Source organism: Amborella trichopoda, chromosome 8 (genome assembly GCF_054954075.1).
Source record: "Amborella trichopoda isolate Santa Cruz 75 chromosome 8, AtrichopodaSantaCruz75HAP2 v2.0, whole genome shotgun sequence".
NCBI classification, from domain to species: Eukaryota; Viridiplantae; Streptophyta; class Magnoliopsida; order Amborellales; family Amborellaceae; genus Amborella; species Amborella trichopoda.
The window spans coordinates 11,309,850-11,454,028 of record NC_142343.1 but is presented as its reverse complement, the minus strand read 5'-3'; the positions used below and the strand labels follow the sequence as shown (position 1 = coordinate 11,454,028).

At 35.6% G+C, this 144,179-nt stretch overlaps 2 protein-coding genes, 1 non-coding gene and 2 pseudogenes across 6 annotated transcripts; 4 read left to right on the top strand and 1 right to left on the bottom strand.

Moving 5' to 3' along the window:
* The first annotated feature begins 42,976 nt into the window (after positions 1 to 42,976).
* LOC18436009 (uncharacterized) lies at positions 42,977 to 87,648 on the top strand. Of its 2 annotated transcripts, XM_020668331.2 has the most exons (19): positions 42,977 to 43,504; positions 47,926 to 48,005; positions 49,992 to 50,042; positions 50,186 to 50,728; positions 51,253 to 51,513; positions 52,915 to 52,980; positions 57,392 to 57,571; positions 66,718 to 66,769; positions 66,867 to 67,154; positions 69,886 to 69,996; positions 72,426 to 72,617; positions 79,332 to 79,610; positions 79,854 to 80,486; positions 81,621 to 82,108; positions 82,221 to 82,281; positions 82,448 to 82,516; positions 86,088 to 86,554; positions 86,839 to 87,327; positions 87,420 to 87,648. In XM_020668331.2, the coding sequence occupies exons 1-17, from the start codon at positions 43,265 to 43,267 to the stop codon at positions 86,172 to 86,174; spliced, it is 3,681 nt and encodes a 1,226-aa protein (XP_020523990.1). In that variant the 5' UTR covers positions 42,977 to 43,264; the 3' UTR covers positions 86,175 to 86,554; positions 86,839 to 87,327; positions 87,420 to 87,648. The 2 variants fall into 2 exon arrangements, with proteins under 2 accessions (XP_020523990.1, XP_088729671.1); XM_088873545.1 differs by lacking the exons at positions 42,977 to 43,504; positions 47,926 to 48,005; positions 49,992 to 50,042; ... (2 more) ...; positions 52,915 to 52,980; positions 57,392 to 57,571 and adding an exon at positions 58,587 to 58,770.
* Positions 87,649 to 100,208: 12,560 nt separating this feature from the next.
* Positions 100,209 to 107,861, bottom strand: LOC105420773 (pentatricopeptide repeat-containing protein At2g29760, chloroplastic pseudogene; annotated as a pseudogene). Its single transcript, XR_016060541.1, has 2 exons — positions 107,003 to 107,861; positions 100,209 to 102,633 (listed from the first exon to the last, which is right to left on the bottom strand). The product of XR_016060541.1 is annotated as a pentatricopeptide repeat-containing protein At2g29760, chloroplastic pseudogene (transcript).
* Positions 107,862 to 109,710: 1,849 nt separating this feature from the next.
* On the top strand, positions 109,711 to 111,093 carry LOC105420784 (pentatricopeptide repeat-containing protein At2g29760, chloroplastic pseudogene; annotated as a pseudogene).
* Positions 111,094 to 117,161: 6,068 nt separating this feature from the next.
* Positions 117,162 to 137,239, top strand: LOC105420774 (organelle RRM domain-containing protein 2, mitochondrial-like). 2 transcript variants are annotated; one of them, XM_011625760.3, is made up of 4 exons: positions 117,162 to 117,392; positions 136,540 to 136,608; positions 136,727 to 136,833; positions 136,942 to 137,239. In XM_011625760.3, the coding sequence occupies exons 1-4, from the start codon at positions 117,257 to 117,259 to the stop codon at positions 137,026 to 137,028; spliced, it is 399 nt and encodes a 132-aa protein (XP_011624062.1). In that variant the 5' UTR covers positions 117,162 to 117,256; the 3' UTR covers positions 137,029 to 137,239. The 2 variants fall into 2 exon arrangements, with proteins under 2 accessions (XP_011624062.1, XP_088729670.1); XM_088873544.1 differs by lacking the exon at positions 136,540 to 136,608.
* Positions 137,240 to 142,653: 5,414 nt separating this feature from the next.
* TRNAH-GUG (transfer RNA histidin (anticodon GUG)) lies at positions 142,654 to 142,725 on the top strand. The gene has a single exon. It is a non-coding gene; the product is annotated as a tRNA-His (tRNA).
* Positions 142,726 to 144,179: the final 1,454 nt, after the last annotated feature.

Here is a 144,179-nt window from a genome sequence, read left to right as displayed (position 1 = left end):
GAGTGGTAAGAATGCTCTAGTATGGAAGCACGCGTTTGGTGTTGATTTGCTGATTTTTTTTTATTTTAAGAAAAATATCTGGTACCCCCTAAAGCCTTATTAGTTTGATGTTCCAACCCCTATAATTCTTTTTTTGTTAGGCAGCATTAGAAGGTCACAAAGTTTTTCTTCCAGCCCTCTCCTAACCTACCTATCACCCGACTGTTTGATTCTTATTTTTGTTACAAATTTCACTATCAATGGCTGTTATCTTCTATTTTAGTGCACCTTTGGCCTTTGCCTTGCTCCTCTCTTCTTTGAAACCGCAACAATATTTTTTGTTGTGGCAAGCGGATTACATTGATTTACAAGAAATATGAAGATGAGAAAGAAGAAGAATTTGAAAAAAGAATGCAGAAGAAAATGCAGACGTAGAGGAATTGAAACAGACAAATGTGAAGGAGAATTTGAAAAAAGAACGCACAAGAGAATGAAGACGTAGAAAACTAAGACTTAGAACTCTAAGGCTCGAACTTAGAGTGAGGTTTTGATTTTTTGATGGTTTTATTTTAAATCAAAATTTTTTAGTAAGGTCTTGTTCCACAATTTTATTATAATTTTAGTTTTGATTAAAGTCGAGATACAAAGCTACTTTTATGTTTTGGTGTAGGTCCAGAGGCTTCCAATCTAATTTTTGAAGAGTTATAGAATTTTTTAAAATTGATTTTTGTCCACCATTTAGGATATTTTGGAAAATATGTCACTAGGTAAGACTTGTTTAGTTTTTTCATAGAGACAGCCTCTTTTGATTTTTTCGAAAAAGGGATCACCTGTTTAATGATCAAGGAGTTGTGAAATCTCAAAAAAAGAATTTATCTTGTCAAAAGAAAAATCTTCATTCCAGTCCATATGTTTAAAGAATAAAAATATTTTCTCTTTGAGCTTTTCAAAATTACAACTCTTATTGATTATTAAGTCAGAGAGTGAACTCATGTGTTTACGAAATTGGGTTTTGTTTTATAAGATATGGTTTTTCCATATCTGATCTAATTTTTCATAAATATTAAAAAGGATATCAGAGTTTATAAAAAAACTAGGAACTTGTTTAGTTTCTACAGGGAAGTTTTGATGAAAATCTTTTTGTAATTCTAAAACTTCTTTGTAAGAATTTTTTTTTTAATTTTGGGTTTGAGCAAATTGATTATTTACTCGAAATCATTCGTTGTCCTCTTGGTTTAGGAGTGAGCGCTTTTCTTTGTCGACTGATCCTTGTTTAAGATAAGACTAATTCTTGTTTACTATTTCCTCTGTCGATGGATCTTTGTTTAGGATTTTGTCTTCGTTTGTTGACGGATCTTTAGTTAGGATTTCGTCTTTATCTGTCCATCTTCTCTGCTAAAAAAGTCAGTTAGGATATTGTTAGCACCTTTGATAAATTCAACAGTAAAAGTGTACATTTGCAAAAGGTTCATCCATTTTATGCAACGAGGGTTTTTCTCCTGCTTTTTATTGGACATGAAGTCTTTGACTGCTTTATTATATGTTTTGATAATAAATTTTTTGGCGTAAGGTATATGTGAAAGCTTTTTACTTCATGTATAACTGTCAGTAATTCTTTTTCGTAGATCATGTAATTCTATTTGTTTGGTTTAAACTTTACGGAATTGTATCCACATACAAGCTCTTTTGCTTCAATGTTAGCCTTTAAGACGGCTCCCCAATTTTCATCTGAGGTGTCGGTCTCAAGGATTGGTTTATCTTTTTGTTTAGAAAAATAAATTGAAGGAATATTTTTCAATTTTGCTTTGATACGTTTGACAGTCTGTATCTTCTGTATCTAAGAGCAATCTTAATCCTTTTTTAATTTTTCCAAAAGAGGTCTCTCGTTTTTAGAAAGGTTTGGAATAAAATTTCTCCCATAATTAAGGATACCTAAGAAGCCTTGTAGATGTTTTTTTATCTACAAGCTCATTTGAAAAATTCCTAATTTTAGAAATGATGTGTTCCTGAAGTCTTATACCTGTTTGGTCTTAAGACGATGCCTAAAAATTTGATCGAGGTTTTCTCAATCTCGATTTTCTTGGGATTTAAAATGATTCCATAATCAAGAAATTTTCTATAAATCATTTTGAGATGATTTTGGTGTTCCTCTAGGGTCTTAGAAAATACTAAAATGTCATCTATGTATACAACACAAAAATCTTTTAAATCTTTTAAATCTAAAAAAATATCATCCATTCATCTCTGAAATATCTGCAGTGCATTGCAGGAGTCCAACTGCCATTACTTTCCATTGATATTGGTTGTATGGAACACTGAAAGCAGTTAGTGGTCTGGATTCTTCTGCTAGCATGATTTGCCTGAATCTTGACTTGCAGTCAAACTTACTAAAATATTTTGCTCCTTTGGTTTGATGTGGTCTGGATTCTTCTGCTAGCATGACTTGTCAGAATCTTGACTTGCAGTCAAACTTACTAAAATATTTTTCTCCTTTACTTTGACATCATTTCTGGGTATAAAATACCATCAAACTCAATATTTTGGTTAAGCCTTTGATAGTTGATTACCATCTTGGCTTTACCTCGTTTTTAGTCAATATAGTTTCTTACCATCAAGGCAGGACCAGAATGATGATTTGTTGTTGGTTCAATCAAGCCTTTTTCTAGTAATTTTTTTAACTGAATAGCAAATTCATGAATATCTTTTTTGAGATAGACCATGGGTTTTACTCTGATGATCATGTTTAGATAAGAGAGTTTGAGGCTACAATAATTTTGAATTTTTGGACCATAATTTGAAAGGATTTTCAGAGAAATTTGGTTCAAGTGTTTTGTAAATCCAATAGGTAACGTCTAGCTCTTTCAAAAAGCTATTTTTTATTTTCTGAAATTTTTGTATGGTTTCTCCCTGCTTTTGAGGTAAGAATCCAAATTGACATCTATACTTATGCTTTATAAATATAGGTATATCAACTTTATTTCATTTTTGAGTTAAAGTTATTTTATCTAAAAAGATTTCAATTGGGTAATGGTTTTGGAAAAAGTTATTTTCGAAAATAAAATCTCCATGCATAAATGGAAAACAAAGTATCTTTGGGATGTAAAATTTTTTATTTTCCAGCCAGATAGCAATTTTTTGGCTTTATACTCTATAAGAGTATTGTTCCCATCGATGCCGGTTGCATGTAATGGGCTTTTCATTCGTTCCCATTTTTCTCCCAAAACAAACAAATATTTTTTCCTTTTTTGGTTGTGTGAGAAGATTATTTCTTCCCCATCTTGAAATTCGATTTTTGAAAATAAAACAGTTTTTTGAAGTTCTTCTTTTTCTTCATTTTTTGTATTATTGGTGTTTCCAGTTTCAAAAGTGCTTGACAGTCTAGGGAAAATTGGTATCGTGATGTTTTTTAGACCGATTGGTTTTCTGCCTAAAGATAAGTCTTGTGGTGTAGGACTTCTTGGTGCATGACTGTTTGGTATTGTTTGACTCAGACTTTTGGTTAGAGTTCTTTGGTCAGAAAAATAATTGTTTTTCTCAGATGCTTGAAAAGTTACTGGTTGTCATTTTTTTCAAAAAAACTATCAATCAACCAATTTCTGGGAATTTCTAAATCCTTCCAGTTGATTAACTGGGGTTGGATTTTGTTGTCAAAATTTCTTGGTTTGAAAATTTCAACAAATTTGTTATCAATATTTTTTGTTGTTGCAAGCGGATTACATTGATTTACAAAGAATAGACAAATATGTCTATTCTTTAAGAGCAAATCCCCTTCTATTTCTTGAGTTCAAGCTCTTTTAAAGGTTTCAAAATGAAGCCAGTAGAAAAATGGGAACTGGACCAGACCTGCACTCATTACGGGTCAGTTAAAATGGACCTTGACTTGACTTGCACGGTCCAAGTTTTGGACACATACCCAGACCCGGGTTGGGTCTACTCTATGGGTCACGGGTCGGGTTGGGGTCTATTGCTAGGCCTTAGATAAAGGTACAATGAGATTTGGGGAAAAAAGCCAATTCAAAATTGTCGAATTTTCAAAGTTCGAAAATTGGGTTAATATTTGGATTTGGTAAATCCCCAAAATCGAAGTTTTGGAAAAAAAAAATTTAAAAATGCATAGTGGGTGCACATGTAATAACGGGAATATTTTAGGTAGAATGTAAATAACAAAAATAAAAAAGGATACAAGTGTAATTTTCTCAAGGTTATATATATATATATATATATATATATATATATATATATATATATATATATATATATATATATATATATATATATATATATATATATATATATATATATATATAGATATATATATATATTTTAACAAATCTTCCAAGATTTTATTAATAACTAAAGAAAATAAATTACACTAGAGGAGATAACAAGAGAATGCAGGGAAGCACCCCCTTTAGCCAAGGAGTCAACCAACGAATTAGTTTCCCAATAAACATGAGAGAATGAAACTGTCAAAGGGTCTACCAAATCCATGACCTGCAACCAAAGGGAACAAAATTCCCAAGCAACTCGCTGATCCTTTTTGCACTATTTAATAACATTCAAAGAGTGCCCTTCAATCCAACAGTTTCTACCAAGATTCTTCTCAATCATAATTTTCACCCCACTCAAAAGAGCACTTAATTCAGCAAAATCCACAGTTTTAACCCCTAGAGAACCAATATAGGAAAAGATAATGTAACCAAACAATATCTCAACACACCACCAATCCCAACAATACCCGGGTTACATGAGGAACTACCATCGAAGTTGAGCTTCACGCATCCATTAGAAGGTGCAGTCCAAAAACTTCATGGTCTACTTCTAACACATCCGAGAAAAAAAAGACTATTGAGATTTGCCATAACATCAACCTTGGGGATACCACATCCCTCTTTTGTCACAGACAACCAAGACCAAATCGAATGTTTGGTGGTAATTAATAGTCTCACAAAAGGCAAGGAACTACCCTCAAAGGCCCTTTTATTTCTCTCCTTCCAAACTTCCATAGAATGACACCTTTTGATATTTTCCAAATAGTTTTGCCAATCGCGGGCTAATGGGAGATAGAAAATTGTGAGACTAGCCCTTCAACAGATTGAGGAAGCACCAAATTAATCCAAGAATCCCAAAAAGCCAGTACAAAATTCTTACAGTGAAAGAGCAATGAATGAGAAGGTGTGCACCAAATTCCCAATCAGCTTTATATAGTAAACAAACATTCGGCAAAATTTTCCCCCTTCTGATCAGGTTATCAATGGTTAATATCTTATTCAATGATGCCAGCCAAATAAAGGCTTGAACTTTATGTGGAATGGCCATTTCCAAATTTGGGCAATCTGATGACAGGACTATCTCCACCGATCATGAAAGAGGAGGATGTAACACGATTTAATAGAGAACACCCCATCACCCTCGATCTCCCAAATAATTTCGTCCTTTGCATTCACTGAGATATAGACTCTATCCAATTGCTTCATTAAAGCACACAATTGGGATAAAAGGACATTGCTCAAACGAGCATATGCCAGAGAAATGTTCCATGACGTAAGATGACCCCTTCATTCTAAAGCTTCACTAACTTTCAGATTAGGTTGGGTTACTATCCCATATAACTCAAGAAAAACCGATTTCAATGTGTAATCCCCCAACCATTTATGATGCCAAAAAGAAACTTGGCTACCACAACCTATATTCCATCTGGAGTAGCCCGACACAATTGACATTCAACTATAAATTGCCTTCCAAACCTGAGACACCTCTTTTCCTCGTCTATTTCGAAGCCAAACATTAAATCTATCAATCCCGTACTTTACCAAAAGAATTTTGAACCAAAGGTGATTTTCAAATGCAAATTGCGCCACCACCATTTGCACATAAGTGTCTGGTTAACCATTCTTATCCTTCTTATGCCCAAACCCCCTTCTTTCTTTGGAGTACAAATTCTATCCCATCTTAGCAAATGAAATTTCCTCTTATATATAATGGAACCCTAAAGAAAATCCCGCATCATTTTTTCTAATTTATTTGCAACCGAAACATGCATATTAATCAGTGACATTTGATAAACTGGGAGATTAGTTAAGCACGATCTCAACAGAGTCACCCTTCCACCCAGCGACAAATATTTGTGCTTCCAAATATCCAATTTGACTTGAACTCTTTCAAGCACAATATCCCAAACTGCAATAAAAAGTTTCGAATTAGAAATGGGAAGACCAAGATAAGTAAGAGGGAACAAACCTACCTTACAGCCCATCAAGTTTGCCAACTCCACTATCACTTCCTCAGAGCAGTTAATACCAACCATGAAAGACTTATGAAAATTAACTTTAAGGCCAAGAATAACTTCACAAGTTTCTAGGAATTTTGCAATATTTGACACTTAGACAGCCTCCCCCTCACAGAAAATTAGGGCGTCATCAACATATTGTAAATGGGAGATAAGAATATCAGAGTTAGGAATCTGAAACCCTATAAAATGACCCAAATTTTCCACCCTGCTTAACATCAAACTGAAACATTAAGCGTAGATTGTAAAAAAAAAAACGGAGAGAGAAGATCCACTTGACGCAATCCTCTAGAGGCATTGAAGAAGCAATGGAACTACCCTTAAATAAAACTAAAAAATGTGCAGATGAGAGACACCCAAAAATCCAATTCCTCTATTTTCACCAAAGCCCATAGCCCTTAGAATTTCTAGTAGAACACCCCATTCCACTCGATCACATGCTTTCTCCATATCCACCTGAATTAGAATACCCGACTTCTTACTGAAAATTCTAGAATGAATACATTCTTGGGCAACAAGTACATTGTCCGTAATTTGGCGATCTTGTAAAGGCTGACTGAGTACTAGAGATGAGAAAAGGGAGGACAATTATCAGCCTTTCTACCAAAACTTTTGCGGTAATCTTGTATAGACTGGTCAATAGGCTAATTGGTCTGATATCTGAGAGGTTAGAAATCATGGACTTCTTAGGTATAAGAGTTAGGAAAGTGGAATTCACCCTTTTAAAAAGATGCCTCATAATCATAGAACTTTTCACAAACTCCAATAATTCCATTTTCACCACATTCCAAATTTTATGAAAAAATGCCATAGGGAAACCATCAGGTTCTGACGCATTATCTCAAGGTAATGCAAAGACTGCCTTCTGTAACTCCTTACTAGTAACCTCCCTTTCCAACTGATTTTTTATCTATAATGACATAATTTTGAAAGGGACTCTATTCAAAGAAGGGGTAACATTTACTTCTTTCATAAACACCTTTTTGAAATGATTAATCACTGCATCCTCTACTACATCATTCTCAGAGTCAATACTAGGAATCGATAATCTAAAGAGGTCATTTTGTCTTCTTCTCGCACTGGCAATTGCGTGAAAAATTTTTGTATTAAGATCTCATTCTTTTAGCCATTTAATTCTAGACCTTTGCCTCCAATAAATCTCTTATGATTTTCGCAACTCCTCTAACTCCATACATTTGAAGTTACACTCCAAGACACACTGTTCGAATAACGCACCAGCTTCCTCGGTGCTCAGATCTAATGTTTTAGTATCTGTAGCACTCCATCAATTTTGGCTTTAATGTCAAATTTGTTATCTCGTTTCCAGGCAATCAATTTATGCTTGATGTTTAGCAACTTACTGTGCAGTTGAAAGTCCAAGGTACCTTCCACCACAGTATTCACCCATGTACCTCTAGTTAGGTCAACTACCTCTTTCTCCTCCAGCCATCCCAGATCTAGCCTGAATGGTTTCGGGCCCCCTTTTAACATTCCCATGTTAAGCAATATAGGGTCCGACGAAAATCTTGGAAGAGCCCTAACAGAAGATGAGGAAGAAACTCTTCCAACCATTCCATCGAAATAAGAAATCTATCCAATTTAGCCATGGCCATATTAGAAATACTATTATTAGATCAAGTAAATTTAACACCAATAATAGGGGGATCCATAAAGGAATTATTCTCAATAAACATATTAAAGAATCTCATAGAGGTGTTAATAGGATTACCATCTAGGCATTCATCCAGCCAACGAATTAAATTAAAATCCCCACCAACTATCACAGGATAGGCAAAGAATGAATGATAGAGCTCAATTCAGAAAGAAAAACTTCTTTCAAAGCCAAAATAGAGGGTCCATACACATTCACAAAACCCCAATTCAACCCCATTATTGGACCTCGGAAGCCCAACAGCAAAAAGTATCCCTGATAATGGTGTCAGAATTCTGAATAACTGTAGGATCCCAGAGGACCTACAGGCCACTAGAAGCCCCTCAAGCATCAATACCAGAAAAGCCAACAACACCAGAACCCCAAATCTCCCACCCCTGAGACATTGGGGCTAGGGAGCTTTGTTTTTTGCAAAACCAAAATCACAGGTTTGAATTTAAATACCAAAAAGAAAATATCCCTTTCCTACAGGGGTTACCCAAACCCCTAACATTCTAGGAAATGAAATTCATAATAGAGGGGGGGGTTTGAGGAAGAACCTGGTCCATCAGGACCAAAGCCAAAGAACATGTCATCCATCATCATAGTAGCATCCTGTTATTCCTCATTGGAAGATAAACTTGAAGCCGAATCCACCTCCACCACCGAGTTATCACGAAACACAATCGCAGCCGACGAACCACCTTTGAAGATACCCCTAGCTTGGAGCCTTGCCGAAGAGTGAGTACCCTTCACAGAAGCTTTAACAGTAGCCTTCATCTTCTTACCACTACCAATGGCTTTCACAGGAGTCTTAGAAATAGAGGTTGGTTCAAGATTAGAGGGACCATTACCTTTAGCAGTCCCCTTTTTATTGACAACTATGACCCTAGCCCGACGCCGCTCCTTTATTTCTTCCATCACCACTCTTAAAGGCACATCATCCATGCCCATATCATTTAGCAATTTTTCCACCACCAGTGAATCATCAGGGGCCATAGGTTCATTCACTACCGACTAACCAGGGCAAGGTCCTGAAAAAAGGGACGGCTGGAGCTCCACGTCCTGAGATACCACCTCTAGGGGAACTGCCTTCGCAGATTCTGAGACTACCAAATCTCCACCCTCTAAATCCTCACTCACAAAGGGCTCATCCTCTAGGAGAGGTGGAATTTCAATAATTGCCTTCTTCTTCTATGACCACAATCGCCAAAGGATCAATCAGTAGTGGGTCAAACTAAGTCCTGGACTTCTTCCTCAGACCTTTAGCAGCAGTTATGCGAAAGTAAAGAGGGTACATATTTTATTTCAAGAATATTGCTAAGATCAAGGCCGAAAACCTCTGCTGAACACACCATGCCGAGAACTTTTGTTGAGCAAGAAGACACAGCAGAGCAACGAAGGTCGTTAAGGAGAACACCAATTGACTCTTCAGTTCTATCTCTTTTCAAAGAAGGGGCAAAGAGAAAGGGTTTTGTGCACCAGAAGGATTGAAAAGAGAAGGAGTAACCGCCACATTTAACCAACGTTCTGTATAGAAATCATGGTTATCAACCCCATCAATTTTGGTACTTTCTCCCGCAGCCAAAAACACCTTTTTAGTATCTTTTCCTTGAAAATGATTAGTTGCACTTGCCAGACCACCATCAGAAAGAAAGACCACATCACATTTGCAACGGTTACCCAAAATAGCCTCCTCACAATGCTCCTTTCTGATATTCACATCCCTTAAAACCATACCCGGCTGATTTTGAAACAGTTCCAAAAATCCCTTCGAAGATTCTGAAAATCTTCAAACTGGAATCCATCGTTTGGTGGTTTTGGGAGTTTCAAATTTTTTAATTTCGAAATTTGAAATTTCCAACCCCCCTAAAATTACTTCGCTACAAATTGCGGCTAGTGTTACCGGAATAATTTTCTATCATCTTTTTCGGCTGCACCTGCTGCCCATAGTTTCTTTTCCCCAAAGAAGAGGTCACCACAAAAACAATTAACGAACATGAGTTATCATCATCTGTAGTTGATATCTCAAAAAATTCTTCATTAATACATAACATAATCTTCCCTGGCAAAGGCACATCAGAACAAATCGCAACTTTAACTTGCACAAATTGATAATTGGGGTTAAGAAAGGAGTCCCAATCTAGATCTCGATAAATGCCAAAACGACGTGCAAATTTTTTTTAATAATAGCCAGATTCCACGAAGACAATGGAAGGCTCCATAGTTTAATCCAAACTATCTTCTTATGTAGAAAAGAAGCATGATCCGCTGCCTTCCAAAGATCTAACGAGAGAAGGCTACCTCTGACTCTACATAATCTATTAGACAGACCTTTATTGACTTCCTCATTCGAGCGTAGCTTCAAAACAATTTTATTGGGACCAATAATCTTAACATTAGGCCGATGGGACGGCTCTCATCCTCTTTGAGCCCATTCTAAAAGGCTAAAAAATCTACAATCGGAGGCGAAAACGAGCCAGTCACAAAGAACTCAGTTTTAATCTCAAGCATCTCCCAATCCGCACAATCAACTACAATCACCTAAGAAAAGGTGTCCAAAGATCCATCAAACCTCCCATTCACAACACCCTCCTTCCGTCCTTCCAAAGCTTTCCTCCAGTCCATCTTCGCAAGGCGACCTTAAAGCTCACCTCTACATTTTCTTGCATATACCATCTCAAACAAGCAAAAATTGCTCAAATTTATGAAACTTTAACCCTCTCTCTCTTCATCTCTTAGGCGATCAAAACCCTAGAAATTGCTCCCTCTGTTCCCTCTTCATCTCTTAGGCAACTATAAACTACTTTTTATAAATCAATTTACCCATGATTCAGTCGTAATTATCCTTCACATTATCATCATCATCGTCTTCTTCTTGTTGCTACTCTTTTTTTTGCTGGGGTGTCTGGTGCTATGTGCATAAAAAATTAGCTTGCAGATGGAGGAATGAACTCTATATTTGGAACTATATCATGCATAGCACGGTATCTTTTGTCAAGGTTTTATAGTTGAAGTATGTTGTGATTTAACCATTTGATAAATATACTAGAATTAGTCCTAAGTTTATTTAGAATCTAAGAAAGAGTTCCCGAATTATTTAAACACTCAAAAAAAAAAAAAAAAAAAAAAAAAAAAAAAAAAAAAAAGGGGCCTATGTATTTACTGAAAAGGAGCTAAGGACATGTTTTACGTACGGACCGGGTTTTTTTTACAATTATAACAATATGGCCTAAAATTAGCCTGTTATTACTTGGCAATATGGATCAACTATTTTTTTATTTTTTATCAAGTTTGCCCTTGGTCCATTGTTTGAACATCGAACCTTTTTATTTACCCTCTAAAACTTGCTCTCTTCTTTCTCTCTCTTCTCTCGTCTGTCTCACCTATAGTCAGTCATCTCTCTCTCTTCGTGGTTCAATCTCACTCTCTTCTATCTCGGGCCTCTCTCTCTCTGTCAAAGCCCTACTCCCATTACATATCGATCTCACTCTGTCTTTTATAGAATTTTGGGAAAGAAAGAAAGAAAAATCTTTGTAACAATTAGAAAGCATAATGGTACAAGGAAGCTGATCAGTACTAAAGCCACAACACCTTTCCACAACCCATCTCTCTCTCTCTCTCTGAAACTTTTATTTGATTATCTCTCTCCAAAACGTACCTGTTTTTTGTACTATGAGAAGTTTGCCTACTATCTCGAGTGCTCTCTCTAAGAAATTTGCATTTATTTATTGTACTTTCTCTCTCTCTAATTAACGTGTCAAATCCGGTACTCTAATATCCATATTCATTTTGGTGGCATCCTTTCATGTTCGTTTTGGTAGTCTCTCTCTATAGGGCAACCTTTCTATGCTTTCCCTACACTATAAAGCTTATATACTTCTCCTTATCCAACCATCCATTCTGAATCGAGGGCTAAGATTGCCCCAATCACAATGCCATGTTTCTACACTATTTTATTTTTATTTTTTTTTATAAATTATTTTGACACCAAATTTTGGACGTCCAATCTTCTATTAAACTCGCACTAACGAAAAATATGTAAAAACTATTTCCAATAAAATAAAATGACTAAAATACCCCTAAACATTTTAAGGGGTATTTTGGTCATTGTATTTCATCGAAAATTTATTTTTAATATTTTTTACAAGTACACCCTAATGAGAAGATGACAAGTACTAAATTTTATATTCATACAATTTGTATAAAAAACTAAAAATAAAATACTTTGAGACGTCGAATCTAAGATCTAACGATGAGTGGCTCTCTTGCTCAAAGTTGGACAGCTGGATGGTAGGGAAAGGATATATCTTCTATCATGTAGGGGAAGTATAGAAACATTTCCCTCTCTATAACCCTTAGCATTTAGAAGTTATTTATTCCCTTTTCGTTGAGAAAAAATGGTGCAAATCCTTGCACCTTCGATGCAATGCCTAATGGGATCCGCAAAAATTTCCATAAAAGCTGGACCTGTGACTTCAAAAATATGGAATTCCCTTCTACTAAACCAGAAAAAAATAGCTTCGTATAATTTTTTCTAAAAAAACCTCAATCTTTTTCCCCAAAAAATCTCAAATCTATAAGAGAGAGTGAGATCTACAAGTAATGGAAGTAAAGCTGAGCGAGAGAGGCCTGAGATAAGAGAGACATAAGAGAGAAGAGAGAGAAAGAAGAGAGCAAGTTTTTGATGGGGTAAAGTAAAAACGATCCGATGTTCCAAGGGGCAAACTTGACCCAAAAAAAAAAATGATAGATCCGTCATTCCAGGTATTAGCAGGTTACTTTTGGGCTATAATGTTATAACGGTAAAAAAACCCCGTCCGTATGTAAATTTCCCTTTATATTAAGGGTGCAGTTTGCATTCAGTTGCATTGTAGTGATAGAGGTAAGGTGTACCTTCAAATTTATCATGGTACATAATTTTGATGTAAAATGTTTTTAGAGTTATCTCAAAATCTATTTTTATATTTAATTATAAAATTTTAAATTTCAAAAATGGTTAAATCAAGAAGATCTATAACATATGAAAACCTTGAAAATGGACAGTGTAGATAACATGTTGTAAAATGCACTATTTTTTATATTTAAATATTTTTATTTTTCATGGTCATACATCTCGATGTCGAGATAATCAATCAAAGGATTTTTTAACATTAAAACTACCTTTTTCGATGGATTTTTTAGGTGCATCCGTAGTTCTACATTATAAGGTATCCTTATATAAACTTTTTCCTTATATTAATCCCTAAATTTTGGATATTTGGATTAGGTTTTACAAAAGAACTCTGTATGTAATTATTTCTAACCTATTTACCCATAAACTGGGTAAAGTATTTGTTGAAAAAAGAAGTTCCTTCTTAAATTAAATTTCTTATTATATATTTACCAATTGAATTACCTGCGATAAAGTTGGTTGTAAGAAGAGAAATTAAGGTAGATTGAGAGGTAATCTTCTCTAAACTGCCACTTTCAAATAACCCATTAATATGTATCTTTTTCTACTATCTTTTATGGTAAGAATCTCATCATCATCTAAACCTTATCCCAATTATTTAGGTCAATTAAATCCAATTCATAAGTTTATAATTCCTATCAAGATTGCGTTTTATAATTACTTGTCATATGAACTCTTTGTTAAATGTCATGTTGCCCTTCCCTTCGTTCTAACATAACATTCTGCTTGCTGTACAATTTTCATTCAAAGTGATTATCTTGTTGCATGGCAAAAGCCACCAAATGATCATTTCTAACTGAATTTTGGTAGATACCATATTTATCAACATCAAATCAGCCAATTTGGAATGTAGATGTGTTTTGACAAATTTCACTCTATAAAATTTATACAATTTCTATTCCAATAAACAAAACTCACCGAGAAAGCATCCCACAACAACATATAAGCGTTTAATTACATACTAGTGGATTTAAGTGCGTTGCACATATAACAATAATGAGAGAAATTAAAAAGAAAAATAATAAAAATTAAATAATATGAAAAATTCAAAATGTGCAATAAGACAACAAATTACTATTAAATAGTATAAAAAATTGATTGAGATTGCAATAACCATGAAAATGGGACTAAGATGCAAAATAAAGAGAATGCGTACAGGGTTTGGATTTTCGATGAGTCTATCTCTAGCCTCGAGCAATCAAAATTGAGAAAAGTACAGGAAAATAAGAGAAAATACTCACCCTCTTCTTTTGGCATTCTCATGAGATAAAAATAGTTTTTCTCCATGTGGATTCCACCGTTAGATATGACATAGGAAAAAATGTAGTCCATGAGACACCATTGCACCGTGGTTCATTGTGTCACATTTCTTGTCCACGGCACCCATTATTGGGAGGTCCCGGAAATTCTTTAGAGAGAGAGTCACAACAACTTCCTAGAGAGAGAATCACAACTCCTTGGAGAGAGTCAAAAGTGCACATTCTTTATGTGAAGAGTCTCAAGTTTATCTAAAGAGATTCTGTGTTTATTAAACATATGAATATACATATTTGTCTTTTATAGACAAATTGCATATGACAATAATAAAAATAAATATATTATACCCAGACTTCTGATAAATACAAGATATTGTATCTACCCTTCTTAAATATGCAGAGTACAATATATACCTTCCAGATTAACTAGGTACACAATATATACTTTCTTTTCACACCCTTCTCAAACTCAAGATGCTATAAGAGAGAACAACTGAAGTTTGAATACTAAGCGTGGAAATGAGCAGTTGGATATTCAGGTGTATATCATGCCCAATAGATGTTGTGGTTGTCATACTCAGATTATTTGATCAACAAGCATAGAAGTGACAAATCAACAAGCCCTAAGAATATGAGGTCTAAAAAATTGAGGGCTATATCAGAGTAGGTTCGATCAATCAGACAAAAATTTCAAACAAAGCAGTCGAGATAACTAATAGAACAGAATGACATTGGAAGAGCCAACAGAACTCGGTATGGATTTGAGACAAATTCAACAGCTCGCATACCAGAACAGACATGATCAAGTAATAGGACAATAGACTCGATCATAAAAACAAACAACGCGAAGATGACCTCAGAAATCTATTTTCTTTTTTTGACAAACTTTTAGAGAGGTTTACTAACAGATCTGGCTTGGACGGGAATTAGGAGAATGATTGATTTTTTAAAGAGGTTGTTCTTTAGAAGGTCAGAACAGTTTTTTTTTTCTTTTTCTTTTTTATTTTTAACAAAGAAAATTGGCCTGCACAATTTATAAATGTGGTCCGTACAATTTTCGCAATTTACTGACACAAACTTAAAAGAAGACTTTTTTCATTAGGTCGAGCAAGAAATAATATTAATTACCAACAGTTGCTAGACCAAATGACCAAAGTGGACAATAAAAAACAATATGGATCACCAACTCTTTTTCAAGGCAAACCTCAATTTACTTTTAGTGACAAAAAAAAAAAAACGAATATGCAAAAGGTGCAAACAAAATATACTATTTAGACGATGTAAAAAGAAAGCCCGAGAGATAAAGGAAAGCAAGAGAGAGGAGCAAATAGAGATAGAGAATCAGAGAAGAATGGCAGGAAAATTAAAAAAAAAAGGTCGGAAAACCTGATGCACAGAAGGCATACCAGAAATTGTATACAATCCCAAAGAGAAAAATATGTTAGAGAGTCGAAAACGACTCAGCAGAGAGACAGATCCGATAGTCAAAATACGACTCAACAGAGAGTCAAAATATGACTCGACATAAGTTGCACCAACTGGGTGAGCAACAGACTCATTTTAAAAATCGACGACAATGCTTCAAGGACGAGGAATTGACACAACTAAGATGAATCTGGCTCTGATACCATATGAAGAGTCTCATGTTTCTTTAAAGAGACCTAGTGTCGATTAAACATACGAATATCAAATTTGCCTTTTATAGACAAATTACAGATGACAGTAATAAAAATAAATCCCATATTATACCTAGACTTACCATAAATACAAGATATTGTATCTACTTTTACTAAATGTATAGATTACAATATAGAAAAATGTTATTGTTAGCTCATAGGCTGATGGAATAATCTAAACTTAACGGCCCAGATTGAATATGGGTTGATCCAATGATCACAATTGTTTTAGGTAATTAAATTTTAATTTATTTTTTTACAAATCTAAATCACTTGAAATTTGGAATGTCTATTCTTCAAGAAAAATAGAATCTAATAAAAATATCAAAAAAGTAATTCGTATAAAATAAATTGACTAAAATACCCCTGTAAAGTTTCAAGAGTATTTTGGTCAATTTATTTATACAAATTATATTTTTAATATTTTTATTAGGTGTGTCTTGATGAGAAGAGTTGATGTTTCAAATTTATATTATTTTAATTTATAAAAAAAATATTAAAATTATTTTACCAAAATACAATCCTGACCGTCAGATCGACCTATATTCAATCTGGATCATTGGGCTTATACTTTTTCATTAGCTAATGAGCTGACCCTAACATGTTCCTACAATAAATACCTTCCATATTAACCAGGTATATAATATATACTTTTATTTCACACTCTATACTAGTGTTATGCATGTGTGTCGCACGTTATATCATATAGTTATAATTGAATAAATTTTATACTATCGGATATTCGTGATCGTCAGATCGACCCAGATTCAATCTAGGCCATTGGACCCATTTTTTTCAGTGAACTAGTGGGCTCACCCAAGCTTTTTCCTATATATATATCCTTATACGATTATAATAGAATAAGTAATATTTAACTGAAATATTGATAATTGATTGATAATACTATGTAATTATTTAATAATAAATTATTGAATAAACAATAAATTATATAATTTATTATTAGGACACGGTTTCTATGTGACCAGCCTGCATATTGTAGAAATGCAGGCTTGGCAATAAATATATTTTTTAAATATAATTTAATCATAATTTTTAGAGAATATATAATCTTTAACATGGAGATAATGAACATGACAAATAAATAAATTAAAAATTAGAAATAATAATTATATTAAAAAAACATTTGGATCGTTAGTTACACTTGTTTTTAGATGGACCACCTATTTGCATCCATTTTTAAGATGGATGATTTATACCTCTGGACTGCATATTGTAGAAATACGGTCCAGCCAGCATGAAATAATTTTATTTATTATTATTGATGAGTGATACTATTCAATTAATGTATAAAATTATCATTATATAACTATACCTTTAATAGAAGGGAAAAGTTTATATAGAGCCTAGGCTCGAAACGATCAAATTAGAGCCTACCTAAAAAATTTTACTAGAAGAGATCGTTTTGATGTCCAAATGTCCTCAAATTGATCATCTTGACCTCAAGATGCATGGACTTGAGAAAAAAATGGATTTTAAGTTTTGGAAATAGTCCATCTTGTAATGCATTTTTGGACCATCAAGTTTTAAGTTATTTAAGTTTTCATAGATCTGCTCAATCTACACTATTTTTTAAGCTTTAAATTTTATAATTAAAGGTGAAAATATATTTTAAGGCTAGTCAAAGATTTCCAGTATTGAAACCACATTTATCGACACTATTTGAAGGTGGGCTCTAATTTGATTGTTTAGAGCCGAGGCTCTATACAAACCACACCCTTAATAGAATATGAACAGTTAAATGTGAATTTACAAAAATGGGACTTCAAAAAGAAAGAGTAGTATACGTAATGTTTCCCGTAAATCCGTTAGCAAATAATAGAAATATCATAATAACTCAAAACACAACCCTTAATTTTTTTACTATAATAATTCCAAGCACACCCCTTATTTTTTATTCTAAATCTAGTACCTTATTATATAAAAATCTAAAATTGCTAAAAAATCTACATACAAAAAAATTAAATTGATTTTTTTTTCGATTATTAGCTATATTTATCCAACTATTCATGCCATTTAAAAATAAATAAATAAATTGGTGAGCTGCTTTTTCCAAATAAAAGTTCATGTTACGTATTATTCAAGCCCAACAATATACTTCATTTTGAATCACATAAAAAATAAATTTACTACTTCAATAAATTAAAAGTACTATTAGGTTAAATGGCAAATGACAAAAATAAATGCAATACCTATCATTTTGACATTCTTCAAAATTTGCCGATGTCAATATCGGTATGATTAACATTTTTTTTTTTTGTCTAAAGTCCCAAATCCTAGTGAATTTGACAAATGCCCTTAATTTACATATTTATCACTATACGATCGTAATAGAATAACTAATATTTAAGTGAAATATTCATAATTAATTGATAGTACTATGTAGTTATTTTGTAGTACTATGTCATTATTTAATAATCCATTATTAAAAAAGTAAATTATATAATTTATTATTATTGACGATTGGTACTACTTAATTAGTTTATGTAATTATCTGTATACAACTATATCCTTAATATGGAGGACCATGCTTCATGTAGCTAACCCCAACTATCGAATTCATAATTTGATGGGTGAAAAAAATAAAATAAATAAATATTACTAATTACATGTAAATTTACAAAAATGGGACTACAAAAGAAAGAGTGATATACCTAATGTTTGCCTTGCAAATCACATTAGCAAATAATAGAAATATCATTATAAATAAATAAAAAACCCTTATTATTTTCCTATAACAATTCCAAGCAAAACCCATAGTTTTTATTTTAAATTTAATACCCTAGTATATAGGAATCCAAAATTGCTAAAAAGTCTACATGAAAAAAAAGTCAAGATTGACTTCTCACTCTATTATTAGCCACATTTACCCAATAATTCATGCCAACCAAAAAAAAAAATAGTGAGCCCCTTTTTCGAAGTAAAATGTCAATGTCACAAATTATTCAAGCCTAACAATATACTTTTTCATTTTGAATTACATAAAAAATAAATTTATAAATTCAATAAATAAAAGTACTATTATGTTAAATGACAAATGACATAAATAAATGCAATACCTCTTTTTTTGACACTCTCCAAAAATTGCCCGTGTCAAGATCGTTATGATTTAGTTATTTTTTTTGTCTAAAATCACAAATCCTGACAAAAATAATTCGGCAAAATCAGATTAAGGTGAAATAGTAAAGAAATTAGGGGAGAGAGAAAGAGAGAGATTCACCTACTTCTTTGTGATTTGGGTTTTGGACGAACATGAGAGAGAATGGAGTTGCTTGCTCCATTACAAAATCTCTCAATGGGAAAAGGTGGAAACTTGCAGAGAGATGAATGGTGGGGTTGCCAGTGATCTTTCAAAAGGTTTGATCTCAAGCAATGTAGCCTCATGCACTTCTTGTTGGGTGAGTGTGGTCATTAAAGACCTTATGAGTGCTTCTAATAAAATATTTTGATATAATAGAACAAGAACTCAGTGGGAGTGTGGTCCCTCATGGACTATATTAAGAAAATAATATTTGTTGATACCGGACTGAGCTTGACGAGCTAAGCCAGTTAGTTGGAAAAAACCTATGTTACCTGGGTATAGAAAACTATCCGATAAGGATTCTAATAGGTCATCCATTGATGAGGTCGGAGTATGCCCAGATGAGTGAGTCGAGGGACTGTGTGCCGCTTGTGCGTGATGGTGGCCTTCAAAGACAGAGGTTAAAGCTTCATCCATGTAACATCACACGGCAATGATAGTTGTTTCGAGAAGCGAACCACCTTTCAGGATGAAACTTATGCACGTGCGAGAGATACCCTTATGCACCATAAGAGCTGTGGTTGCATCAGGTCTAGGTGACGTTGGAACATCTTTAGGGGAGAACCTGTAAACTAGGACTACAACCCCTTGGCTCAACTGCCAGACTTTGGTGATTCACTAATGAGCCCTTGTATAGACTATGGGTCATGAGAAACACTGGATCGGTTTGATAAAGCAAGTGTGGTCAATAGTCCGCAGTTGAAGGTGAAGTGCCCCATGTTTATTGATTCAATTCCTTGACCATATGGATCCTTTACCCATCTAATGAATTTAATTATGTTTTTTTATGGTATATATTATTTTATAATTATTATTTAAATTTTTATAAATCTCTGGATATTTTATTTATCAAATTTGGATTTATAAAAAAATATATATTGATTTTATAGTGATTTAAATATTCAAATAAATTTTGATAATTATTTTATTGAATTTTAAATATTTAAAATTTGTATGGGGGCCCATTATACACATGGGCGCACCATGGTTTAGTTGGTGGGGCCCATGAGATCCCCTCATGGGTGGCACGCCCCACCCTTTTTGAATGCTTACTAAATCCCATTGTTTTATGATAAAACAACTTTTGATATGAAGAGTAAGTAGCTATGTGTTTTGGAAAGAAATTGACTTGTGGAAGATTTGAATGGATTTTTGGAAAGCATGATAAGTGTTGTGCATTATTTTGGAATGTACAATGTTATATTTAGAATTAAGTTATTTAATTTTTTATTGAGGGGAAAATGATTTAGGTAAGGGGGATAAGGATTCTAGCACCTTTCATAATGTTGATGGCCCATCTATGAAATTGAGGGCTCAAATCTCTCACCTCACAAGTTACACAAGATCAATGATTCATATTCAATCTCACAAAAAGAGACAAGCCATGGAAAACCCTAATCCTATTTTTACTCTATAAATAGAGGACCTCTACCCATGAAATCTCTACACCAAAAATCTCTCTTCTCTATCTCTAAATATCTGTCTCTTGATAGCAATAGGGGGCACGCCCCAACCATAGAGTTCTCTCTCTCTCTAGCTTATCCTAAGGGGCACGCTCCACCTCTTGAGTTCTATCTCTCTTTCTCTCTCTCTCATCTTGCTTTAAACCTAAAGGGTTGGGTAGTATTAAGAAGATGATATCCTAGACTAGGTCTTGAGGGTTTAGAACCTAAAGTCTAAAGTTTCGTGATGAAGAGGAGTTCATAGTTCTATTGAAGGGCTTGGTCTAAACTTGCTTTCTCGGTTGAGATTGAAGATTAATCGTTGATCCCATGCCATCGGATGGTGGTGATTCGATGTGGGGTGTAATAAGCCCAGTTGAGGTAATCTTCGGCATATCTTTTTTTTTTTTTGCATATTTAATTATATTATCTTTATATTCTCAAGCATATGAAGTAGTGATTATTTTTTTGTTTAAAGAAAATTAGTTTAGTGACATTAAGGTTTTAAGATATTGATTTTATTTTATTTTGCAGCATGAGTTATTGTAATAAGACTAATTGTAAATGATCTTTGCCAAAATAAAAAGGGTGAAAAATAAGAAAATAAAAATATATATACCCCGACAAGATTACATTAGTCTTTCTTTCACTTCTCTCACCACTTCAGTTTTCGGAGAGAGAGATTAATCATTTGACATTTAACAATTGCATTGCACAATATCTCTATCAATGTCCATTCTAAATCAATGCAAAACTTGGTGCACATAGATGCTAGGGCATTCTACACTTCTTAAAACATGAATACTTGATGCCACTTACACTTTATTTCTTCCAATTTTCGCATATCATAGCTATAACAGTTGCACTCTTCATTTGCCTATGGCAAGACCGGAAAGAAAAATACTATTATAGGATGTGTACGACCAAAGGAGAGACTAATCCCTTTTGGAAAGCAATAGTAAGTCACATGCACGGTTGTGGGATCCATTGGGAGAGAGATTTTACTATCCTGTTCCAGTGCAGCAGAGTCAGATCCCACAGAGTTGGAACTTTCAATACAGGAGCCAGATAAAACAACCAAAAAGCTTATTTGCCTACAGTAAAATAGAGAAATTGTTGTTGAAGTCAATGCTTTTGAAGTTCACCATCATTAAAAAAATAAAAAGCACTAAAGTCAAACAAAGTAAGACCAAAGAACCCACACAGTTGGAACTTTAAGTCACAGGAGACAACGATAGCAAACAAAAAGCTTCTTTGCTTATAATGAAATAGAAAAACTGTTGAAGTTCATGCTATTGAAGTTCATCATCATTGAAAAAAAAAAAAACACTAAAGTCAAACAAAGTAAGAGGGAAATAACATGTACATGCTCCAAAGTCAGAGGGACATGAGAGCGAAAAAGCTTGGAGAGAAACCTTAGAGAAAAATGTAGAATAATAGTAGACACGGAGAGAGAGATACAAAGAGAGTTCATTGGAGAGAGAGAGAGAGAGAGGCCGTTACAAAGAAAAAGAGAGATTTTAGAAACGAGGGTGTGTGTGAAATAGAAAAATCGAAAGAAAGTAAAGAAAGAAAGAGATTTTAGGAAAGAGTGTATGTGAGAGATTTGAAGGAGAGAATGAAGTGCGTTATGAAAAGAGGGAGAGAGAGTGAACAAAAAGAGAAGGTGAGAGGGCAATTATGGGGAGAGAGATTTAAGGAATGAGAGAATGGAGTGCGTTATGGAAAGAGAGGGAGAGAGAGAACGGAGAGAGGGTGAGAGGCAATTATGGTAAGAGATGCATTATAGAGGAGAGGGAGAGAGAGAGAGAGAGAAATATGGGGGGAGAGATTTAGAGCCCGTTTGGGTACTTGGATTGGACTATCCATGGGATTCGCTTATACTGGAATTGGTTTGTCCATGGGAAAGGTATGTCTGCTGTTTGGATAGTACTTGATAAGAAACTTGAACAGTCCTGACCACGTTGGGATTACCTGGAAGATGTCAATCCATGGAAATTCAGTTGCATTTTTTGTATTATTATTTTACATTTAATTTTAGAGTAGTTTCATTCAAATATATGAAAAAGGACTCTCTCTCTAAAAAAAACCTTTTTAAAGATATATATTTATTAATTATAATATTTTTGAAAAAAATTAATTGGATTTTGATAAGAGTCCTTTGGGACAATTTTTGGGCCTTGGTTGATAAGGGAGCTTTATAGGGTCGTTGATAAGGGTTATTTGGGGCGATTTAGCTTTAGTTTGCATTTTGAATTATAAGTTTCGTTCTTCCATTGTTGCTTTGGATTTGAATGAAACGTCCGGATTTTAATGATCTCTCTCTCTCTCTCTCTCTCTCTCTCTCTCTCTCATCCTTGTACAATAAAAATTGTCCTTATAGCTTTGGAAATCATGATCCAAATTATGGGTGCCTAGGTTGGCTGAAGCATATTTTGTTCGCTGAACTTGGTGTTGCGATATCATCCATGTGTTGCGATATTTATTAGTTTGCATTAGTTAGATCCTAAATGCTGGCACCAAACTAAAACATCCATGTGCTGCGATATAACTTCTCATTTGCTATTGGCAAATGATGAAACTACATCACTTAAAAATGATTTATAAAAGAGGTAAGAATGATTATAGGGAAAAAGTTTATATAAGGATGCTATCTTATAATGTAGAACTACGGATGCCCCTCAAAAATCTATTAGAAAAGATAGTTTTAATGTTGGAAAACCATTTGATTGATCATCTCGACATCAAGATGTATGACTATGAAAAATAAAAAGATTTTAAGTCTCAGAAATAGTGCATTTTACAATATATTATCTACACCGTTCATTTTCATATGTTTATAGATCTACTTGATTTTAACCATTTTTAAATTTAAAATTTTATAATTAGATATAAAAATAAATTTTGATATAATCCTAAGAACATTTTACATCAAAATTATATACCATGATAAAATTTGAAGGTGCACCCTCTACACCTACGGATGCATCCGTATGCAAACTGCACCATAATTCTAGACATAGATCTTGAAGGACATCAAAGGAAATTAACTACATATGAAGTATGCCTACAAATCTCAAAAAAAACCTCACCGGCATATGAGTTTCATACGAATCTTACTAATAATAAACATAAGGACATCAAAGGAAATTAACTACATATGAAATATGCTTGCAAATCTCAAAAAAAACCTCACCGACATATGAGTTTCATACAAATCTTACTAATAATAAACATAACATAATCTTTGACATTCCGCAATTTTTGGGCCTTTATAGTGAGGCAAGTCCAACCATCATCTCCCTCCTATTCTACAATTTTAATCGAAAAATAGGGAGAAAAATGAAACTTTCAAGAGGGAAGGAGTATGAAAGTTCTAATTCTCTCATGAAATTCTAATACATGGCATTTGCAAAAACGAAGTCCATAATGTTCATAGGTGGTTGGACATTGTCGAACTTCCTTGCAGCTATCTCATTACCTTGAATATATTTCTCCCAACCTGGTTCAGATATCTTCCTTGTACCTTCATCGTAGTAGAAACCAGATCGATCAAAGAACAGTTTAACATTTCTATACACAACCTTCAACCATTTAGCCCTAGATTTGAGTCTTTCTTTGGTGAACATAAGCCCGTAAGCTTCACGCATAACATAAACTATTTTTATCCAGTCCTTCTTTTTAAGGTTTGTAGCACCCACTTCAACCATGGATTCGAACATGAGTTTGTCATGTTCAGGAGTCCAATTGATACGCCTGTAAACATTGCCACTTGGTAGAGTATTTGGAATAAACATCCTGAATTTTTAATAGTATTTCATGTCAAATAACATAGAACAATGATTATAGCACATGCAATAAAGTCTATATCGAAATAAGGAGAGTTAGTTTGCACCAAGATCTAGTTTAGCTTAGAGTAGCAATGTAAAATAAAGTATTATTCAATTCACACCTATTTCACACAAAATACAACAAAAGTTCATATCGAAATAAGAAGAGTTAGTTTGCACCAAGATCTAGTTTAGCTTAAAGTAGTAATGTAAAATAATCCATGTTAGAAGAAAATACAATATGATAACACGCATATGCATATAAGTAATGTGAGGAATGTAATTGTCTTCAATGCACTCCCACTGGTACGAACAGGTGTAGGTTCCCCATTTGTAGGAACAACTATACGTCTATGGCTTCTTTGATAATCTTAAAATTTTGCCATTGCCTCCCCTATAGTGCGGTAGGAGCAATGTACGGCTTTTGAGTAGCCTAGCACTTGCCTAAAGCATTCTGCCCATGTCATTATATACCCCAAGTTTGTGGCCAACATATATAACATATGCTCTTGTCATTTTCTGCAATATTGAGCAATGCATGCACATGGGGAACATTAAAGCCATCAACAACATATATACATCGATGATCGATGATCACTCCATAAGTAGACTATTGTGATCATTTAAATACTGCATAAAGAAAAAATTAGAACATTACAACAATTTCATACCATCAATTATATCAAAAAACGTATCACAACCAACAATAAGCATCAGAAAGCCCTACTCAAACACTTACGATCACATCATTCACAATTGTTTTAAAAAAATCACATCATTCATGTTACCACATGACTTGAGATGCAAATCATTCATGGGACCATGCCCTACTCTTGTATTATGGTATCATGATAGTTAACTTTGTTAGGCCAACATGCTGGGCTCCACAACAACTTATTCTTTTCACGCAATGCCAATCATTTATAGGACCGTGAAAGAGAAAATAAAAAATGCAAATGATTACAGCATTTATAAGATGGATGGTAAAAGGAAGTGTAAGCAGTGGATTCATCAATTTCAACTAATTAACAACAAAAGCATATCACAAGGATTCCTCAAATTGAAAATCAGTCATTAATATCCGAGTTCAATTACCATACACTTGCTTGCAAAAAAATCATCCCAATGCAAAGTAAAATGACAATAGTATTGCATAAAAAAAAAGGAAGTGTATATTAAACAAACAAAAAAGCATCCAAACCCAAGGTGTGAGTCCATAGAGATAGTGATCCAAACCCAAAAAAAGTATCCAAACCCATAGAGATGGTGATCAACTATGCACATCATACACATCAAGAACATATTCAGCTCCATCATCTTTACTCATATTCAAGAATAATGTCGTCACATCACATCTTTGACAATTTCCTTAGCTGCAGTCATCCTAGCTTTGGGAGCCCTTGGATCTTGTCTATGGCCTAGCCGACTTGTGAGTGGATCGATTGCTTGGTCGTTTATTCATCATTACTCCCAGATTGTTGACATCCTCCGCCATGATTTCAATAGAGTCATTTAGTGACCTCTTCTTCTTTGGCCTTGCAACTGCAGTCTTGGGCACTCTGTCTGACGAACATGACTGCATCAGGAATTCAAGTACATCCTCCTCATCTGGCATGTCATCTATATCGATACCTAAACCCATTGTCAATATATTATCTCTTTCAACTAGGGCCTAGCTTTCTTCTTGACTCTCCTGCGCTAACATTGACAGGATCTTGGCACTAGATCCCGTAGCAACTTCCTTGCTGATAACAAGGTTAAGCACATCGTAATAAGGGAAGGGCTTCTCTTTCCACCCCTTAGCATTTGGATTATTTGATATTAATAAGGTGTGAGATATTAGTACATGTTTTTTGAGCAAGTTACAAGACAACTAAAATGTTAATGCAAGATTACTCACCTCAACGTAGGTCTCCCATACGGTATCATCAATAAGCACATGGTGCCTGATATGGTCCCACCCAAAACCACTTTGAGGCTTGATATTCTTAACTATCAAGTATTGAGTCTTCTAGGTCTTGTATTTATTCTTGAATTGATCTCTTTTAATGTGCATACCAGTTGCCTCTAAGAATTTTCGCTCGACAGTGGCCCAGTGTAGGGGTTTAAAATCTTTGCTAGTTTTATTGGTATCCAAAGTCATTTCGGATAGAAGAGGCAAATTCTATCTCCACCTCCTTATTATCTATACGTAGTACAATCAGAGGTATCATATACAACCCCATAGAATATCAAGACTACAGCAGAGGAACACATGATTTTCCTCATGAATTTTGTCATTGTTTATATATTAAAGTCCCATAATATATCAAGCCTGCAACAAAGTAACATATGAATTTCCTCATGAATTTTGTCATTGTTTATATATTAAAGTCCCATAGTATATCAAGAGTACAACAAAGTAACATAGTCTTCAACATATACTTCAACATTATCTATAACATAATAAAAGAAATAAAAATGCAAACACAAACCAAATATGTGCCTGCAGGCATAGTGCAACGTAACATTTCAAACAATCAAAGGAAAAATACATAATCTAGGCACCATGATACCTATATTTTTCCCACATGCTCTTCTCATTTCTTTTTGAAATTCAAACCATTTATCTGCTTCGCTTTGACTCCTCCCAAAGCCTTCGCATGTCGGTGCATTAACATCCTCATCACTGCCTCTGGGGATCTCTATTTTATCGTTTAGAGGAGCACCATCAATACCCGTGACAATGTTGTACAACCATCTTTACCTGTGTCTTCAATACGGTATGTAGTCACTACTTTTAATATCGAAAATTAATTTTTTAAGACTCCAAAGGCCCGTTCTATGGCATTCCTTAAAGATGAATGTCTCTTGTTGAAAAGTTCCATGTAGTTTCGGGCCCTATGTTCACTACCATAGAATTCACTCAAGTGGCAGCGAGTTAAACGATATGGGGATAGAAATCTTGCAGCATTTGGGTACTTTGCATCCACCAGGTAGAATTTCCCTCCACAAGAACATGATATTTATAAGCTTATTATGTTATATGGACATATAGGTGTATTAGGTCAACTAGTAATGCCAATATATTTTTACTTGGAGGAACTCTAAGTGGGTTAGCATTCGATAAGGAATAATACAAACTGCAAGAACTTGATGCTGACCTTTCTCAACCGACAAGGACATATTGGAACATTAAATTTAAGGAGAATACAATCATGACATTATGAGATATAAATCCCTTTCGATTTTGATATGTGCCTTGCGGTGCACATGGCACAGTGGTTGGGATATGAATGCCATCAATTGCTCCAATACAATTCTAAAAAATTGAAAATGAACAATCAAACAATTTCAACTTCATATGACTGTACACTGATTAATAATAAAAGGACATTGTAAGGATATGTAACAAATATCTTAAAATATGGGAGGAACTTCTCTCTTTTACGAAGTATTTCAGGTGGTATGGTCATCTTTGGAGGTTTAATGAAATCCCAACACTCAGTTGAAGTGACGACTAACAGTCTTACTCAAACGGCCAAAATCATGACTGATCTTGCGATTCTTCAAGTTATGACTCAGAGTATGTAGGAACATCACTAGTTGTTTATCTAATGATAGTCCCATCGTGTCATTTATCTTTCTCCTTTCCCTAATGAGATTTTGTAAGGTGAATAATGCATCCCTACTCATACGGAGTTGGTCCTGACAATCCACATCCCTCTGTTTATTATGTCGAGGTGGTATTTGGTTCGCAATGACTTACATGTGGGACCCTTTTGTCTACCACTATAAGCAACTAGAACTGTAGATACCGCACATATAGTTGCGGTGTAAACAACTATCATTTTCCTTTTCCTCTATTGTTCATCATCCTCCTCCATTGCCTTATGGCACAAATAATATGTACTCCCTAATTTCTATAAAAATATTTTCACCATTTAAGCTTCAAATTAGCATAATTTACAGAGATATTCAATAATTAGGTAGAATTATAAAGCATTGAGAGGGGGTACCCCAAGATAAACCAACAAAAGGCATATCCTCAAGATAAACCAACAAAAGACATATCCCCAAGATAAACCAACAAAAAGCATATCCCATTGTGATAAATTCTCTCATAAAATCTTGTGATAATAATAGTTATGAACACTGAGATCGAAACAAAAGAAACAACATATGAATTAAGAATCATTAATGGTGTTCTCCATGACCTTTTATCAAACTATGCTATACCCATGCAACAAAACAAGCAAGCATAAGAATGAAAAGATCTCAACAAAAAAATATTGAAGTGCTCTAACTAATATATGATAAGATCTCTACAACCCCTTTCTACATGTCAGTTCTGCTCATATATAGTGAGATTGTATAGAAAAGACCACTTACTTTTATCGCATAGAAGACACAATTACTTTTGTCTGTCAGATTTCTCAAATCAGGTGGTTGTATGAGTGTCATTGAACAGATTCAAAGTTCAAAAAAAAATTGACCCCCCAACCATCCAATTTAACATCTAATAGCTACATGAAAATGTGACCTCTTGTAATAAATATAAATGGTCTCATAGCATGTACAATCCCCAAATCTTGTTCACTAAAAAAAAGATCAACATCCATAATATCAAATGGTTGTAAGTAATTGTAACATCCTTGTACTAAAGATAAATAATCTCATTGTATACAAGCCCTTATCAAAATATCCTTTTTTTTTTAAGTCTCTCTTAAACACAAGCATAGAATAATCGGTTAAATCTCTCTCTCTCTCTCTCTCTCTCTCTCTCTTTCTCTCTCTGAGATATCGAAACAAAAATTGTGTAAAATTATTTACCTGAGAGTAGAAGAAGGTGCCAAGGATGGCGTATGTAAAAGTGAGATTGTATATAAAAGACCACTTACTTTTATAATAATAAAAAAAGAAGGTTGGCCAAAGAATATGCAATTACAAACAGACATGGAAAGTGAGATTGTATAGAAAAGACCATTTACTTTTATCACAAGGAAGTCCAAAAACACTGATCCTAAATAATGCCGGACTTTGTAAAGGTCTGTAAATTTGATACAACTTCTAAATAATGTCGGACTTAACCAGCACTTATCTTAAACAGTAAACACCAGTTGCAGCCTTAGGAAGTATGTCTGCTTCTTCCTTTTACTCTCTATGGACATGATTAAATATAACTTCCATTTCTCATGAACCATGTAAGATTTCATCTATGATGAAGCTCCACTGCTATGGTTTTGATCAGAACATTTACACCAATTAAAACTAGAAAATTTCTCAAGATAACACTTCCTGATCTAATGTTCAACAAACCTATAGCAATTGTTGAGACTTGCAACTCTCCAATTTCACGTTTAACTGGGAGAAACTTGGTACACAAATAATCATAGAATCAAGAGTAACCACATCATCACACTATATCAATAAGCAATAATCAATAACCAAGATCAAATTGAAAAAAAAATTTGGATATGAAAAGGAAGCATCATGAAGCCTATGATTTTAAAGATGCAAAACTAGTAAATGTTAGTCCCAAGGTTGTGATAAAGAAAGAAAAAAAAAATTCAAGGCAGTGAACCAACAAAGAGATTCATCAATAAGCGAGAGAGAGAGAGAGAGAGAGAGAGAGAGGTACAGATAGAGTGAGAGAGAGAGAGAGAGACATGGAACTCACTCGAGAGGGTCTTCAGCAAATTCTTCAGTGAGAGAGAGAGATCGCCACCACTTTCTTCATGAAGGAGAGTGGCACATCAATGGTGTGAGAGTGGCACCAAGAGCTGGAGCAGTGAGAGAGTATTTCAAGATTAAGATTTTTGTTTTCTCCTTTCTGTGAACGGACGTCAGATTTCCTCGTCAAAATTTAGTTTACTTTTCCCTTTCGGCTCCGTGACGGGGTTAGGCAATCCAACTTAAGTTGGATTAGCTTATTCCGCCTATTTTGGTGGAATAACGTTAACACTGATTTTGGCCTTTAAACCTGGATTGGCCTATTCGTGGGATCCGCCTATCCATGCATGAATATCTTTCCCAAACAAGGGATTAACACCCAATTCCTGGATTGCCTTATCCTGGATAGTGCCCTTAAGAAAGAAAAGAATGGTGTGCGTTATGGAAAGAGGGGAGAGAGACGGAAAAAAATGGAAATAGGGGCATTACTAAAAAGTAGTTAATATTAAGAGAGAGAGATGGAAATATGGGAGTTTCTAAACAAGTTAACATTAAGAGAGAGACAGAGAGAGAGTAAATATGTCATTTAATGGATAATATACATGACATAGAGAGATGTGGGGAGAGAGAGAAAAGAGAGATTAATATGGTGGGCCACGTGACGCAAGAATAGGGAGGGTTTTGCTCTCACTTACTATATTATAGATAAATATAGATAGATAAATTCAAGAAGAAAAAGAGTCCTAGATGTCATTCTTTCTATAGAGAGAGACTCGCCATATTGCCCTTGGTTCACCCCGCTACCTTTTTTCTAATTGACTTAGGAATGTTCTCAGCGTCCTTAGACCTAAGTTTTGGCCCCCATCTTCTTTCTTCAATTGACTTGTTCTCAACATCCATAGACTTAAGTTTTGGCCCTATTATTCCTAGGAAAGATCGAATGCACCCCCAGTACTTCTTGTTGAAGTCTCCATGATTCCTGTCTGCAAATTCATCAAGCCCAAAAAGTAGTGAGAGGAGCCATCTTGTGGAAGGTGTGGCAAGAACGTAATAAAAGAACTTTTTCTGATGATGTGTTATCCTTTGATAGAGTTCTTCATAACATAAATCACTCTTTTTGGATTTGACTGGCTATTATTAATGAGGGTTGTGGTGTTTCAAAAGTGGATGTGTTGCTTAATCTTCTTAACTTGTTTCATCTAAAAGTTGTTAAAAGTCGGCTGGTAGGTAGATGGACCCATACACAACAAAGGTGCTTCAAACTTAATTTTGATGAAAGTTATATTGGTAATCCGGGTGAAGCTGAAATATGGGGAGTTGTTACGGATTAGAATGTCATGGTGGTTTTCTTGTATGCTGGCCAGTTGGGTTTAACAACTGCCAATAATGCTGAATTTGCAGTGCTTCTTCAACGTTTAAAGATTTTCAAAGACAAAGATTTGGGATTTTATTGTGTGGTAGAAGGAGACTCCATGAATGTGATTAAATGGTGTAAAAAAGAGCAAAGAGTACCTTGGGAACTTAGATATATTTTGTGTCAAACTCTGTATTTGGCAGATCCTTTAGGGTCTGTTTAATAGGTCCACAATATTAAGATATTTTAGAATATTACAACATCGTGAACTTTCCTAATTTGATTCGGTCAAAGAGGTGTTTAATAACACCAAAATATATCACATAGAATTTGAATATCACCCCAAAAATAGAATTAAAAAAAAAATAAAAACAGGTCTGACTTGAATTTTAGAAAATTTGGAAAAACGCTAACTTGCGGGTTAGCATTTATTCGTCAAAAAATTGGTGCGGGAAGGTTCCCTCGCTCTGACATAAAACCGAGGACTGAATGATTATGAAGGTGTATATTTTTCCACTCTCTCTCTAAGATTGAAAACTCTCTCTCTAACAGTGGCAATCACATATAAACCAGAAAGGGTCCCATGCTGCAAACCATCTGCTCTGCCAACTTCCAATTCTCCTTCTTCTTCTTCTTCTTCTTATTCAAAGGGTTTCAACATCCTCATCTAAGCATTTTTGTTCTTGAAGTTTCTGCTTGTGTTTGAACATGGGAAAGCGTGTGATGCTCCCAAGTGAGCAGGTTGACCTTACATCTGTCAAATATGAACCAGAGGTCATCCATGGTAAATGCTTCTCTGACTTTTCTTCATGTCCATTTCTCTTTCTCTTTTTCTTCTGCTTTCATTTTTTTTTTGTTTCTTTCTTTGTAATTTTGGTGGAGTTGTTGTTTCTTTATTTGATATTATGGTGGTGAGGGGTATGTTTCTCTTCAAGTTCAAATAATGGAGTAATCACATTTACGGGTATGTTTGTGTGTCAGTGTGTGTATTTTTGTATTAATTTTTCCCAGCTCCTCACATCACGGAATTTGCTCTCAAGCTGTTTGTGTGGATTGTAGAGATTTTATTACTTGGCCATGCCGTCCTTGCCTTCTTAAAGAGAAGCAACACGATGACAGGGGTGTGTGTATCTGTCTGTTATGTGATTTGTAGAGTGATTATTGAAAATTTTGTAGAAAATTTGGAATTGATTCATAGTCTTGTTGCATTTGGAGTTGAAATGGAGGATATTATTCTGAATTATGATCACTTTACTTCCTATAGTTTAGATTGTGCATTCTATTTAGTTATATCAATGACTTTGGATACCTATTATTGGTTGTTCTATTCTTGAAAATTGTTCTTTTTTTCTTGCACTGCATGCCTGCATATTTTTTGTTTTGTTTTGCTTTTTGATCATGGATTCACCAATTTTTGGGTTTTGCTAGGTGAATTTAGACAAGGAATTATTTTAGCCCTTTCATCTTCTTTATATTTTCTGTTTACTTATGATTCAAATTCTAAAATATAGATAGATAGTCAAACATGCACAAAAAGATACATATCAATAAAACATATAATTCAAATACATAAAAAATAGGCAATGCCTTTATTTAGATTTTTAAAAATGTGAATATTCTAATTCTATTTTGTCAAAGAGGCCTTCAAGATTTCGTTCAACGATATTTATTAGTAGGCAAATACTTTGGTTGATTCTCTTGCTAAAAGGGGTGTTTGCTTACATTCACTTTTGATTTCCAATGATGTAAGCATATTGTAATCTCTTCTACAACATTAAAGTTTTTAACATTTGTCAAAAAATAAATAAAAAAACTTCATCAAGCGCAAGTCGATAGCTCTTATTCTTACGAACTAAATTTTTATGTATTGCCTAAAATGCCCAACTTATTTATAAATCAGTAAAATGCACGTGCGATGGATGTGATATTAAATATTCAACACTAATATATAATCATGTCACGACCACGCCCCTTGACCCCTTTACGGCTCGCCGGAGGGCGACAGAGTACAGGATCGCGACCGGAGGTTGCGTACGTCACCCAAGTGGGAGTGGCATCAACATGTGTTATAATTTCGGAATCAAAGCAAACCATGAATTAATATAAACTCAAAAACAAAGGGTCATAAATGGAGGAAAATAAAACCATTTATGCATATCCTGTCTTCAAAAATTCTCTTACAAAAGGTTCAAGGCACTGCTGGCCTATCAACAAAATATAATATACATCATAATGATATTGTGGCACCGCCATCAGACACCTACAATCACAAGCTTCCTGGAAAAAACTCGAGCTTCAAACTCCGCTGCCACGTTCAATCATCCACGCACGCGCTATCAGTTGTCACTCTACATAGAAGGGAAAAGAGAGGCATGAGCTAAAAGCCCAGTAAGTAAATCAATACCCTACATTCCTGCCTATAAGCTTATAAATAATGACATGGCCTACAGTTATCAAACATCGTGCTGACATCAAAAAGTCGAGTCATGTCCCAAAATATGTACACTAATAGTATAAAATGAGTATTGTTCAGATGTCGGAGTATCTCATATTTCCTGAAATGGCAGACTCATCACAGTCACAGTCAGAAAACCACACATGATACTTAATTCAAGCAGGTAGAAACATAATTATTTACTCCTGAAGTAGAAGTCACATCGATCGGGATAAGTCAATCCTGCAACTTGGAACTTCTACCCTCATTCGGGAGGGAGGATGATGACAAATGAAGGTCCCATTTCTTATTGTCCTCACTCACGCACACGGTCCCCAACATGCTTTGGGGTTTTGATAGGCTGGGGCCTTGCAAGACACGACCCTCTCTTTGCATCTTCAGGCGAAAGCGTGTTACACCACCATTGGAGAACCCAATGCGTAGTGCTCATAACAATTTGGGGGGCTCAACCCACCTGTTATTTACAGTTATCTCCCGACTCCACTCCTATCATTGGAGTCGGGGCAAAATCAGAATTTGCCGGCAACACAGTATCCACTACCAATGGAGGACCCATTGCGTAGTGGCCAGAAATCATATATATCAGAGTTCATATAACAGAATAAGAATATCCACTATCAATGGAGGACCCATTACGTAGTGGCCAGAGATCACATATATCAAAGTTCATATAACAGAATCAGAATATCCACTACTAATGGAAGACCCATTGCGTAGTGGCTAGAGATCACATATATCAAAGTTCATATAACATAATCAGAATATCTACTACCAATGGAGAACCCATTGCGTAGTGGCCAGAGATCACATATATCAGAGTTCACATAACAGAATCAGAATATCCACTACCAATGGAAGATCCATTGCGTAGTGGCCAGAAATCACATATATCGGTTGCACCGTTTATAAGTATGCATAACATTCACTCATTCATACTTTACTCTTTTCAAAAGGGCAGGAGCGTTTAACGTTTGTAGGATCATATGCATGTCATTTCGGTGTCTTGTAACAGAACATTCAATCACCTTGCAAAATGATAAGCTATGTTCAGAAAGAAACATTGATGCATGATATGTGCATAATTCATTTACAACTTAAAAATTCATTGTTGTTCTTATTAATCATGGGCATATACAGAATGAGGCACAACACCTAAATTATGAGAGGAATTTAACTAAATTCCGATTCCAATTTGCTAACTGAACATTGCTTGATCAATTAAGGGTTTAGTATATCATTCTGAATCTTACTAAATTATGCCAATAGTGACACATGTTCATAATTCAAATCGCAGCTTTCAACCTAGCAAGAATTTCAAAATAATTTAAACATGCAACTTTTAGTAGACATTTAGAGCATTCAAAAGGTTATGGTTTCAGAGTAATTGGACTCCATTGGGTCAGCCAATATTCATGGCAACAGGGACAAAAATCTTGAGTTCCTGTGAGAACTGTCAACAATGACATATTGGAACATTCTTGAGTATAACCCTTCATATGCCCAGAATTTGGGCAAGGTTAAAACATGAAAATTATATAAGACCCATACATCTATCAATTGGCTATGTTTTTGTATCATTTGGACCTCAAGAGGTCAGGCAAAGTTTCAACACAATAGAAGCAATATTTCTGGAAATTCTCACAATCTGCTAACAGTGACATGTAAGTACCAAATGCAACATATTTTTCAAACTATCAAGAATCTCAACTAAATATAAACATCAAACTTGAAGTAGACTCAGAAATCTTTCCAATGATGGAAATTTGAGACAATTATGAGATCCTTTGCAAGGTTAACAGAGAGTCACAAAAACCTTAATTCTTCCTAGAACTTCACGGTCCAGCCATGACACTTCCAAGATCATCTCCTAACTCTTAATCTATGCAAGGTAACAACATGAAACCAATTTTAGCTTAAACCAGACACATAAGAGTATCAATCTATAGAAATTTAGGGCCATCAAAAGGACTGTAGTGCTCAATTTTTATCACGCAAAAGAAGGCAAGATTCTTGAAAAATGCAGTCACTATTTTTTCACATGCTTATGCTCAAACTACACTCAAACCATACTTCATTCATGTTTTCATGCTTATGGGTCCACAAGGTAGTGTGATCTACTTACCTCTTTGTGTCCCCAAATGTGATCCCAAATCTCTTTCTACAGTCACCTTTATCAAGCTTCTCAAGCTCTTCAACAATGACATCAAGCTTCTCAAGCTCTTCAACAATGACACAAAGGCTAAACTTGGGCTCCAAAATGTGAAGTGTAGAGAGAGAAGGAGAGACTTATACTCCAAAGGTGGGAAGGTGGCACTTTAGGCTTGCCAAGTGGCTTTTACAAAGGCATGCAAGTTGACAAATGGCACACATCGCAGCAGGCGTAGGCAGGTGACCGTCTTGCTTCATGCACGATAGTGACTTTTCTCTTATTCTTTCTCTCCTATTGCCGCGTATTCTCTTCCTCTCCTATCGTTGTGTGCTCTCTTCCTTCTCTCCTATCGCCGCGCGCTTCTTCTTTCTCTCGTATTGTCACGTGCTCTTTGCCTCTCCTATCATCGCACGTACTCTTCCTTCTCTCCTATCGCAACACATACTCTTCCTTCTCTCCTATCGCTGCGCACACCTCATCATGCTCAAGAAATTTGGGTTGTTACAAATCAACAATGAAATATAAGTATTTTTGGAATTATAACTATAGCAGTTAGTTGCAAAAAGAAAAGGTGGGTGAAAGAACAATCAAAAGAGGTGGAAGGTCAGCGACGCCATTGCCATAACACAAAAGCTGCCTTGGTTGAAAGTGAGCACATGATAGAAAATGCAGTTAAGCCATGTATTAAAGATAGTGTGTAAAGCGAACGAAGGAAGGTTTTTTCAAATGCAAATTCAAATTTAATAGCAATTTTCAAAAAAAAATTGGATGTCAGTCAAGATAATGGAGGGGGAAAAGAATTTGGACATGCATGTTACTAGCGAGGACGTTAAGGAAACTAACGTTACTACTATAAATGATACATCTCTAGAAACCAATAAGATGGAAAGTCTTTTAAGTGGAAGGATGGCTTTGGAATATAATGGAAAAAATGATAGTAATGAGATATCACCTATGCCTTCTTTATGATTGACCAATCTTGGAGGGATAAGAAAAGGACAGGTATACTTGGGGAAAGAGAAATATCTTTTGGGAAGGGACATGTGGTGACTTGGAAAGAGGTAAAAACGATTTATGTGAATAAGGGAGAGATATGCAGAGATCTCATTCTTTTTTCAAGAGATAAAGTTCAAAGGAGAATTGGTTTTGATCAAAAAGATAACCAGGAAATGGGTGTGGAGGCTTTTGAAAACCTTAACCAGGCATTAGCGGAGGTCTTTGTTTTGGCGGTGAGCTTATCTACTTGGTCAGAGGTTAATCTGCTACTAGAGTTATGTTGGTTTAAGATGATGAGGCTTCTATATTTTCATAAAGGAGCCCATGTGAGGAGAAATGATAGTGATGAAAACCGACGACAACCTCAATTGCAGAGATTGCCTATAGTGGTGCTTAATGACGAATGAGAAGTGGATCATGTGGAGATAATAGGAGAAATAATGGGTATAGATAGGAAGCTTTATCCATGACTCTCTCTTATGGTGGACAGATTCATGGAGGGTCCAATGGAGAGGTTATGGGAGCTCAACCTTTGCAAGTCATTCTGACAGAGGATGAGCTAGAGAAATGCCAGAAAATGTTGCTGGAATGGTATCAAGAGAGATTGATACAACTGAGGGCGTCCACTTTGATGGGGACGGTGCTAAGGCAGCAGGGGGAGACGTACGCATGGATGGCCAAAGTTCGGTGGGTATGAAGAATGTTACGATGAACGAATAGATGGAGAAAGATGTGGTGGTGGAAGGGATTAACAAGTCTAACAAAGATAACAAGAGGGTCGAGATGGTCCATGATTTGGGGGCTTCATTTGAGAGCACTATAGGACAAGTGCTCCAAGTAATGAAGGAGCGCTTTAAGAAGAAGAAAATTCTTTAATGAGTGCAGCTGTGGATGAGTTGGGCAATGATAATGGGAAGGGAAAGAAAGTGGAAGAGGGAGGTGGAAGACCTGTTAGATCTTCTGCATGGATAGCAGTCAAATGTGTAAGTCGACTGAATTCGGGGATTCAAATCCCAGGGAATTCGATGTAGGATGTGGTAAATATTAATAGTAATGAAGATAACACTACCTCGGGTGATAGTGGGGTGGTGAAGGAGGGAGGGCCGTTGTCAACCTTTTCTGATGAAAGTTCTTAGTTAGAATGTAAGGGTGCTTGGGGAGCTGCATCGTAAGAGGGAAGTTTTGCTATTAGTTAGGCAACAAAAACCTGAAATTATGATTTTACAAGAGACTAAGCTCCCTACGCCAACTGTTTTTCGTGTTAAGGAGATTTGGGAGGGGGTCTTTTGGTTTTGTTATGGTTGAAGCAATTGGGGCGTCTGGAGGATCTTTAGGTAGTTTGGGATTCATTTTTTTTGTCTTGTGTGGAAGTAATTGAGAGGGATTCCTCTTTTTTGTCTTGTGTGGAAGTAATTGAGAGGGGTCGGCAGTAGTTTTTGAAGGACAAAGTGGGATGTCTAACTGGGTTTTGTGTAATGCATATGTGACTCATACTGTTGCTTTAAAAGAATAAAATAGTCTCTTTTGAATGATATTTCTTCTTTGGCAAACTCTTTAAATCTACCATGGTGTATAAGAGGTGATTTTAATATGATCCAGTTGTCAGATGAGATTTCATCAAGTAACCCAATCAATTCATCTATAAGACTTTTCAATAATTTTATTTTTTAAAATGAGTTGATTGATATACTAATTAATCGCACTAAATTTTCTTGGTCAAATAATTATGTTGATAATTGGATCATGAGCAAAATAGATAGATTTCTGATTTTTAGAAGGTGGGAGGAGTTTTTCTGTGAAAGGAAAGTATATATTGTGTACTTGGTTAATATGAAAGGTTTATATTGTAATCTGTATATTTTGTATTTAGGGTAAGTCTGGGTATAATATAGTCTGGGTAAGCTCTGATACCATGTGAAGAGTCTCAGGTTTCTCTGAAGAGACTCAGTGTCCATTAATCATATGCATATACATACGTGTCTTTTATAGACAAATTACAGATGATAAAATATATAAATAAAACACAAATTACCCTTTTTAAATATACAGATTACAATGTATGCCTTCCATATTAACCAGGTACACAATATATAATTTCCTTTCACATTTTCCCCTATCAAGTGTTATTGCTCTCACAAAACTTTCATCAAATAATATCCCCCTTTTGTTGCTTACTGAAAATTCTATTAAAAAAGCCCTTTTGAATGGAAAAAGGGTGATTAGAGGAAAAAGAGGTGGTGGAGATGATTACGAGAACATGGACTAATGCTATTGCACCTGGTTTGTAGGGGTTTTAGGTCCATAAAAAGTTGGTTAACATCAAACATAAATTGTTGCGGTAGAGAAAAGATAATAATTTTACAATTAAAACTAAGGTTGACGAATGTTTGAGGGGTTTGGATCAATTGAGACTTCTATTCAAAATTAAGGTCATATTTTGTTAGAAGAAGAAGATGAGAAGCTTGAATTGATGTGTGAGTTATCTATGATTTTGAGAACTAGTGAGATTTATTGGAAGCAATGATATAAGGTAAATTGGTTGAAGGAAGGCGATGCAAATACAAAGTTTTATCATGCAGTCGCAAGTTCGAGAATGAGACAAAATGATCTATCGGGTATTGCTTTTGAAGGGGTACATGGGGATGATATTGAAGCATGAGAGATGGAATTTATGAAGCATTTTCAGTGGGTATTTTCAAGTGGAATGTTGTTTAAGGTGAAGTATCAGGGAGTGAATTTTAGAAGATTATCTGATGAAATGATTCATGATCTTTAAGAGGGGGTCACTAAAAAGGATGTATGTTGCTTTTGCATTGCCAGGAGACAAAGCACCGGGGGCACCGGGGTTGATGGTCTTCCTTTAATATTTTTATGAATTTGTGATTATCAGATGGAATTTGTGAAGCATTTTCAGGGGATATTTTCAAGTGAAATGTTGTTTACGGTGAAGTATCAAGGGATGAATTTTAGCAGATTATATGATGAAATAATTCATGATCTTTAGAGGAGGGTCACTAAAAAGGAGTTAAAGTACGTTGCTTTTGCATTGCTAGGAGACAAGGCATCGGGGTTGGATGGTTTTCCTTTAATATTTTTTCAGATGTTTTGAGATAATATTAAATTGGATCTTATTCTTATAGTGCAGAAATTCTTTCAAAGGGGTATTATTCATAAGGGGATAAATGTCGTGTTTATTGCCTTGATTCCTAAGCATGTGAGTATATCAAGAATTTATGATGTGCGTCCTATTAGTTTATTAACTGGCTATTATAAGATTGTTGCAAAAATTTTAGCTGAAAGGTTAAAAGTAGTGCTTCATTGTGTTATTATCGGTCACAGATAACATTTATCAAGGATCTGCACATGAATGTATTCACTCAAGGAAGTCAAGTAAATAACCATGAGGCGTGATGAAATTGGATACGGAGAAGGCTTATGATAGGGTTGAATGTTATATATTGTTGGAGATTATGCAATGCATGGATTTTGGAGAGAAATGGAGATCATCGATTAAAGGTGTATTTCTAGTGCTCCTAGCGAATGGGAGTCCTAAATGGTTATTTGGAGCGACTAGGGAACAACATCAAGATATCATTTATCTTATTTTTTATTTACTTTGGTAGCATAACATTTTAGCTTGATGATTTCGAATGTGGTGGCGCCACAGCAGTTTAGTGGTTTAAGGTCGCTAATAATTATGATTTTGTTGTTTTACATTTACACTATTTAGATGATACTTTGCTATTTTGTGGGGCAAATATGGAATAAGATCAAAATATCAAGAAAATGTTGCAATGTTGTGAGATTGCTATGAGGTTAACGGTTAATTTTAAGAAAACTTCTAAAGTTGGGGTGGGATGCTCCCAGGATATTATGGAGGTTTTGGTAGAGGTGATGGAGTGTAAGGTGGAGACTTTCCCTATCAAGTATTTAGAAATTCCTATCTCTGATTCAAAGTTGCCTAAGTCAGTTTGGGACGCAGTAGTGTAAAGAGCTCCCACAAAACTTGATTTGTGGAAAACCAAACATTTATATTTGGAGGTAGGTTAACTTTAATGCATGCACTTTTTCCAATTTGCCAATATATATGATGTCATTACTAGTTATGACTTCGATATGTAATCATTTGGAGCAATTGATGAGGAATTTTATGTGGGGCTCTTATGGTGTTGGTTGAAAATACTATTTGGTTAATTGGGATAGATTTTGTACATCAAAAAATGATGGGGGGATGGGTATTAGGAGGGTGAAGCTAGTTAACCAAGCTTTGTTGGCAAAATGGTGGTGGCGTTATAAAACGTGTAGGGATCAATTCTAGTGTAAAGTTTTGGCTACTAAATATATTATTGAATTTAATATGTAAGTGGGTAGTAGGAGAAGGAGAGGTGATTGGTCGAATGTATGGAAAGGGATTTTGGGCATTAGACCACTTGTTCCAAGAATCCCGAGGTGGATTCTGGGTAATGGATCATTCATTCTCTTTTGGTATAGCAGGTGGGTTGAAGGTGATGCTGTAATGTATCTATTTTCAAAACTGTTTGAATTGTCAACTTGTAAAGAGGTGACAGTTGCTGATACGGTGGATGTGAACTGGGGAAGGACACATTGGAAAGTTTGTTTGCCTCGTAAGCATGTGTCGGATACTGTGATTCAACAGTTTGCAGCACTTATGGATATTTTTGAGAGTCATCACATTACTCAAATGATGGAGGACATATTGATATGGGATGCCCAAAATGATGGTGAATTTAATGTTAAATCTGCCTATGAATTGTTATTTTATGATAGACTTCGGTGGAATTGGATTTCTTTGCATAACATCTGGAAATGGCTGGTACTTTTGAAAGTATGAAGTTTTTTGTGGATATTATTTCAAGGCAAAGTTTTAACGATGGATAGTTTAATCAAAAGGGTTTTTATGTTGTGTAAAGAAGATGCTGAATGTAGTGGTCCTTTGTGTCTCCATTGTTCATTATCCTATAACATTTGGTGTTGGTTATTTCAGATGCTTGGGGTTTCTATGGTTATTCCGGAGTCTCATGCTCATATTTTGGATTAGTGGGATTTTGTTAATTCTTATGGTATGGGGAGAAAGATATGGCAGATTGTGAAGGCGGCGGTATTGTGAGAAATATGGAAGGAGAGAAATAATAGGGCCTTTGAAGGAAGAACATTGGAGATGGGTGTGGTGAAGAGAAGAATAATTCATACTATTTGGAGTTGGCTGCCTATCACAAATGAGGGCTTAAGTACATCTGAGATTGATATTGCAATTAGTCTTTCTAATCTTATGGGACAAAAAATGATTAAAGTTCGATAAAAAAATGTGTATGATGTTTGCCCTTACCTAGTAAAATCAAGTTGAACTTTGATGGTAGTTCCCATGAGAACCCTGATGCAGTAGGTTATGGTGGGCTGATCAAGAATTCTAATGGGGAAATCCTTTTATGCTATAGAACTTCAAATCTTATAATCGATGTTGAAAATTGATTTTAGAGCTATTATAGATATTTTTGATGCTCGAAAGCACGAAAACCCCCAACATGCTTTTTAGACAAGGATTCTTTTACTTTGTTTTCTCAAAGCCTTAAAGAAAGCATCCATATTAAAAAAATAAAAATCAATATATAGCCAAAAGATACTCTACTCATGTACGAGTAAAATGTTCATTTACTCCCTCAGCTAAGACGATTAGAATTAATTCTCGATGCCAAGTTTGTGGATGTAACTTCAATAAAAAAATTTTAATTGCACTTTCTGTGCACCTAAAAAAAGTAATGTCTCAAGATTGAATACAGACCATTCAATTTTTTAGACAGTCAGATTTAAGTATTAGAGCTCTCAAATTTTCATTTTTTTTTAAGAATAATTATCTAATAATTCATGAATAATTTTAGATCCAAAAAATCTCCCAAATAGATATAGGAAGGATTAAAAGTAACTATACTACCGAGGGAGCATAATAGGGAGCATAATAGACGTGCCCATACCTAAATACAATGGTCGGAGCACGTAGTTGAACTTTGTTGGATGCCCTCATTTCTTCTCTCTTCCATTTAAAAGGTTTGTTTTTCACATTCGCACCAGTCAGAGTGGGAAGAGGAGAGAGAAATGAAGAGAGATGTTTCGTGGAGATTCTCTCTCTACCTTCACAGTAGGGCACACGGCTGGATTGCTGCAATGCAATCTAAATCTCACAAGGCATAATAAGGGCAATACCCGAGAGTTAGTGATTTAGAGAGAGAGAGAGAAAGGAAGGTTAATGGAGGAGCAGTTGAAGATGGAGAGTTCCTTTAGGGAAGGACCACCCTTGGGGAGCTCACCTCCTTCATTTTTGATGAGTAGCAACCCTTCTTCGAGGATTTTTCAGTCTGAGATCTCTCAGAGACTGAGATCTCAGAAACCGCCCGAGCCTCTTCGTCGAGCAGTGGCTGATTGCCTCTCGTCTTCGCACCATGGGACCCCATCTCCTCTTGCTTTGGAAGCTGCAAGGACCCTAAGGGTTAGTTTCATTCATGGCTTTGAAGTTTAGTCGTCTATTGTCTGTGATCTGCTCTTTCTCTCTCTCTCTCTCTAGACTGTGTGATTAGTTTTAATGGTCTTTATTGTTTTTGTTTCCTTTCGTTCTCTCGTCTCCCTCTCTCTCTCTCTCTCTCGCTACTGACGATTGTGTGTTTTGAATTTACCTGTTTTAGTGTGAGTTTGATTAATTGCTCTTGTTATAGAGATGATTCGAAAGGTGGGGTTTTGTGGGACTTTAATCTGTTGATTTTTTCTGTGTTTGTAGTTTATGTTTTTGGATGTTCTTGTACTTCATGGATAAAATATTTTACGTATTTTAATTATCAACTTACATATATTTTTGGATAATCACTTGGTTGTCTGATTATTGTCTGAGGAATAAGAGGGAACTGAGATAGGCATTGCACCGAAAAGAAACAACCTTCATTGTATTTCATAGCTAGGCAATTGATTCAAATGTAAAATTGAAAGTTTGATACAGCTGAAATTTTATGAGTCCAATCGAGTGTTCTAGTTCACGGAGCTTTGATTTGATCTTTATCCTGGTCTTCTAGAATACATACATATGTGCGAATATTACTGTAGGACTCTAATACATATGTATGAATATCTTTTTTTTTGAAGTTGTATGTGCAAATATTTTTAATTATTATAGAATGGAAGATGGGCAAATTTTAGCTAGGAGCTTCTTGACATCTAAAGGGATGATCTAGGGTTTTTTGCTTGGCTCAACCGCTGAACTTGGTCACTGATGTGGCCAGTTACTTGAGTAAGTCCTTGCTGCTTTGCACGAGTTTTCTCCATACTCGAAAATGGCAACAAAAAAGTTAAAAAGGGAAAAATCTTTGTAAATCTGTTGAAATAGGAAAAACAAAGAAAACAGTTAGCATTGGAAGATGTTTATAAGAGATGAGAATAAGTTTTCCAAAAGTAAAAAAAGAAAAAGAAACTGCTTAAATATTATTATTTTTCATTGAATATTTGATTGCATTACTAAAATATAAAAGCTAAGTAGCAAAATGGCTGCCAATGCGCCTGGAGCTCTCTATAACAGAGGGGTAGTTAAGCACCCAACATAGCCATGGTGTCAAAAAACCATTGAGGCCGTGTAAATTTAAACAACATGGACCCTGTACATATAAGCAACAAGAAGAAGAACACAAAAAAGGAACTCAAGGAAATTCCTTGAGTCCCTTTACATATGAGAAGAAAAGAAACTGGAAGATAAAAACAAAAGAGGAAGATGCACTTCTTCCTAAGCCGCAAGGGGGTGAGAGAAGGAGCTTTAAGGAGAAAGAAGAGCATAGATGAGCGAGATGGATAAGCATAGCAACACCATGGTGAACTATGGGGAGGTTCCGTAGCCAATACACCCTGTTTGTTCGCAATGGATTAAAGTCGTTTGGGGTGATTGGTTGCATAATGCAGGAGGTGTCCTTGTAGGCTGCTCATATTACGAAATCATAGAATGCTACCCACATGCCTGGAGCTCTATAAGGAGTCCATGGTGAACTATGGAGGGGTTCCGTAGCCAATACACCTTGTTTGTCTGCAGTGGATCAAAGTCGTCTGGGATGATTGGTTGCATAACGGAGGAGGTGTCCTTGTAGGCTGTGCATATTACAAAATCATAGAATGCTACCCACATGCCGGGAGCTCTATAAAGAGTGTATAATATACTAATAAGGGCTTATAACCGGAGAGTAGCATAATAAGAGAGTAGCAGCAGAATAAAAAGTTTTTGTGGCAAGACAAGAAGGAATAGAATATGAGATGAATACATTTGGGAGAATTTATATGTGGAAAGCGATAAGATGAGAGAAAGTAGACATAGATGGGTTGGCCTTGCGCACCGTAGACCTAATACATCACCTGTTAGGAGGTGCGAGTTGGTTCAAATGGAAGGCTAAAAAAGTGCGAGGGGTAGGCCCAAAAGGAAATGATTGGAAATAGAGAGAAAAGATATGGGGACTTATGGCCTCATTGAAGGTATGAACCTTAATAGAGCAGGATGGTGAATCAGGATTTATGTAGTTGACCCCAATTAGTTGGGAAAAGGCTTTGATGATGATGATGATGAGTAGTAGAATAAAAAGTTTTTCAAAAAGTAAAGAAAGAAAAAGTAAACTATTTAAAGATTATTTTTTAGTGAATACTATATTATTAGAATATAGAAGTTACTTCGCAAAATGGATGCCCATTCGCCCAGAGCAGTCAACAAGAAAGGGTTGGTTTTTTTTGACAAGGTTACATAGGAATGGAACATGAGACGTTGGGCTATGAGAACTTAGCCTCTACCATCTTGACCCAAGCCCATTTCCTAGAAAGGGGTAGTTAAACACCCAACGTAACCCTATTGTCAAAAAACCATTGTGGCCATGTACATTTAAATAACAGGGACCCTGTACAAACAAACAAAAATAAGAAGAACACGAAAAAAGGAACTCAAGGAAATCCCCTTGAGGCCCCTTACATGTGAGAAGAAAAGAAACTGCAAGAGAAAAACAATAAAGGTAGATGCACGTCTCCCTAAATTGTGAGGGGGTAAGAGGGGGAGAGCTTTAAGGAGAAAGAAGAGGGTAGATGAGCGAGATGGATTAGCTTAGCAATGCCATGGTGAACTACGGAGGGGTTCTGTAGCCAATACACCTTATTCGTCTGCAATGGATCAAAGTCTCCTAGGGTGATTCGGTGCGTAACCAAGGAGGTGTTCTTGCGGGCTGCGCATATTATAAAATCACTTAATGCTACCCGCATGCTAGGAGCTCTATAAGCAGTGTGTAACAGGGGTATATAGAATAAGAGAGTAGCAGAGGGGAAGAAAAGATTATTTTCTCATAAAAATGATTATTTTCTTAGAAAATGAGAAAATAAAGAAAAATAGAAAATATTAAAAAAGGTAAAACCCTAAGTATAACTAAAACTAAATATAAATCATTTGTAATTGATTGAAGTCTTTTAGTATAAAAATATAAGTAATGTAATATAAAATTTATGCTACTTGCCCTTGAGTTTGCTGGGGACTTGTGCAAGGCATCCTGCCTTCCCGAGTTACTCGGATCGACTCGGGTGAGTAGTAAAACATTTGGATGATCTTATTCCTTTTTCTTACTACATTGAAAGCATTGTGGTTGCACATATACATATTGGTTTTAGGTATCTTATACTGTACAATTGGTGTGTTTTGTGTCCTCGACAGGGACAGTTAACATCCATTCAGATTTATGGATGATTGAGATTAAACGTAGTTCCTGATGATTGACATTCACCCTAGTACAGTCGATCTCCCCCATATGCCATTAGCATCAGACACCAGAGATCCCCATGCTGTATCTTATAGTGTGCAATCCTCGTGTATCGTATACTTTTCTTGTTTATTTAATTCCTTTTTACATCACCATGATCAACTGCTCGAGGGTATAAGGAATATCATTTTGTGTTTTGAACACATAATCATATCTGCATATTATAAATTCTGTTCACTACTTAATATAATTGTTTTGCATATAGAATGGTAACTCAATGATTTGATAAGATGTGCTTGTACATGGGATATTTAGCTTTCTGAAACAGACACAATGTGCACAAGTTTCATTGCACTCAACTGTTCAAAATAATCAGATGCAAATATCCAATTGTCCATTTCACCTTGTTAATTGGCCTGAATTCATAGCACGTTTCTTATTATACATTAGTTGTTTTATTTGAATTTATTTTGTTATGAGAATTTTTACTACATAGGATGCACATTGTGGTTACCCAAGCACTTAACCCTGAGATTCATGAAATAAACACTAGGAAAAATTACGAACAATGAACTTTAAAGATTTTTGAAATTAATAAGAAATTGTGATTGGAAAAGAAGGAAGCATGAAAAATGTGGGGAGGGGGGGGGGAGGAGGGGCGGACTTGGAAGAAAAAAAAAATGTTTCTTATCTAAAAAGAGTTGTTCTCTGCTTCCTCCTGGTCAAGAGTATCTGGCTCGCATTGCTTCTTTGGACACTTGGAAGTATAATATAGGCCACCCATTCCCTCTTTGAATAGCTCCTCCAAAAATTTAGTGAATCTCTAAAGATAATTTTTCTTTCTGCAAGGCACATTGCAAATTTCCACCTACACTGGTGGGTTCGATGCGCTTACGGCTGCATAACACATTCTGTGGCCAATAATGCGTTATGCGTTATGTGGCCGCATTTGATATTGAATTAGGCCTTTTAATTTTTTAATAAAAAAATCGTATTTTAAATGGAGCTTTACTAACTATAGTTTGGACTAGGCTAGCTCCCTTTGCAGTTTTGATTGGTCTTGTCTTTATATTATTGCTTGTTAGTTTTTCATGAAGAAGTCCTATGGGTTCACAATGTTTGGTTTTGATCGTTGTTACTTTTTGTCATGTGGCAGGATTATTTAGTGTCTTCATCAACAACTGATATGGCCTACAATGTGCTTTTAGACCATGCATTGGCTGAAAGGGACCGCAGGTACAATATGTCCATGAGAGCATTTTGTATTCTTCTCGAAATGAGTATCAAAGGCTATTGGCACTATGTTTTCTTTACTGCTTATGTAATTGATCTTCTTTTGCTTTACTCACAATTACGTAGTTATGCAACTATTGCATTGCAGTTTTGTAGGATAAAATTGATATTTGTTCATGTACATTCATTGAAGGGGATCTTCTAAGAGCTTTTGTGAATGTGGAAATTTTTTTTTTGGGCGAGATGTGAATGAGGAAACTTTGTTAGTGCCTTTTATTGGGAAAGTATTGCTCTTGCCTTCCTTTTGTGGATCTAAATTAAGAAATACTCAGGATTAGACTTATGATAGCCCATGAAGGTGGGTGGATGGAAGATTAGTCAACTGAGAGATGGTTCTACACTTCCCTAATATAAGGAATAATGAAATTCTAATTTTTTTGTCTTGTTCTAACCTGATGTATTGAAAACGATGATGCTTAACTTTGTGGATATGTTCCGATAAGGAAAAAGAAAAACTTTGTTGGTATAAATGGAGCTCAGGCTCTTTGTCTGGTGGTCACCGCATGTTGATGGCTGCAGCTCAACATCCAAGTTGAATCCCACTGCGAACCAACAAAAAGGAAAAGGAATTGCAGGTTACTCACCCTCTTATTTTTATGGATATCTTTTTGATGTTTGCACTAATCATGTTTCTCCTTTCCGAACATTCTCAGGAGTGTCCAGTTTAATGGCCAATGCACTAGTTAATGATGGTTTGAGCAGTCGAAGTTTATGTGTGGAGGAATTATGCCCCACAGATGACACCTTGCCATCCCCAGTATATGTGTGTGACATTGTTACTTTGTCACATTTTCTTTTTCTTTTTTTGGAAATGTGTGTCACGTTTTCTTCAATAAAATCTGTTACTTATCATAAGAAAAAGATGGGTAGTCCATCCAGTCTGGACTGCCTTTCACCTCTATGAGGAAAAAAGAAAGAACCTGTCCATTGACCTTGTCCCACCAATCTCTGGAACCTATGCAAATAGATCTGATATTAGAAACTTATGAAAATCTTACAAAAAATATATACTTATTTACAGAAGAATTGGGAACAATCCTAGCAGCTAAGGGAGGGTAGGAGGGAGTTGGTACTCTTCCAAATGTGCAGCAAAACTTCTATTACTGTGTTGCTTTGTTTTTTGCAACTTGTTTGATTTTGCCTTTATAAGGCATCAGGTTTGGATGCCGAACGATGATGCTGGTTGGAAACTATACTTGAACAAATTACAGTTAACAACTAAAACGAAAAATACTATACTTGAACAAATGTTACTAACACAGGACCTTCATTCTTTCACTTGAACAATACTCAGAACATATTGTCATTAAACTTCAAAAAAAAAAAAAAAAAAACTAGAACAAATTCTACTAACACAGGAACTTCATTCTTTCACTTGAACAATGCTCAGAACATATTCATTATGATTGTTAGTTAGATAGATTGTTTTCTTTTTGATTTTTGGTAGCTGATGATTTGATGTTATAGCAGAGACAGCAAATAATAGTGCTAAATATGGGAAATACTTGCTCCTATTGATCTTGAGTCTAGGTAAAAACTTATACTGCCGTAAAGTATCAAGATCACCCTTCTTTGAACAAGGCAACTGTTTGGAAGCCATAGGACGTTTTTTACTACAGCTTCTTGTACCCCTCAACTTTTAGCAATATAATGATTTGTATAGAGAAGCATAAACAAGAATGCAAAGACAAGGCACACAGATTGAAGGCTTTGATGCAGCCCTCCAAATTTACAAGCGAAAAGTTTTGTCTATTTTCTAGCTTGTCATGTTCTGGTGTTTTTTGTTATATGTAATATAATTTGACAATGTTTCAACTTGCCAGCTTTCTGTTTAGCTCCAGACTTTAAGATTCTGAATATGATGGATACACCTTTTTTCTACTTCTTGTTCTAATTTTAATTTTCTTTCTTTTCCCCATCTTCTCCCAGTCCTGCAGTGGTGTTAAAATGTGTAGCACTTCTTAAAAGATATCTTCTACGGTGAGTTTGATTTCTATGTCTGTTGAGCTTTATTATGTTAGCTCTTTCTATACTACCAAGGAATTTCTATGGTACCAAGGAAAGAAGAAAGAAGATAAGGAGGGGGGGAGGGTTATTAATATTGCAGTTCTTTTTCACTGCAGATACATGCCTAGAGAGCAGACTTTGCAGCAAATTGATCAGTTTTGTGTAACTCTGATTGCGGAGTGTGATTCCTTAGCTAGTAGAAGAGTTTCTCCAATCTTGAGATCCTCAAATCATAGGAATGAGGCATCACCGGTACCTACAAATGCTTTCTCCCCATCTTTCCATGCTTCAACATTTTCCTCTGGAATGCTCGTGAAATCAATAAATTATGTTCGTGGCCTGGTAGCTCGACATATTCCAAGACGATTATTTCAACCACCAGGTTTAGCTGGCGCCTTTAATGCTTCAAATTCAAAGCTGCCCACATTGTCATCTTTAATGAGTAGGTCTTTTAGTTCTCAACTAAGCCCAAGAGGTGTTAGTAGCAGGGGATCTCCTGAGACTAAAGAAGTTGCTGCATCATCGTCAAAGAATTCATCTGGTATTGCAAGACTTTATGAGGTAGACGATAATTATCTTGCTGTTGATGTACTGAAGTGGCGGTGGTCTGGTGGCCATGATCTCCAGCCTTCGGTGCTGTCCCACGCTGTGACAAACAGGTAAAACATTGTTTTTTCTATGTTGACCCTCTCTCTCTCTCTCATGAAATCGAGTGCAGACAGACATGTGACACGTACATACACACTTGTGTGTGCTTGTTTTATGTGTAATTTATTTTGACTGGTTGAGTATTTGAGTTTACTGTTTGGAGGGCATAACCATGAGTGGTGTGTGAGTGTTTGTTATGTGTGGAAAATGATTAAATAGTGTGTCCTTTGTACATTTCTGTTTGGGTGCCATCCCCAATAATGGATTAGATATAATGGATTAGATATGAAAGGGGTGGAAGTGGAGGGTTAGTGAGAGGACTACTATCAAACCTGCTAACCTGGTTATCCTGTTTCTCGACCGTTATAAACGGGGAGGGAACTCCAATAGCACCACTCACAAGGGATCTTCAAAGATATTCTTATGTGTGTGTATGGACACGTGTGCACATATATGCGAGTAGTTGCTTCTCAAAGTTTGGATTTTTGGATTGCATAAAAATCTTACGACAGTGATTTATGATTTGTGGATTTAGTGGTGATGACATGAAGCCCCAAGTAAGCAATGCACATAATTTTGTAGAAGTTGGTGCAGCCACATTGCGTGTGGGTGATGTGGAACTGAAGACTGAGGCCCCTCCTGGAAAATATTACGATCGTTTGATATCTGAAGTTGATTTGGACCAACTACTACAGCCCTCAACAGTCACGGCTGCAAATAATATTGCATCAGCTCGTGCTCATTTGAGAGCAATAACTGCCTCTAAACGCATGGTATCAGGTCCTCATCAGGTTTGGTGCGTACTTGTTATGCTACTTCTTTATGTGAATCCTCTTTTTGTTTTGTTTTACTTTTATTTTTTTTTGTGGTTTGCTCCTGTTTCAAAAGATTTTGGTTCTTGCTTTCTTCCCTTTTTTGTTTTTGGTAAATTTTCAGTTGATGGTTCTTATAGAAATATGTGAATAATAGCCATCAACTTTCTGCACCTAACAATTCACGAACCTCTTCATGAATGGGAGTCACTTCATCTAATATTCACATTTTAAATGTCGGTGTACCTTATTCCTTGTACATGTAATCTTAATAACTTACAGTTAAAGGTGTCCATTTATGTAAAAATTCTGTCTTTCTAATGAGCTGATGAAGTCAACATTTCAGGAAAACCACTTTTTCTTTTTATAATATATTTTGTAAAGTATTAATGGTCAGTGAATCCTATTTTTATCACATTCGCTGACTGGACTAAATGAATGCTATCTTGATGGTTACAAATTCACATACACAGACAGAGGGATACTTGCATACTCCCATGAGCCAATTTCTGCAACATCAGTTCATGCCTAAAAATTCCAAAAAAAGATTATCTAGGGGGATTTATTGGACCCTAAATTTTGTAGGGTGCCTTTATTCATCTCGGTGAACATGCTTATGAACAATCCCTGAAAAAAACCCCAAAAAATGATTCTTTTAGGAGAGAGAAAATACAATTAATATTTACTGTCCATTTTAGGAAAGAAATAGTGGCATTAGATGGATGCGTTGGGGACTTGGGGGATATGCTTATCCCCACAATTTGTCATTGTCTCGATCATCACCATATGAACAGCTTTTTTTTTTTTTAATTTGATTTTGAGTTATTAAAGGCATAGATCTGAAGTAGATGGCCAGTGTTTGCTGAATTTTCACTCTCCTTAAAAAAAAAACCTATTTTTTAGGTATTTTTCATTTTTTTTTCTTTTTGAGATTGTTTATTGGATTTAAGAATCAAGAGAGTTTTATTGCAAAGTTTGGGGTCGAATAGATATCTCTAGTTTTTGGGCCTTGAACTAACATTATTGAAATTAGCTTATGGGAGTAGGTAATATTTTGTCAATGTATATGTGTTTGTGCATGCACGTGCATGTACTTGTGCATTTAAGATTGTCTCAAAGAATATATTTGATCACGTAAAGAGTTCAAAATGTCCTGAATCTAATGTCATAAATGTTAGCAGAAGAATACTTCAGCTTCCTTGTAATATTTATCTTGTATGTTGTATGTTTAATCCATCAAAAAAGAGAAGGATCTCATGGATATGTTTTTTTTTTACTGTGGAGTGTTACTGTGTCACTGTGTATAGGTTGTTCTACAGTAGTCTTGATTTATTTTGAAACAGCGTGAATGTCAAGCTCACATTAACTTATTAGTATACTACCAGGGATGATGCCCCAACAAACACATTCCGCATGCGTGCTCGCCCCCTTTTTCAGTATCGGTATTACAGGTATTTTTGTGAATACCCTTATTCTTACCTTGTTTGTGTATAGTGAGCACTGATAGAACTGTGTATGGTGAAGTGAAATACTTAGAAGTATTATGCTATTTCATATTTCCCATTTGTAAATCGTGATAAATTCTAACATTTTATCAATCTTAATTTGATAAAAATTGTTTATAATTATTGATTGTCTGCTTAGTTGTGAACATTCTAATCATATTGTTTGTCCTTGTAATATTCTTTTATCCAATTCATATACATTCAAATATAGTATAGTTGCGACATGGCCTTTTTTCCTCTAGTGTGACAATGGTTTGAGAAGGGTCAAGGGTACATAAAATTCCCCCCCCTCATAATCCAGCTTTCACAATGGAGACTGGTATGCTTCTTAAATCGCTTGATTCTGTCCACATGGTTTAAGATCACTGACCTACTGTGTGTCTGCAAAGCCATTGTTTGTTGACAAGTGATGTATATGGATAAATATAGCTCTTGCATAATTTTTGCTAGTTTACATTTTAAGAAGATTACTGATTCAATAACTGTTAAAAAGGTTGTTTTTGTGCAAATGCCTGCTATTTACTCATTGGTGGCTCCTTGTGATCTTAATGTGAACTCTATTTCCTTAATTCCCCTCTCTCTCTCTCTCTCTCTCTCTCTCTCTCTCTCTCTTTTTAATGATGTCCTTTTTTCTATGAATTATGGAAACTTTCTTATTGTTTGAATGGTTACGAGCTTGTAATTTTGAGAAGACTAGAAACTGGCCCTAGCAATTAACAAAAAAACGCATTGAGATTGATCTCTACTGTGGAACTAGGTCATTGTGCATCTGTGGCTTTAACCATATATTGTGTCCCTTGGAATACTAAAGAATGGGCTTGGTCACTTTAATTTTATTATTCTTATGATCAAAAGTATACATTCGATTGTAATAATATGGAACTAGGTTATGATTTCTGACCATTGTCAGTAAACTTGTTGAATCAACTCGGTGCTACCTGAGTCGAGTCATCTCATCATCTCAGCAAGTCTCCAAGACTAATCCGAGTCACATACCATTTGATACTGTTTCTTAAATATACTCGATTGAGTCTCATTTTGACTCAGTTGAGATGGCACAAAAGGACTCAGCTTGGACCAGGCTGAGTCCTGAGCCGGTTCAGAGGTTAAAAACATTCTAATTGCATTTCTTTTCATTTTTCGAATAAGCATAAAAAGAAACTTAGTAACCTTATAGCTCACCCAAATGAAAGGTTTTATATTATCCCCCCTTTCGTCTTAATAATTGAGGAGGTGGAACTGGCATTAACCATGTTCGCCTTTCTAAACCTAAGATGGAATTCTTTTATACCCTTTATTTGCTCACCTTCACCATGTACCAAAAACCTTAAAGAACAGCATCTATTGCATATCCATGCACCTTTTTCTCATATGACTAACTACTGTTTCCCTTCACTTGTCAAGAACAGTGTATCAAACCAAATTGCGCTATTGGTAGAAAACATATTAAAATCAAAATTCTCTATAATGGGAACATGTGTCTTTCACTATGTAAAGCGTTGTTACAGAATTCAATGTTAGTGTTATTATACTCATGTTTTGGTGCTCTTTGCATCATTCCATGATTAGTGCGATCAAGGAACTTCTACTAGCTCTGGCCATTCCTTGAACGGATTTTGGTATTATAATTATCTTCTCCCGGTTCATCTATAAGGAGTTTTTTCTCCGGTAGGCTTTTCTTTTACTTCAAGGGGTTTTGATATTTCAGTGCTGTTTGATCATATCTCCCCCTTTCTCGCAATCTGTTCTGAGATTTCATTCTCTTCTATCTTCAATATTCCCAATCTTTAGGAATTGGGCTTGGGCTTGATTGGTTAGCAATTGACGTCAAGAAGCGCTACATCTCGAGTTCGATTCCTACCATTGAACTACCCACAAAAAAAAGTGTTTCCAATCTCTCATGTTCATGACATTTCCTCTATATGACATTCTTAAACACCTTCCTAATGAAATCATTACTTTTAGAAGCTGAAATGTTTAAAGAATGCTTACATTGCCTAAACTTCAATGTGTCAACCCTTGACTTTTCCTTTAAATCCATTATGTTCAAGTCTCATGAGTTTAAATCGTAGTTGTTGGAAGCAGAGCGGGCGCCAGAGGGATTTGGGAATCGCAAGCAGGGAATGGTTCTTTTTTTCCCTTGGTACGCGCCATCCACACAATGCATATCATAGGGATCGAGATCTCAGGCTTTTAGGAATTGAGCTCCCTACTATTTGGGACGTAGTAAAGGAAGGGGTTGCATGTGGAAAAAGGTTTGAGGTTCTATAGTTTGAACCAAGAATCCCTTAGTATTGGAATCGATGTATTGAGTACCCTTAGCCATGGTTCCCCAAGTATCGGAATCAAGGCCCTTAATTTCCTTTAATGAGGGTCCCCCTGGTACATGAATCGAAGTATCAATGCCCCTAATCAGGATTCCCGATCAGAATTGGAATCAAGGTCCTCGAGTGCCCTTCTTTAGGGTTCTTTATGTATTAAAATTGAGGTGAAATAGAGTTTCTTGACATGCCACCCTTCATCGTTGACTAAAGAAAGTACAATTATTTGATTAATTAATAATACATTTTAAAAAATAAGACATTTATTTTGGCTCTCCCCTATTATTAGGAATTTAAGATTGAGGTTAAGTAGAGTTTTCAGACATTTTATCCTTCTTCATTGAATAAAGAAATAAGACATTTATTTTGGCTCTTCCCTGTTATGAGGAATTTATTATTGAGGTTAAGTAGAGTTTTCAGACATTTATCCTTCTTCATTGAATAAAGAAAGTATATTTTTTATATTAATTAATAAGATATTTTAAAGAATAAAATGTTTTAAATAATTTTTAAAAAATTCCAAAGATTCCATGATGTTATTGCAAGCATTCTATATCCCTTTTAGTATTAGTTCTCTGACAATAAAACCGCAAAATAGTATTCTGTTCAATGATTCTATAGATCCTTTTATGTAATAATCATTTTGTATGTCTACACTAGTGTTTCAAAAGCGGACCGCCCAACGCCTGGGCGGCGGCCGCTTAGGTGGTTCTGGGGGCATGGGAGCATTGCCCAGTCCTAGGTGCCAAAAAAAAAGCGGATATCCCTGGGCGCCCACCTAGGCTTCTGGTAACGTGCCTAGGCGGCTGCCCAAGGCATGCGCCCCCCAGGGGTGGAAATGCCACTCGTTGAGGGTATTTTTGGGTCATTTTTTTAATACTAAAGGTGCAAAAATGTGGGTTTTAGGTTCATTTGAAACCTAAAACCTATTAGAGCCTATTTTTAAGAGAGAAAAACCCAATTTTTTTTCTCTACTGGGCCGCCTAGGTTCTGGGCGCCCTCCTAGGCGTTGGGCGGCCTGGACCCCCAACCACCTAGGTGCCGCCTAGCACTTTTTGAAACACTGGTCTAGACCTCAATCCCATGTTGATTGAATCACTGCTTGATGCAACTATAAACCTTGGGATTTGATCCTGTGGAATCTGGATCCAAATAAAGATGATCGAGATTCGTAAATAGAAGGGAGCAAGATTTCTAAATAAAAAAAAGAGATTATGGGAAGATACCTCGTCCAGAGTGCCGTAGCGAGATTCTGGAATGGAATTGCCACCTAGGGTGGAAGATTCCGACAACTATGTTTTAAATGTTGGAAAGGGCTGCTTTGGTCTTGTTGATGCCATTGAACTAGGTAACTTGGGTTAGCCATTGTTAGGGCTTTCGAGTTATTATGTTTTTAGAGTTCGTAACTAGTTTACTTTATTAATTTATTATTTGTGGATCGTTTCTATATTTTTCTCAATTTGATTAAAAGTGAGAGACCCTTGAGATTTTTTTTTTTGAAAGTGAGGTTCTTGAAAGAGAATCTTGGCTGGACATCCATTTCTTGGAAAGAGTTGCTTCCTTTTCCAATTTGTACTGTACATAAGTTGTATCCTATTTTTTTCTTAGGATTGTAATGATTAAATGAACTGTCAATGGACAAGACAAAAATTTGAAGCAGTCACTTTTCATACGGTTGATGGGCTTGTGAATCTCCTTCCTTGAAAAAGTATTACATGTATTTAGACTATGTGGATCTGGTTGAATTTGCTTCTCTGAGTTACCTCTTTGATGCTGGTAGAACCATAAGAAAAACATGTTTTTTCATAGGATTTTTGTTTGAATGTCATTTTTTTCATAGTTAACATGAGAAAAACTTGCAATGTTCCATTTGGTCTAATTCAAAGCTATAATTTAAAACTTTTTTCATCTATGTTTGAGAACTGTGAGGTTCCTGCTTTGATTGATATGTTTATGGCTCTTTTTGGATGCTTTAATATTTTTGTTAAAGAATTTCAGTATCCTCTTTTCTTATAACCATCAACATTTTGGAGCAGTGAACAGCAACCTTTGCGGCTGACTTCTGCCGAAGTTGAAGAGGTCATTGCTGCAGTTTGTTCAGAGGCCTCTGTTTCAAGTGCAAATCTGATGCCTGTGTCATCTAAGCTAACTAATTACACCGGAAAGCAAACTATGGATGTTGCTGTCAGTGTTCTCATCAAACTTGTTATTGACATGTATGCTTTCAGGCTACAGTGCTCTTTAATTATTCTTTGTGTGCCTTTTTTTTTGTTTTTTTTTTTTTGATCGTCTGTGTGTGCATACATGCTTGTGTTGCATGCATGCATGTGTGTGTCTCCATTTACATGTAGTTTTGCCATATTCGCATGATTCATTCGTTGATAAAAGTGTCTTTACTTCAAACGAACTAGAGCATAACCTTCCAAGGAAGACATGAGCTACATACCATAACATGATGTCTATTGCTCATTGTTATTGGCAGCATGTACATAAGAGGCAAAATGTTTTGATACCATACTGTTTATGCTGCTAATTCATTAATAAATGTGATTATAAAGGTATCCTATTAATTCATTGATGTAGTAGGTTTACATCAAGTGGCATGCATTTGTGGAGATTAAGATATGTATACATGGAGAAACTATGGAAGGGGATGGTGATTCCTGTGAGCATGACAAACCACTCGCCTGCTTTCTCATGAGGGTGTTGGCCTTTACATTGGTAGGTCCAAAAATTTGGTGAACGACTCCTTGTAGTTTATTTGCACAGTTCTGGAGAGTCTACACAAACTCTTAGTCTAGAGAGTCTACACACCCACTTAATGTCATAAGGGAGCCGCTCTATAATGCAAAGTTTGAATCCAGCTAGCGAGGCCTATCTTTGTCTAGGATAGATCCCACACCTTGATAGGTACTGCATTGCTGATTGATCTTATGGCTGTAGTATCTCCCATCTGGGAGCAACCTCCTTGCCACACTAGCTACCAGTGAAGTTAAGCTTCATTGCTCATAGGGGAAGAGTCCTCCCAGAGGCACATGTGGCACATGTTTCATGTTTTATCATGGGTTACAAGCCACAATACCCATCTGTGTGCCAAAGTTGTGAGCTCCAGTCCATTGAGAGTAATTGCAACAAATCACCCCTGAAATTACCATGTCCCAAATCCATTTGCATGTTGACCTTAATCTCAGGTACACCACCCTGAAAAACTTGGTTGTTTCCTTGTGCTAGATGCCCTGGAAAAATTGCTGAGAGGCACAAGGCTGAGGAAAGGGGCCCACAACTTCCACATGGTAGGGACAACGATGGAGATAATCTTCTCTTCTTCTTCATGGAGCACTGGTTGAATTGGTGATAACAACCCTGAGATACTTCTTGAGAGCCTTATTGATCACTAACGAGCTGTCCAAGTGAGGTGAGCAAATTACACTACTCTTTTATAAAAGTTCCTGTCAGTCACCCCCACATTCACCATTATTTGGAACAAACCAGTGTTCGCCTACTTGGAAAGCCCCATATTCACCATTATTTGAAACAGATCAGTGTTTGCAATTTGGACGAGTCCGAGTCACTCAGACATGGCAGGCTGCTGAGTCTGAAACACTCCCCAACTTGGGGGTATATAAAATAACCTTTTTTAAAAAAATGAATTTTTACCAAAACCACCAATTTGTGCTAGAATTTTTCCCATTGACTAGATTTTTGTTCGATTTATTTAGTAGGTAGTTTATATTTGAGCAAAAACCATTAACTTCTACAGATTTGAGAGATCAGAAAAGTCGACCTGGATTCTGTCCGATTTCAAGAAATTGTGATTTTTCCCAATGGCTGATCGATTATTGATGAAAGTTGTTCCTAAGCCTATTTTGGGTTATTCATCCAAGCATATATATATTAGTTCACAAAAGGTTTATCAGAGAGTATTGAGAGATTCAGTTTCAGATTTATTATCATCCAAAATCGTCAAGACCTTGGATCACCTATATCCGAACCCAAAATGAAGATCTGGTTTGGGGTTATTGATTAGGGTTGTCTGAAGAATCTTTAGCAAGGATTGGAAGCATTCACATTGAGAGTGAAGTTTGGGGGATCTGCCTCAAAATTTTGGGAAAATTCATTTTTCCATTTTTATTTCATATATTAGATTTTTTTTCACGAAGTCAATGACAATTATCAATAGTTAATTTTGTAATTGATTTATATATATATATATATATATATATATATATATATATATATATATATGTTTTTATGGTCTTTTGTTTTTAAATTTTCTTTTTTCTATTTTTTGTTTTCTTTTGAGAAATAATCTTTCTCAGTTCTCAACTTTCGCATTTTCTTATTTTCACTCAGTTCTCAACTTTCGCATTTTCTTATTTTCATATCGTTTTTAAAAAAATTTTGTTGTTTTTTTTCTTTCTTATTTTCTATTTTTAGCAATTTGTAGGATTTTTTTTCCTTTTCTTGGGTTTTTTGAGCCTTTTGCAGCTCACTGTAGACTTGGGCAATGCGACTCGACTTGCCTAGGGGCAAGGGCAAGTTTCACTCCAAGATGTATTTCGCTTCACTAGTACAAACTAGGGACATAATCCTTTGCTACAAACTAAGAACATAGTCCTCTAGGCTCAAGCCTCATCTTGACCATATTGTCTCCCTCGGACAGAGTGGTTTTGTTATAATGTCATATCCTCAATGGTGTGCGTTGATTGCCCATGAGGTCCTTCACTCCTGTCATCTCTCAAGAACCCTAGGTCTCATCGTGAAACTAGATTGGACAAAGGCTTATGACCATGTGGACTATCCATCATTGACCAAGTTATTTCGTACATGGGTTTCGGTAGTCGTTGGAGGCGTTGGATTTACCGTTGCGTATCTCTTCCTCCTTCTCGATCCTTGTCAATAGCTCCCTTCGTGGGCACTTTCAGTCTTCTAGAGGCCGATGTCATGGAGGTCCTATCTCTGCTTTCCTCTTTGTTATAGTTGCTGGGGTCTTCGATAGATCCATCTCTACGCTTTATTGAAGGTCGCCTTAAGGGATTCTGCTCTTTCAAGAATCGCATTGAGGTCTACCACCTTCAATTCACCGACGATACCTTGGTCTTTTGTGATGCATCTGTTGATGATATAGATACTCTTTGGCTTTTCCTCCAACTTTTTGAGGTCTGCACTGAGACATCTGTTAGCATGGACAAATCCAAGCTCATGGCATGTTCCTCTTGAGACTCTCTTTGCTCTTGCATGTAGACTTGGTTGCTCCACAACCTCTTTGGCAACTAAATACCTGTGTCTCCGTCTTTTTATAGGCAAGCCTAGTAAATCTCCTTAGGACGTTATTTGAAATTTTTTACAGAAGACTTGATATGTGGCAAGGTTGTTTCCTTTTACTTGGGGGGCTCTAATTAAGGCAACTCTCCGCAACCTTCCCATTTACTGGATGTTTTCTTTTCTCATGGCCGTCAGTGTTCTCATGTCTTTGAGAGGATTATGAAAGCCTTTTTGTGGTCTACTGACAAGCGTAATCGAAAGATCCCTCTTGTTGCTTTGGATCAGGTGTATCCCCAAAGCATAAAGGTGGACCAGGTGTATCCCCAAAGCATAAAGGTGGGTTGGGCATCCATAATCGTCGTCTTTTGAACTTGGCTTTGCTTGGGAAATGGTGGTGGCGCTACGCCACTAATCCTGAGGCCCTTTGGAGATTGGTGGTTGAGGATAAATATGCTACTTGTTCCCCCTCATGGTCCGTCTAGACGATATGCAAGGACCATGATTTGGAATTGCTTGATCGTCTTTCTCTTGGGAAGAAGCAAAACATAATCAACTTGAATTCAGGACAACTATTCAAAATCTTAGTGAAACATTTGATTTGTTATCTCATGTCCGCTTTTCGTGAAGAAAAACCAATTGAAGTGGAGGGTTTCTTCAAACAACCAGGAGCTGAGGCAACTATTCAATTGAATGATATTGAGCATGTTCCTTGTCTCTTCTTGGGACAATTGCGCTTAATTGCGCTTAATTTCATATGTTCCAATTCCACCAAGATCTCTTCGTTAGTTGGGGGAAGAATCAACACGAATTGGATTTTTGAGGAACGTATCGGATGAATTTGTGTTCTTGCTCCGCCAAAAAGGGTTGAGTTGGAGATTCCTAACTCTTCCTCTTCTAGCGTAATGAAAGAGAACCCTAATCTTCTTGCATAAAATAAGGTCTGCATTAGTGGAATTGGAATGATGAGCAATTGGAGTAGATTGAGATAGAAAAAACTATTTCTTTTTTATTTTTATTTTTATTGTAATTGTACAGAAATATATTCTTTCTATCGTAATATATTCTACAATATGGAATATGGATTAAAATCATTTTATATCACTATTAGATATGAATGTTCTATATTAGTGTAAGTACTTAGTGTGAGTAATGAAATAAATATTCAATTGTATATACAACAACATAATAGCATCTAAGAAATAGAAATAAGTAATAAACACAATAGCTGCTAGACAAAACAATACTGAAATAATATTCAATTAAAGAAACAATATTCTGTATTATTGTTCTTATATTTCTACTTTCTTTGATATTTGATTGTTTGATTTGAATTTTGATAAATAAAAATATAAATATTAAAATATATACTTGCTTTGATATTTGATTATTTGATTGGAATTTTGATAAATAAAAATATAAATATTAAAATATAAATAGATATTTTTGATTTGAAATAATCTAACTCATCTTTATATATATGTAGCCATAATATTATATATTACTGATTTAGTACTTCTTAGATGTTTGATGTTTCATATTCATATTACTTATATAACATATGCTACTATTTAGGTAGAATACCATCGCCTATTGAAATAAACTTCAAAAACAAGGGATACTGAGGAAGAAACAGATGTAGAAATATAAAGAACTTTCGAAACGAAGGGGACCGAACAGGAAAAAGAGGGATCAATTGACAAAGACCCTTCCCGTTTTTGTTGGAAAAAAAGGGGGATCGAGACAAAATAGATGAAAGAGGAGGAGTGAATGGAAAGACAAAACAAAGGATCACGTCAACGTCAAAGAAGCATTGTATAACAATAAGGTTGTATATTGGGATCAAGAAGATAATACTGCATATGAAGATGGGAATCAGGAAGATTGGGAGTTGAAAGTACTTAGACTTAAAGAAGAGAAAAAATTATTGTGGCATGAAAAACCCTTTGTTGCTTTTCTTTTTGACGGGTCACCTCTAGGTCCTCTGGCTTCTACAGAGCATCTCAACCTTCTGCCAACCCTTTTTTCCTCTTACCAGGTTTAAGGTTAACTGTGGTCATTCGGGTTCTTTTTGGTCCGACCTTTGGATTGGCCACTTTCCCCTAAAGGACAGATTGCCTAGGTTTTTTTTCTATCTCAAACTCTCATGTTGCTAGAGTGGCTCAATTTTTTGATTCCCCTAACCAGCTGTGCTGTGGAACCCTACGATCCTTAGATCTTTGAATGATACCGAAACTACGGACGTCTTAGGACTCCATAACCACTTGTTGAATTTCTACACGGGCACCACTATTGTGGACAAAGTAACTTGGTCGCCTTCTCATTTTTGTGCCTTTTCAGTTTCCCCCTCCTATGAGGTCCTTTTAGCCCATTCTGGCAATATCCCTACTCTCAACTGTGTAGATTTCTCCCTTGCCTCCTAGAGTCTAGGACTTCAGATGGCTCACCATTAGAAACCATAACCTGACTTTAGACCTCTTGCAAAAGTGAGATTTTTCTTTGGCCAACTGCTGCTGTCTTTGCTCTGAGGTTGTGGAATCCTAAGGCCATCTTTTTACTCATTGTCCTTTTGCTAAAGCTAGTTAGGGCTCTAATCTCGACCTCTTCAATTGAGAATGGGTTGCCCCTTATTCCGCAGAATACCTTTTCATTGGTATGGTTGAATCGTCCTTTACCCGAAAGGACGTTTCCTCTAGAGAGCAACAGTTCTGGCAGTCTTATGGGACATTTGGAAGGAGAAATTCTAGGACGTTCAGGGCATCTACTGGCCAATCTCTTTTGTTTTGGAGCAAATATGCAACGCTACTGTATTTTGGGCTACTAACCACTAGCTTCTCAGGTGCATCTAGGACATACTTTTTTACCAATTGGAGCAAAATTATCAACTACAGGACCTGCAAGGAATCTTTCTCCTCTCAGTGATAGCCCTCGCGCATGATTACATCAAACTTAACTTTGAGGGTTCATCCTTGGATTACCATGGACCCTGCGGCTTTGGGGATATCTTCAGAGATGCTGATGCTAATGTTCTTTTTTGTCCTTTAGTGGCTCACTTGGTTATGGAAATCCAACTCGTGCTAAGGCTCAGGAACTTTTAGAAGATCTCTCTAGATTTGGTCCTTCTGGGGGCCACAACCTATTGTGGAAGGTGACTGAAATGTCATTTTATGGGCTCAAAGGACAGCTGATCGTCCCTTGGTGACATTCACACATTTTTGATAGGATCTTCGACTTTTGCAGGTCTCTTGGAGTCAGCTTTCATCATATATGGATGGCAGCCAATACTTGGTAGATGCTCTAAGCTAGGGAGGGCGCTCTTGCTAGTGTTGTTCCATTGCTTCAGTGAAGCCGATGCCTCTTCTGTTTCTTCCATGGTGACTTTTGTGCTTAGGAATTTTTTTATTTTATATCTTTCACTTTCTCTCTTTCTCCGCTCTATCTTGTCTATACTTTCCTTTATCTTCCTCTCTCTCACTCTCTCTCTGTCCCCTTCTCTTTCTTCCCTCTCTTTGCCTCTGTCCTTCTTTCTCACTGTTTCTCTCTTACCCTCTATCTTTATCCTTTTTCTTTTTTACTGCTCTCTGATTCTCTTCTTCTCTCTCTTTCTTCTTCGCTCTCTACTCTCTCCTCTCTTCATTCTCTCTCTCTCTCTCTCTCTCTCTCTCTCGCCCCTTCAGCAGGGTCTTCTCTCTTTTTTCTTTCTCTAGGACTAACTCTCATCCACCCTTCTTGTCTCCCTCGCTAATGTTTTTTATTTTTGAGGGTGAGCACTTGGTATGTAGGTTGCCTTCCTGAGTGTGTTGAGCACCCAGCTTGTGGGTGGCCACGCATCTCATTTTTTGATCCCTTGGGTTCAAAGTTGGCCTGTGGGTGGCTGGACTCTCCTACTTCTTCTCTGTTTTTCATTTTGGGCTGCCTTTAACCTCACACCTTTGTGAGATTTTTTGTACTCTTCATATAAATATATATACATCGACAAACTGAATCCACCCCCCCCATAAAAAAAAAATTCAAAAGAAGGGGATACTAATATAGGCGAACATCACCACACCAAATGTTGATCTGGCAGCTTGTTCTCATCACTCCTTCAAAACTATCCTTGAGATATTTCCGTAGTTACAAGATATTGTGTCATCATCATCATCCGAGCCTTATCCCAGCTATTTGGGGTCGGCTACACGAATCCTGTTCCACCACTCTGTTCTATCAGGGGTCATCCTCAATCAGACTATAAGTCACCATATCTTTTCTCGCTATTTCCATTCATATCTTTTTGGGCTTTCTCGTTGCCCTTATAGAGCCTTTCACTTGAATCAAATTGCCCTTCCTAACAAGTGTTGTATTAGATCTATGCTGCACAATTACAATACGCAAAAAAAAATAAAAAATTTCTCCCCTTTTAACAATTACACGCATGTGTATACAATGACCAAATATCCTCTACATTGGCACCTATTCTTCAAATTTTCAGGGTGTGTCAGTGATCCACAATTTGCCTACATGGTCTTGGAATATAGATGTCATATTCTTTTTGTAGCTTTGTTGACCAAATCAAGAGCTTGCTTTTAAATATCCATTAAATAAAACAACAAACCACTGGCCTGGTTCGATTGAAAAGCGACGTTTCAGACAATTAGAATTGTACCATTATCACCATATAGAGGTATAGGATTGATGGCAAGTATATGAAAGTATATTATTGCCAAGTAATAGATAGCACTTCAATATTACTTAACTGCAAACTTCTAAAATGGGCCAATGTATCATTTTGATGGATAAAAAAGGATTTGTACAACCCATTAGCTACTTGTAGTTGGAGAAATCTGAAACCAGCATATCTAGAGCACTTAACTTGAGCTTCATTAAGTGTGTTGGCAATCTTGCTGTTCGTCTGATGAAGTTGAGCTATAAGATTTTTTTTTCTCTTTTTGATACTTCTCTATTTTGTTTTCTTTTCTTTTTTTGGGGGGGGAGGGCCCCTACCCTTGGTTGGAATTAAGCCTGGGAATTGTGCATGTTATGTTGAATATGAAGCAAGGAGTTTGTTGAATTAACTTCTGGTTTTCGTAAATCTATCTTGTCTTTTGTATCTACTGAGAAGACAGCCTATTCACAGTTTTGTATAGGGAATAATGACATGTAACCTGTAAATCTTCTTGACTACTAAAAAAATTGTAATCATAAAAAAAGTCCTTTTGTAAGCATGACGCTTCAGTTATTCCTATAGGCTAGTTGAGTTACTTTATCTTTCATGTGAAATTGCTCAGGAAGTTGAGATCTCATCATTGTAATACCATACATATCATCCATTGATATCACTAAACTGTCTGCGTGACTGGCATTAGCAGTACACCAACTGTTGTATATTGTATAAATATGAAATGTTGAGTTTGATCCTGTATTTTCTTATTAAGCATTAGAAAAATACTGATTGAAGTTTGAGAGAACCTCTGCTGAAGGCACTGTGAAGCTTTATTAAATAGAGTGCTCATCTATTTCTGTTGGTTAAGCTAAGTTACGTTATGCAAATGCCTTTCTTTTTTCTTTTTATCTTTTTCTCTGGCAATGAGTATGTATCTATGTGCAATCATTAAATATTACTCTGTAACCTCTCGTTTCCTTGTCTCACTAATACCCAACTCTAAGCTGAAGCCTAAGGGATGACTAGGACCTCTATCACTATCCTATTTTGTTGCTTCAAGAGTCAGTTTCACCATTGATAACTGTGCCTACCACCTGGCTATATTCTCGGTAACTATGATCTAAATCTTTCCGTATTTCTAAAAATTGCTATTACTACCTTTCATCGATACAAATTACTCCTTCCACAAATAAAGTTAAAATGCTTATCTCAAACTTAATGTTACTGGTGGCAGTATGGATTCAGCTATTGTCACATCTTAATTCATTGAATAAGAGAAGCCCAGCGGCACTGTGCTCTGTAGCCTATACCGATCAGAAATAGTTTCTCTTTGAGTTTGAGATGCATTACACTGACCTGTTACTGGATGCATGATGTATTTCAGAAGTCTGTTAAATTCTTTTTACCTTGTATTGAAAGGGATTTTTATTGATTGAAATCCAAAGTTATGTCGTGTAGGTATATGGTGGATCCTAAGGGTGCCGCGCCACTAACTCTCTCTATGCTTGAGGTATCGCATTAGTTTTATTATTGATTATTATGGTTGAATGTTTACATACAGTATATCAATAGTTTTCATTCTTACATATTCATGGTATAATTGATAGGAAATGCTTCTCTCTCCGAAGTTGACATCTAGGGTTCGCGCTTTTGATTTAATTTTGAACCTTGGTGTTCATGCTCATTTGTTGGAGCCTATGTTAAGTGATATTCCATCTACGATTGAAGAAGAGGAATCATCACATGAACCAGAGTTTAGTGCTGATGAACAACTTGAATCATTGGGACAGAGATGTACAAGGCTTTCGGAGCAACAAAATATGCCCTCAGCTATCGAGAGCTTTGAATCTTGGCTTTTGAACATTTTACATGAAATATTACTTCTTCTTGTGCAGGTGTGCATCTTGATCTGTCATGTTTTGAGCATTGTAGATGCTACTGTGTTTCATTGGCTATCACGGTTGCTTTTAAATTTCACTATTTTCTAATGTAATCAATAATCTAGAGTATGGGTATCTTTTGGTATGTATTTTTGAATCATTTGCAGATAAAGTCCAACCTAAATGCTCTTCACTTTCTGCCATGAGTTGTGAGATTATTCCGTTCTTTATTTTTCAGTTGTCCTTGTTTGACATGTTCAGTGCGATAAAAATTGGTGGTTCTGTTTTCGTGACGATATTAACTATTATTAGCATTAGAATGTTATACCACTGGTGCTTACCTGACCAATATCTTATACATCCAGTGGCAGTTGAACGTTTACTAATTCTGCAGTGACATGTTGCGACTCTCATATATGTGAGAACCCTTGAGAGCCTTGGATACATACTTCTTTTGTTTAATTTGTGGCTTTTAGTGATTTTCAGTGAATTCTTGGACCAGTGCCAAAAATGTCGGTTTTGCTTACTAGTAAGAACTCGTGGAGGATGTATGGAAAATTTGAGTAGATTTTATTTTAGAGTCTGATCTTTTTGTGATATTGCGCCTTTAAAGAATTTTACAACTTATGTCCAAAGTACATTGTTATGATACTTCTATGAGAAAATTTTGGAGTGTTGGCTGCCCATGCATTTGATCTTTTTTTTTTTTTTGAGAACGTACATTTGATCAAATTTTTATGCTTCATCCACTAACACTCCATGAATTTCTGTGTTGGTTTTGTTTCCCCTCTAATCATGTAGTTAGTATCCGTCTATTGTATTGAACTTGTCAATTTGTAATAGGCTTCTTTCCCTAATAAAACTGGCCCGGCTTCTGGTTAGCCTTTGCTTTTATATACTGTGTCCTAGCAATATCAGCTGGTATATAGTTTCTTTTTTGCAGCAATGTTTGTTCCATTTCTACAATTTTGTAATTGACTAACTTGACCTACTATGGTTATTCTAACTTCAGGGTTAGATGGGTTTTGGCATCTTCATTTTGATAGTTCTTGTTCCATGAATATAAGAAGGGAAATTTTTTGAAATGATTGCATAAGGATTAGGAAGGATCAGTTGCGGATGCACCCATGGTTCATAGGCAAGGTTTTCCCAATGAATGCTGCTTTTGGAATTGCCTAAAAAAGGTTTCATGGGCCTGGATTGGATAAAACCCTCAAGGGAAAGAAACGTTTTTTTGAGAAGGGAGGGTCTATGGCATTTGACTTTCTTTCTGGAGAGGATGCCACTAAATCTTTAGTTAACCATTTCTTCAAAAAAGTAAAATAAATAAATCAATCTTTATCGGACAAAAAAAAAAAGGATGTGGAATTGATGAAAGGAATAAAAAAAAGATCCACTTTATCTTTATTTCGACTAGGAAGCTGCTTTCCACTATCTCTAATAAGAAGACTAATAATTCAAAGATTCATCGTTCGTTGTCTCAAGCATATGTATTTTACAAATTATCGCAAAAACCAGGTATTAAGAAGTATCTCTTGGGATCTTTATTTCAATACTGCAGAGCGTATTCTATTAAAGATAGAATAAAGGACTATTTGGAAATAGAAGGAATATTTCATTCCGAATCAAAACGTAAGAAACCAGGGGAAAGTTCTCTCTAAAATGTCTGGAAAAAGAGACCCATCTGCTGGCTGGTGTATATTCTGTTATTCTGGAACTAGTTCAGAACCTGCAGTTTATGTTGAAACTATTCAACATTGTGATCTCACTGGCTCGTTTTTGTGTTTGTGGTCAGGATGGACCAGCGAAAGCACCTTTCCATGCCAAACTGGTTGGACTAGTTTATTGGTTGTACTTCATGTACTGCTCATGTATTTTTCTTTTTGGGTTCTGTCTCTGAATTCTGAATCTTTAAGGAGATTGATTAGAAAAAAACGCTGATTGCATTTTGAGTCCTTGGAGAAAGAGAAGGTTAATTCTTCTCCTTTGTGCACCAGCTTAATTATTCACGTTGAGTTTGGGAACTGAATGGCATTTTATCTCAATGATCCTGGGTGCCATCGAGCCTATAGTTCGATAACATTTTCTATTCTGCTGTCTCAACTGTTACTGAGATCTAGAATCCATTATGTAGGTGATGTTTTATATAGGACTATGAATGACTAAACTTGTCTTGAGTGTATTTTCAAGTGGATATTTATTAGGTGCTTATATGTGTACTTAATGTTACCAAAGCAACCTACTTTTTGGATTGTGATATTTTCATGCACTTGACATGCGAGTGATGCTGATGGATGATTTAATAAGGACATCTTAGTTCATATGTTCTTGTACAGTTACTGAGATCTGGCAGTACAAATTGCTTGGGTGGTCTGGAGCTGGAAGATAAAATGAGAGAGCATACTTGAATATCATGATTGGCTGGGTCAAGGTTCCCTTGGTGTGAAACTTGTTTGATGATGCAGCCTTTTGCATATCTTTTGGCCTTTAGAAGCCTTTTGATACATTCTCATGACTTCCTTGCCAGAAGGCTTGAGAATGTTTTGCATTTTTTGTTAGCTTTGGCTTACTTTTTGGTCTCTCTCGTCATCTTATGTGTTTGCTCAATGAGGAATCTCTCAATACAATTGTAATATACTATTTTTGTTTTTGTAATTGTGTACACATTGAAGGATCTCTTAGCTCTATATGGTTTTATAGATTTGAATTTGTTTTTTATCAATAATACATATTTGTTGTTTTGTAGATTGAAGAGAAAGAAGAAGCTGTTTGGGCATCCGCGTTAAGTTGTTTACTATATATGGTTTGTGATAGAGGCAAAATTCTGAGAGGTAGATTGGAGGGTCTTGACATAAGAGTAAGCAGCCGTATCATGTAAATTTGATGGATATGTTTTATCCTCATGTGCAATATTGTATTGCATAATCTCCTTGTACTTTATTTATCTGCTTTTGGAAGATGAGGTGTTGAAAGAGGGTAAAGTTTTGCAATGGATTCTAAGAAGAAATGCATTGTATTATCCTCCGTATAACTAGATTTTGTATTCATCTTATCTTTGCCAATTTAATACGCTTGTCGGTTCTTGGAATGTATAGTTTAAGTGTCAGAAATTTAAGTATTTATATGGTGATCCATTCCATTGCTTGAGTATGCTAGGGGGTTGAGAGTTGCACTTTTTCTCTTGCTATTTCTCAGTAGCATTAAATTTTGGTACACAATGTTTTAAACTTTTAATTTCAGATTGGTTTTGGCTGAGGCCAATACCAAAAGTTGAATCTTAGGCGTAAACTTGGTCTAATTTTCTATAATCAATGTAAGTAGCCAAAGAAAGAAAAGGAGATTGGCTAGATTTAGACTTGATTTAACGTTTTGGTAGTATTGGGGTCATAGTTACTGGGACTGCCGACCAAGGTCTCAATCCGGCTCCAGGATCTCGCTTCAGTGCTTCCGATGGGGATCTCCATGGGATGTTGATCCCAACTTTTTGGGGATCCCTCCTTGTCACTAGAAGGGGCAAGAACAAGACTAGAAGTATTAATTTCAATTATATTCTCTCTCTTTCTCTCTCCAATTGTTTTGGATGTTGAGGAGTGTCAACATGTTTTGAATTGATTTTGAACTTTTCATTTTATACTTGAGACCACCTATTCCTTAAATTGTTGTGAGAGGTTGCAGCTCCCACTGATTTTTTGTGTCGTCTATCACTCGTATGCCTCTGCCTATGGCCTTCAATTCACCATTAAGTTCATCTCTGGTCCACACACTGATGAGTTAATAAATCAAGGCTGTAGGATCTTCCTTGAGGGGGAGCTCGCATCAATTTTGCAAACACCTTTTTGCTATGTTAATAAATTTCTTTGACAGGTGTATTATTTCATTATTTTATACTATAAATGTGTTTACCATTTTGTACATATGTTAATGAGGAAGCTATAAAGAAAATTAGTGTTAAAACCTATAAAAATAGTTTAATAATCATATCAAGGATAAACATAAATATTGCATATTATTACAAAAATAATGTAATATTGTTACAATATGTCCTCTGTAATTCACACTTTTATTCTTAAATTTTTATTATAAAAAATATATATCCTAAAGATATAGGTATTTTTATGTATTATATTTAATCAGTCTTACTCTTACATATTAGTACAAACCTGTGAGTATGATATTGTTAACAAATATAAGTTAACAGCACATATGCGTATATTATGTATAAAATATCAATGTTATTTATCTACTCAATTTATGACATATCTTAGATAATAAATTTTTTTTTTGGAAGCTTATCTTAGATAATATTATTAACGATACCCATTTTTATTATGGATTTGATAATTTATTCTTCGAAAAATTAACTTGGTGAATTGTAAATTATATAGTCTTTCTTTTTTGTCTATTTATTCACAACTGTACTTGCATGTCACCTTAATGGATTTCTTTGGCCCCTCAAGTTGGTTAACTTGACATGTGTTGCTACTAGGACCAATGTCAGTTTCAACGCTAGCATATGCCTTACGCTTCCTATCTCCCTGGATATGGCATTGTCTCTACATTTTGCAAGTTGCCCATTTTTCTTCGACACAAATTGCCTATCTATACCCCCCAATCTCCCCTCCCCAGCATGCACACGCTTCAGAGTAAACCCTCCTTCACATGATCATTCCCTCTTATGGTTAATGGACGAACCACTCATTCCCCATCCTCTGGTTTGCATCCTCTGGTTTACCATCTTTCATGTTAGACGTACCATATTTGTTTTCATGGAGAATCCCTTGAAAGAGTCCTCTTCCTATTTGACTAGCATAGTTTTGCTGGTAATCGCTGCTACTTTTACAGCATTGTTTAGTTTCTTAAGGGTTGAGGTTTCGAAGAAATTATTACAAACCACTGCAATGGCACTGAGAGGTCTGCGTCACATTTCCTACTGTTAACGAAAATGCTAAGAGAATACTTCAAACCGTTTTAGTTATTTGCATATTATGCAAGTTTTTCATTTGGAAGACCTATTTTACTTGTTTTCTATCAGCATTTTCGTTACTCTAGTGGTTTGAAGCTCCTAGCGTTGCCTATCCTTTTTCTGATCAGTATCATGGTTAGGGGGAAGTACTTATTTTTTCGATTATTGAATCAATTATCCAAATTGGCTATTAGTTATTGGCTATTGGTTTGTTAATGAATGTGTCTTGAATTGACTTATGTTGGTTAGAATCAAACCTGTAATGCTATAGGACTGATGTTATCATCTGTAGAACTTTGATGTGTAGTTTACATTATTAACAGGTTATAAAAGTTCTTTTGGAGGTTAGCCGGGAGAGTTCTTGGGCAGAAGCACTCCATTGCAAACTCATTTGCATTTTTGTGAACATGTTCTATAAAGTGGCAAGTGGACCAGACAGTGTTGTTCTCAGTACCCCTGTATTTTCCATTGAACTGGTTGATCTGCTTGGAGGCATTGATTTAGTCTGCCTTGAGGTATTGTTTTATCATGTTATATATGAAATATGATATTGGTTTTGATAAACTTGTGATGCATGATACTTGCCTTAGATATTATTCAAAATGAGTTTTGCTAGCTTACATATTCTGTAAGACTTTTCGTAAGTTCTGCAATCATTTTGTCTTCGACTTTCATGTTGATATCTAAAACCTCGTTCCTTGATATCTAAAAACTTGTTCCTTTTGAGAATCTGGAAGTGCCATCCAGTTCTCTTTAGTTCTCTGACTGGAGCTTCACCCTTTTTGCTATCTTATTTATTTTCTGAAGCTGCTTTACTGTCTCGAGTGTCACTGTTTTCGCGATCTTATTTAATTTTCTAATAGCTGTTCCAGTGATTATGGGAATTCATAGGTTTATCACTTTTCTATTATTTCTTGTTGAAGTCTTGCATATCATCTCATAACTTAGTCATATGTGAACCGGAATCTGTTGAATTTCAGTTTGTTTTGTGACAACTTTTTAGGTACAGTTACATGGGAGAAAGCATCTAATTATGCGGCATATGTGGAGTAGTATGAACATTATGATAGTAGTTAGCTAAATCTGAAATTATCATGTAGATACTTGTATTTTTGGTTTAAGCTGTATCGAAGAACATTTTCAATGGATAACAATGTTGGATTCTGGGTGATTGGCATCAAATCTCCATTTAGGCTTTAGGCATAAGTGTCTGAAATTTTCATTTAATATATTCAGATGTCAGAAAAAGGATTGTAAAAAATATAGTGAATTAGAAGAAGAAGACAGTTGTAGAAATCTAAGGCCTTTTTCGAAAATCGTATCTATCCTGCTATGTCATCTTTGATGTCACATTCCCTGATCCATTGTTATCAATATTATCTTGCAGGAGAATACTAATAATCCAATAAACTATAGAAACGACTTTTGCTTAAGGTCTATAATCATTTTTTTGCCACCATTTGTCTTTGACTTCAAGTTGATATCTAAAAACTTACTCCTTGTGAGAATCTGGAAGTGATATCCAGTTCTCTTTAGTTCTCTGTCTGGAGCTTTGCCCTTTTTGCTATCTTATTAATTTTCTGGAAGCTGCTTTGCTGTCTCGAGTGTCACCCTTTTCGCTATCTTATTTAATTTTCTGGAAGCCACTCCACTAATTATGGGAATTCATAGGTTCATCACTTCTTTCTTTCTTGTTGAAATGCTGCATACCATCTCATAAATTAGTCATATAAAATGTTAAAAACTGCGGATTCGGGTGCCTAGGCATTTTGGGTGCCTGGCTGCCTAGGCGCCCGCCCAGGGACAGGGTGCCCTCACCAAAATTGAACCTCCCCTGCCCCAAATAAAAAAAAACAGGGGAGTTGTTAGGGCATGGTTTTAAGTCTTTGGGAGTTTTTAGGGCAATTTTAGTGCCCCAAACTCCTCGTAAAATAGACAAAAATGTAATAGTACAATCACATAACAGATTTACAGATACAAGTCTCAAAGAGATTGTAACTTGTAAGATATTAAGATGCTTGAAATTCCAAATGTCATTGTAGGAAACTAGAAGTCTAGCCTAGAAACGGTACACAAAGTCAATGAGCAAAAATCAAAAAGCAAATACATCAAGTCATCAACCAAACATGTAAATATATCGTAAAAGAAAAAACACGGTAAAAGAACACATGATTCGCAACATAATATATTGTAGCAAAATAAAATCAAAACCCTCTTCCAAGCCGACGCCGAGGGTTTTTTTGACCCTCGCCGACGCCGAGGATTTTTTTAGCCCTTCGCAAGCTGTCACTGGGCGGTGCTTAGACTGTAGCACCTACGTGGTGCCTTACCTGCCTAGGTGGGCGCCTGGAGACAGGCCGCATAATTCCACCGCCCAGACAACGCCTAGTCGTTTTTTGAGATTTTTTTGCCTAGACGGCCACCTTGGCGGTCGGGCGGCCGAATTTTCGAACACTGGTCATATATGAAGCATAAGTTGTTGAATTTCAGTTTGTTTGGTGACAACTTTTAGGTACAGTTACAGGAGAGAGCATTTAATTATACTGCATATGAACAGTATGATAGTAGTTAGCTAAATCTGAAATTATCATGTCGATACACTTATTTTTGATTTAAGCTGTATCAAAGAATATTTTCAATGGATAAAAATGTTGCATTCTGGGTGATTGACTTTAAAACTCAATGTAGGCTTTAGGCGTAAGCGTCTGAAATTTTCATTTAATATAGTCAGATGTCAAAAAAAGAATGTAAAAAATATAGCAAATTAGAAAAAAAAGACATCATAGAAATTTAATACCTTTTTCAAAAATCATATCTATTCTGCTATGTCATCTTTGGTATCACATTCCCTGCTCCATTATTATCAAAATTAGCTTGTAGGAGAATACTATAATCCAATAAACTATAGAAAAACCCTAGGCTATCAAGTCATCATCAACAATTGTTGAACTCATGGATGGTGATGGAAAGAGGGATCCACAAGAACAAGACATGATCCTGATGGTGGGTTCCCTAGTCTCTCTGTTGTTCATCTATGATGGAATGCAGTTAGCAATACTACAGCATGAATCTTTCCAAAACTTGAAGAATAGTCAAGCATGCTTAGGCTGTTTTGCTGTGGAACTTCCAAATGTAAAGCTTAGATTCTTACTCTTGCGGTGGAAATCAACATTCATGTCACTCTTGGAGGATGAATTCCTCGTGTTTCTCACCAAGGATTATGTTTTTCTATAATCAACTAGATTATGAGTATCTTAATTATTTTTGAAGGAAAGAGGGTAAGCTATGTCTCCATAGATTTCTTGGTACGTTGGGATAGTGGAATTGTATTTTACAAGGGTTAACCTTGAGGAAATGACATTGTAAAGGGGCAGCAGTGTGATCTGTAATTCTTTAGTTATGGAAAGCATACTTCAGTGTTGCCATCAATGGAGCAATGGATATTCCACCTTCAATTTCTTCAGCGCTCTTTTAAGGATGGCACACCAAACAACTTTTGATCATCCATTCAAAGTAAACCATCATTAGATCACATGATCCCTTGCTACTCTGAATGGATTTGGAAAGAGACTGATGCCAACATATGGAACAACGATAAGAAACACGCAGTCAAATCATTAGATCACATGATCCCTTGCTACTCTGAATGGATTTGGGAAGAGACTGATGCCAGCATATGGAACAACGATAAGAAACACGCAGTCAAGCAATGGTGGCTTTCTTGAGGGCCTTCAGCTGATAGAAGTCTCTCTTTTATAGAGCTAATCGTCTCAGGGACTCCCTCTTGTTTCCATGTATAAAAGTCCTTCAGACTTTTCTATCACCATGTCCCAGAGGCTCATCGGCCATGTAAGGCGGAGGCTCATCGGCCACAGAAAGCGGTACATAGATAATGTTTTAGAAGCAGGAAAGTCCCACCACCCAGGATTATGGCCTGAGCATCCGTCATTCCTGGTTTCGACTTCACACTGGTTGAGATCTCCTGCTATGACATTGGTTCTCCTCTAAGTTCTTTATAAATACTCTTGAGAGGGCATGAAGTAGTGCCGATGTCTTGGCACAAGGAGGGGTTGATGATGTGGTCTTCAGGTTGAGGAGAAACTTTTCTTTTGATGTAATTGGTTTTTTTTGTATTAAATAAGGGAAAAATTACAGATCACACGTCACTGTTTATACAAAATTGTGAGAAGGCTGTGTCACCGGTCAGTGACAATGGGAGTAAAAGAGGGGGGAAGAGGCTGGGGGGGGGGGAGAGAGAGAGATAGAGAGAGAGAGTGAAGGCAACAGGTGGGATTTACAGGTTACTATCAATGTTCCCCATGCAAAACTTTGGAGAACTGTGATCAAATGGGGTACAAAACCTGTGTGTGTGTGTGTGTGTGAGAGAGAGAGAGAGAGAGAGAGAGAGAGAGAGAGAGGGGATGTATTCTACATGGTGCCTTGGTTCTCTCCATGAATGCTTGAAAGATACATGATATGAGCTGGTGATTACCAGTATTTGGTGACAGATCTGTTTTAGTCTCCAGGGAAAGACCGATGCCTTGGTGGTGGAGGAATCTGCAGTCCCACAAGGCATGAAAAAATAAGCAAAACACGTGCTTAGCTATTTCTAAAATTTCCCCTGAGCTCTGCAAGGCCAGCGTTGTCGAGAGAGCAGCCATCAATGTTCATTTTGACAATACTAGTTTCTGGTGGGAACCAGCAGCTTGATTGCTGCGTATGCACAGGTTCAGAGTAGAGGATGGCTTTCCAATTCGTCATGAAATCCTCCACTTAGAAAATTCAAAATTCCTTATCGTTTCTTGCCCAAATTATCACTTCGCCGAAGATATGGTCAATGACTCTCTCTACTCGAAGATTTCAGTTCTCATAAATCCTACTGTTATGTTCCAAACAGATCTCAGTATTGTCATAGCGGGGTGGCCAGCCACATAAATAACCATGACGGTGGGAAAGGAGGGAGAAGGAAAACCAATAAAAGTTGGTCCATCAACTGTGGGACCACCCATACCCACCTGAAGCACATGAGCAATGAGGCCTGGATTTTGCTCGATACCGGGCAGTGTAAGAAGAGGTAATGTGTCATTTCCTTCTCCTTGCACATGGCATGATGACTGGGCAGTATGACACCTCTTTATTGTGGCTGGTCATGGGTCAAAGCCTTCTTGGCTGCGACTACCTTGTTCATCATCTCATCAGATAACATAGATTCATGATTTACGGATAGTTCCAGCAAGTTTTATGCTGGCTGAAGGTTAATTTTCTCCAAAAAAAAAAAGAAAGAAAATTATGCTGGCTGCTTACCTAACACAACCTCCTCCTTTACCCATTGTATTTTCAGGGGTAGGGGAGAAACCAAGCATTATGGCTGAAAAGACAGAAGGGTTAGGGCTGTGGTTAAGGGCCTGGTAAAAGAAAGCCATCGAGAAAACACCAATTAGGGATAGGTACCTAGACCACTCCTATCCCTGCCCAGGCATGGAATATAAAGTGTGCTAGTATCAAGGACTGTAGCCAACTCTGGTATCTATTCGTCCCTAAGATTGCCCCTGAACTTAGAAGACCATGCGAGCTGCTTGCTGATGATTTCATAGGATTGGTTCACTGAGGTCCCCTGGTCCACTGCTAGCGAGTATAACCTTGGATAGAGTGGCTCTAAAGCAGAGTTCCTGATTTACAATTCTTTCTACAGCCTGATCTTGTCAGCCATTCTGACACTGGATCTAATATTTGAGATGAGATCCCTTTCCATGCCCTGGAGGAATTTTGGTTTGGCTGAGCCCCTAGGCAGCCAACCTGATTTGTCATGCCCATACCTGTGTTGCACCACCTGCTACCACAGGTGCCCTTCTTGTTTCTTGTCATTGAGTTGTTTCCTTAACATCCCCTTTGACAGTATCTCTTTGGTTTGCCACTCCTGTTTCGTTTGGTTGGTTGGTGGAGTACCCTTTGTTGTTTAATGAAATCAGTTTACCATATAAAAAAGGACTTCATTGGTGATAAAATACATAAAATGCACAATATTTGTTCAACACCTTGTTTCGTTTAACAAACTCCATACAACAAAAAAAAGTTTGGTGAATAATAACATGCATAAATACATAAATATTTCTTGTCTTCCCATACTCTCACTCTCGCCATGTACTTCATCTTTCTCTATTTTCCCTTCCAAACAGCCCCATACATTACACTTCTTTTCTGCCCTTTTCTGTTCCCCCACCCCCATTTCTCTACCACTCTCTAAACTCTTCTCTCGCTCAGTGCCTCGTAGCCTTCTGTACTCATGGCTCTTCATGGAATCTTCTCGCTAATCTCCTCTTGTCTCCCCCTTTCAAAACTCTCAACTCGTTACATTTTGCTGCTTCCTTGCACTACTCCCCTTCTCTTCCCTTGTAAGTGGGTTCTACCTCAACCTTTGGCTATTGCTGTCCTCTGTTCGACTGTCTTTTTCTAAACTCTTCTTTTCACCTTTTTAATCTCTCTTTCCCACTGTTAACTCTTGGCTTTTCATTTTGTGGCCGACAGGCACCTCATTTCTCTCTCCCATCTCTTTTTCAATTTTACTTTTTGCACTTCTTCTCATTCTCTATAGTTCCTGCTCTTCTTTCCTCATTGCATTCCATGTTTTGTTACTACTTTCTAGATCTATTGCTTCTTTTTGTTTGTACTTTATGAGCACCCGTTTTGTGGGATAGCTATACCCACAACTCATAGGTTTTTTTTAACAATACGTATACTTAATATGGTCATCTGTCTCTCAAAAAAAAATAGAATTCATAAATAAACGTTCTAATATGGATGACTTGAATCAGTAGTCATTTGTCTTTGAATGTGCCTGCAGATGTTGGGAGGAAATCATAAACAGTTTCCTCATTGATGAGTGGACTCTCTTCTGTTTTACTAATGGCTAAACTGGTCACAGGATTCTAATGACAGTGATAGTGGATGAGCAATTGATGACACATGGTGTGAAAACATTGAAAATGTCATTTATGACCTGTTTGATTGTAATATTCAAAATTTATTAGTCTTTTTGGTGTTTAATCAACCTTCTTTTTTTATGAGTTGTTTCATAGTCTATTTGGCTGGATTCTGTTTCTACGTATTCTTGAAAGTGAATCCAGACTCCAAATGCTCTTTTAATAACAGGATACATATTTTATTGTAAAACATGAGGATCAATAGGGTGACTGCCTCAAGTTGGTCTATGTTTCTCTTGCACTTTGCAGTATTCAAGAGCAAATACTATGGAAGAGAAAAGGAATCTATTTGCACTACTCTTGGACTACGTTGTGCACCAGTTGAATGAAACATGCTTGGCTCGTGAAGGTTTTATGTATGGCTCGGATGAAATTCAACCCATTGCTGCCATGCTAACCATATTGGATGCACCCGAGGCATTCCACGTTTCAGTTAAGTATGGCTTGGAAGGCGTTGGAGGCTTATTGAGAAGATCCACATCTGCAACTATGTCTCGATCTGCCGTTTCGGGACATTTTAATTCCACAGTACGTTTTGTTCTATGATAAGCATGTCCGTGGTCTTTTCTTTTCCTTGTTTTATGGAATGGGTTTCTCAGTTAATTTTGAGGAAATAATGAAATAATTTCTCAGTTGCTATATAGTGTAGTTGGTGATTCGCTTGGTAGTGTATGGTGGTGATTGTACTTCTTAGTTTCTTTAAAGCATAATAATGGGGTCCTCTTTTTAAGTTTAGCTATTCTGGTTCTGATAGTTTTACTTCTTTTATAGCTGTTGGAGGACATCATGAAAATGTTTGACACCATTATTACGTCAGTAACACATACAGATGAAGAGTTTGTGGATATGCTTCGAATGACCAAGGCTTTCAAGTCTTTGGAAAGCATCGAGAAAGGATGTGCAGGAGTCAGCCTTGATGCAAATGAAGTCAAGCAGGCGTGGGCCACTTTACATTCACTTCTTCATTCGCAAAATACTGCTTATCGCCAAAATGGTTATATTTGGCTCTCTGAATTGCTTGTCTGGACGCTCGTTTATGGGGATATGGGAAATGATATTAGGCCAAACATTAAAAAATTGCAGCGGGAGATTGAGATTGTTAAAAGTCAAGATTCTAAAATTGGCTCCACTGTTTCCTTGCCAACTTGGATTTGGTGTGGGCTTCTGAAATCCAAATACAACTATATCAGATGGGGTTTCCTTGTGGTCTTGGAGAAGCTCCTTGTTAGATGTCAATTGTTATTAAATGAAAATGACGTGCAGCAGGTACCTGGTGGAGATGATTTGAGTGAAGATCATAGCAATACTAGTCTTGATAAAGCAAAGGTGGTTATTGGCATAATGAATAGTGCATTGTCTCTTGTGGTCTCAATAAGTGAAACAGATCGCATCACTATTTTGAAGGTATTTTCCAATGAAACCAACTGCACTGGTGATCATTGGTAGTGGATATTACTTATTTATTCTTCTTTTCCTGTTTTCTTGAATTTTAGTTTTATATCTACCCCTGATATGAAGAAATGATATTGAAAATCCTGCATTGATTCTGTAGTATCTATGGAACTCCAATCTGTTTGAAAACTAAAAAATAGCGTGTATTATCCTTAGCTTTTGAAGTCCCATCCCCTTGGGCCTAGAATGGCACAAGAAAAAAGGCAGAGCAAGGGCGGCTCATGTTATTTTGTGGGTTTGGCCTTGGGACTTTTGGTAATTGCGAGGTTGTCGCTACCGGGTTTGACGATCTTGCCAGTTTGGTCTAGGAAGTCCTATATCACTTCGGGACATTTGCTACTGATCATTTAGGGCTGGGTCCTTGATTTGTAATCCACAAATCCTTAGAATCCAGTGGGCTTTTAAGATTTGGGCTCTTGTTGAGTGGAATGAGATTTTGAAATCGTAATAAATGTCAAGGACTTTACATATTATTGAATTGTGAATTTGTGAGGGCTTTAAAATTTTAGTTCTTATTGAATTTATGTTCTTAGGTGTTTTAGGGAGTTTTAGGGCTTCCTTTGTACATTTTAAGGACTTTCTTTTACTTTTGAGTTAAGCCTGCACTTTCCTTGACTATCTCAGAAAATTTCTACAGTTGATTTTGTTCTATGCCTCATTGTTAAAATGCTGGTTTTCTTCTTATGATTTATTGGGGGCATTTTACTGGTTCTGTTGTGAATCTTATGGTCAGATTATCGGGGTTTCCATGAATAATTGGAAGCTGATCTTTGGATCTGGGAACTTAGCCAGAAATGGTTTTCTGGATAAGGACTATGATCTTAGTGAACTAAAATACTAACACTACTAAAAACTTGTACAGGTTACGTGACTCCTGTGCAGTACATTGAGTTCTTTGTTATTCCCTGATCAACTTTCTTAGTCTATTTATTTATTTTTTCTGAAAATGTATATAATGGGTTTCTATTCTTTTTTGGATCAAGTATGTGATGGGTTCCTATCCATCTTCAAGTCCTTATTAGTTAATGATTTGCCTTCCTCCACCCAAAGCTTAGGTTTTCTCACCATTTATGGCTCATGTAACAGATGTGCGATCTGCTTTTCTCTCAATTATGTCTGAAACTACACCCACCTTCTGAAGCTCCCACTCCTAAAGTGAGAAGTAAGGAATCACCAAATGACCTTGCTGGGAGAGATCCCTTTGATGGTCACCTAGCAAAGAAGCCTCTTGGATCTCAGTCTCTTGAATCTAGCAGAAGCACATTGGGTTCCCATATGCGTCATGCAGATTACAGCACAGCATCCATGGCAGCATTACTTTTGAGGGGACATGCTAGTGTTCCAATGCAACTGGTGGCCTGTGTCTATACTCCTTTGTTCTTTTGGCCATTAATACAACTTGCTGATGCAGTAACAGATGACATAGCATTAGGTGTTTCAGTAGGTAGCAAAGGAAGAGGAAGCTTACCAGGCTCTGTTTCAGATATAAGAGCAGCACTTCTTTTGCTTCTGATTGGTAAATGTACGGCTGACCATGCTGCATTTTCAGATGTGGGGGGTGAGGAATTCTTTAGGTAACCTGCAAATCATGTGCCTCATAAACTTTCATTATATGCCTCTTAAACTTTCATTATATGCCCAAATGTATCATATGCTGACCATTTATAGCATTTGATTGCTCTACAGGAGCTTATTAGATGATTCTGATGCAAGGGTGGCATACTATACCTCTGCTTTTCTCTTGAAGGTACTTCTTAAGCTGCTATTATACGATGACTTCTTTGTTGTGCAAGATATCCTCATCTAAATTGCACATTTCTAGCTTTTTTTTTTTTTTTTTCCTCTGGATTTCCTCGGTTGTTTCTTTCTTGGATTCTTGTTTCATTATACTGACTCAAGGTATGGAATTACAGAGACTTATGATGGAAAAACCTGAAACGTATCAACGCACCCTTCACAATCTTGTTTTCAGAGCTCAACAGGTATTGTGCTACTTAAGCTCAAAGTTTTAGGTATCCGAATGATTTTGGCTAAGATTTTCGTTGAAAGTGGAACTTGGACAAAAGCTCAGAAATCATTTTCTATAGGGGTAGGAGTAAGGTGCACCTCTAAATTTTGCCTGGGGATATAATTCTGGTGTCAAAAACCTTATATGATGATTTGAAAATCTTTTTTCATCCCTAGTTATGAAATTTAAAATTTTAAAAGTCTTACACATCGAGCAAATCTATAAGTATATGAAAATCGTGAAAACAGATGGTCCAGATAACTTACTACAAGATGTACTATTTCAGGACTTGAAATTCTTTTTTTTTTTTTTTTTGTGTGCATATTGAGATGATCAATTGGAGGGTTTTCTACGTCAAACACTCTATTCTTGAGGATTTTTTAGTTGCTTCAATAATATAAGGTTGACACCTTATACAAACTTTTCCTTTTCTATAGTAATAATAATAATAATAACAATAATAATAAGATTAAGAATAAGAATAACACTAACAATAGCAATAGCAATAGCAACAGTAATAGCAATAACAATACCAATAACAATAATAATAATAATAAGTTAACGGATTAAAAAAAATGATAATAATAATAATAGCATTTTTTTAAGGGCGTGGTTTGTATAAAGCTGAGGCCCTAAACAATCAAAGTAAGGCGCGTCTTTAAATAATGTTGAAAGGTGTTGTTTCAATGCCAAAAATCTTTATGATGGCCTGAAAATTTATTTTCATTGCTAGTTATAAAATTTGAAGTTAAAAAATAGTGTAAATCAAGCATCTCTTTGAACACTTGAAAATTGTCGGTCTAGATAATGCATTATAAGATACAATATGTTCAAGACTTGGGAGTCCATTTTATTTTTATGTCCATGTATCTCAAGGTCCAGACAATCAGATTTGAGGGCTTTTGGCATTGAAACAACTTATAGTGAATTTTTGAGGTGCGTCTTAGGTTGATTGTTTAGGGCCTAACCTCGTAAACTTTTTCCTTTTTTTAAAGTGAAAATAGCTGTTGTTGGAACTTTGACCAAACTTTTTGTCAAAATTTTGCAAAAGGTGTCATTTGTAACATATATTGAAATAAGTATGTAATTCCTGTTTTCCAGTTGAAATTTGGTCCAAGGTTTCCTGAAAAAAAAAAAATTTGTTTGTCTGCAATTTGCTCAAATGGTAGCAGTCAACATATGAATGTTGATAGATGCATTTCACCAAAATTCACTTTCACTTTAAGCCTATGTTGTAGCATGATATTTTAATGACTAGTGATGTGCACATGCGTTGCACGTATTAAATATTAATGCTGAAATAAAATTTGGAACTTAAAATAAAATTTTCAAAAAGGCATAAAATTCGTTTATAGAAAGGGTCTATAGAAGAAAGAGAATTTGATGGATCCATCTTCATATATGGGCTTCTATTAGATAATAATAAACATTTGTGTTTTCAATTATATTATTTTCTAACCTACTCTAAAATTAGTATTTATTATAGTAGTAAATATATTATTTATTCATAAGTAAAATTATTCTGGAATACTAAAAAAAATAAAATGCAAAGACATATCACATAAACTTCAAAATATAATTATAATTCTATTTATAACTGCATTTTGAGGTAATTATTTTTTTAAAATAATTTCAATTATATTATTTGGATGGAAGTAGTGATTGAGAGTATGGTGCTTGACAAAGCATATACCAAAAAGAGAAGGAAAATTGTTTCATGCGGGCTGGACCGCATTTCTACGTATGCAGTCCAGAAAGTGTAAAGCATCCATCTTAAAGATGGATGCAAGTAGGTGTTCCATCTCAAAAAAATGGAAACTAATGGTCCAAATGTTTTCTTACCAGAATTATTATTTTTAGTTTTTAAAGTTTATTTAGTTTTTCATATTCATGATCTCCATGTTAGAGATTTCATGTCCTCAAAAATTAAGTCTTAAAATCCATCTCAAAAATACATTTTATTAAGAGAACCGCATTTCTACATATGCAGGCTTGGCCGCTTAGAAACCCTGTCCAAAACAAAAATAGAGAGGAAATTATATTTTTTGTGTGTGTGTGTGTGTGTGTTTTTACTGATATAAGTGTTAACTTTTCTGTTTTATATACTAATATATTATGACTTAGCATTTTTGGTTAATTATTTTCTGTTTTATCTTTCGTATTTTGAATGCTATTATTTTTTAAAATAATTGAAATTATCTTCAGTTATATTTATTATATTATTTACTTATCATTCTAGAACATAGAGAAAATGATACTGTAGAAACATGTGACATGATGCATATATTAAATAACCCATAATAATGAGATATCTATTGCAATTAAAATTGATAATAATGTTGGTAAAAATTATTTTTTGTCATTTCAAGGTAGAAAATACTCCTCTATTTCTCTTTCCCTTTGTTTTTTTTTTTTTTTAATTTAGATTTAGATTTTGGAAATCCCAAAAATTACAGATAGAATATAAAAAATAAAAAGATAAAAATAGAAATGAATAAATAAAAATGGAGGAGTTTATTTTTTTCCATGTACTAATTTTGATTATTTTTATTTATTAATGTAGCTTGCACTTTGAGGTAATTATTTTTCTCAAAATGATTATTGTTTGAGTTAATTATATTTATTTATTGATGTAGCTTGCATTTTGAGGTAATTAATTTTCTTAAAATAATTATTTTTGAGTTAATTATATTTCTGTATTTTACAGTTAATTATTAATTATATTTCTGCATTTTACAGTTAATTATTATTTTGTTTGCTCTTTTTTTATATTTACAAGTATATCATTTACTAACAAGAATTAAATTATTTTATTTATATTAGTAAAAATATTTGATACTTATAAGTAAGTATCATAAGGAAAGTAGAGAAGGAATTTCGTTTTTATTTTTTGCATTTACTAATGTAAGTATTTTTGGTTAATTATTTTTAACAATTATTTAAAATCACATTGTAAAAATAGAATTACCTCTTTTTTGTATTTTTATTATTTTTTAAAATAATTAAAATTACTTTCAATTTATTAGTAAATATTATTATAAAAATTGCAGTACCCGAAAATGGAAGTACAAAACATGCCAAGAATTTGTGTTTTTATTATATGATTGTATTTATACATATTTAATATATTATTATCTTTCTTTTGAAATATGAACTTTATGCAGTGCTCAATTAATGATTAAATACATGCTATTTTGGCAAATATCGATTTAAGTGAAATTTAATGGGACATTAATTTTGATAGAGAGAGAGAGAGAGATATTAATAGACATTTAATGAGATACACATTAATTGAGGGAGATTTACAGAGTAAAAAATAAATGGACAAAATGGGAATTCAAAAAGACACTTGTCAAAATTATAAAGGAGTACCTCCTCGTGCTTAATATATAGTAGATAGATAGATATATGCTGCTAGGGAAGCGTATGTAGTATAGATATTCATGATGAGATTAGCGTTTTATGGTACCTCTTAATGCACAAGCTGATATAGTATTGATATTCATGTTTAGATTAACACTTTATGTTACACCTTAATTCACCAGAGCAACAACGAGAAGCTTCTAGAGAATCCATACCTTCAGATGCGTGGTATTATTCAGTTGTCAAACGATATGGGTTCTCAATTATAAGTTGACGAACAAGACCTTTTATTGAGTTGGAATCAGGTGGTCTTTATTTGAAGAAACTGTGGACACTCTGCTACTCGGATTTATTAAAGCTTAGCCCCCATGCCTGTGGAGTTTCAGGAATCCCAAACCGAAACTGTCTGGAATCAGAAGCTTAAGGTTAACTTTGTTTGGTTGGTTGTTTGGGCTTGCATTGAGTTTTGGTTTATGAGGATTACCTGAATTCATTTGGCACTCTGGCTCGTGAAGTAGTGGCAATTGCTTAGTGTACAGAACACCCAAGGGGGTACTTGAATTCATTGATTGGTTGATTGATTAATTTATTGATTGGTTTGTGCCATCGCCCATGAGGAACCGAAGGATGGGCAATATTTGATGTTCAGGTACTCATTTATCCCTTCCTTTGTTTCTCCCTTTCTGATTGGCATTTGGCCAGAAGTACTATAATCTAGTGTATGAGAGGTACTCATAGTTCATCGGTGTCATCACAGTCTGATGAAATGATGGATGGAGATCATGTAGAAGGTTCACAGCATAATGATCCCATCGTCATGACCATCCATCATTTCAAGGGAAGGTGATGACCTCAAATGATTATGCTTTCCCTTGTGATTATGCTTATAGTGACCTTATTCTACTGTTTGACAATTGTTATTTGTGTAAGCAGCTCTCAGTTTCTTCACTGAAGATATTTTGTGCTAGCGGGGCATTTGGATACCAGTTGCTATGGTTCTGTACAATTGATTTTGTACCAGCTGAGGTTCATGCAGATTTTTGTGAGGCATCCTCAGGCACTGTTGTATTATTTTGCGGGATATTTTTGCCCCCTGTGCAAGTTTAGGGTTTATTTTTGTATTGATCCACTTGATGCATTTGGGAACTCCTGTAACTATCCACCATTTGTCTTCCATGAGCAGCTCAAAACTTGCTATATGGGCCAAATCTGTCTGCGGAGTCTGGCAGGCCACGGTGCTTAATCTAATCCAACTATTTGATATGCATGTCAACTGTAAAATTATGATTTCAGGTGTACTATAGATTTTTTAACAATAAAAATATGGGGTTGGATGGCTGTGTTTTGAGCATGAATCATCATTGGGGTCTCCCCATCTCAAGTTTTGCTAAACCCAAAGGATTTCGATGGAGCTAATTGGAGGTATGTAGTTTTCTTTCATCTCTTCTTTCGGGAGAATTAATCTTCTAATGCTTATTATCATCTTCTTCGGTAACTCGATGAATTTGTTGCAGATCTCGTGCTTTCATTGGACTATTTAACACAAGAATAGTGGCCGAAGAACCGACAACAGTATCATGAATATCTGCTTCGGCAGAATCGATTTGTAGCATATGACATCTCATGCCCTTTGTATATCAGATAATATTTTCCTCGGTTTTTGTTGTATGAGGAGCCTCTAGTATGTTACTGGTAAGCATGTGCTTGTGATGAGTGAAAAAAGGCTTAAATGATTGGCAATTAGATAGGATATACAATGCTTCTGTGGGAGCACACTGGGGATCTATTCCCTCGTTCAAAACACCTATTTAGGAGTATTTTTCAAGTCTAAAATTTATAAGAATTACTAAACAATTATTTTTAAAGGAAAATTTTGAGTTTTGTGACAATTAGATCTATCCTTTTAAAAATGGGATTGGTCTTTAATCATATTTGAGGCATTAGTTTGTTCTGGTGCATAGAGAATTTATTTCAGAAATTTTATTTATTTTTACTGGTATTATTATTCCAGTTGTAGAGTTTACATCCCCCAAATTTGAGATATCGAAAGTACCCCTAGTATGTGTTTCACCGGAGGGAGTAAAAAGATAGTATACTCGTGAGAGTAGGAAATCTTTTGGCAATTAAATTTCCAACTTCACTGAATTAGTACAATCTTTCTCCGTTGTAAATGAGGCAAAGAATGTTGTTCGTATTGTCTAATTTTTTGGTGATTGGATCAGGAATCAATGCTCAACTTTTTAGGAATAAAAGTGAATATTGACTGTTATATTCATTTTTTTCGTGCTCCCTATATCATAATATAGGTTTATATAGTATGAGACCACTTCCTATTGTTACACGGAGGCTGTAGTCACTCTTAGTCATTAGATATCAAATTGGATAGTTTGAGGTGTATTGTAAAGGTTAATTATTGTTTTGAGCTTTGCCTTTAGTTAATGACACGTTTTTAACATCTGGTCTAAAATCTAATGGACAGGAGTGATTGTGATATTGAAAATATTTGTGTCTTTGTATTTTTTTTCTATAATGTAAGGTTTTTTTTTATCTTTTATTTCTTAGAAACACTAAACATATTTCAACCTTAAACTTAAAGACTTCCCAAAATGTAAAAATAAATATTAATGATGCAGGATTTGGGCTCCAGGCTCGATGGTTAGGGCGTTCACATTTGCATCGTCTCCGAGATCCGATCATCAAATCTAAAGAAAAGCATAAGAAAGAATGGAGGCCGACAATTCTCTTTCGGCTGTAGGTTTTTTTTATGGTGATCATTGTTTCATGCTGCCAATAGGGAATGCTCAAAAAATAAAATTGTTATTTCTTTATTTATTGTAATCGATTTTTTTCAATAAAATTTGGGTGGACATGTGGATGGCTGCATGATACAGGACCATGGTACATTTGGTCAGGCAAACTTTTGGGGGCTTTTGTGGCCTGGATTTTCGAAGGAGTGATTTATCGAACTTGGATTTCAAGCCATACATATATTTTATACAGAAATATTCCTTTAAATTACTGTTATTAAAAAACATTCCCCTGAAAATTTCATTATGGTTTATACCCATTTTTTATATTTTTTACTTCGGGTTGTTGAAATCCGAAGTCTTTTACCTCCAAGCCTGTGGGCAACAAAAAACTTTTGGAGTATGGTGAACATCATATTTTCAAAATTTGAAGTTTAGGGAACTTTGCATTTTCAAAATCCAAAGTTCTTTGTGGCCTTTGGGCTTGTTGGATGCAGAGAACATGCTGGGTAGATGTGGCAAATTTCAAATTTTGAAATTATGAAGTTTAGAGAACTTTGGATTTTCAAGATCCATTTATTTCTAAGCCTAGTAACTACCGACGAGAGGTTGTTTTATTACCAATGTAAAATTTTGGACCTTCAAGATCTGAAATAGGAGTAACGTCCTTATTTAAAAAGAAAAAAAGTAAAAAAGACAATGGTATAATTATAATGAAAAAAAAATGTAAAAAAGACAATGGTATAATTATAATGAAGGAAAAGAAAAGTTCATGGACTTCTTAACCAAGAAACTTTAAGAGGGTACAATTGATTTTAGATGTTAGAGATGCAGAACGATTGATGACTTCTGGGGGCAAACAATATCCTAAGTTCCTAGCATATGTTTTGGCCAGAGGACAAAATATATTTTACTCCTGAGGGGAACCAAAACTTTAAACTTTAAAAACTTGTTACCTCATTATCTTCAATCAGAGAGCACTTGCTAGCCCTCATGGCCACATGTCCCTCATCCGATGAGATTCGACTGTATTGCCAGTTGTTTTTGTAGTCAATCACCTCATGAAAGTTAAAAAGGAAATCAATATGCTAGGAAATCAATATGAAAGTTAAAGAAGAAGAAGAACAAAAGAAATCAATAGCTGTAGAGAAAGCCAAAACTTTCTGGTTCAATTGGTTCACAATAATGTCCCCAAAGGTTCAACAAAATATTTGCTGTGTAAGACCTTCATTATGCTGCTATGCTAAGTTTGAAGCATATTTATCTTTAGCATGTCATCTGGTTGAACACACTGAGAACTAAAACTCAAGAATATGACTACCAATATTTGGTTTTTTAGAACTTCTTGAGAAGAATTAGGAACCTAGAAATAAAAGAAAGACTAATGTGATCTTGTCGAGAAATATATATTTTTATTTTTTTCTTTTCATCTATTTTCTTTTCTGTTTCATTTCTTTTGGCAAAAATCACTTACAAGTAGTCTTATTACAATAATATTTACTTCAAGGAAAATAAAACTAACAAATCCAAGATCTTAAAAATCTTGATGTCATTAAATCAATTTTTTTTAAACAAAAAAAAAAAATCCACAATTCTTAAACTTGGAAATATAAAACCATTTTAATTAAATATAGCAAGAAACAAAAAGAGAGTGTTGAAGATTACCTCAACCCGACTTATTACACTCCACACCGAGTCACCACCATCCATGGCACGGGATCAATGATCAACCTTTAATCTCAGCAAGGAAAGTAAATTTAAGCCAAGGCACACCAATAAAACATGAACCCATTTGATCACAAACTCAAACCCTAGGTGAATTCCCTTAACAATCTAGTTTGAGAGAGAGAGATTCCCTTTTTGCTATACCTTAAAAACCCTTAACCATAAATCCATAGTTGAGAGATGGGAGAGAGAAGAACGCCATAGCCTAAACCCTTAGCCCTTTTTTACAATGTGGGAGGGAGAGATCAAAGATGAGAGACTAGGACGTGCCCCCTTTGGGCATTCAAGAGAGAGAAAAACTTTCTTAGGAGAGAGATATAAAGATAAAGTATAGAGATTTTAGGTAGAGATAATCCCTTTTTTATAAGCTTTGAACAATATTAGGGTTTCTTAGGGTTTTTCTTAGCTTGCCTTTTCTAAGGAGATTGAAAATGAACCATCGATCTTGAGTGACTTGTCCGGTGAGAGATTTGAGTTATCCATTCCATAGATGGTCATCAATATTCTAGAAATAAAATAAAATAAATCTAATCAAAATATTGTGCATATCATAAAATAACACAAGTTTACTCAATCTTTTTACAAAATCTTTTAAAGATATATCAAGTCAATATTTAGTCAATATCTTCCAATCATATGGCCACATACCATATCCCAAAAAAATAGAAAAGAGAATACAGGGTGGGGTGTGCCACCCAAGGAAGGGATTCATGGCCCCCACATTCTAAAAATATGGTGAGCCCATGTGCACAATGGGCCCCCATGAAATTTTTATATATTTAAAATTAATAAAATAATTTTTTAAAATATTATTTGAATATTTAAACTATTGTAAAATCAATATCTCTTATTGTATAGATCCAAATTTGATAAATAAAATATCCAGAGATCTAGAAAATTCAAATAATAATTTTAAAATCATATATATCATAAAATAAACATAATTAAATGCATTAGATGATAAAATGATACATATGGTCTAGGAATTAAATCAATCGAACACTGAGGCACTCCATCTGCAATTGTAGACTACAAACCACACTTGCTTTATCCAACCGACCCAATGTTTTTCATGACCCACAGTCCATGCAAGGGCTCATTAGTGGGTCATCAAAGTCAAACCGATGAGCCAAGGGGTTGCAATCCCAGTCTGTGAGTTTTAGGTTCTCCCCTAGAGACGGGCCAATGTCACCTAGATCTGATGAGACCACAGCTCTTATGGCGCATAGGGATATCTCTTGCACATGCATACGCTTCACCCTGAAAGGTGGCTTGCTTTCTCGAAACGGTCTATCAATATGCATGTCGTGTGATGGTATATGGATGAGGCTTTAGCCCCTGTCTCTGAAGGCCACCATCACACAGTCCTTCAGCTCACTCATCCGGGCATACTCCGACCTCGGGATGACCCATTAGAACCCTTATCAGTTTATACTCTATGCCTAGTAACATGGGTTTTTTCTAACTGACTAACCTAGATTGTCATGCACAGTCCGGTATCATCAAATATTATTTGCTTAGTACGGTCCATGAGGGACCACACTCTCAGTGAGTTCATGTTCCACTATATCATTTCATTTTACAAATACTCATAAGCCCTTTAATGACCACGCTCATCCAATATCTCCCACTTGGCCTTTGAAGGCCTTACATTCTTTTTTTCTCACTTTCTCAAGGGCTTTACATTCTCTCTTCTTCACTTTCTCTCATCTCATCTCTCTCTCCCAATTACAATATCTCTTTCAAGCAATTTTTACTTATTCTCTCTCAATACATTAATCATGGCTTTCACCATCAATCTTTTTATAAAAAGATTTATAGAGGTAACGCCTTTTTCTCTTTGCTGCTCGAATATCATCCCAAAAGTGGTCGCAGTCTATCTTTAATAACACATCACAAATCATAGACCCGTTGTCACAGAAGATCATTACGTACCCTCACCGCATGGGGTCGTATGTTCATGGGCTCAAAAGAGTTCTTCAAATAAGTTGCTCCCTTTTGTAGCCATACAACCCGCATCACACATATAGGTTTCATGGGTGAACAACACTATAGTATGTTGTTCCAGTTGGCATGTCAAATACTAACAGGTGCTCCTACTGGAATATTTAGTTATGTGGATCTCGATCTTTCTCAATATCACATCATTCCTCAAGTGATAGAAACATGATTTTATATGATTGGAGTTCTTATTGAATTGTGGCTCTTTTGATACGTATATCGCCGTCGTGTTGTCGCAGAAAATCCTTACCGTCTCACAAGGCACGACGTGAAAGTCAAGGTAATTAAAAAATTTATTAATACATACGATATCTTTGGCCACCAAACAACACACCACATACTCTGCCTCCATAGTGGACAATTCCACCATTTCTTGTTTATTTGATTTTTAAAAAATTGGGCCCTCTCTAAGCATGAACACATATCCAGATGTAGACTTTTCATCATCTGGATTCGTGAGATAACTTGCGCCTATATATCTGAATATCCAAGCAGCTAAAAAAATGTAGGACTGTAGCAGCTCCCACTCAATTATTGCACACACAAAATATATATTCTTAGCATTCTTATGCAATAAGTAATTCAATACCCGTTGGTTTCACAATGTACAAAACCTTCATGAACCACAAAGGTTCAACCACACTAGTTATCTTGATAGTAAATCCATACAAACCAAGTTATCTAATCAACATGTGTCAAGGAAGCCTAGCATGATGGTCTTCCTTCAACATGCCCTATGGTTTAACTTCTTAAGTAATCAAGGATTTTAAATAACTAGAAACATGGGTCAAGGTATGCATGTATTTAAAAACAAAACAGCAGTGCATGATAGTTTTTCTCCTACTCTTATAAATACCTTCAGGACACACTGTTTTCTCTTTAATAAAAATTATTCACTTGGTATATATATATATATATATATATATATATATATATATATATATATATATATATATATATATATATATATATATGCATTCAAAAGCAATAGTTATATAATAGTATGACAGTTTAAAATAATTTTCATAAAGACTTAGTGGACCTTGCAAGACTATGTTGTTTTTTTAAAACCATATTTATAGACTTGGGTTTTTCTCAAATCATCCAATTTTAATTTTAAAATACATGTTTAACCTTCATAAATCATTTTATCGCATTCACTTTTAATTTCCTACCATGTCAAGTTCATGGCCACAAAAACAATTATATATATCATCTTATAAATCTATCCAAATAAAGCATTACTAAAGCATCCTTATTAAAATTCTTGACAGGATACTTCCTTTTTGGCAAATATGAAGAATTATCAAGATATCAACATCACCTGCAACACATCATATTATAGACATTATTGGGAAGATGGTCACTAAGATTGAGTTCCATCAGAACACTTCATTCGTGCTTACATATTTGAATGAACCACACCCATATCTCGTGTTTTATCCTTAGGGCTCAAAGCCCTTGATTAAATCACATTTCCATGTGTATTATTACCTTAAGTAGTTCATGCTCTAGCATAATGAGGTACTAAAACACAGAGTATTCAAAAATCGGCTCTTTCAAATTTGTTAGCACCTATCACTTAATTTTCATACACTCTATATATAACAATTCGCCAAAATATAACCAAAGCATATTAAATATAAAATAAAAAGTTATTAAATCATCTTTCCCTATTTGACTTTACCATGTAATGTGGGATAGATTTCATACCTCAAAACCATATAGTGTAGTACCTGGGTTTTTTTGATTAATTACTTTTACTTGTTTGACAAGCTTTTGTGATCTTAGAAGAATACGCAACTTATGGAGAATATATTGGTCATCGGTTTCACATATCATGAAGTGTCCATCTCTTTAGCACTTGGATTCGCTCTATCTCACACCATGAAGAAATAAACTTCTTCATCCTATCATTTTAAATATCACAATGTCGATTTTTCTACTGATCTTTACTGTTCCTATGTTACTACCAAGTCTCTCTATATATCCCTTCATTTCCAAGAAACCAATATGCTTTTATAGGTATTGTGTTTCTTCTTCTTTCCGCTATTCCTAGATCAAATACTCTTCACATAAAGTGTCATATCTTGCCAACTCTATATTACTTCTTTCTGAAGTTTTATTATAATAAACAATATTTATAGCACACTATAAAACTTATTAAATGAGCCCTAAAAATTTCTTCATTATGAGGAATCCAAAGATGTGCCTTAACGTGTCACATCTTTAATTTATTGTAGAATGGAACATGAGCATCCCATGATAAAATTATGATATCTCTCAACTCATAAAGAGTTTATCTCTAAATCCTTTTGAGTATTGAAATAGACTCAAAAATATAAAATAGTGCTCAGTTCCATCCCTAAATCACACCATTTAGTAAGTCTTCATTTTAGTGACATTTAAGTCACAATGCAATTTTCTTAATAAAAAATTAGGTTGAGTACCTTTTAATAAAAAATATGTTTCTCTCAATCCTCAAAGAATTTCTTCCTGAAATCATTTGTGTTAAAAACTAGACTCAAAACCAAATCATAATATCATAGTGTGAATCCCAAATAATGTTTTTCTTCAAAGAAAGAAATAAGTGCCAGTCATGTTACAAAATAAATCATACTGCAGACTTTCATGATGAATACTATCTAGTAAAATTGTTTTTTTTCTCTACCTTCATGAAGTTTTCCTTTCAAACTAATTTTGTTTGAAAGTAGACAAATAATAATAAATCATATATTTCCACAAGCCTCATATCACTCTATTAAGAATGCTTGATAAATATAGTTGTTCATGTCTCAATGAAGAATATACCAAATTATAAAAACTTCAAGATGACCTCTCTTCAATCCAAAATTTTTATTCTTCTCTTCCCATAGATATTTCTCTCTCAAATAAATTTTATTAGAAATTAGACTCATAATGAAATTCTAAAAACTTATTATGGACTATAAAACATTATGTTAAGAATGAAAATAAAATCATGACTTCCAAGTCATTGAAATAGTTTTCGTTGTAGAAAATAACACTTGAGCAATATTCAATTAATGGACCATATCTTTCAAACCACAAGGAATTTTTTGATGAAACTATTTTTGTTTGAAAGTAGTCTCAATTTGATGAGTCACAGTCTAATTTAAGCTAGAAATAAAATCACATGGTTGGTGGGAAAAATCACGGAGCTTAATGGACAGTTCCTAGATTTTGCAAAGTCAAAACTGACACTCTTCATTGATGAGTCCATAACTCTCAATTCCCTTAGGATCTCCCATTGAAATTTTACAAATAGATTCTACTCTCAAAGACACACAATATCACTGAAGTATGTAATATTAAAATACATTATTATCTTCTTCATATCACTCCTCCAAAATAGCTTAGAATACCATTCTGCAGGGTGTCTTTTTCGTTGTTTGAATATTCCAATAATTCTTAACCACAGATGACCACAAAGGTCATTAGCTTTCTTATATCTCATTCTCAAACTTGATCTAGACTTAGTAAAGAGAAAAGATAACTAATGACATCAAGTATCAATAGCTCTGATACCACTGAATGAAAGACTAATGTGATCTTGCAAGGGAATATATTTTTTTTTTTTTCTTCTTTTCACTCATATTCTTTTCTTTTGACAAATATCACTTACAAGTAATCTTATTACAATAATACTTATTTCAAATAAAATAAAAACTAAAAAATCCAATATCTTAAAAACCTTGATGTCATTAAACCAATTTTCATTCTTAACATAATGTTTCAAACTGCTTATTACACCTCACACCTCACACCCCTCGGTGAATTCCCTTAGCAGCCAAGTTTGAAGAGATGGATTCCCTTTTTGCTATACCCTAAAAACCCTTAACTATAAATTCATAGTTGAGAGATGGCAGTGAGAAGAACCCCATAGTATAAGCTCTTAGCCCCGTTTTTACAATGTGGGAGAGAAAGATCAAGATGAGAGAGTGGGACGTGCCCCCTTTGGGCTTTTATGAGAGAGATAAAAACTTTCTCAGGAGAGAGATAGAAAGATAATGTATAGAGATTTGGGATAGAGATAATCCCTTTTTTATATGTTTCCAATAAGATTAGGGATTTTTCTCCTCTTCCTGTAAGATTGAATATGAACCATTGGTCTTGAGTGACTTGTACGGTGAGAGATTTGAGCCATCCATTCCATAAATGGGTCATCAATATTTATGGAATGTGCTAGAACTTTTATCCCACTTTTCTAAACCATTTTCCTATCAATAGAAATAAAATAAAATAAATCTAATCAAAATATTATAAAATAGCACAAGTCTACTCAATCTTTCCACAAAATCTTTCAAAGATATATTAAGTCAATATCTTTCAACCACATGGCCACATACCATATCCCAAAAAAAATAGGAAAGAGAATAAAGGGTAGGGCATGCCACCCAAGGAAGGGATTCATGGCCCCCACCTTCTATAAATATGGTGGGCCCATGTGCACAATGGGCCCCCATGAAATTTTTATATATTTAAAAGAATTTTTTAGAACATTATTTGAATATTTAAACCATTGTAAAATCAATATATCTGATTTTATAGATCCAAATTTGATAAATAAAATATCCAGAGATCTAGAAAAATTCAAATAATAATTTTAAATGATATATATCATAAAACAAACATAATTAAATCATTAGATGGAAAAATAATCAATATGGTTTAGGAATTAAATCAATCAAGCACTGGGGCACTCCACCCTCAACTGTGGACTACGGACCACACTTGCTTTATCAAACAGACCTAGTGTTTCCCATGACCCACAATCCATTCAGAGGTTCATTAATAAGTCACCAAAATTTGATCGATGAGCCAAGGGTCGCAATCTCAGTCTGTGGATTTCAAGTTCTCCCCTTGAGACGGGCCAAGGTCAACTAGACCTGATGCGACCACAACTCCTATAGCGCATATGGATATCTCTCGCACATGCACACACTTTACCCTGAAAGGTGGCTTGCTTTCCCGAAACGATCTTTCAATATGCATGCCGTGTGATGGTACATGGATGAGGCTTTGGCCCCCGTCTTTGATGGCCACCATCACACACAAGGCTCACACAGTCACTCGGCTCACTTATTTCGGTATACTCCGACCTCATCAAGGGATGACCCATTAGAACCCTTATCGGTTTATACTCTATGCCTAGATAATATGAGTTTTTCCCAACCAACTGACCTAGATGGCCAAGCACAGTCCAGTATCAACAAACATCGTTTGCTTAGTATGGTCCACGAGGGATCACAGTCTATTGAATTCATGTTCCACTATATCATTTCATTTTACAAACACACATAAGACTTTTAATGGCCACACTCATCCAACAAGAAATACCTCTTTACAATGACCAAAGTAGTTCCATTCACTTTAACAACATGAGATTGCATATACACAAAACAATAAGTTACTTAGCTACACTTTGGCCTTATATAATTCTCATAGAATTTCATCAAACAAGCTTTTACAACTCATGTTGCAAGCTCATTTGACATATACATCATTAAAATTGTGCTTAAAAGACACAAGCTATGGGAATTGAATTTTCATGCAATTTGCCTAGAATTTCCTTGTGCGACTTAACACACCCCACACTAGAATTCCAATCCGATGGAACAATGATCTGGGCTCTATCGCACTCAGTATATGGGAAGAATAAATGTAACCTAGAAAACATATTCCATGATCATGATATGGCCTCATATTATGAGCTAGAGATTAAGAAAATAATAAGCTAAGTGGTTTGAAAACTAGGACAATTTACTTGTGGTTCAAAACATAATTTGTGAGAGAAACATTGTAGAGAGGGCATGCACTTCATTCTAGCATATGGGGAAATCCATGAAAACATGGAGAGCTTGTCTAGTATACTTTGAATATGACCAAAAGCTCTAAGTTTAGGCTTAAGTATCAAACCTTACGACCCTTTCTAGAAGTTTTCCTCAAGCGCACTCCCTTAATCTATGTGTAACTAATACGTATCACATGAAGAAGCATCCAAACAAACAATTTGTAAGATGCTTCTCCATATATGATCATTTGGGCCCCATGCATTTCTCCAGACAAAAAGGTGTGTGAGAGAAAGTGGATCACACATGCGATCCCAAGTACTTTTATGAGCATGTGTGGGCCTATTGGCTATCTCGGTCTTGTATTTGTGCATGCATCAAATGTGCTGTTATTATTTGGAGTTTCTCATAAATAATCCCATTCCATAAAAAATACCATAAAAAAATTATTAAGAGTTTAAAAAAATTACCAAACTATCAAGGCACCCTAGGTTTTGAATGCATAATATCAAGGTGCTCCACTTCAGCTCTTCCCAGAATCCTCGACCCTTTTCTCAAAAAACAACCTTGTAGACCCGTGACCCATAGTCTCAAACAATGTTAAAAAAATCGACTCGGTCAAAGTACTCGGGCCTTGGCCGAGGTGATTTACTCAGACGCAAATCCAGCTCTTTTTTTAAAATAAAATAAAAATATAAAGATAAAATTAAGGGTTATATATCACAAGCGCCATCTTTATCATATACATCATAAAATGGCGCACCCGTGTGGAATGATAACTTTTTAAAAGTAGTGTACAACAGTAGGATTCGAACTTGATTGTGGAGTGATAACTTTTTTAGAAGTAGTGTACAACGGTAGGGATTCGAACTTGACAGGGTTAAAACTTATTATATAATAATAACCGGCAAGACTTTATAACACATTTTAAATTTGAGCTGTTAAGATAATTGAACTAAAAAAATATTGTACACCCAAACCTCGCCTCTCCCAAATGACGAGGCCTCGGCCGAGTGGCCTCGGCTGAGTTTTAAAATGCTGGTCCCAAGCAAGACTTATAATTGGCCACATTAAAATCAATTGATAAATGACATAATCCCCGGATTTAGATGGATTACAGGTGCACCCAATTTATGGACACGAAGCATTGACGCCATGTAGGTGTCGAAGAATTATGCCTTTGTCCCGGACAAGCCCTCCCACACGGGGCCACATGTATTTCTTCTCTATAAAGCTTCAAGAAATTAATATACAAGGAGTTTCAAGAAGTTATCGATGGTAGGTCTAACAAAATGGACAATCTGAATTACATAAAAAAAAACAAAACACTTTTTGGATGAGTTGAAAGCATGTCACAGCATTTCAATCTTACTTTATTATCTTATGGAACAGGTTGGGCTAAAATTTTGTGCATATGTACTTGTTGCTCTCACGCACCTATAGAAATTGTAGAAAAATAATTTTTAAAAAATAGAATGATCAAATCACCATCACGGATGGTTGAGAGCATGTTTGAGTATTCTAATTTTATTATTTTTTATACATCGAATTAAACTAAAATTTTTATACTTCTCGCCTAATGTAATTACCATACCGCCCAAATAAGATGGACGGGGCAGATTACTACAACATTCTACAAGAAAGGTTGTAAACCCAAATGGCAGCCTGTAAATGCGGTAGACGAAGAGGTGAAGTATGATGTTGAAGGTGACTCTCTTTGAAGCTTATCGAACTTCATAGTTCCCCCAAAAAAAGAAGTCGGAATGGGGAACAGGCTGAATTCTCAACCTACAAAGTATTAAGCAGGAAAAAGAGAATAAACCATTCAGATCAAACTACGCAAGTTCTGACCACACAGTCTAGAAATGAAGTTAGACAGACATAACAGTTCAGTTGCCTCCTCCTAAAGAGAACTACGAAACCTTAAGACACCCCAAATTACCTGGTCACCTTGCTGCTCATAACAGCCCTCAAGCTGAACTTAATAGTCTTGCACAAGCCCACAATAACAAGAAAGTTATTGGCCCAAAACAATAACCATTAATGAATTATCATCAAACATTTACCAGTAATCCTTACAAGAGCAAGACCCATTTACAAAATGATGGAACCTATTCCTATCACGAACGATGAGCACTCGATCATAAACCTTAGAGATGAGCTTTGTCACAGTGTGACAATCACCACAAACACGTAGGTTCTTCATGATCCGAATCGGCATCTTCGGCTTTGTATTAATAAGCCCAAATGCAATAGCCAGCTTCTCACTGTGATAGTAGAGTGCATGCTCTTTCTCTTCCTCCTCTATGTCAAATAGGGTGTGTGTTGTTTGGGGTTCATATCCAACTTCCTTGAGCCTCATTCCTATCTCATCCAACATTGACTTTATTTCCTCTGCTTGGGGGTGTGACTGGAACCCCACAATGAATTGGCTGACAACTCCATCTATCTCTATCCAACTCCACCCAGGAGCCTTTTCAATTCCCCTGTCTTTCATCATCTTCCTCACCTTTGTGACCTCATCCCACCTATTTGCAGCCGCATATATGTTCGATATGAGCACATATCGGCCCCCATGGTGAGGCTCCAACTCAATGAGAAACCTAGCTGCTCTCTCGGCAACCCCAACATTGCCATGGATCCGACAGGCACCCAATAGGGCTCCCCAAATCCCAGCATTGGGTTTAATTGGCATCTTCTCAATAAAATCTTGAGCTTCCGTCAAAAGACCGGCACGCCCCAAAAGGTCCACCATGCACCCATAATGCTCAATGCAAGGCTCAATGCCATAAACTTCACTCATTCGACAGAAGTGCCGGAAACCCTCATCGACAAGCCCAGTGTGGCTACATGCAGAAAGAACACCCACAAAGGTAATCTGATTGGGCTTGGTATTTGATCTCTCCATGCTCGAGAATAAACCCAAGCATGACTCACCATGCCCATGCATGGCTAGACCATTTATCATAGTGGTCCATGGGTTCACATCTCTCTCAGATAACCTGTGAAAGACTTTGAACGCCTCCTCAACACTCCCACACTTGGCATACATGTCAATCAGTGCGGCACCAAGGATACTACTAACTCGAATTCCATTCTTGCTCACATGAACATGTATCGATCTCCCTTGATCAAGTGCCCCTAAATCTGCACAAGCAGAAAGCACACTAACCATCGCTACTTCGTCAGGCTTTACTCCAGCCAATTGCATCTCTTTAAAAAGAGAGATTGCTGCCTCAGGTTGTTTATTTTGAGCATAGCCTGCTATCATCGAGGTCCATGAAACCACATTTCTCTCAGGCATCTCATCAAAAAGCACACGAGCCATCTCGATCGAACCATGCCTAACATATGCCGAAACCATCGAGTTCCATGAGAACACATCTCTCTTCTCTAACATGCCATCAAAAACCGCACATGCATCCTCCAAGCTCCCGCATTTTGCATACATATCAATCAAAGCATTCCCAACAATCACATTAAACTCCACATCATACGCACGAATGTACTCATTCATATGCCTACCCATCCTTAAATCCTTTGCTCTAGCACAAGCTGATAGAACATTCACTACAGTTACCTCGTTCCCCGTCACTTTCTCTTCTCTCATCCTTTCGAAAAGCCTGATTGCTTTATCAAAGTTCTCCCCATACACATAGCCACCAATCATGGTGTTCCAAGAAACCAAATCTCTTTCAAGCATTTCATCAAACACTTGTCTTGCGAAGTCCAATTCACAGGTTCGACCATACATTTGCATCAAAGCATTGTCGACAAACACATTTGGGTGCAATCCAAGCTTAAAAGCTTGAGCATGGATACACCTCCCCTGTGTTAATGATGGTGCATGGGCACAAGCATTGAGTAAGAAAGGGAAAGTGTAGGTATTTAGGGGGATGCTAGAATGAAGCATTTGCTTGTAGGTAGAGAAAGCAAGAAGTGGGGTGGAGCTGTTTGAGTGTGCTCTTATGATGGTGTTGCAGAGAAACGTACTTGGGTTTTGGAGGAGAGAGAAAAGTTTGGAAGCATAGGGGAGGTTGTGGAATGAGTAAGAAAGGAGAAGGTTGGTTATGGAGGAGGATGAGTAATGCGTTTGGTTGGATTTGATAAGGTGGGCGTGGATTTGCTTGGAGTGGATGTGGGTTAATGGTGGGAATGGATTCTTTGGCATTTGCAGGTATGAGGTCTGATTCCATGGTTTCAGCACAAATTAATGGCGAAAAATGATGCTTCCATGAAATGAAACTAAACCCACCTCACAAGAGCTAAGCCTTATGTTTGATCATTGCTTTTCGGTTCGATCATTGTTTTTCCTCAGTTCATGTTGCATAAGAAGCCTCCGTGTGTTACTGGTAAGCATATTTATCACTTGCATCTTAAGCATAAGAAAGTCATGCATACTGTGAGCCCATTTATATCGAATACAACCGGTACGAGATTGTTCCCTATTCAGTCAAATGTGAAATTTAATTTGAGTGCTTTTATAAAAGGCAAAAGTAAAATTGAAAGGCGCATTTATTCTATTGATCAAACTCATAGTTCAAAAGAAATTTTCACAAATTTTATTACACCTTCAAGCTATCAAATTTGACATTAGATAATTATAAGTAGTTGTGATCTTCTTGTACTAAATGTAAATAGTTTCATATAATTTCTTTATAAAAAGTAACATGCATCACTTGTTCATTAAACAAAAGCACGACCAGTATAAGGCTTAGGCTTACATTAAAGGTAATGCCGCACCACAAAAGCACACACGCAAATCAATTCCAGCTATGAAAACCCTTATGATGGTTGTAAAATCTATTTTTGTCCATGATTATAAAATTTCGAAGCTCCAAAAATAGTACAATAGATCTAAAAAAAAAAAATATTTCGGAATGAACTGCCTCGATAATGTGTTATGAGACACTATCTTTCGTGCTTGAATATTTTCTTAAATCCATAATTGTTGAGGTTTGGTTGATCAATTTGAGAGTTATTTCGACCTCAGAATTACATTCTCCAATGGGGTCTTGAAGTGCGGCTTCACTTTTATGGTTAGACCTTAAGTACGAATCCAACCGCTTTTTAGGATTAAGTGGACGTGACCAATTTAATTTATCATTCAAAATAGGGTGCGGTTTGTATAGGGTCTAGGCTCTAAACAATCAAATTAGAGCCTACCTTCAAATAGTGTCAAGAAATGTGGTTTCAATATTGAAATTCTTTGTGATAGCCTTAAAATATATTTTTATTTTTATTTTATAAAATTTAAAAGCTTCAAAAATAGTATAGATTGACATATCTACGAAAACTTGAAAATCTTGAAAATTGACGGTCCAAAAATGTATTACAAAATACACTATTTCCAAAAATTGAAATCCATTTTTTTCTCATGTCCATGCATGCATCTTGATATCGAGATGATTTGAGGATATTTGGGCATCAAAACAACCTATTCTAAAGAAATTTTTGAGATAGGCTCGAATTTGATTGTTTAGAGCCTTGGCTCTATGTAAACTTTTCCCTTCAAAATAAAAGTACAAGGGAAAATTATGTTAATATCTCTTATAATGAGTGGTAATTAAAAATTGTAAAGAGTTGAAACAGTACATAAATATTCATTTTAAACCATTCGGTGTAGGAAATCAAAGTGGTTCATAACTAATAATTCCATGCTGCTCATTGAAAGAAATCAAAGAGGTCGGGAACTAAGGAATCAAAGAGGTCGGGACCCATTATTTTCAACAGTGGTTTAAAAAACGGATCGGTGACCCGGATCGAGCATCCCAAAAACTTATTCGGATCGGTGAATCAGCGATTCGGATCAGGAATCAGGCTGAATCGTTCGGATTAAGCTTTAAAAGAATTCAAAAAAATTATTAAAATTCATTATAAATGTTGTTTTTTAGGAATCCAATAAGAAATGAGGGTACTACATTATTAACTTTCATTGTTTTCATCAATTTATGAATATTGAGATGTTCTTTCCCTGTATGAACTTATGTTGACCGTTAAATTTACAGCACACAAAAGAAATCATAGAATTATCATGGATTAAGTATATAATCATATATGGACTACAATAAAGAGTTGACTAAATCGATGAAGAATTGGCCACTAAAATCTCGAATTGGTGGAAAACCCTAATCCGCTAAAAAAACCCAAATTATTACAACCTAACTAACTATAATATTACTTACCAACAATATTTTATAATTATTTTATTATATAAATAATAACAAATCCAAAATATTTTATAATACCATTTAATTTAAAATGTATTATTGACAACTATAAGAAAAATAATACACTACATGATTTATAATACAAAAATTAATAAATAAAATAAAATATTTAGTTATTAACGTAGAAATTATTAGAATGCGTACCAATTTTCTTTAATTTTTTAGGTTTCTAAAATAAATTAGTGGAAGAGATTGTCAGTAGAAAGAGAGAGATTTCAAATAGCCTCATTGTATGAATCCTATTTTTAAATTAATATTACTAAATTTATGTTAAAGACCATCATGTTATAAAAAATATATATATAATTAGACCATTTATTCCTAGATTGTATTAAGAATTACCTTTTATTTTTTTGACAATAAATACTTATTGTATTATCTTTTACTTTTTTTTACAAGAAAAATATAATACTTGTTGATTATCTTTTTCTTTTTTTTTGACAAAAGAAAAAGATGTTGTACTACATTTTTTTTTGCTTGTTGTATTACTTTTTATTTTTTTTACAAGAAAAATACAAAATTGATGCTGCCAAAGTACATTTTATTTTTTTATGCCTTTTGTTTTATTTTTTTGCAAGAAATACTTGTTATATTACCTTGTATTTTTTTTACAAGAAAAATAAAAAAGTGTTGTATTATCCTTTTTATCTTTATCTTGAAAAACCTTTTATTTTATATTTTTTTATTTTTTACAACAGTATTTTCTGCCTTTGTTTATTTTTTTTACAACAAATTGTGTTTTTTTTACAAGAAAAATAAGAAAATGTTGTATTATTTTTTTTATCTTTATCTTGAAAAGCCTTTTATTTTATATTTTTTTTATTTTTTTACAACAGTATTTTTTGCCTTTGTTTATTTTTTTGACAACAAAATTTTTTTTGTTGTGTGCTAAGGGGTTTGAACTAAAATTTTTTTTTGTTGTGCGCTAAGGCTAAGGGAACTCAAAATTTTTTTTGTTGTGCACTAAGGGGTTCGAACCCTAAACGTCCACCGTAAAATTTAGGTCGTCAACCAACACGGCCACGTCGCCTCATGTGATGTTATTTGATTCTATAATAATATATATTCAAGCATCTTGCTTTAATGATTTTTTGTGGGAAATATCCCACATCGAAGGATGAGTGTTGCTTGGTTCTCTATAAAGTCCTTTGTAATAGATGCTCCATTGTGCGTGTAGAAAGGCGAGGGGGAACACATGTGAGGTGAGTTACCACGTGTTGCTCCCGTGAAGCGGCCACTTGTGGCCACGTGTTGTTCTCGTGAGGCGGGCACGTATAAAAAAAATATTTTTTCTATGAGACTCACGATTCACTATTAGGAATCGTCCGGTTCTCTCTAGACAAGGGCGATTCCCGATTTTTTTATGGAACCGGCTCGACAGCAGTCGAACCGGGCGAGTCCGGCCCGACTCGATGAGTTTTCAAACACTGATTTTCAGTAAGGAATCAAAGCGCATAAGAACTAATGGTCATGGATGTTCCTGACCACTTTGTTTCTTACAAAGATGCAAGGGTGGATCAAAACAGTCCAAAACTACTTGTTTTGAAATTCTTGTTGGAATTCCAATGAGCGGTTCATAACTAACAATTTTTAATTGGGACACAGTTTCTATGAGTCCATGTAGAAATGAATCACTCTTAAAAATCTATTTTTGAGATGGATTTTCGGCCCAAATTTTAAGGACATGTAATCTCTAACATGGAGATCATGAATATAAATAAATAAATAAATTATAAAAAATAAAAAAATTGATTTTATGAAGAAACTACTTAAACCGTTAGTTTCAATTGTTTTTAGATGGACCACTTATTTGCATCCATCTTTAAGATGGATGCTTTATACCTTGGGACCGCATATTGTAGAAATGCGGTCCAGCCCACATGTAATGATTTTCCTTTTAATTGAAAGTATTTTAGAAAAAATAAACAAATGAAAAGGTACATGATCGTAATATATAAAATATAAGAGACATTTTTAAAATACGTTAATTCTAAATGACATTAGAGAATTTTCCAAAGAAACAAACAAGTTTTTTTTACGCATATGAGACTCATATTAAAAAAAATTATGGCCTAAGCTTGTAATAGACGGATCATTTTTAAGATGGTCAAATCTAAATACCTACACATTGCCAACAATTGATTGTAAAAGTATGCAAATGGCATCAACTTTTGAGTGTATATCAACACATAGATATCATTTATCTTTTGGAATAATCATTCTCTCTCATTAGACATCAGATTGGATGGCTCGGGTGAGCCCGAAGTCAGAGATTTTTTTTAAAAAATATTTCGTTTCTATTCAATAATACTCTTACAACAACCCATTTTGAAATTCAAGGGACAATAATAATTGTAACCTCTATATACAAAAGATAAATATCAAATTACATACGATATTTTTGGGGTCTATCATCAATTGATGATATTGTTGCTATAAATTATAAGCACCACCCCTCTTCTCTAGCAGTTTTTTATTTATTATTTATTTTTTCTTAATTACTTTCTTGTCCGGCATTAAAAATACCATATGAAAAAAAGGCATTTCCTAATTTCAAACCCAAACTGTAAGACGTTTGTATTACCTGTCAGCTCTATGAAATCCCCCTGTTCTCTCTCTGCTTATTCACAACCTTCCAAAACTCCCCACTGCTGGAGTTCTAATCCGGAGGCACCACTCTCTTCTCTATGCAAACGCACACTTGCACTTCTTTCTCTAGAAAACCTGCGTTACAATCTCCCTGCATCTCTCTAAAAATTGGCTGGTTTTTTCGACTTCCTCCTTGCAGTTTTCGGACATCAGTAAGTTACAATCAACGGAGAGCACAGGGAGCAGAAATCTGATCGGCCAAAAACCATCTAGAAAATCAAGAGAAGAATGCACATTGCTTATAGGAATAACGGGTATAGTCTCGCCCGCCCGGCGAAATCCTGGCGCCCATCTAGTAGCAGCAAAACCACTCTTTTGAGCGCCTGGATGGAAAATTAGATCACAGGAAGTCTCATCGCCGATGGGCCAAATCTAAGCCTCTTGCTTCTCGACGATCCATCGACGGCATTGTATAAGTTGGTGATGACAGTCAGCGGGTTGGCCAGGAAAGGGAAGGCAGTGGCGGGCATCGAGCAGGGTGCATTAGATTTTTAACAGCGTGGTGTTGCTTAGCGAGGGAAATTGCTCGTATTTTGAGGCCATGGATACTCATCCCTGCCACTGTGCCTGCACCGGCTTCCACACAATCGCAGCAAAGACTAAAGCAAGGTATTGGGGGATTCTAGAAAACTGTTAAGAGGGATTTTAGGATTTTTGACAGTAGAAAGGTAACTGCAAATAATAATCCATGCTAGGGGTGGTACCCATAATTTATTGCAAGAAAATCATCACATGGTAATAATAGACCCTCAAAACCTTCCCGTATATACTTTGTCTTTTTTTAGAAAAGGATGAGGGTAGTAAAGGATGAGGCTTCTCTAGGTTTTATAAAAACAAAATAAAGCCTCACCTCATATCCTCATCCGAAAAGCAATTTTGGAAAAGGAAATTTTTATTAGGGCACAGTTGGCATACGGATACATCCGTAGCTCTAGACGTATAAGGTGCACCTTCAAATTTTATTAGGGTATATAATTTTGATGTAAAATGTTTTTAGCATTATCTCAAAATCTATTTTTATATTTAATTATAAAATTTTAAATTTTAAAAATGATTAAAGTCAAATAGATCTATAAACATATGAAAATCTTGAAAATGGACGGTCTAAATAATATGTTGTAAAATACTCTATTTCTAAGGCTTAAAATCTTTTTATTTTTTATGGTCATACATCTCGATGTCGATCAATCAAAGAGTTTTTCAACATTAAAACTACCTTTTCTGATAGATTTTTGAGGTGCATCTGTAGTTTTGCATTATAAGGTTGCATCCTTATATAATTTTTTCCTTTCTACAATGGTTTTAAAATCAATTTCTAACACCAATAATAAAATTTAAAGCTAAAAAAAATAGTACAGATTTTGTAGACTTGCGAACACTTATTTTTAAGGTGAAATTGACGGTCTAGATAATTTGTTACAATATACACTATTTTTAAAAATTGAAACCTTATGTTTTTTTCACAAGCATATTGTTCAAGTCGAGATCATCAATTTAAAGGTTTTTCGAGAATTGTAATTTTTGATGGGTTATGAGGAGTACCTTGATAGGACCGTAACCCTATCAAACTATTTTACTGTACAAAATCCCATATCAAAACATTAATAGGGTAATTATTCCATATAAAAATATCCTAAGCCGAAATGCAAACTTTGCTCTCCTTCTACCATGACATGAACGATTCTACGTAAATGAGCATTATAATAATATTTACCCAAAGCCAAAATCTCCGAATATTCCAACAGTTCTCTGGAATAGGAAATTTTGAGCCATCCTTTGGACTTGAGGTTTACGTAGAGTCATGGATTAGATTTTTATTATGGGTATGGTTTCTATAAGATTGAGATTTTAAACAATCTAATTAACGCGCAATTTTGGTTTAAAATCATTTGGATTATTTGATAATCTATTTTTATATCTAATTATAAAATTTTAAATTAAAAAAAAAATTTAAAATCAAGTAGATCTACGAACATATAAAAATCTTGAATATGGTCTATGGTCTATGTAGATAATGTGTTGCAAGATTTTTAATTCTACATTTGAAAATGGTCTATGGTCTATGTAGATAATGTGTTGCAAGATTTTTAATTCTACATTTGAAAGTACCTTTTATTATTTCTTGTAATTAGATTTGTATCCTCAGTCTCTCAATATTCTTCCATTCTTCTGACCCCAAGGAATTTGAGTCTGTTTCTCTCAATGTTCTTCAATTCTTCAGACCCCAAGGAATTTGAGTCTCTCTCTCTCAAAATATTCTACCATTCTTCACGCACATTCTCTCTAAATTTTCTTCCATTATTTACGCGCCAGGGAATTTGAGTCTCTCTCTCATGGCCTCTCCCAATGAATTTCCAAACCCTAATCCACCTGGCGCGTGCCTGCACCTCCTCACCCTCTCCCCTATCCGGCCTTGCCATCCACTGCCACTCCCTAAAGCTAGCTCTCCTCACCCACAAAACAACAACCACCACCTTCCTTTCCAACTCACTCGTGCACATGTATGGGACGACCCACCAACTCGAGCTCGCACGCCAACTGTTCGATGAAATGCCACAAAGAGATCAAGCCTCTTTTACCATCATCCTATCCTCTTATTCCGCCTGTAACGAACCTCACAGAGCTCTCTCTCTCTTAAGCCTCATGCACAAAGTTGGTGCCGAGGTGAGAGGTTCGGCCATTGTGGGCCTGCTCTCTTCTTGTGCTAGAACGAGGGATGAGAGCTCTGGCCTTAGAGTTCATGACTATTTGCTGGACAAGAAGCTTTTGTGGGTTGATGTTAGAGTGGGAAATGCCCTTTTGGGCATGTATGGAAAGTGTGGGTGCATTGAGAAAGCAAGGCGAGTTTTCGATGAGATGCCTGAGAGGAGTTTGGTGAGTTGGGTTTCGATGATGCATGCGTATGGGGTGGTTAAGAGAGTGGAAGAGGCTCGAAAAATCTTCGATGAGATGCCTGAAAGGAATGCTGTTGCTTGGACTTGTATGGTTGGGGTTTATGCCCGTGTTGGTAGTTTTGCAGAGGCCTTGAAGCTTTTTAAAGAGATGCAATGCGCTAGTGTGAAGCCAAATGAAGCTACATTGGTGTCTATCACATCGATTTGTGCTCATATGGGTGCTTTAGAGTTAGGGCGATGGGTTCATTCTTTAATGGGTGAGCATGGAATCAAGCTAAGCATTCGCTTGGGCACATCACTCATAGACATGTATTCAAAGTGTGGGAGTTTAGAGCTGGCTTTAATGGTCTTCCATGAGATGCCTGAGAGAAATGTAAATTCTTGGACTGCGATGATTGTGGGTCTTGCTTTACATGGGGAAGGAAAGGGAGCTATAGACCTCTTCTCACACATGGAAGGTCAGGGATTGAAGCCCAATTGTGTGGCATTTGTGGGTGTCCTTAGTGCTTGTAGCCATGCAGGTTTGGTCGACGAAGGGCTCCATTATTTTGAGCTGATGAGTTCTCGATATCACTTGGAACCGAAGATTGAGCACTATGGGTGTCTAGTGGACTTATTGGGTCGTGCTGGTCGCCTCAGAGAAGCTCGAGAGTTCATAGAGTCGATGCCTTTCGAACCTAATTCTGCCGTTTTGGGAGCTCTGATGGGTGCTTGCTTGGCACATGGCAACCTTGAACTGGGTGAATGGGTGGGGAGATGGCTTTTAGAACTTGAGCCTCACCATTGTGGAAGGTACATTGTGTTGTCCAATATTTATGCTTCCTGTAAAAGGTGGGATGAAGCATTAAACGTGAGAAAGATGATGGATGAGAGGGGAGTCTATAAAAAACCAGGTTTTAGTTGGGTAGAATTGAATGGTGTGGTACACCAATTCCATGTGGGTGACAAGAGACACCCTCAAACAAAGGAGATCTATTCAATGCTTGATGAGATCAATATGAGGTTAAGATCCAAAGGTTATGTGGCCCAAACGAACCAAATTTTGCTCGACATAGAAGACGAAGAGGAGATGGAGAATGCGCTGATCTTTCACAGCGAGAAGCTCGCCATCGCGTCCGTCTCATCAATATAGAGCCCAAGAGCTCAATTCTTGTGGCGAAGAACCTTCGGATTTGCAGAGACTGCCATTTAGTCATGAAGCTTGTCTCCAAGATCTATAGGAGAAGAATTGTTGTGAGGGATTGTAAGCGATTTCACCATTTTGATGAGGGCCAATGCTCCTGCATGGATTATTGGTAGTAAAGTTTTCCCTTTCAGCTTTTCTTTTTGAGATGGAATGGCGATTCAAACCAACTCTTTGCAGCCACCGAATGTATTCAAACTAGTGATTTAGAAAATGGATAAGTGACCTTGGGCACCCCAAGAATTGGTCCGGATCGGTGAATGGGCGATCTGGATCATTGTTTTACTATGCGGAAAAAACAGTGAACTGACGAAAACACATGAAAAAAAAGTGAACCAGCCAAAAACTGGTCTGAATCGCTATTTAGTGTAGAGAATCGCTGTTTTATTGTACAGAAGCACCGGTTCCCTTATAGACTCGTATATATACGCATAACCAGAACGGGATGACTGATTCTTGAGTCAGATCAGGGGATTCCATGCCAACCCCGTGTTTTATAAATCACCGATTCAAACTAAGCTATTTAAAGGAAAAAAAATACATTTGATTCCAAATAAAATGATGCTATTTTGGTGGGTACGCTAGTATTTGAACCTGAGATCTTGGTGCTACAACTGAACCGTTCTACTTTAATATGCATATATTATGACAGGTTTGGTAGGTAGATTTTGAAATTTAAACCATACGTTGTGGTCCTTATATCAGTCCATCAACCAAAACTTGGACACTATGATGTGGTCCTTATTCTCTATCAATCAAGACCAAAAGGTGCCCAACTCCCATATCTCATGCATTGTCCTAATGGAAGAAGTACTCCGTCCACGTCATGTGTAGGGGTGGAAGGATGCTCAATGGTTGAGATTTCACAAGGTCATATTCAATGACCCAAAATTAGTCTCGTATTTTTTTCTTTTATTTAAAACAAGATATTTATCTGAATTTTGGGGTGTAGGTGTATTTTTATAAATGATGACAAATACTTTAAATAAAAATATATTTTAAGTAGAAAATAACCAAAATGCTCCTAATTTATTTTGATCAATATTAATGATTCAAAATATGTGTTATTATTTTTATTCAATTTTAATTATAAAAAGGAAGCCATAGCCCACATTTCATATCAATATTATTTTAAATAAAAATAAAAATAAAAACAAATTTTAATTTTGGCCTTAGATGAGGCTAGTTCAGGTGGGTATATTCTCTCATCTATTATTGGTAAAACACTGCATTAGAGGGGTTTTACCCTTATAAATAAAAAGATTATAATATCGTCTTATTTTTTTTACAATATCAAGGGTTTTTATTGAGTATTTACTTAGAAAGCATGGCTTACATAGTTGGAATCAAAGCATCAAAAATAGACAAAGAAGGATAAAAACCTCCTAATTTTTGCCATGTGATCTGTGGAATCATTGGCGCCTCTAAAGATATGAGAGAAGGAGACTTGTAGTCTAGGTGAGGAGCAAAATGTCTATAATCTTCAGCCAAAAAAATGAAGAGTCCAAGGGATTCTTTGCTCCATCAAGTACCCTTTGATTACATTAAGGAAATCTCTTTAAATCAAAATAGCACCAGAAATGTTTTTGCTGACGATAGTTTCCAATCCCTGATGGAGTGAGACTATTTCAGCCTGGTTAGCTGCAGTTGAACCACATAGCCCTGCATAAAAAAAGATAATGGACCCTTCACGATCCTTAAGAATGTCTTCAACTCCCACTAGCCCTGGGTTGCTAGAAGATTTGCCATCAAAATTCAATGGAGGTGGAGTCTAACAGGAGGTAGGCCGAACTTTAAGCATAGAGGAGAAAGCTAGAAATTTTAGATTTACAAATATATCTACCCATGTAATTCCAAGCCCCTCACTAGTGATAGAGAACCAATCACAAAAGCACTGCAAAATTTTGTCCTTAATACTTTCAATATCCATAGATATTCCATCCAAAGTTTTTATGTTTCTCTCTAACCAAATATGCCAAATGATAGCACTTCGAAGGATCTTCCAAATAAGAAGTCCTTTAGAAGGTAATTATGGAATATGAAGATGATCAATAATAAAAATAAAATTGACAAGAAGCAATAGAAAAAAAAAAACCCAATAATTGGAAGGCCCATTTCCAAATATAGTCAGCAAAGGGGCAGTGCAAAAAGCGATGGCCGCCAGTCTCTTTTGCATTTTTACACAAAAGGCATATGTTTGGCAAGATTTATCCCTCTTTTGCCGTTAGATATTTTTCTTGAATGGCCACTCAGAGAAAGGCTTGAATTTTTAGGAATGGGCCATTTCCAGATCGCGTGTAGACAATCACAAGACCATCTAACTCAATTGTGGAAAAGTGATCTATAAGCCCATCACATTTTGTTTCCCAAATAACCTCGTCTTCTCCAGAAGGGAAAATGTAGACATCTTCAAGAATCAAAAGCAAGCTTTAATGCTGCATAATCAGTCTATCAGGTGATTTGTTATAGCTGCAACCTATGTTCTATACAATTATCCCGAATTGAGGGAAGAGAGTTCCGAAATCTTAGCTTCTAGAGCAGAAACTCTAGAAAAAAAAGATTTGGGAAGAAAAGAGAAAGATAACAATTATCGTGCCACTTATTGAACCAAAAATAAATATCCTCCTATCAACCATCTAATATTGCAAAGCACCATATATTTACAACTACAAATTCCCTTCTAAATATGTGAAGAGTGTTTTCCACTCATTCCCTTTTTAATCATATGAAATATGATCAAAGTCGTACTTGGCCATTAGCACATATTTCATAGGTGATTTGGGGCTTGAATAATTATCTTCAAGGAATCCATCACAAAGTTCTCTTCACAATATCTAAAAATATTTTTTTTCTTATCTTCAACATTTTTTCTTATCTAAGAGTTACAATTTATAAAAGAATACAATCCTAAAACCTAACTTGATTCTACGAAACCCTAATTAAATTTTAATCATTCATCTTTAAATGAATAAACTTTCAATACTCCCCTTAATTCTCTACAACTCGAAAATACATAAATGCTCCTAAAGAAAATTTAAAACCCAATATAATCCCAAACATGGATTTTAAGCTCCTAAAAATTAATAAAATAAAAATTTAAAACCCTAATTGCTTAATTTTCCTAGAGTTAGGAGAAGCTCGACCTCGGACCTCAAGAATTCATAATATCCACTAGAGGCCATGTCAATAATTGGCGATAGAGTCCCACCATTGGCTTGTGTACCTTGTCTTCTTCTGTCAAATAATTTATCAAACACTTGGATAGATAGAGTCCCACCATTGGCTTGTGTACCTTGTCTTCTTCTGTCAAATAATTTATCAAACACTTGGATAAATAGAGTCCCACCATTGGCTTGTGTACCTTGTCTTCTTCTATCAAATAATTTATCAAACACTTGATATCCAGCTTGTATTGGAAATCTAGAATACCCAACTTAATCTTGATTTCATTTGAGTTCAAAGGGTTGTATTTTTACGTACTGCAACCAACATAACTTTGTAAAAAGGAAACTATACATTGTATACTAGTATGCAATATATATTTTCCTTTCACAAACTTCTTTTTTATAATTGATTTTCGAAATTTGTAGCACTTTTAGGTTGTCATCGTCTTTTGCATGGAGATTTACCTCTTCGTGTTCTTGTTCCTCATGTTGCCATCTACTAAGTAAATCATGGAGACTTTTGTGTATTACTTTGTTCAAGTCTTATTTCAGTCTCTCAAATATTTAATCTATACACTTTATAACTAGATCCGTAGTTGTTTGTGGTAGCATCATGGTATATGAATCTCGAAGCTCTAATAACAATTGATGCAATTCGAAAAGGGAGAAAAAAAAGACAGTAAATTAAAATATAAATAATAAATGAGAGAATACACTATCTCTCAATATATACAAGAGAGAACCCACCCTGAAAATCTCATCAACCACACCAAAGTATTGTTTTACCTTAGTAATTGCCCTCCCTCATTTCTTGATTTTCTTAGGGACAAGAGAGATGATTGGAAAGAAATTGTATATTTTGTTTGGTGTAATTATTGGAGTAATGATAACAAAGGAACGAGAGGGAAACTAAGAGAGGTTGGGATGATATACACTCATACAAATTTGAGGAAGAGGGGGTGTTGTGAACCTAAAATGTTTTTTAGGAGTCTCTACAAAATGTTTCCTTTTATTGTAGCTGCCACTGATGGCAACTCAAGGGAGCCTATTTTCATGGGTGCGCATAAGTAAGGTTAAGGAATCAAAGTAGGGAAGCTTTTACTCATGGCTCTACCCCCGGTGTAAAACATCTCAGCATTATTTTTAGTCGTCCGGTCTGAATGGATTAAAATAAAAAAGTGCTTGAAACCCTTTAAAATATTATTAAAGAAGTCAAAATATTATAAATTACGTTTGAAGATATACTTTAAAATGTCAATATCAAGCGAGTATATCTTTAAAATGTCAATATCAAGCGAGTATATCTTCAAAAAATTTTGAAAAATCATCAAATGCCTTGTCCACTATTAAGAGGCCAAAACTAATTCAAGTGGTTTTAGTAATTCTATGTCAGTTATCAAAGGAGGGGTAAAATTATTAAGCACCTTTAATTGTTTGGGTGTCCCAATAGCCACCACCTAATAAGGGCAATTTGAAAACTTTTAATTTTTTATTGATGATGTATACAAAAACTTTAAGGAAAAATTTATATAAGGTTGATGCCCTAAACAATCAAATTATGGCGCACCTTAAAATTTCACTGGAAGAGGTTGTTTTGATGTCAAAATATCTTCAAATTGATCATCTCGACCTTAAAATATATAGATTATAAAAAAAGGAAAAAAAAAAAAAAAAAGATTTCTATCTAGGCTGAGAAATAATGCATCTTGTACTACATTATTTAAGCGGTTAATTTTCAATACTTTCAAGTGTTTATAGATCTACTTGATCTACATTTTTTTAAAAAACTTTACATTTTATAGTTAAATATAAATAAATTTTCAGGTTATCATAAAATATTTACTATTAAAAAGTTATCTTTCAATACTGTTTAAAGATACATCTTATTTCGATTGTTTAAGGTCTTAATCTTATACAAACCACACCCAAGCTTAAGAGCACAACTTTTCAAAAAAAAACATTCAACATTTCAAAGATATCTTGCAGAAAAACAAATGCGCCCTAAATGTAACGATTGTAATCAGTAATCTTTTGTCACTTTTGATTTTCACCCCCTTTCTAATATTTTCCTTTAAAGATTTGTAAGGGATTATTTTTTGAGAAAGTTACAATCAGGGACTTTCTATACAACCTCCCCTAACCAACTTTATTTTCACACCTTTTACCCCAACAATATTTTTCTAACAAATACCCTCCTAAGTAAAAAAGTTATATTTATTTAGACCAAAATGCCTTTGTCCGTACAAGCTCACGTTACATCCTCATAAAATACGCAACCAAACGTTGACTGTCGGGCCGTAGTCAACAATTGCCAGACTAATGTAAAGACGTGCGGGACCGAGGTAAAGACGGGCCGGACCGAAGTCATCACGTGCCGGACAGTATAGAATAATTGCTGGACCCCACCAAAACTTTGCCGGACCAAGGGAACCTAGTGCCGGACCACATTTCCTTTTGCCGAACCAACAACCTAGACAAAAAAACAATTGTCAGACCGAATGTTGGATGTGCCGGACCGCATGAAGCTAGTGCCGGACCGCCTATCCCGATGAGACCATGACTAGAAAAAGAGAGATGGGCCTTTTAACTTAAAGGAGGGCATTTTGGTATTTTTTTATCTTTGTGTTTTTGACTTGAGGGTATATTTGTAGAAAACTGTAGTTTTGGGGTAAAAGCTCTTTCTTGGGAGAAGGTTGCCTACAAACTTAAGTTACGATTTGGGGTAGCTGCAATTTCCCTTGTTTGTTTTTTTTTTTTGTTTTTTGAGGTTGCCGCATGGCTCTCTGAGTTTGCAAAAGCGCTCTCTAGTTTGTTTTTCTAATTTAGGACGAGTAAACGAAGGTCCCGTCCGCTGAGACTTTTCAAGTAAAACCCTAGTTTTCAACTCCTAATTAGGTCGCTAGGAACTTCTGCTAAGGATCTCTGCAAAAGCTTGAGAACCATCTCCAATGGCAATGGCTTTTAGAGGTGGTGGTGGAGTCATAAGGCGACTCCTCTCCTCCTCTCCATTTCCTTTCTCATCTCCTGTCTCTGCAACTCCTCCGAACCCTCCTGCTGTTCCTTCTACAAGCCTCTTTGTTTCAGGTACTTTCTGTCTTTGTTGTAATTTTACTGCTGTTATTTCTTTCTGGGGTGATATTTTGCTGCATTAAAGGGAAGAATGTTCTGGTCTATTTTGTGTAGTCACGGGTGTTAGCTGCTTTCTGTCTCGTTTTTAAGAAGGGAAATGCTTGATTTTTTGGTGGTTTCAGTGGAATCTTTGTGGTGTTGATTGTTGATTGTCTCAGTGTTTTAGGATTTTTGGGCGTTGAAATTGTCCATGTTTGTGATGTGGAATTTGTTCTTTTCTTCAGCTTTGTTTGGGATTTGGGTTTCACATACCCATCTATTTGAAATTTGAAATTGTTGTGAAACTTCTATGTTGGTTTATATGATGAACTTTGCTGAAGTTGTTGAGGGAAATACGGATCTTTATTTTTTCTATTATGGAATTGTATAAACATGAATTTTGCTTTTTGACCACTAGAATCAGGCTTTAAAAGATTGGTACTCCTCTCGGGACTTCCCAGAGTCTGCACGGAGAGGAGGCCTGGCTAGTCTGGAGGCAAGGTTTCAAAACGCTAGGCAGCCAGGTGGACACCCAGAACCTCGGGTGCCCTGCAGTGTAAATTCTTATTTTTTTATATATATTTGCTATCCAAATGCACATATATGCATATATTTCTGTCAAAATTTGTAATTTATTCCATTTGAAATTGAAAATATCGCAAGTTCGCAACATACCTTTTTGTATATACAAACATATCACATGTCTCAGCCTCTCAGGTAATCAGGTTAAGAATAAACTTATTCAAAATTTTGAACCGTACAAAACATTTAAAAGTCTAATAGGCTATTGTAAGGTCTCCAACTCTCATATTCTCTATATTCTATGTCCATAAAATAAACCATAATAACATCCAAGTCTTCAACTCTCCAAGTCATCAACAAACTGACTTCCAAAACTATAAAAAAGCCAGTAAACCACACAACGAAATAGTCCAAAAAAGCAAAAAAATTACAAACTACATAACTAAATAAAAATCGTTCAAACTCCAAATGTCTAAAGCCCAAACCAAGATGGTGCAATAAGTATTAAAGTTACTTCCAAAGAATAGAGAAGACAATCAAGACATCCATAAGAATCATAATCATCATCTTCATTGCTTTCATTTGCATCAGAAGTGAGGCCGTCATCATCAGAATCATCACCCCCTTCAACATATTCCTCTTCTTCCAGATATTCTTCTGAATCTGCCTTCGCTTCGTCTATCTCCCTCCGTGAAGTACCAGCAGAAGAAGTTGCTCGAGTGGGGCGCTCCTAGGATCAGAAGCTTGCCCCGAAGCCTCCTCAACCACTTCCCATGTCAAACCCTCCCTAGGGAAGATCTCCTCAGTACCAGGGTTACTAACTAGTCAATCTGAAGCATTCTCCATGTCTTTCGAAGAGATAGGGTCCTTCTTTAGCTGGTTTTTCTTCTCCTTGAGCCTTTGATTCTCTCTAACAAAACCAAGTCATTGAGCTTCCTTTGCTCAAGCTTATTTCTTCTCTTTGTATGCACCTATAAGGAAAAATAATGCATAAGTAATTACTATAGGTCTATGATCTTCTTACCTTTTGTGAATCTATATTATAAAATGAACTTATAAACAAAAAAACATATAAAATTGTAAAATAGTAAAATACCATCTCAAATGAACTCTAATTGCGCTCACAACCAGAAGAGGTAGTTGTCAAACTCAAGATCTGCATAGCCATCTTCTGGAGGTTTGGAGCGCTACTCCCATGTTGTCTCCACCATTGGGCTGCAATATGTGGGCAACCTTTGTAATTAATTTAGGTATTTAACATTATCAAAACTTGAAAGAAAATTATAAATTGATATTTTATAAAACAAAAGTACATAAGCCAAAAGAATATTACGTGGTTCGTCTTTGTTTCTCTGGCTTAATGCTATATATTTCCCAAATGACATCAAAGAACACTTGTATGAAATTAGCTCTTCAGTTGATATCTTATCTTGGATATTTGGATCAGGAACTAATGTCTCAAGGCACTCATTAGAATCATCCATAATTACCCCTTTTGAATCAATATCTACATCTGCATAAAAGAATTTGAGGTTCAAGTAGTACCCCGCTGCATGCAATGGTCTATGGAGCTGCCTATCCCATTTATCATCTGTAATCTCCCAAATTGGGGCATACTTCGTTGCATCATTGCCCAAATTCTCTGCAATCTCATTTTTAACCCTTTCCATTGCATCATATATAAAGCCCATGGAGGGCTTATCAGCATCAACCAAGTGCAAGACCTTCACCAAGGGAAGAAATACTAATATCGCATGCTTCACCCCATGCCAAAAATATTTTGAAAGAATAATATCTCGTGTCTTCTTTCTCTTGGCATCTCTAGACCACTTACACCTACTCTATTCATCTGAAGCAAACATAAACCTTAATGCGATCCTCCTCTTATACATGCTCTGTAGGCTAAGGTAGGCTGTGGTAAATCTAGTGACCCCAGGCCTCACTAGCTCTCTCTTTTTTGTACACTTGCGCATCATGCTAAGGGTAAGTATGTGACTGTATATGAATATTGTAACCTCCTTAGCCTTAAAAATAATTCCTTTAATAGGAGGCAATTCACCAATTGCCTTAAGCATAAGATCTACGCAATGTGCAGCGCAAGCAGTCCAAAATATGTGAGGCCTCTTTTGTCGAAGTAAATGACCTGCAGCGAGATTGGGAGTAGCATTATCCGTGACCACTTGAATTACAAGTTCCTCTCCAATCTCCTCAATATCCTTATCAATGAAAGAACATATATAATGCGCATCGTGAACATCATTGGAAGCATCGATTGAGTGCAAAAATACTGTACCCGTGGGACAATTTACTAATAAATTTATGTTACTTCTCCTCCTCCTATCACTCCACATATCTGTCATCAAAGAAAACCCAAATTTAGCCCATCTCTCTTTATGAGTCTCGAGATATTCATTAGTGTACTCGACTTCTTTCTTCATTAGTAGCTCTCCAATCTTATAAGGAGTTGGAGCTTTCAAACCTGGCCCAAATTGCCCAATTGCTTCCAACATTGTATGGAAGCTATTCAAGCGAGCAGTGTTAAAAGAATGCCCGCATGGTAAAACCACCGAGCAATATACTGAATCACCCTGGCTCTATCTTCCTTTTTAAACCTATTTTCAATTGTCACATGTTGTTTCCCCTTTCACTTGCCTTTCTCAATTACTGTCTCAGGGCTAGGTGTAAAAAAACTATCTATAAGACCTCTCGTACGAGCCTTCTTAGACACAAAAGCCCTCTTGGTCTTAGAGCTCTGAGTACCAACCATGGCTACCTCTTCTTCCCCTTCTTCATCATCCTCTTCTTCAGTTTCTATATTATCATAAAAAATATGAACCCCCAACTTTAATTCTGTTATATCCTTTTTTTTGGTAACTTTTTTACTCTTTTCAGCTTCAATGTATTCCAAAATTTCTTTCTTTACAAGATCTGGGACTTTCTTACATGGGGCGGCATCACCTCTAATACTGGCAAGATGTTTCTTAAATCTATTTATGCCGGCATTAGAAATATGTCTACAAAATTTGCACATAATTTTATTTTTGTCATTCTTATTAGGGTTAACACAATATTTCCATCTCGGATCTCCAACCCTAGTAGACCCCGTAGAAGACATCTTAAATTAAAAAAATAAAACTCAAATAAAGATTACAAACTGACCTTTTCTACCCAATCTCTGATCTTTGATGTTGGTTATCTCAATCGAGCTATGAATCAACTCAAAAGTCTTCTAATACCACCAATAGCACTCTAAAAATAATTTCAATAAGAAAAACGAACTTTTTCAGTCCACAAGAAGTACTTTCGATTCTCAGCAATTGCTTTAGATTCTCATAAATAAGTTTAAGATTGAGGGTTTCTTGTTTTTTTCAGTTTGGGGTTGAAAAATAAACCCCTAAACTTCTTTTATACAAACTTGGGGGTCAAAATGACCCCCTTTGCCCTTTTGGGCAAAGTTTAAAAAAAAAAAAAATCGTAAACTGTGCTGGGCGCCTGCTGAGGTACAGCAGCCTGTGTTGGGGCGCTCAAGTCAAGGCGTACGGAAATTTTTTCTTGGGGGCCGGGTGGGCTGTTTTTTTAAACATTGTCTAGAGGTAAAACCTCAAGACTTGCCTCGAGTCAGAAATTTCTCAAAGAAATTAGAATTTTTGTTAAAAGCCACCAGTCTGACTTGGGATTTGTTTGAGTGAGAGATTGGGTGACTCAGGCTCATTCGCTGTCAAATCCCATTCCGAGCTACATTTTTTAATACAGTAAGGAATTATTGATTTGCAGTAACCTTATGCTATTATGGTGCTCCCGTTATGACATTGGTGTTTAGTTAGTTAAGTATAGAGCAGAAAGATACTGAACTTCTGGTGAGCGAAATACCATGGCTATATTTGATGATGTCCTCAAAAAATATGCTTGATTTTACATTTTTTTTCTTGATATGCTTTGCACTTTATTGGTTCCATTTATTTCATATTGACCAAGGATTCTTCATAGACGTGCATGAGTACACTTTTTTCCATGGAGTTCAAGAATCCGCTCATATTGGTTTCACTTGCTTCAAATTTCACCTCAATCTATTCTTCCTCATACCAAGTGTTGATGTAGATATTTATTCTCTTTTCCTTTTTTTTCTAATTTTGGACAAGTTGATCTTACACTTTAGAAAAGATTAGCTGATTGGATAGATACCCCTCTATATCCTTAAAAATCTAGAGTACTTACCCATCTCCCTTAGCCTCCACCTACTTTTGCTACTCTCACATGTGTTTTAAATGTGGGATGCGACCAAAAGTGTTGGGGGGGCTGATGCTGCGATGTAGCTTGATGCGGTCAATAAATATAAAAAATTCGAAAAAATCTAAAAAAATAAGTTGATGCATAGAAAAAAAATATGGAGGTGATATATGTGATAGTGGGTATTTAGATTATTCATTAACTTCAAAAGTATTTGCTGTTGGAGATTCTGTGTCCACTATCCCGGTTGTTTGAAACTAGAAACTTGAAACTAGCGTCATAAAACATTCAACAATCAACAACCATAAGTACAAATATGCAACCAAAAACTTTAAAGTTACAAATTTTATAAACTATTTAATCTTGGAAAGAGTCCATGAAGTTCTTCAACTCGATTTTTATACTTTATATGAACTTTATAAATTTATAAAAATGTTGTAAGTTTACAATATCCAAACATTTATAAAGATCAATAAATTTTATAAATTCATTAATTTGTAACTTTACAATATTAGTCCATGAAACTCTTTAAAGTTACAAATTTTATTTGAAAAGTACTGGGAAAAGTTCTTCGATTTGTAACTTTTTATTTTCTTCGACTTTTAGTTTGTAGTATCTTTTATTACAAATAGAAGAACTTCAACAAATAAAATTTTTGCCCAATTTTTTTTTTTTGATTCAATCGATCAAATAAAAGCCACGGATGTGGCTTACGAAAAATGTTGTTTGGGTCTTATAAAAAAAAAAAAAAACAATGTTGTTTGGGTGGTTTAATACCCCCCAACCCTTTTTCCCCATTTTCAAAGGTTAAAATGACCTTATTGCCCCTGTCAGAGGGGTACAATTTTGAAAAAAATGGCGGACAGATTATGCGGCCTGATGTGGTTGATGCGGGATGCGGCTTTGATGCGGGTGCATCTCTCCAAACCGCATATGCAGGAAAGTGCGATGCGCTGGTTGGTGCATAGCGCATGATGCGGCCACATATGAGGCAATGCGGTCGTATTTTAAAACGCTGCTTCCAAATGGTAACCCTTCTTTGTGTGCTCTTTGTCTCCTTCTCCATTTGTCAGTGTTGTGGGTCCTAAACTCAGGTCTCCTGCTGGTTAAATTTACAAATTTTCAAGGAATCGGGCGTGGTTCAAGGCTGTAGCAGTTCGGTTTTCATAACACTATGTCTTAAGTTCCATTCCTATATAACCTTGTCAAAAATAAAAATAAAAATTAGAAGTTCCCCCCAATTGAATAAATGGAAGTTATGAGATCAATACAGTGGAAAGAAAATTATGTGGCCTCCAGTATTTCCCCACCATAAAAATTAATTGTAAACTCACTGTATTTATTGTTCTTTCAGCAGAACTTCTATTTGAAAGAGTGACATTTGGATTTGTATTGATTGAACGACAGCCTTAAGTGCCAACAATGATTACAACAATCAACAATGATGATGGTGACTAGAAACAATGGCAACAATAATGAATGTGTTCTTCCTTAGTGTTTTTTCTTGGTATTTAGGTGGCATGGTGATGCAGGGAGAGAAGAAAACCAGAAAATTGACAATAAAAAGAAGCAAGGTTAAGAGAAAAATACCCTCTCTCAAAGGTTTGCAAGGGAATCCACCCCCAAAACAATCTCTTTCAAGAGATCAATTTTTATTCAATTCATAGACTCCGTTTACAATGAAAGGAGATGTCCCTTTAAATAGACAAAAATAATATAACTAATAAAAAGCTTCTCTCTACACCTATCCCTATTTTCTCTCTCTCATATTCATGGGCTTCTAGATAGCCAAGTTTTCCCTCTCATGTTTTACCCAAAAAAAACCTCCCAAGTTGGTTATTGTTGATAAAGATAAACTCTCTTCTATATTTACCTTTATCCTAATTATATCCCTCAAACTAACCCAATTGATACAAGATAAACACAATATAAACTTCAAAGTCGCTCTGCTAATTATCCTCTCACACTCCCTAAACAAAAGAATAATTAAAATAATCCTAATAAATACCCTAATAATTTCTCCTTATTACGTTATTGCCCTTTCTTTCCTTCTTGGGTTCTGCGACCCTTCTTTGGCTCAGTCACGAAGGGGCATGGCTGCATCATTCCCCCCCAGTTGAAAGGAACTCGACTCTGGCGAGTTGGCTTCAGTATATATGCGATATAAGTCTGGATCCATTCTTTTGAACTCTGGCTCAGAAATCCACGTGCTATCAGAGTATGGCCTGCCCTTCCATTTGACTAGAAATTGGCGATAGGAATCCTTTCGAGTTTGAAAGCTTTAAGTCTTCAAAACTTGCTCAATTTCATCCTCTTTCTTCTTTGGTAATTTCTTCATCATATCAACTACATCTTTTGTGACTTTTAGAGGGTCTCCATGACACTCAAATAAGTCAGTAGCATTAAATATCGGGGAGATATCCAATGCCTTTGATAATTCTACCTTATATGCATTGTTCCCATATTGGTTCAAGATGCGGCAAGGACCCTTTTTCTTGGACTTGAGTTTATCATAGATTCCCAACGAAAACCTTTCCTTTCGCAAATACACCATTACTAAGTCGCCTTCTTGAAAATCTTCTCTCTTCTATGCTCATTTGAGGCTTTTTGATACTTTGCATTGCTCTCCTCAATTTTCTTTTTGATTTGGGCTTCCAAATCTCGAATATGCTCAGCAAAAGCATTGACATCATCACGTATCTTGCCTGGCATGGGTAATGGCACTAGGTCCAACACATGATTAGACGTTCGCCCATTAACAATCTCAAATGGTGATTTTCCTGTAGATCGATTTATTGAACTGTTATAAGCAAACTCAGCTTGAGGCAAAGCGAGGTCCCACTGAGATATGTTATCACCAACAATACTCCTCAAGAGGTTACTAAGGCTCTTATTCACTACTTCGGTCTGCCTATCTGTTTGAGAATGATAGGCACTAGAAAATTGAAGTTTTGGTTCCCATGCGCTTTCATAAAGTGCGCCAAAAATGACTTAAAATTTTTGTATCCCGATCAAATGTAATAGACTTAGGAATACTATGTAGCCTTACAATATCTTTGAAAAAGAGATTCGCGATATGTGTAGTATCCATAGTTCTTCTACAAGGAATAAAATGTGTCATTTTGAAAAATCGATCAACAACAACAAAAATAGAGTCCATACCTCGTGTGGTATGTGGAAGTCCAAGTACAAAGTCTATAGAAATATCAACCCATGGGGCATCTGGAACAGGAAGAGGAGTATAAAGACCTGTATTTTGTGTGTGACCGATAGTCGGCAAGTTCGACATCGGGTCACAAATCGATCAACATCTCGTCGCATACGTGGTTAAAATATTTTTCTCCAACCATAGCGATAGTTTTGTCGTTCCCAAAGTGTCCACTGAAGGCCCCACCATGAAGCTCCATGATTATCTTCTCCCTTAGGGAGCAATCAGGTATACATAATCGCACTCCTTTAAATAAAGAACCATCATGCACGAGATACTCAGCCATAGGTCTCGCCCATCAACACACCTTTCAAGGACCTTGCTGAAAATTGGATCAACTTTATATTGATCTTTTATCACTTCAAACCCCAACACTTCTATAGACAAAGTTCTAAGCAACACTACCCTTCTACTTAAAGCATCAGCTGTCTTATTTTAGGTTCCAGCCTTGCGCTTTAATATGGAGGTGTATTCTTGAAGGAAGGCCATCCACTTAGCATGTCGCGCATTCAGCGTTTTTTGGGAACACAAATGCCGGAGTGCTTCATGATCTGAGTATAGAACAAACTCTCTATGAATCAAGTAGTGCCTTCAGTAGCATAAGGCTTGCACCACTGCATAAAACTCGAGGTCATAAATTGAATACTTCTTACGTGCATCATTCAATTTCTCACTAAAGAAGGCCAATGGTCGTTCCTCTTGACTTAGAACTGCCCCTATGCCAACATTTGATGCATTAGTTTCAATCTCAAACACTTTAGAAAAATCTGGTAAGGCAAGTACCGGTGCTTGCATCAACTTTTGTTTAATTAGAGTGAAGCTCTTTTCAGCAGCGGGATTCTATGAAAACTTTTTAGCCCTCATACAATCAGTCACTGATGCTATTAGAGTGCTGAAATTTTTGATAAATCGACAATAAAACGTCGCTAGGCCATGAAAAGAACTCACCTTAGTGCGTGACTTTGGCATCGGCCACTCAGCTATGGCTTTCACTTTTTCTTGATCCACTTTCATTCCCTCAGATGAAACAACATACCCTGGAAAGACGACATTGTTTGTCATAAATGAGCATTTTTTCAAATTCACAATAAGTGATTCCTTCCTTAGCATTTCAAAAACTAGTTCCAAGTGGTTTAGATGATCATGTGGGTTAGCGATAAAAACCAAGATATCATCAAAATAAACCATAACAAATTTGCCAATAAAAGGACGAAGTAGCTTAGTCGTTAGGCGCATGATTGTATTTGGTGCATTAGAAAGGCCGAATGGCATTACAAGTCACTCATATAGTCCATCTCGAGTTTTGAATGCGGTTTTCCATCATCTCCAGGACGAATCCGAATTTGATGGTACCCACTCCTTAAATCAATCTTTGAGAAAACCTTGGCTCTATTAAGCATATCTAACATATCATTGAGCCTAGGTATGAGAAATCGGTACTTGATTGTGATTTTGTTGATTGCCTGACTGTCCACGCACATCCTCCATGACCCATCTTTTTTTGGAGTCAGTAATGCAGGGACGACACATGGTGACATGCTTTCTCGAAGCAACCTTATTAAGCAAAGCAACGACTTGTCTGTGCAACTCCTCATGTTCTATTGGGCCCATTTGATAATGGGCCAAATTTGATCGGCTAGATCCGGGCACCAAGTCAATGTGATGCGGAATATTTCTCATTAGAGGAAGACCATCGGGTAATTCTTCAAGCATCAAAATGTTTATACTTATCAAGTAGAGGTTCAAGAGACCTAAGAATTGCAGTCGATGCAAATTTTTTTTTTGCAACCAATACATAAATCACATCCATATCCTTGCTGTCCCCTTTTAATTTTTGAATATTAAGCAACTTTGAACCCTCCTCTTTGGTGGATTTGGGTGTAGGAAGTTGCTTCATAGGGTGAAGTATTATATTAATACCATCATTAACAAAAGAATAAGTGTTTGGCCTAGTTTTATGCACCATATCATGATCATAAAGCCATGGTCTACCAAGTAATATGTGGCATGCATCCTTAGGCGCTACAGCACACCACACTTTATCGTTATAATTAGCACCAATGGAAAAAGAGATTAAACAACGAGTGATAACTAGTACCTCACCTCCTTTCTTGAACCATTGGATGTGATATGGGCGTGGGTGCTTATGTTCCTTCAATTGAAGTTTAGCCACCATCTCTTTAGACACAATGTTTTCACTGCTCCTACCATCAATTAGTAGTGTGCATAACTTGCCTCTTGATGTGTAAATTGTTCGAAAAATATTATGTCGCAACCACTTCTCATCCTCATTACGTATTGGGGTTGATAACATAGTTTGCTGGACAACTAATACTTCACCCTCTTCATCTCCATACAAATCGTCAACTTCACCTTTGTAAGGCCCAATCCCTTCATAAGACTGGCTCGTCCCAATATCACCTTGGCCTTCATAGGTGTATCTTTCATCAACTTCTTCTTCATAATTTCTTCAGCCAAATTAACTTTGACAGGGGGTTGACGTGAGGGGCAATTGAATGCCATATGTTCAGGCTGTTGGCACTTGAAACACACTATTTGTGTATTATCACGAAGTGTCTTAGGTGCTGTCAACCCTCTCCCAACACCACCTCTTCCCATATTAGGGTTTGGCCTAGTTGGGAAATTTTGAGAGGTTTGGTTTCCATGCCCTATAGGTGGTCTTCTAAAGGTTAAAGCTTGCTGCCCCTGTATTGAAGTAGAGCCTCTTGTCACTGAGCTATTTCTCCCAAGGCCCAGATTGACTATTTCCTCTGCTTTGAGGGCCAAAGTTTAGGAATCAGACATCTTATAGACATCTTTGAAGGCCAATTCATTCTGAATGCCTTGATTTAGCCCATTGAAGTAACGACTTATTTTTTGATCTTCATACTCTTGCAAATTTGCCCTAGATGTCAAAATATAGAACTCTTCAGTATAGTCACTTACTGACTTTTTACCTTGCTTGAGGTTTTGACACCTTTGGTACAAAGTTTGGGCATAATTTACTGGTAAAAATTTTCGGCTCATCTTCGTCTTCATCTTTTCCCACGAATTAATCTTTTCTTTGCCTTGTCGAAGACGATCCTGTTGCAAATCATCCCACCAAACCAGTGCATGGCCAGAAAATTTTGTGGCTACTAATTTTACTTTTTTGTGATCTGCAATATCTTTGTACTCAAACACTTTCTCTACTTTACTTAGCCAATCAAGAAAATCATTTGCATGCAATCGATCATGGAACTCTGGAATATCAATTTTTATTTTAGGTTCTCTTTTTCTCTCCAACAACTGAAGAATTCATTCATTGAATTCGTTATTAGCCGGGGCCACCCGAGGTTGGTTAGGAACAAGATGCATTCCTCTTTCATCTCTGTTGCCTTGAGTTCCAACGCCTGTCTCCAGATTCCTTCCATCCTAAAGCTGAGCGAACCTTTGCGCAAGCTCATCGACTTTCGCAGCTACAGGCATGAATTGGTCTACGCTCTCTGCTAGGGCTTCAACTAATCCAGTCAATACCTTTAATCCATCGAGGGGTGTCTCTTGTGAAGCCATCGGAACCTCGCTCTGATACTAATTGATATAGGGAGAGAATAAAACCAGAAAATTGACAATAAAAAGAAGGAAGTTTAAGAGAAAAATACCCTATCGCAAAGGTCTGCAAGGGAATCCACCCCTAAAACAATATCTTTCAAGAGACGAATTTTTATTCAATTCATAGACTCCGTTTACAATGAAAGGAGATGTCCCTTTAAATAGACTAAAATAATATAACTAATAAAAAGCTTCTCTCTACACCTATCCCTATTTTTTCTCTCTCATATTCATGGGCTTCTAGATAGCCGCATTTTTCCTCTCATGTTTTACCCAAAAAAAACCTCCAAAGTTGGTTATTGTTAATAAAGATAAACTCTCTTCTAAATTTACCCTTATGCTAATTATATCCCTCAAACTAACCCAATCGATACAAGACAAACACAATATAAATTCTAAAGTCGCCCTGCTAATTATCCCCGCACACTCCCTAAACAAAAGATAATTAAAATAATCCTAACAAATAACCCTAATAATTTCTCCTTATAACGTTATTGCCCTTTCTTTCCCTCTTGGGTTCTGCGACCCTTCTTTGGCCCAGTCACAAAGGGGCATGGCTGCATCACATGGCATCCCATTTAAACAATTTGCTTTATGAAATAATATGGACAGGACGCTTGAAATATCAGTTGATAGTGATGGTGTTTCTGATTGGTCATCATGGGGAACCCATGGTCAAGCATTAGTTCTCAGTACGTAGATTTTGGTTGTTTTTGGCGTCTCTTATCACTATATCATGCCATCTGAGTATTAGCCCCTATGACAGCCTAATCTACTTATACAATGATTATATTATGTTTTTGTTGAGAGCTACAAAAGGCAGATTGCAATGATATGAGGGCTTGAACAGGTTGAGGAAACCTAGAATAAAGATGAAGTATATGGTGTAGTAGTGATTCCAGAGATCAATTTATTAAACAACCGAAGGTGCTGACTAGGTAGGCACCTTATGATTGAGGCGCCCTAGAAACAATGTAAGGGGTGATTGGGTGTTCTCTGGCCCTAAACCCTACACCCTAAACCCTATGGTTTTGGGAGGTTGACCCCCCCCCCTCCCTTTGGGGGTGTTCATTGGGTTTCAAACCTCCCTAATTATGATTTTTATTAAAAAATAAAATATTTTTCTTACTTTTTGTGTGTTTTCTATGCTTTTTTTGTATTGTGCATACATTAATACATACATGAGATTGAAACCTAAAATATTTGAATCTAGAAGGTTGAAACTTGTGCAAACTTGAAATTTGAAGTTGGAACAAACTAACAATAAAGCCTACAAATTGTAAATATGGACCATAGACTGCATCGGCCCTATGGATTAAAAGTACAGTTATAGACGATACAAACAAAGACATGTCTCATAAGAATTGTGAGTCTACTCTTGAGTCCCAAAATGGCAAAACAAGAATTTAAATATCAAAATGGAAACTGAGATTCATACTCAAGGTCCACAACATCATCACGATTCACAATCATTGCCACCTTCTCCATCATCATGACCCCATGCATATGATGCCAATTCTCATTATCGAAGTCACAATGAGCTTCCAGTAGGCTCACCACCACCTCAGACTCTTTTCAGGGACATCCTGGCCATCTTTGGCATTGATATGCCACTCACTAAGTCATCACATCTTTCACAGAAATGGAGTTGATAAGGAAGCGCTTCTAGTAGCAGTACTCAGTATGAAAGAATGCTGGATTCGGTCTTCTAGGTGGGCGCTTCATGACATAGGTACCCAAAAGCAACCTTTTTTTTTTTTTTTTGGTGTTGGTGGGGGGGGTTTATTGTATAATATGCAATAGTAAGGTGTATAATAAATAGTAGTTTATATAATAACATAATATAATAATTGCATATATGACATTATATCTTGTTTTATTTAATAATAGTAATAATAACAACAACAACAACAGTACTATATTATACATATTACTACATATGGAATAATAACGATACTAATAAGAATAAAAAGGGGCTAAGGCCCTAGGTGCCTATCTGGGCAACGTCTTAGCCACCTAGGCCCAGGGATCCTTGCTTGCCTAGGCGACTGTGGCTGAATTTTTGAACATTGGCGCTACTTCAACTTTTGATTCGATTGAGCATATACAAGATCATTTAGTTTCTTTTGCTTGAGTTTGTTTCCCTTTTTATATGAATGTGTTCGATGATGCATGTTTCAGGGGAAAAAAATAATGATGATTTAGGAGAAAGAAAAAAAGGAATGCACGTTAGGACATATGAGGACTGGTAGGAGTAGGGCAATGTGAGTGAAGAAATTATCAACTAAAATTATGTTAAGTTGGGCAGGCAACCAGATGAGCTACAAGTCAGGTTTAATATGCGAAGGGCCATCCTTTGCAAATGTTTGCCTTTTCCCTGTGCGCGGCCCACCATAGAGCTACATTGCATGGCAATGACATCTATTAAAGGCATTATAGCAGTATTACACAGTATACTAATAATGTTATACAACTCAAAGTGTTCAAATCACAAATAATGAAGAGGTTATCACAAAGATTACCTAGAGAGAGTCTATTCCTCTGCCTTATTGCTCTATCTGTTTCAAGTGAGTGCTTGCAAATGTTCAACTCCATTGTTACGAGGTCTTGGAGTTCCACATTGGGGTTGACTGTCAGGTTGCACGTATTCAATCCCTCCATTATCTGGCTCTTGGAACCAATCTCATAATCAATATGGAAGTATTTTGGGTGTAGAAAATACCATGCTGGGCCCATGCGGCTTTGTTATTTCACTTATCATCTATAATCTTCCAAATTGGTTAATACTTTTGTCATAATCCCCCTAGTTCTTTACTCTTATTTCTTTAGCAAACTTCATTGTGTTGTAGATATGACCTATGGGTGGTTCCTTCTCATTATCCAACAAGCACAACATCTTCACTATAAGGGTGCTTAGAGTGACCACCATATTTCAACATAGGGGGCCCACCGTCAGTTGTGCATGGGGCCCACTTGGGATTCCCATGAGAAGCATGCCCCACATAGTGGGCATACTTTCCTTATTTCAAGGTTTTGTTATTCAAGGCATTCAATCAAGTTATGGAAAGTTTTATATTTTGAGTAGTTTGAATATTCAAAGAAGCTATGAATAAGAAGATTATGGAAACTTAAAATAAGTATAATATGTTTTCCATATTTCTGTATTGGATGGGATTAGGTTTAGGAAGCTGAAAGATAAGGTTCTAGCACCTTCTTTCAGATCACTCACTCACAGGTCTCATCTGATCAATAGTTTGGATCTAATTTTCATAAGGATGGCTAATCCTAAGAAACCCTAACCCTAAAGAAAATCTATAAATAGGGGCCCTATCTTCTCTAAATCTCTACACCTCTCTCTTCAACTCTCTCACTCAATATACATTATCGTATGTATTTTGTTGCACTATACCAAATACCTTGGACACTGAAATGGCAATATGCAATATCCCCCAATATAACCAATAATTATCAATATATACCATGCTTGAAAAAGCAGATATCAGTAAAATGGTGGGATGTCTTTGTCTGCCACCAACTTGAGCCTGATAATATTATTCTTAAACAAATATCTCTTGAAAATATATCTGTTCCATTTGACAACCCAAATAATTTATCAGAATATATATCCATAATGAAAAGGAAGAACCCACAAGCAACGAAAGCAGAATTAGAAAAGGAGTTGCTCAAAATATTTTCAGAAGAAGCTGAGACAGGCTAAGTACATCATGAAGGGTCAGCCTCAGTAACAATAGAATCAGAAGACCTTGAAGACCAGTCGGCCCATGGAATGTCACAAAAACCATCACTCTACTGACCTGGGCCGACCCGAATAAAGTATCATCAAGCCTATCAAATAAAGTAGCTGATACAGTACATGCTACATAAAAAGAAGATTCCTTCTTATCCCCATAACAATCAAGTCAATCAATAGTAAATATTCCTTCATCAGAACACGTGTCATCAATGACAAGACATAAGATTCGTCACCAACACCACCGACATATACGACAAAAATGCTACAAGGAAAGGTGAAGAGTAAAGTCACATCAAGTCAAAAGCAAACAGTAAAAGTAAGAGTCCCTACCTGCTTTTTCCCGACAAAGCACTGTCCTTCATCGACCAACTCACCTTATCTTCAGACCGAGAGAATCTCCAGCTCATCCCCATGATAATGACCTTTCCAATCCAGCTAAATGTTTTTGGCGTCCGCTCCCTATATAAGGAGGATCAAAACATTCTACCAGGGCATCAAGTCCTCGTCTACTCTTCTGCATAGAGTCCTAGTCCTCTGGTCTTCTCTTTGCTCTTCCTTCTCTTTAAATTTTAAGCTTAAAGCTATATCTCTCTCCTCTCTGTGTTAAAATTCTTATGTGTGATTGTAATTGGGAGAGTCTCCCAAATTATTATCCAAGCGAGTGGAAGGCCTTTTGCAGTTACTGTATCTGCTGACAGTAAGCTTTCTCTTTCTCTTCTTCTCTCTTTTCATATCTTATGTAACATGTTACAGTTTGTTTACACAGTCAGTTTGAGTCTGTAATATGTCACAGTAGGTTTGCATTACAGTTGTTTTATGTAACAGTTATTATCAGTTATTCAATATATAAGTTTGAATGTTATTATGCAAATTCAGAATTGTTCTTAGCATAGAAGTTTATGAATCATCTTATACTACTTGGATTTTAGTTGATATATCTCCTTTTTCACTATTTATTTTTATCATTCTTTTCTTATATTTAGGTTATTTTAGGTTATTAGCATAAAGGTTGATCTTGGCTATATATATATATATATATATATATACATACACACATATATATAACCAAATATCGAAAAAAGTTACTGAACCACAACCCAATCTTGAGAAAAGATAAAGAAGAAACCAATCCTATAGTGGAAAACATTTGCAAAACTAAAAGGTGCAAAATCGAAACTTGAAACTAGAACATAACCACAAAACCCAATCTTAATGGTTTGCTTAGGCTCCGGGCCTTTGCTTAGGTGGGGTGCTTAGGGCCTCAGCCTGCCTCAAGCCACTCCTGAGAGGGGCCATATTTCGAATTACTGCCTGGGGTTTATGTAATAGCAATATGGTGTGCTGCTGAGGGAATGTCTACTACTGCCTGGGGTTTATGTAATATCAGTATGGTGTGCTGCTGAGGGAATGTCTACTACTGTTTCGAAATGCTGCCTGGGGTTTATGTAATATCAATATTTAATATCATATCACTGCCGGGGAATGTCTACTACTGTTTGGTTTTTGGACTTTTGATTCAGCAGTCCATTGTAATGGTGTAGTACCATACGTATGTTTTATTGGATGAAGATATACATATTTTTGGTTCCCACAAAGAATGTTGAATTTTCAGAAAGATGGATAGGATTTCAATGGAGAATTTTATGATTTTAAACTGAACAAAGAAGCATCATCCTTTCAAAATCCAAATCCACATATAGACTGTTTAAAGTTGTCTGAGAACAATGAGCATGTAGCTGTTTGGTGCAAAGCACACATATTTGTATTTGTCTGTTATAAGAAACCTGTGGGCATCAGTATATGATTGTTGGGTTCTGCTGGGTTTTAAGAAATCTGTTGGCTTCACTGGTGTTGATATTTTCCAAGAAGTTGTCAAGCAATTGCTGTTAAGTGGGATTTCACAATCAATTTACAGGCCTGCACATTAAGATTGAGGACCAAAAGAAAAATCACTAAAATTATTAGTGATACTCAGCCATAAAGTCGTGCATGTACTGATGATAAAAGAATATAGATGTCCCTTTTGGCCCCGTTGAATATCTTGCCAGCCATATCCAAGCCTTGCTTTAGGTGCCTTTATGGGAAACCCTGAGAATAGGCACTCTTCAACAGTTACAATCATGTGGAACAATACCCATGTTTTAGGTGATAGTCATAAAAATTTTCTTTTCCCTTTTATCCTGAATTCGTAATGGGGCCTATTAGCTTTGTTTTCAGGATAAGTACGATTGCTCTGTGGATAGTGGTGTGCCAAGCTGGCATGCCACCCCTTCAGGCACAAGATTACGGCAGTTTTAGTGCTATGACTAAAAAATCGGATGTTCAAACGGCGTCTTAACACAGTCATCTAACAGATGTTTCAATGATGAGCAGTCTGGCTCACACTGAGGAGATAGTGATTTGATTCTAACACCATCTTATGGACGATTTATTATTTCTTTGGTTTGAAAATTTCCATAGGGGAAAACAGAATTGTAATAAGGAATTTATAACAATAAAAATATAAACAAAACTACTGTGGTTTATAGCAGATTGCAGATTTGATTCATTAATCACATACAATTGTTGTCAATGTTTATATGTTGTTGTGCAGGAGGTTTTCTTGTGACAGTTATAAAATGTTAATTATTTTCATGCTTAGAATTATTACAGATTTTCATCCCATGAATGAATTATATTTCTGAGACTATTTTAAATCACCCATGCATAGCATCCTCAATGTACGACCTATATAAGAGTTTCATTCTTATTGCTAACACCATATTAAGACGACCTTGCCCTAGAGACTGATCCTGTACAACCACATTGGTTATTCCTTGCAGTAATATAAATATTTCTCCAGTAAGGTACATCTCTAGTAATTTCTAGCTCTCCTTAAGCTCCATGGGCATTTTATTTCAATGGTCCTCATGGAATGAATCAAAAAATTCTGTGACATTTGTATGTGATTTTGGTCTATTCAGCAGTGCCAGGTACTCTTGAGCTTGATTAGTTGATTATGGTTTTCCTGTGATTTTTTTTCCCTTTCACACCTTAAAAGTTCATTTTGACCCCGGTTTTTTAACACAATTATGCTCAAGGATATTTATCATCCGCATCCTGGATGATCCTCATCCTTCTTTTCCCCATTTCGATCAATTGGAACCAAGTTTTCAACTCATAAAATGAGCCCCTAAGCTCTAGAGTAGCAATCTCTCTCTGTAAAACTCACACACACTATACACAAATATGTATAGTGAAGGAAGCCCATGGTTAACATTAAAGGCTTTTGCTTTGATTGTTCTTTCTGAAATCATATTTTCCTACAACGTTAGCAAGTTCAGCAGGAAGCTCTATTTTTCCTTTTGGCAGGGGTGGTACTTTTATTGTGCCCCTGCCCCCATCTTTGCTGTGAATGACGACAACGACCTGCCATCTTACATGTACTTGACAACCTCATTTTCAGCCCAAACTAACTTTTTGGGTTATATTGTTCCTCTTATCAATTGTGTGTATGCCATTCATCTGATTGAAAGCAGTAGTAATGCTTTTAGAAGTGTAATAAGTTGCAAGGTTCACATGCTAATTTTCATTTCTCACTTCCATATTGATTGTGTTGGAAAATATCTGATGCGATAGCATTCTTCATTCAAAAATTACATTTACCTAAAGGTGCTTTCATTTACCCAATAAATAAAAAAAACAGTTTTTGTACAGCCGTTTTCTTGGCAGATGCTTGTGCTATTCTTGGATCCAAGGTGGTCTTTTTGTACTTGGGTCTTGCTCGCGCACACGAGAGAGAGAGATTTTGCAGCTTTGCTTAGGTTATATATTTTTTGCAGGGCTTAACAAGAGAACAACATCTGAGAAGCTTCGTGAAGCTTTTTTGAAATTTGGGGAGGTTGTTCAGGGTAACATATTCTTCTCCTCTATATAAATTCACTGTCTGATCAAAATCAGTGGTTCTTGAATATTTGTGGCTGCTACTTATCAAAGGAAGATAATGAATAAAAAATTTATCTTTTTCAGCCAGAGTTGTAACAGACCGAGTCTCTGGCTATTCAAAAGGCTTTGGTTTTGTCAGATATGCTACACTAGAGGAGGCAGAAGCAGGCATAAAGGGGATGGATGGCCAGGTTAGATTTCCAATCATAGCTCATTTGTTGTGCCTAATATTGACGTTCACACACACACATACAGAGAGAGAGAGAGAGAGTAACTTGGTTATGAATGTTATGGTGCAGTTTCTGGATGGTTGGGTCATTTTTGCTGAATATGCAAGGCCAAAGACACCTGGTGCCTCGGAACCACGTCAGGAGAACCCGATATAATGCCCTGTCGGATTTATACATGAATGATTTATACATAATTTACATATGATTTGCAGTTCTGATTAAGAAAGATCAGTCTCTGTCAAATTAAACAATTTTGTCTCTCTATACATTATTATTAAATACAGATGCTCGTAAATACCAGGGCTAAAGGATTTGTGCTTGGATATATTTGTTCCTGGCGTATTTGATGACGGTTGATTCACATTCAGTGATGCCTCCTAACCCCTCTCTCTCTCTCTCTCTCTCTCTCCCTCTCTCTCCCTCTCTCTCTCTGTTATTTCACATTCGGTGATGCATTGTCCCCCGCCTCTCCAAGGTTCCTCTAGTGGAGAGAACAGACATTGAGCGGGGGAGAAATTTTTTGGGGCATCATGCTCTCATGGGGATTTTGTTTCGTGATGGAAAATATTTTTTTCTTTGGAAAATACTATTTATTGGGTTGAAGCTCTTTAAAAACTTGTTAAAGGGGTCAAATGATACTAATTAAAATTTGAGGTTATCGTTTATTTTCATTTCACTTGTGTACTTCCTCAAAAGAATATCTTAATTGTGCTTGATTGAAAGGATGATCGATCATGGGCATTTTAGTAATTTGACCTCTAAAAGGCCCCAACTGAATGATGCCATTACATGTATTTGTTCAACATTATAATATAAAGAAAAAAGTTTATATAGAGCTGAGGCACTAAATAATCAAATTGGATCAAATTGTAGCGCACTTGAAAAGTTTCACTAGACGATGTATTGATGTCCAAATATTTTCAAATTGATTATCTTGACATCAAGATACATGGAGAAATAAAAAAGATTTCAAGTTTTTGATTGTCAATTTTCAAGATTTTCAAATTTTTATAGATCTGCTCGATCTACGTTACTTTTAGAGATTTAAATTTTATAATTAGATATGAAAATATATTTGAAGGCTATCACAAAGATTTTTAGTATTGAAACCACATTTCTTAACACTCCTTGAATTTGCACTCTATTTTGATTGTTTAGCGCTTCGGCTCTATACAAATCACACCCTAATATAAACGCAGATTAATAATGAGGATCAACTAGGAGTATTTTTGTTGTTTAGACTTCAAATGCCTTGAGTGTATTAGATGACATAAATGCGCCTTTTGTTTTTCATTAGGAATTTTAAACAATGTGTTCTTTATTTGCAACTCTGAATAAGTTGTGTTATTTTCACTATTCAATTGGTCAAGTTAGAAAAATTCTAAATTTAATTTTGAAGAATATGATTTAGCTCCAAGAGAAATTTAGCTCCTTACTTCACTGATAACTTAAGTCTCCAATCCTATTTCTTTTTTCTTTTTGTCTTTTTTTCTGAAATTATTTAACTTATCACAAAGGAGCAAATATAGATAGATTAAAATTGAGAAAATTTACAAATCAATTCCAGACCATAGACACCATTAAGCCATGTCCCATTAGCCTCCACCAAATCCCAATCGGCCGCTTGCTTAGCAAGCATGCCAGCCTCCCCACTAAGCTCTTTATAGATATGCAAAATGGAAATAACAAATCTTGACCTCATATCCTGAATTTCAAACAACATAGTTCTTAAATCCAAAGAATTCTTGGTTCCATTTTTGCACCATCTATTTGCATTTAGGGAGTCGACCACTAGTATTTATTTATTTATTTATAACATTAACACAAGCTATACTACCACTAGTATTCTCCTTCATATTTTTTAATCTATGTATAATAGCTATCAACTTCGCCTCATTCACCATTGCTACACCACAGGATCCTCAAAAGAATGAGGGATGAAGAATGAGGACTTCATCCCTTGATCCGCCTTATTCACCATTACTACACTCCATGGTCCTTAAAGTTTCTTTTTTTTGTGAATCGGAAATTGGTGATTCCTCTTTGCTATTTCTCTCTCTCTTGCTGAGCTTATGAGAAGATCGGATTTGCATGAAAGAAGACTTCCTTGAACAAACCAGACATAGACGTGCTCATTCCAGCTCGGATGTAGAGGCATTGAGGCAGCCCAACTTCCTTTTTTTTTATTTTTTTTTATTTTTTATTTTTTATTTTTTATTTTTATTTTTTTTATTATTTATTATTATTTATTATTATTTTTGACACGAGTACTCAATTTTACTGTTCAAGGAAAAATTACAAGAAGCTCAAAGAAAAAGAACATCAGAAACTAGAAGGGACTGAAGCACTACACTTCTTAGCAAGTGAGTCGGTTCTATCATTTGCCACCCTATAGACAGCCAAACTTTATACAAGGGAAAAATCCAAAATCCCTAAAGACTTTTTTTTTTTCTTTTTTTTTGCATTGCCTTGTTATACTTGCGTATTCTATTTGCTTTTTTTTTTTTAAAAGTGTGTAGTTTTCTTTGATGTCCAAGACCTCATGCTTTATATTAGTTTATATAATATTTTTACTTTGGGGATAGGCATCTAAAAAGATTTGAACAAACCAGTTTTCCATCTATATTTATTTGCTAGTTATTAAATTTCTAATTTGATTTTATAGTTTTAATGCCTTATGCGCTTAAAGCATTCGACTAATTCAAAAAAGATCAATCGTAGCATATTCCTTTTTATTTTGGATTTAATTTCTTCTTCCTTTAATTTGTTAGATGCTTTAAAATAAATGTACATTTACCCCTATCTAAGAGTATTTTTAGGACCCAAGATTTGGAGATGTAACTTTTGAGTAACCCAAAAAAAAAAATATCAAATTTACCTTACAAAAGTATGAAGGTGATCAAATAACCGAAAATTTACAACTAAAATGTTCTCCTCTAAATTTCATTATAGTTAGGTACCTCTTAAAAAAAATATTGATAAAATTCAAATTGCTTCTATTCACTTTTAGGAACCCTAAATAATAAGGGCCAGTTTTGGTAATTTATCATCATTTTAGGCCGAATCAAATGCAATAAAATCCCTGGTTGTTGGACGTTAGTAACATGGAATTGCCAAATGATGATTATACCCTAGTTGTTTAGGATTGGCAACATGAAACTCACTTTTTCATCATCAATTGTTCTATTTTTTCGAATATGGAACAATGAGGAATACTACCATCATTTGGCTTGAAAATTTTATCGCCAAATTACCAAACTGCCTCTGATTGTTCAATCTTCCCAACCCCAAGTTTTAAAGAAATTCTTCAATACACTATATATATCAGCTTCGAAGAAATGACATCCCAAGGTTTATCCTGGTTATGCCAAAATCTGGTTATTGAGAAATAGCTCTTTGGATAGAAGATAATACTGAGGTTATGTAAAATCCCTCATTTGGGTTATCTATTTGCGTAAATTGGGTTTATACTATTTAGGACACATTTAATAGGTATGAAACATTTTCATACAAAATATTTTATGTGAAAATTACCTTACACATATTTGGTATGCAACAATACTTATAAAAAATTTTCCCATTATAAAAAGTTTTACCAAAATTTTAGAGAGAAACTATATCAAATTTTAAGAGAGAAACTATCTAAAATTTTTAGAGAGAAACCATCTCGACATTTTTAGAGATTAAACTTTAAGTTTGATATAGTTTCTCTCCAAATATTTTGAACTAGTTTCTCTCCCTAAAAATTTGAAATTTCATATGGTTGAAAATTTCTCCCTCTAAAAATTTTGAGATAGTTTCTATCTCAAAAAAATTTCATGCAATTTCTCTTTCTAAAATTTGATATAGTTTCTCTCACTAAACTTTACCTCTCTAAAACTTAAAATTTGAAAAAATTTCTCAAAAAAATTTGAGATAGTTTATCTCTCTAATTTTTTTAAGTAATTTCTTTCTCTAAAACTTGATATCGTTTCACTCTATAAAATTTTAAGATATTTTCTCTCTAAAACTTGAAATTTGATATAATTTATCTCTCTATAATTTTTGAGATAGTTCTCTCTCCAAAAAGTTTGAGGTTACTTCTCTCTCTAAATTTTGATGTAGTTTCTCTCTGTAAAACTTAAAATTTATAGAGAGGGAAACTATAAATTTTAAGATAGGTACTCTCTAAAAAAATTTAGGTGGTTTCACTATCCAAAATTTGATATAGTTTCTCTCTCTAAAATTTTAAGATAGTCTTTTTCCAAAGCTTAAAATTTGAGTTAAATTCTCTTTAAAAACTTTGAGATGTTTTCTCTCTCTAAATATTTAGGTATTTTTTCTCTCTCTAAAATTTTAATATACTTTCTCTCTCTAGAACTTGAAATTTAAGATAGTTTCTCTCTCTACAAATTTTGATATAGTTTCTCTCCCAAAACGTTTTTAGATATTTTCTCTCTCTCAAATTTGATATGGTTTTGCTTTCTAAAATCCTTGAAATAGTTTCTCTCTAAAAAATTCTAATAGTTTCTCTATCTAGAATTTGATATATTTTTTCTCTCTAAAATTTTAAGATACTTTATTCGTCTAAAATTTATAATTTGATATAATTTCTCTCTTTCAATTTTTTTTAGAAAGGTTCTGTCTCTAATTTTTTTATATAATTTTTCTCTAGAATGTGATATTGTTTCTCTCTCTAAAATTGTAAGATACTTTCTCTCTCTAAATTTTTGTAGTAGTTTTCCTCTCTAAAATTTGATATAATTTCTCTTTTTAAAATTTTAAGATACTTTCTCTCTCTAAAACTAAAAATTTGAGGTGATTTCTCTATCTAAATTGTGTGGATGTTTATGTAAAATTAATTGTATTTAATAAAGTGGGAAGCTCTTATGTGTGAAAATAGGATCGTCACAAGTTATATTCCCTTTTTGATGCTAACACAAAACAATGTTTTGGATAACTCTATTTTTTTCTTAGCTTTGTATACCTATGTTTTCGCCCTCTTTCTTGATTACATAAAACATGATTATGTATCCAAAAAGTTGCCAAACATTTATTTTTTACGGGATAATATGGTTATACAAAACTACGTTTTGTTTACCGTAGGATCATCGACTGATTTATGAGGGAGTAAGTGCATTGGGTGCCTGCTGCAAGAGAATAGAATACCCGCTTAATAAAAACCTGCGACCCACTAACCTGATTATAAAGGGGCCGATTTCTATAAGGTTGTAACATTATATAATTAAAATAAGGTGGACTTCCATACTTTGTCATGAGACATAATTTTCGAGTAAAATTTTTTAGTGTCTCCAGAAATAGTTCAAATTAAGCAAATCTATAAATGTATAAAAATGTTGAAAATAGACGGTCCAAATAATATGTTGCAAGATACGTTATTTTTGGAATTTAAAATCTCTTTTTCTTTTCTTAGTTTCTAGATCTATACAACTCATTGTCAAGATGATCAATTAAATGTTTTTCCAACATCAAAACAAACATTTTCTAAGAATTTTAGAAGTGCACATTAATTTTAAATTTTAAAAGGTGTCAACCTTGTGAAAACTATTTCTTAATATAAAAGATGATTCATAATTACAAACACAAAGGATTCATGGTTCCAATGCTTTTCAAATTTTAAAGAAAAGTCCACATTTCCCGCTCTTGTGTTTATGTAACGCACAGGCACCCACATCAAAGATCTCAAAGAGAGAGAAGAAGGATACATATTTGCAGGAGGTGAGGAGTTAAAATTGTAAATTTTGTTAAGTTATTTACTACATGTTTTAGTAGCATCAAGTGGTGGCTGTAGTTTAGTGGTGAGAATTCCACGTTGTGGCCGTGGAGACCTGGGCTCGAATCCCAGCAGCCACATCTTTGCATCTTTTTTTATACATCCTGTTTTGCTCAGTTTTTAGGACTTTCATTTTATACATCCTGTTTTGCTCAGTTTTAGGACTTTTTTTTTATACATCCTGTTTTGCTCAGTTTCAGGACTTTTTTATACATCCTGTTTTGCTCAGTTTTACAAACAGCACTCTTTACTATGAGAATCTTTGTTACAAGTGAGGTAGGGCTGTTAATGCGCCACGCCGGGCCTGTTAACAGGCCGCTAACATTCCTGGTTTTAGGCTGGCTTTACGAACAGAACTCTTTACTGTATACTATAAGAATCTTTATTACAAGTGAGGTAGGGCTGTTAATGCGCCGGGCCGGGCCTGTTAACAGGCCGCTAACATGCCTGGTTTTAGGCTGGCCTTGGGTTGCACTGCCATAATCATTGGTGCTTACAGGCTGGCCCGTAAATTTTGCTCAGCCTGCCTGGCCCAGTAAGCCTGAAAATAACTCAGGTCATTCCAAATAAATCCCTGCCAGGCCCATTTAGCCTTCTTTTTTTCAAAAAAAAAAAATCTTCACTCTTAGAACTTTTCTTGTTTGTAGTAAATCAAAAATATAAATATAAATGCATGCAAAAATATTTTTTAGAAAATTTAAACCCCATTATCTCTTTAGAAACCCAATCTCTCTTTTTCTCTTTAAAAACCCAAGAAAAATTTCTAAAAAATATTGTAATATATATATATATATATATATATATATATATATATATATATATATATATATATATATATATATATATATATATATATATATATATATATATATATATGAGTAACAATCCTATAGGACCCTCCCCCACCGATGTGTGTAGGACCCAAAGGATCACCATTAAAGTTGGTAAAGATCTCTAAAAAAATTATCACATGAGTGTGAGACTTGATTTTTCTAAAGATTTGAGCCAACTTTAATGGTGATCCTTTGGGGGTCCTGCATACATGGATGGGAGAGGGTCATATATGATCATTTCTCTCTCTCTCTCTCTCTCTCTCTCTCTATATATATATATATATATATATATATATAGAGAGAGAGAGAAAAGCTTGAAGGGTGAGATAAAGAAAAAAAAAGAATAAAAGGTAAATGTGTTGGGCTTCTTATACGCGTTTCTAGGCCAAACATGAGCATTTCCAGGCCTTATTGGACTTCTGTCCGAGCCGGCCCGTTGGCAACCCTACCAGGAGGTCATAATTGTTGCTAGCTATTAGAGTTAAATTGGCTTGAATTGAAGGTGTCACATAGTTCAAGAATTTTTTTTTACTTTTATTTTACTCAACGACATATTCACAACCACCCACTTTGAAATCTAATGGATAAAAGAATGATTGTGACTTCGTTGTATTAAAGAAAAATAGTCTCTTTATATATTTTTCCAAAAGAACAAAGCTGATATTTAAATTCTTGTTATGTTGAATATTTGTTACGAGTAA

What these genes read in the sequence shown, in the direction of transcription:
- LOC18436009 (XM_020668331.2), top strand. Translation starts at nt 43,265, where the DNA reads ATGGAGGAGCAGTTGAAGATGGAGAGTTCCTTTAGGGAAGGACCACCC. An exon ending in TATTACTTCTTCTTGTGCAG is followed by an intron (nt 67,155 to 69,885) that starts GTGTGCATCTTG and finishes GTTGTTTTGTAG; the next exon opens with ATTGAAGAGAAAGAAGAAGC. An exon ending in GGGGGTGAGGAATTCTTTAG is followed by an intron (nt 82,109 to 82,220) that starts GTAACCTGCAAA and finishes ATTGCTCTACAG; the next exon opens with GAGCTTATTAGATGATTCTG.
- LOC105420774 (XM_011625760.3), top strand. Translation starts at nt 117,257, where the DNA reads ATGGCAATGGCTTTTAGAGGTGGTGGTGGAGTCATAAGGCGACTCCTC. An exon ending in TACAAGCCTCTTTGTTTCAG is followed by an intron (nt 117,393 to 136,539) that starts GTACTTTCTGTC and finishes TATTTTTTGCAG; the next exon opens with GGCTTAACAAGAGAACAACA. An exon ending in TAAAGGGGATGGATGGCCAG is followed by an intron (nt 136,834 to 136,941) that starts GTTAGATTTCCA and finishes GTTATGGTGCAG; the next exon opens with TTTCTGGATGGTTGGGTCAT.